Source organism: Elaeis guineensis, chromosome 11 (assembly GCF_000442705.2).
Source record: "Elaeis guineensis isolate ETL-2024a chromosome 11, EG11, whole genome shotgun sequence".
NCBI classification, from domain to species: Eukaryota; Viridiplantae; Streptophyta; class Magnoliopsida; order Arecales; family Arecaceae; genus Elaeis; species Elaeis guineensis.
Window position 1 is genome coordinate 11,036,289 of NC_026003.2, and position 132,989 is coordinate 11,169,277.

At 38.2% G+C, this 132,989-nt stretch overlaps 1 pseudogene; it reads left to right on the forward strand.

Moving 5' to 3' along the window:
* Positions 1-54,105: 54,105 nt before the first annotated feature.
* Positions 54,106-82,249, forward strand: LOC105061216 (WEB family protein At5g55860-like; annotated as a pseudogene).
* The last annotated feature ends 50,740 nt before the right edge of the window (positions 82,250-132,989 follow it).

Genomic DNA, 132,989 nt, shown 5'->3' on the forward strand with positions numbered 1-132,989 from the left:
AATAAATTTTTTAAATTAAAATATTATATTTATTTTAATTTTTATTATTAAAAAAATAAAATAAAAATTATAAAAAATATACTAACTTCTAATTTCTTTATCTCCGATTTCATTTAATTTGGAGGAGAAAAAAATTATTTGAGAGGATTTATATTCTCTTTTTTTTATTTTTTTTTTTTCTATTTTTTTATAAAAATTTTCGATCAAAAAAAAATATTATTTTTTTTTCTTTTATTTCCTATTCTTTCCTTCCAACAAAGACGTAGATGTTGGCTGGGGTTTTAGATGGTCTTGAACCCATTCCAAACTTGTTCTACTTTTAATTTTGAATTCCAAACCCTACGGATATGTTAAAAGAATTCCATTAGGATTTAGGACGAATCGAATATCCAAAAATATCCATCCAACTGTCATCCTTAGCCAAAAATGAAAAATGTGAGGTTTCTTATAGAAGAATCCTCTGTTATCAGATCAAACCAGATGCCGCCACCCGCTGGAGTTGAGTTGGGTCGGATCTGAGTTCATTTTGACCACTTTATAATCTAAATTGACTTTAAATCTAATCACCAATATTAGACCTATAATATTAGAGAGAAGGAGGTTCTTAGATGGGGTCACTAATTTTACTATGATCCAAATTTAGCATCACTTAGTTAGCAAGTGGGTCTAAGTTTTCTTTCAGGTTGGGTCTGGATTTGGTGCAAAGTTTTTGAGATTATATGCAGCTTGTAGAGCTAATTTTTATCAGTTAAGTTAATCTTATCTATGTGTGTCCAACCATATAGGATTTATGCCTCACTCAAACTGGAGATCAGATATTTAATACGATGAAACTTGTTAGACCCATGACTCTTAAGGTGGTGGAGATTTTTTTTTTCTTTTTTTTGGTTTGCGAGGGTAGGGGAGTATAAACAGGCCATCATACCATTCTTATATGAGTATAGCCCAAAAAATCATAACATAAAATATTTCACAGGATCCGAAGGTAGTCGTTGCCTTCACGTCAGGTCCAATCTCTAATTTGCTCGGTAAGAAAAGAAGCAGTACAATCTGTGACACTATTCGTCTCCTAAAATACATGCTAGATAAACAACGTAGTGGCATGATGAAGGAACCTCCATATATCGTGGAGTAGTGGATAGGCTTCTAGTGGAGATTTTTTTTTTTTTTCATCATAATAATTATTATGTATCATGCACATAGAAACCATGCAGGTGCTGGTTTCTCCTGCCCTGTCCATCCTTGAATGATGCCAAATCTTCTTAAGAATATCATCATGCTAAGGCATTCTTTTTCTTTGGGCATAACAACCATGCACAAGCAAAAGGGATGGGCTTTACGAAGACAATGGAGATGGCATGTTCTCCAGCCAGCATAACATGCATCAAAAGCTTCCCTTGCCCTTCTGAAGCCACACAACCTGCTCCATGGAATGGTACCCGTACCATGCCTTATGTGGTCTTTTTTTGTTTTTTTGGTATAAATGCCTTATGTGGTTTAATTGGAAAACCTTTCATGATAAAGCAGGCAGCAGATCCAATGCGCAAACACACCGTGGGTATTTAGAAGATAGCAATGGCCTCCTAAGCTTTTTTCATAAACACAAGCTAAATGTATTTAAGTCATCCATGGCCTGTTATACCACTCTACATTGGTATAAAGCATACTATACTATAAAAGAAAATTGATATGAAACTCAACTAGTACAAACCCTATACCAATTTATACTAAATCGTATTATCTCCTACCATAGTATACACTGAGACATACTAACATGTATCGAGATGCATACCGATCTATATCAAAATGCAGCAAAATAAAATTGAGAAAAATAGTTAAAGAGCTATTTCGATATAGAATGTGTACCATAAGATACTGACCATATCATCAGTGGCGGATCTAAAAACTTTTCTTATCGATGTCCTTTTTATAACAAGTTATCATATAAAAACATACATAAAATATTAAGAATTGAAAAATATAGCATTACAATTACATTAAAATGAATAAATAATATATATTTAATAATATCGCCTATGTGCTTTCATGTTTTGAAAGCAATGCATAATAGCTTCATCAGTGATTATTTCAAATACATCTCTTTCAATGAATATTACGAAACAATCATTCAAGAATTAATCACACATTCGATTCCACAATTCAAATTTGATATACTTTATTGCTAAAAAGGTGCTTTCCACACTAGCGGTCGCAATGGGCAAAATCAAAGCTAACTTCAAAAATAGAAACACTGAGGGATAAAGAGAATATTTTTCGATCTCCACTAACTTTCTGGAAAGATCACCAAACCCTTTAAGATTTACAAATTCATCATGTGATCGCATATCAGCAATGTAGTTTTTAAGTTGAAGCTCAAGGGCTCTGATATCAATCCTAAAAAAGTTATAAGGATAAAACTCAACCATTCTTATCAACTTGGACACATCAAAAGTACAGAATGAATTTTTGGGACTCAAGCAAGCCACACAAAGAAGCAACTCGCTATTTATCTTATTGAAATGATTATTAAGCTCCTGCAATTATATATCTATAACTGCATAGAATATTTTACCTGATAATGATGCAAATTGGTGTTTTGCCCAGCTTTGCACTTTGATTTTCTTAGGAGTACATAAACATCATTTATGTCAGGGATGTCAATATCCTATTGATAATAAAAAGTATAAACTCTCTCCAACAAAGAATCTCATTTAACTTCTCTCATAGTCTGCAATCTTTGCTTAGACACTTCGACAAGTCGCATTGCATTTACAATATCCTGCTCTTCTTTTTGTAAAGCCAGTGATAGCTCCTCTGTAATGCCAAGTATATCCAACATTAAATGCATGATGAAAACAAAATCAAATGACTCTAACAAGACCATGAGAGAACGTGCTTTCTTTTTATGCCCTGCATTTGAAGCACTTCATAAATATACTCAAGCACTTTAATCACATTCGGAGAAAATCAGGTATGATGCATGCATAGATTTCAAAAAACTTTTGAATTACAGTAGAAATGAATCGGGTTAAATCCTTTAACCCCACATGCGTTAGATCTCATCTAATCCTATCCGAGCCTAGAAATAAAGACATGCATATAATCTGAAAATCAAAATAAAGAAGAGATCAAATCTCAATACTTTTGCATGGGTTGAAATACACCACTACGAATGATCTTAGATCCGAAGGTCCTTGAGCCGCACACATATCCGACCTCTACAGGTATCCACCAGGATTAATCTTGAATTCTTCTTCTCTAAGTAGGATCTTAGCCTCTTTGAACCTTCATCAACAGTTGATCTTGACTGCAGCCTCAACCCTTGAACTGTAGCTTTTTTCTCCTCATTCCTTATTGTATCAGAGACACCTCTCAACTCAGGTGTGTGGGATGATGGACACCCAACCCTTGGGCATGGAAAAGAGGAGAGGGAGAGAGGATGAGGCATGGAGAGGAGAGAGGAAGAGTTTTGAATTCTCAAAATTCGATAATAATGAAACCCTAAGAGACCATCTCTTTATATAGACTATTTCTTGATTCCAAATCAAGAACCAATCAACCTAAAAAGACTAATCCTTATCTCATAAGAATTTTTATTTTTTTTTAATCTAATTATTTTTTTAAAAAATCAGACTTAATTGGTATGGGCTTCACGTCCTTTGGCAAGTAGATGGGGCGTCCCTCAGCAAATAAGGCAGACTGAGTGGGTGCCCCTTAACTAAAGAGGCAAGTAGTGGGGGCGCCAAGAGCGCCAACTCTTGGCGCCCCTTTTTAGGGTTTTTGACACAAGAGAGGGGGCATGGCCTCTCTACGCCCCCCTCTCTCTCTCCTTCCATACCAAGTCAAAAAGAGGGGGCAGGCTCCTCTCTCATCCTCACGCCACTCCAAGGGGTTGGCGCCCCTTAGACCTGCCAAAAGGGAGGCTTGCACCTCCTCTCTTCTTTCTATTAATTCCATGCTACAAAAGGAAATAAGAAGATAGAAAATAAAAGATCAGTTAGCCAACTCATTGACTTAATCCAATCCTTTTGGGCCTGTAAATAGGTATCCTACTAAACCCAAATCAAAATGAATTTAGATTAGGTTCAAGGCAATGGACTTGATTCAATCCTTATCTAATAAGAAATCGTAGTCCAGAGAAGAATTATGTTTAACCATGTGCTAGCATGGTTCTCTTAAACCCAATAAGATTTCAGTAAATTTTAATCTAATTAGAACTTCACAAGTCCAATTGATAAATTCAAGATTAAATTTTTTAATATGTGATCCTATAGGTTTCATTCTATTTGGTAGTGAAATATATTGTGATCTCCATCACAATATCATCGAAACTCCTTTTGATGGATTGAAATAATTTCAACTCTATCCTTCGAGGATCATCGATCATTAAGATGATGCCTAATGAGTCCCACAATCCACCAGTGATTCTAGCAGTATGTAGTGGTAATCCAGTAGAATGAAAGTGTGAACTCTTAGATACAGTTATTGTATGATTCAGTCCTTTTATCGTGAGTCTCGACTTGACAGAAGTCATGGAGAACTCGTTAGACCCCATCGTTAGTCATATGCTAGATTGGCTCGACTCGAGTTCATTTATAAATCCCATAAAATTTTTTTTTCAGTATTTACATTTGCTTTGGCCAAAGACTTTCTGAACTCAGTCTCATGAATCACATAGGATTTTTTCTTTTCTACCAAGGTTAATAGATTCTATTTAGATACATCCTACTCCGAACAGCGAATCTGAATCTACTGTAGCCAACATACACAGCAAGAATCCGAATGGTTAGGGATCAAAAAAATGTGCAGTCAAACTTAGTAGCCTCGCTGTGAATAGCTGATGACACTGCAGGTCAAAAGATCACTCACACCATTGCAACATCGAGTCAACCACTGATAAGTGAGTAGACATCCAAGTGGTTTCTCATATTGATCATGCTCAGTACAAGTTATTCTCTAATAACCATCCGTACTCTCATCTCAGTGTCTCTACACTGCAGACCCGAGACTTATCTGCCCATAAGGGAGGTGAACTGTGCATCAATCTCGAATGGATTGATCACTATCCTCCATGATGATCCTTTAATCAGAAGCATTTAGAAACTTACTACTAATTAATGTATGTCTCAAATTCTCAACATTTTGAGAATATACAAAAATTTTCTTTGCTAATTTTTAGGACAAATTATAGACACATAAACATGATTGGAATGAAAAGCTTTTTATTAATAATAAAAATATTACAAGTATAAAATTAAGCTCTAGAATTATAAAATATGTCAACCAACAGTTGGCTTCTAGGACACATATCTAACAAACTCCCACTTGACCTAAAGCCAATTGACTATATACCTAAGACCTATCTTCTCAAGGTAAATTTTGGTCTTCTACTCGCTGAGAGGCTTGATCAGTGGGTCTGCCATATTGTGCATGGAGTCGACTCTCTGCATCTCGATGAACTTCTTCTCAAGGTATTCACGTATGATGTGGAACCACCGCTCGATATGTTTGGACTTCTGATGAGATTTAGGCTCTTTAGCAAGGGCTATAGCATCGTTGTTGTCACAGTATAGTGTAATGACATCTGATGGCATCACACCCAGCTCTGCAATAAATTTTTTGAACCAAAAGGCTTTCTTAGCAGTTTCAGAGGCGACGATGTACTCGACTTCTATGGTCGAATCTGTAATGATCGACTGCTTGAAACTTTTCTAGTTAACAGCACTACTATTACACAAAAAGATATACTCTGATGTAGACTTTCTATCATCGACATCAGTCATGAAGTCTGAATCGATATATCTCTCAACTTTCAACTCCAATCCTCCACCAAAGACCAACAATAAATCTTTAGTCCTTCTCAAGTATTATGGATATTTTTCGCAGCAATCCAATGTTCTTCATCTGGATTTGTCTGATATCTACTCGTGACACTCACAACAAGGGTTATATTAGGTCGTGTATATAACATGACATACATGAGGTTCTCTATTACCAAAGTATAAGAGATCTTGCTCATATGCTGAATCTCCTCAGATGTGTCAGGACGCATCTTCTTGGAGAGATGAATGCCATGTCTAAGGGACAAAAGTCTCCTCTTGAAGTTTTTCATGCTGAACCTCTTCAGCACCTCCTCTATGTACATTTACGGTGAGAGTCCTATCATTCTCTTTGATCTATCCCTATAGATCTTTGTACCAAGAATGTAGGAAGTTCTCCTAGGTCCTTCATGATGAATTTTTTTGACAAACATATTTTGACCGATGTTAGCATGAGAATATCATTCCCAATCAAGAGGATATCATTCATGTACAATATGAGGAATGTGACAGCGCTCCCACTAACTTTTTTGTACATATATGGCTTCTCATCATTTTTGATGAAATCAAACATTTTGATCATATTATTAAAGCAAGTATTTCAACTCTGAGATGCTTGCTTGAGTCCATATATGGACTTTTGCAGCTTGCAAACTTTGTGATCACTATCACTGGATGTGACATTCAAAGGCTACTCCATATACATATCTTCCTCAAGATATCCATTTAGGAAGGCCGTTTTCACATCCATCTGTCAAATTTCATAATCATGAAAAACTGTTATCGCAAGCAAAGTATGGATAGATTTTAGCATGGCCACTAATGAAAAGATTTCATGATAGTCAATGCCTTCGCATTGACTATAATCTTTCATGACCAGTCTTGCCTTATAGGTCTCTACCTTACCATCCGATTTATTTTTTTTTTATAAATCTATTTATACCTAATAAGTACAATACCTTCAGATGAATCTACTAAAGACCAAATTTGGTTGGAATGCATGGAGTCAATATCTTCAAATGGATCTACTAAGGACCAAACCTTGTTGGAAATTATATCTTAAAGCCAATCGTTTGATGATTGTGCTAATTATAATTGTATATGAATTGATAAATAATAAAAGTTATTTGATATTTTTTCATCATAAGGTTACATATTCTAACAAACTCCTATGTTGTGATGAAGTCCTTAAGACTACTGTGATCGATAAAGAAAGATTATAGCATAGTCTTTAAATTGGTTCGCGACCAAACGATACGCTATTACTAGGACGATAGCGATATCAAGTATAGGTCATTGTATGCTATATGCATTGGTTGTCCTCATAACTAAATGGTGTGGAGATACTAGTATGGTATGCAGATGAGATGTAGGAATACATCGTCATTGAACGTGACCAACCGCGAAGTACTCTGCTGTCAAGAGTAGCTCACGAAGAGTATGGGTATAAGTATCCTTTCAACTTGAGATCACCATGGTGACTTGCAAGTAATTCACTGTACTTTAATACTGGACTAACTGAGTTTCTAATTCAGTAACAAAAGATTTCTGGATGCAGTCAAATACTTATCAAGTCGGTACGTGAGTCAAGATGGGATTGACCTCTCTGAATTAGTAGGAGATATGCATCAGTGTATTTCAATTTAGCAAAATCTGAGCCCGAATAATATATGTGATGAATTTGAAAAAGATTAAAATACAATATGGATGACTTATCTAGGATTGACAGTTAAATCTTAGGTCGTTCTGAAGTATTAGGGTCAAAAGAATGAATTATACGATAACCATACGCCAATATATTCTTGAATGTTGCTTCACCATCATTCGATCTATCCGGATATCGGGTCATCATTACTAGATGGTCACATCGATTGATTCAGAAAGTTATTCCTGTGCTACCGACTTAGGTTCGAACCTATGGAGTCACACTTAAAAGAAGTTTCTGACTGATCATGTGGCTGATCAACGATTGAGAATCGTTCAAGGGCTTAATTGTCAATTCGATTGATGATGTGAAAGTTGCAATAAATTAATTTATCAAGTGTTAATGAATTAATAAAAAATTAATTAGTAATTAGATTACTGATTAGCTCAATTTGATTTAGCAAAGAAGATTAAATAAAATCTAATTGAATTAGATTCAATTAGCTTTGATATGATTAAGTTATGAGATGATTTAATCGCTAAAGAAAAATTATCCCTGATTTGATTAGAACTTTGATTCAATCAATTTTTAATTTGATTAAAATTTATTTAAAAATTTATAAATCTAATTAGATTAAATTTTATATATTTTATTTGGACTAAACCAGATGTGATTTGGTTTAGATTCAAATAAGAAAACTTAGAGTCCTTATTGGAATAGGACTCTTCTCCCTACGCCACCCAGTTTGCATATTATATATCTCCACACACAAAATTATTTTGTGTGAGATTTTTTTACACCAAAGACTCTTTTCTCTTATCTATCTTATGTTTAAATCTGATTTAATTTTGATAAAATAAAGGTTCTAAAATTAGATTTTAAAATATTCCTTATCAGGAGAATCTGTTCTCATCCAGATCAACCTCTCCACACTAATAAATTTTTTTCTCCTTATATGTGTGATATTTTTAGTAGATTTTTTATGAGAGATCAGTAGACAACTGGTTTATCATAAAAAAATATGGGAAGGGGTGTCCCATATTATTTTAGTATGTTTTGGGATAAGGAATTGTGAAGGAAGGCAAAATCTTGTAAGACTCTAAGATCACTAGGACTCTTCACTGTACCTCTTTACATGCCTATAAAAGGGGCTTTTATGGTTTTTTTTATGGGTGTAAGATAGAAGAAGAGAGCTCTTCATGTGGTCGAAGTTTAGACATGTTCATGTTGTGAAAAATAGAGAAGAGGGTCCTCTCTCTTGGGGTGTGCCCAAAAATCTGAATTTCAGATTTTTGGTCCTAAGGGTTTGGAAAGAGAGAATAAATTAAAAAAAAATTATTTTATTCTTCATCTTTTTTCTATCTCTTCATCTCCTCCAGAAGTCCATCTTCAATCTCTGAAAAGATTTTAGAGATTTGAAAAAAAGATCTAGATCAGCCAAGAAGAAGATTTTCGCACGAGCTAGCACTTCCAAGAAGATCGAACAGATCGGAGCTTCGAGTGGATTTTTCGTAGAGGTCGGATGCATGTGCAGCTGCAAGCAACTAGTAAAGATCCTCTCCACCATGTCTCTCAGTAGTGAAGATCATCAATCCATGATCAGGTATGGTATTCTGAACTCAGATTAGAAGTAGATGTGATCTACTGCTCAAATACATGCATATAGATTTTATCTTCAGTATCTTTCAGATTTTTTATGCAATATAACATGTCATAGATCCTAAAGTAGGTTGATTTGATAATTAGATCATATGTATATTAGATTAATTTGATTAATCTAGTTATCTTTCACTATAATTATTTTGAAAAAAATTTAAAATACATGCATGAAATCGCCTACATATTGCAACAGTGCTATCAGAGTCTAGATTCATTATGACATGATTTATGTACATATTAAATTTAAATTTTAATTTTATATAAATTTGATATATGATATTTTAATCTAAATTTAATTAATAGTTGATCGTACAAACTGACATAAGATTGTTCTGCTGTAGGGTTTACCCCTTACAGTGAAAAGGTTGTCCTAGTTTGTACTGATCTTCGATAAAATCTGATTTTATGTTATGCATGTGATGTTTATGATCTGATTTAAATGTGATCTAAAGTTATAATCAGATCTGATATAATTTAGATTAGATCTAAATTTATGCATATATGATATGTGATTAGATTAGATGATTCGATTAGCAAGTACTTGGATTGGGTTGATCACCAGACCGTCAGATCATAGGAGCAAGAATGGTTTAAAGGCCTTCTCTTCCCATTCGATGGGATGCTCTTATGGCATGTAGAGGTGTCAAGTGATTAGATCCCATGAAGAAGAATGCAAAAGAAAGAATTTATTTTTCTGCAAAATCCTAGATCTTGAAATCTTAGGTTTGTTGTATGTGATACAAAGTTGTATAAAAAATAAGACATCTAATCTATATGATTAAAATTATTTTAATCATAACAAAATAAAATTTTAAATCATAAAAACTTTAGATATGATCTAAAAGTGTTATGATTGATTTTATTTTAGAATTATGTAAGAATTTTCAGATCTAAAATTTCTTGAATCATGCTCACACAATTACTAAGCTGATCCAGTTTTGAACTGAGTTAACTCAATTTTCTTGTTTAGCTAGCTCAATTTTTATTGAGTCGATCCAGTTTCAGAATAAAAATTTTTTTGCATAAAATTTATTGTAAATTATTTACAAAATAAAAGGTTGAAATTGTTTCAAACCATAACCTAAACCTATGTTGATGCTAAACTTAATTGAGAATTAAGGGTAGAATCGATTAGATATAGAATTATGAATTAAAGATCTAATGTCATTCGCATAAAATATGAGGGTATAGGTTAGCTCAAATCAGGTCCTCTTAATTGAGTTAGACCTAAGGTTAGAATCAAAGAGTTAATGGACTAACTAGAGAACTTGATTAAATCTTGTTGGGTATAAAATACCCCCCGATCGAAGTTTGTAAAAGACCGACCCTTCTAGGGCTTCTCCGGCTTCCGACCTTATGTGGAATCTCTCTGAACCCCCTCCGACTGTTCGAGCTTTCGGACTTCTCCGACAATGAGCTTCTCCATCCATCTACCATGCCGCTCCAAAGGCTCTCTAGGCCTCACTGTCAGCCGACCTTCTACAGTGACCAACTATTCTCCGAACTCCTTCCGGAGTTCGTCAATATTCGAGCTTCTTCGACAACGAGATTTTTACAGTAATCGGACTCTATCCAAGTTTTTACGATGATCGACCACCTTCAAGATTCTAACCGAACTCCTACAGCGAGCGGTCTACTCCGAACTTCTACTGCGAGCGGTCTACTCCGAACTCTTACAGCGAGCGATCTGCTTCGAACTCCTACAGTGGGCGGTCTACTTCGGATCTCTACTGTGAGCAAATTCTATTCGAACCCTTACTGTAAACACATCTCTTTTGAACTTTCATTACAGGTAGACTTCAGCCGAGCTTCTTCGTAGCCGGATCCCAAACGAGCTTCTACAGCGGGACAAGCCCCACCGGCCAGATCGCTACTCATAGCTCCCACGACAATCAATCTTTGATCGAGCTTCTACAATAAGTGGTCTTCTTTCAGCCCTCTGCAAGAACCAGACCTCGAACGAACTTCCATAGCGAATGGATATCGGACGAGCTTCTACGATGGACGGACTCCGACAGCTGGATTCTTACAACGACTGATCGCCTCCGACGTCTGCCGAACCTCCCCAGCGCCATCCGAAGTCCATCACCGGCCGACCCTCCGCTAGATCCTTCATGAAACCAAACTTCTCTGACGGATCATCTTCAGACGAGCTTCCACATCAGGCGAATCCCAGACGGACTTTTCTAGCAATTGGACTCCTACCGGGCTTCACCAATGAAAAGTCTCCATCCAAGCTTCTACAGTAGATGACTCACATCTGTAGTATCAACGCCTAAGGTATCCGACAGCAGTAGACTCGCCAGCAGCTTCGGAGACATCCGAGCTTCTCCCAGATCGACGGGATAGAGAGCCATTCCGCTCCATCAAACATTCCAGCCGAGCTTCAGCCGACAGATCTGAACTCTCTGACAAGTCACGACAATGGCCACTACCCTGCTCCACTCTCTGCAGCAGATTCCGCATGGCTCCACTACTCTCTGGCAAGTCACGCAACAGACACCACTCTACTCTCCGTAGCAAACTCCATGTGGCCCTGAACAACCCCTGACGCCACTACTCTCCGTAACAAACTTCGGATGGCTCTGAACAGCCCACTACCAGGCGGTTACAGATATCGCTGTCAATTAGTTACACACTTCGTCTATAAAAAGGGACCCCCAGATACGTTCTTCTCTAAGCTCAAAAACTCTATCTCAAAACTCTGCTAAAATTCTCACTCGAGCACTCCATTTCTGTTGAAGTAGAGTACTGACTTGAGTGTCAGAGGGTCTTATCGGAGCACCCCCAACTCTGGTTTAGACTTCCCTTGCAGGTCTCGACGGCGATGGTCATCTCGACTCCAGCAACTTCGGCTTCAGTGGAATTCTACACCAATAGAATTGACGCTAGAGGAAGGGTGCTGTGTCTTTGTAGTACCCTTGTTCTTGAAGGAGTGCTCAACGGAACTGTCTCTGGTCATCTTCTCCGACATCCTCTTCTCCTTTCCCTACTAGATCTCCACCTGATGCCTCCCCGAATGGCATCCACCAGGCGATCCACGGCCTCTGCGGCCAGATCTCAGCGATCTCCACAAGACCCGGCCTCGTCTCCAGCTTTTCAGGCTCCTCCTCCTCCGGTAATGGCGGTCGATAGATTCGTCTGATGCCGGCCTAAAGGTAGAAAGGATCGGTCGAGAGCTCTGCCACAGCAAGAGCCGCCAAGGAGAGAAGAACAGCCTGGAGATTGGCCTCCAATTGGGATCGTAAACACCATCTCTGGAGGATCCCGGAGGGGAGCGGCCAGTGGATCGATCGGGCCGCCCAACCGGCAAAAAACTGAAGGACCTATAACCTTTACTGAAGAAGACGCCCAGGGGATCCAGTTCCCCCATAATGATGCAGTTGTAGTTTCTTTAAATATCGCTATTTATGATGTACGCCGCGTTCTTGTTGACAGTGGAAGTTCGATCGATATTTTGTTTTACGATGCATTCTCAAAAATGTTCATCCCTGATGGTCAGTTAGGGTCGATTAGCTCTCCGTTGGTAGGGTTTACTGGCGATGCTGTGCCAGTGCAGGGAGTAATAACTTTGACTGTAGTTGCAGGTCAGTATCCAAAGCAATCCAAAGCATCAGTGGATTTTCTGGTGGTGAAGGCGCCGTCTTCCTACAACATAATTCTCGGCCGACCCAGCCTCAACGCCCTCCGAGCTGTAGTATTCACTTACCATATGAAATTAAAATTTCCTACCAGCCAGGGGGTCGAAGAAGTTAGAGGAGATCAAGCCCTGGCAAGGCATTGCTATAATATAGCCCTGCAAAGAAGTGGTCAGCCTGACCCTTGTCCGATTGATGGATTGGACACCCGTGATGACCTGACTGAAGAACGGGGTGGGCCAATAGAAGATCTTGTCTCAATTCCTTTGAATGATGGGAACGAAGAGCACATGGTGAAGATCGGCTCTAGCTTGGGGAAAGAGGTGCGGACACAACTTATTGATTTCCTACAAAAGAATGCGGATGTTTTTGCTTGGGTTCCGACGGACATGCCAGGGATCGATGCCGAGGTTATGGAACACCGTCTGGCTATTGATCTCAAACACTAGCCAATGAAGAAAAAAGTTCGAAGTCATGCATCAGAAAGACAGATGGCAATAGCCGAGGAAGTTGATAAACTCCTGAAAATCGAATTTATCAGAGAGGTCAACTATCCGAGCTGGGTTTCCAATGTGGTCCTGGTTAAGAAGGTGAACGGTAAATGGAAGATGTGCATAGACTTCAAAAAGCTGAATAAAGCCTGCCCGAAGGACAGTTATCCTCTGCCCAGAATCGACCAATTGGTGGATGCAACCTCGGGCCACGAACTTCTCACTTTCATGGATGCATTCTCCGGCTACAATCAAATTTGAATGGCGCCAGAGGATGAAGAAAAAACTACTTTCATTACTAACCATGGCCTTTATTGTTACAGGGTCATGCCTTTTGGCCTAAAAAATGTAGGGGCAACATATCAGCGACTGGTGAACAAGATCTTCAAAGAGCAGATCGACTGCAACATGGAGGTCTACGTGGATGACATGCTAGTAAAAAGCAATCCTCGATGAACCATGTCGCCGACCTTGAGGAGACCTTCAACGCCCTCCGAAAATACAAGATGAAGCTGAACCCGACCAAGTGTGCTTTTGGAGTAACCTCAGGAAAATTTCTAGGCTTTATGGTATCGGGGTACGGGATCGAAGCAAATCTGAAAAAGATTCACGCCATCTAGGAAATGACCGCCTCGAGGTCAATAAAGAAAGTTCAGTGCCTTACTGGAAGAGTAGCGGTCCTAAATCGCTTCGTCTCAAGATCGGCCGAGCGGTGCCTGCCTTTCTTTCAGACTCTCAAGCAGCCGAAGAACTTCTGTTGGACCTCGGGATGTCAACAAGCATTCGAGGAGCTGAAGAACTACCTCGGCTCATCTCCACTATTGGCAAAGCCCGAGCCTGGAGAGGAGTTGTTCCTGTACCTGGCGGTCTCCCCTGTGGCCCTTGCAGCAGTTCTGATTAAGGAAGAAGCAAAAATTCAACGGTCGATCTATTACATAAGCCGAGTATTGAGAGACGTCGAAACCAGGTATACTAAGTTAGAGAAACTAACTTACACCTTGTTGGTTGCAGCTCGGAGGCTCCGACCTTACTTTCAAGGACACACCATAATATTGCTCATCGACCAGCCGATCAAGGCGGTTTTGCATCGAGCGGATGCCTCTGGGAGGATAACGAAGTGGACAGTCGAGCTCACAGAGTTCGACATAGACTATCGACCTCGGCCGGCAATAAAAGCCCAGATACTGACAGACTTCGTGGTGGAATGCACTATCTCGGAGGAGGCCGAGCTTGGACGAGATGGAACCGATGACCCGGGGCTCCGGCCGAACTCTCCTGAAGAAAAAGCTGATCTCCCTGATGGTTTTTGGGCCCTCTACGTGGACGGTTCCTCCAACATATCAGGCACGGGCGCGGGCCTGATCTTGGTCAATCCTGATAGAATTATCGTGGAGTATGCACTGCACTTCGAGTTTCCTGCGACAAATAACAGAGCAGAATATGAAGCTCTGATTATAGGACTAAAGGTCATCAAAGAATTGAAAGTAGATCGGCTCCAAGCCTACAGTGACTCTCAATTAGTGGTGGGACAGGTCAATGAAAATTATGAAGCTCGGGAGGACAGTATGGCCAAGTATCTCGAAAAGGTAAAAGAGATCATCCCTACCTTCGACAGCTTCAACATCAAGCAGATTCCAAGAGCAGAAAATATCAGGGTCTACCTTCTCTCCAAGCTGGCTACATTAGCTCCGGCTGAACTGCCTAAGGAAGTCTTCTTCGATATTCTGAGGTGCCCAAGCACGGAAGAATCACAGCTTGTGATGGAGATCAGCCATGAACCCAGTTGGATCGACCCACTGGTTGCATACCTCAAGGATGGGGTCCTTCCTCCTGATGCAAAAGAAGCTCGTAAGCTTAAGAACCAGACCTCCCGATATATCCTTTACGAAGGCAAGCTATACAAGAGGTCGTACTCCTTGCCCCTCCTAAAATGTCTCCGACCTTCTGAAGCCGACTTCGTCTTGAGAGAGGTACATGAGGGAGTCTGTGAAAGTCACCTGGGGGCCAGATTTTTATCCCACAAGCTGCTCCGTCAAGGCTATTACTGGCCTACCATGTACCACGACTCCATCAAATATGTCAGAAGATGCGACCGATGTCAGAGACATGCAAGTGTACAAAGGCAACCTGCCTCCGAACTGACACCATTGAGTGCCCCATGGCCGTTTGCGCAATGGGGAATGGATATTCTCAGACCTTTTTTCATGGCATCCGGGCAGCGAAAGTTCCTCCTGGTGGCAATAGACTATTTCACCAAGTGGGTCGAAGCTGAACCTTTGGCAAAAATCACAGAAGCTAAAGTGCAGGACTTCGTCTGAAAGTCAATTGTTTGTAGGTTTGGCTTACCCAAAACCCTCATTACTGATAATGGGCGGCAATTTACTGGGGCAAAATTTGTCGAATTTTGTGAGGACCTGAATATCTCCCATAACTTCACTTCAGTAGCCCATCCGCAGGTAAACGACAAGGCCGAAATGACTAACAGGACTCTGTTGCAAAGTATCAAGGCGAGACTTGAAAAGGCAAAGGAAACTTGAGTAAACGAGCTTTATCATGTGTTATGGGCATACCGAACTACTCAGAGATTGCCCACAGGGGAGACCCCCTTCGCCCTAGCCTTCAGGACAGAAGCCGTGATCCCGATTGAACTCAAGCTTCCATCGGCGCGAGTTGTGGCATTCGACGAGCGGCGCAACCCGCAGGATCCCAAGGCCAACCTCGACTTGTTAGAAGAAAAGCGGAAAACAGCTCAAGTTTGGATGGCGGCCTACAAGCAGAAAGTAGCCCGCTACTACAATTCCCGGGTCAAAAGCAAAGTCTTCAGAGCGGGGGACCTGGTACTACGACGAGCCGCTGTCTCGCAATCTCAGAATCAAGGAAAACTTGCCCCAAACTGGGAAGGCCCGTATGAAATTAAGGAGGTGGTCCGGCTCGGAACATACTATCTAAAAGAGCTCGGAAAAGTAGAACTTCCGCGATCATGGAATTCAGAAAATCTACGGATGTATTATCAATAGCTTTGCCTTAAATAAAAGTTTCATACTTGCATATTTTTTTTTTGGCATAAGCTTATAATGATAGGAAGTAACTCCCTCATACAAACGAAATTAAGCATGTTAGGAACAGGAGAAGAACCTTGTCCTAACATGAGCAAAGATGAAGGTCTGATTTCTTAAAGACCGGATGGAAGGAGAGGCCCTTGCAACGGCCCTTATGTGCTCCCACAGCCTTGTTAGGAACAGGAGGAGAACCTCGTCCTAACATGAGCAAAGACGAAGGTCCGATTTCTTAAAGATCGGATGAGGGGAGAGGCCCTTGCAACGGTCCTTATATGCCCCCACAGCCTTGTTAGGAATAGGAGGAGAACCTCGTCCTAACATGAGCAAAGACGAAGGCCTGGTTTCTTAAAGATCGGATGGGAGGAGAGCCCCTTGCAATGGCCCTTATGTGCCCCCACAACCTTGTTAGAAACAAGAAGAGAACCTCGTCCTAACATGAGCAAAGATGAAGGTCCGATTTCTTAAAGATCGGATGGGGGGAGAGGTCCTTGCAACGACCCTTATGTGCCTTCACAGCCTTGTTAGGAACAGGAGGAGAACTTCATCCTAACATGAGCAAAGACGAAGGCCCGATCTCTTAAAGATCGGATGGGGGGAGAGGCCCTTGCAACGGCCCTTACGTGCCCCCACAGTCTTGTTAGGAATAGGAGGAGAACCTCATCCTGACATGAGCAAAGACGAAGGCCCGATCTCTTAAAAATTGGATGGGGGGAGAGGCCCTTGCAACGGCCCTTACGTGCCCCCGCAGCCTTGTTAGGAACAGGAGAAGAATCTCGTCCTAACATGAGCAAAGTCGAAGGTCCGGTTACTTAAAGACTGGATGGGGGGAGAGGCCCTGGCAGCGATCCTTGCATGCCCCCACAACCCTATTAGGAACAGAAGGAGAACCTCATCCTAACATGAGCTGAAACTGACTGTCAGGAATAAGAGGAGAACATCGTCCTGATGCAAACAAAGGCTCGATCGATCAAGATCGGACAAGGAGGAAAGCCTCCTCAATGGCCCCTCTGCACTCTCACGACCCTGTCAAGAGCAGAGGGAAGACCCTCACTCGAACACAGAAGAGAAGGAGAGATGAAAAGAGAAAGCGATGAACTACGTCAGAGATAAGTGAAAATGAACTACATCAAAGGCACAAGGGACCTCGTCTCAACGAGAAAGAAAATTTTTTTCGAAAATCTCCAATCCCTAAGGATGAATCTGTTGGAAATAGTGTCCCAAAGCCAATCGTCAGCCTGTTGACGGTTGTGCTCCTTTTGTATTAGTACATGAATTATAAATAAATAAAAGTTATTTTGATATTTTTTCATCACAAATATTTCATCCTCTAATGAACTCCTGTGTTGTGGTGAAGTCCTTAGGACTATTTAGACTCGACAAAGGAGAATTTGTCGTTTAGTCCTTAAACATGTTCACGACCAAATGATACGTTGTTACCAAGGATGATAATGTTTATCGAGCATAGGTCGTTGTGTGCCATATGGGTTGGTTATCCTCATAATCAAAGAGTGTGGAGACACTCCTATGGCATACAGATGAGATGTAATGGTACATCTGCACTGAACGTGACCAACTCCGGAGCTATTTCTGCTGTCAAGATTTGCTCCGATGGGATATGGGTATAAATGTCCCTCCGATCTGAGATCGCTACGGTGACTTGCAAGCAACTCACTGCACTTAGGCACTGGACTACCTGAATTTCTAATTCAATGATGGAAGACTGCTGGGTGTAGTCAAGTACTTGACTTGTCGGTGCGTGTGTCAAGATGGGATTGACCACTCCAGTTTAGGAGCTGTGTACAGTCATGTTTCAATTTAGCAAAACCTTGGCCAGGATAGTCCTAGTGAGGAGTCACAGGACTAATTGAGTTGAGCACGATTCGGATGATATCATCAGGGTTGACAGTTTAACCCTGAGTCATCCTAAACATAGGGGTCAAAAGGGATGAATTATACGGTAACCATATTTACGTAGGTTCTGAATGTTGTGATTGCGATTATTCGACCTATCCGATCATCGGATACCATTGCTAGATGGTCACTTCGATTAGTACAGGAATTGATTCCTGTGCTACCGGCTTAGGTTCGAACCTGCGGGGTCACACACGTTAGTGGTTTCTTTCTGATCAGATGGCTGATTATGAGTCTTATGTGTCTGAGACTCTATGATTGAGAATTAGGATTCTCTGATCATGAGTTCCACACATTTTGGGAACCAGGATCAAAATTTTGAATTTTAAATTTTGAATTTGAAATTTGAACTCTTTGATCAGGGTTTCATATCGATGGTCTCTGATGCCTGATTGCCCATCGGATTTGGACTCAACATTTATGAGAGATTTAATTAGTGATTTGATTGCTAATTAACTCAATTTGATGGAGTAATTATTTTTGGATCAAGTCCAATTGAATTGGATTCAGTTTGGATTGACCCGATTAGGTTAAATGTTGACCTAATCGCTAAGGTGGTTTAGTCCCTGATTTGATCAGGGGTTAGGTTTAGTTAATTCCTGATTTGATTAGGATTTTATTGAGCCTAATTAAGCCTAATTAAGTTAGATTTAATTTATTCTAATTGTGCTTAACCTATTTAGATTAGGTTGGCTCAATTAGGTTCAAACCACCTTGATTTTTCTCCCTGCGCCACCTCACTTCTTCTGTGCATATTTAAATTCACGAGAAGCAACTTCTCGTGAATTTTCTCCACACAGAAGCCATCCCACGCCCACCCTTGTGCGCCAAATATCTGGATAAAAATAAGTTGGTTGGCCATTCAAATTCAAAAGAAAGTTTGAATTTGAATGAGCAACCAACTAATCCATGCGCCATGGTCTTATCTTTGATTGAGCTTTTACAATAAGTGGTCTACTTTCAGCCCTCTGCAAGAACCAAACCTCGACCGAACTTCCATAGCAAATGGATATCGGACGAGCTTCTACGACGGATGGACTCCGACAGTTGGATTCTTACAATGATCGATCGCCTCCGACGTCTGCCAAACCTCCCATGCGCCATCCGAAGTCCATCGTCGGCCGACCCTCCACCAGATTCTTTATGAAACCGAACTTCTCCGATGGATCATCTTCAGACGAGCTTCCACATCAAACGAATCCCAGACAGACTTCTCTAGCAATTGGACTCCTATCGGGCTTCACCAACGAAAAGTCTCCATCCGAGCTTCGACAGCAGATGACTCCCACCTGTAGTATCAACGCCTAAGGTATCCGACAGCAGTAGACTCGCCAGCAGCTTCGGAGACATCCGAGCTTCTCTCAGATCGATGGGATAGAGAGCCATTCCACTCCATCAGACGTCCCAGTCGAGCTTCAGCCGAAGATCCGAACTCTCTGGTAAGTCACGACAATGGCCACTACCCTGCTCCACTCTCTGCAGCAGATTCCGCATGGCTCCACTACTCTCTGGCAAGTCGCGACAACGGACATCACTCTACTCTCCGTAGCAAACTTCACGTGGCCCTGAACGACCCCTGACGCCACTACTCTCCGTAACAAACTCTGGGTGGCTCTGAACAGCCCACTACCAGGCAGTTACAGACGTCGTTGTCAATTAGTTACGCGCTCCGTCTATAAAAAGGGACCCCCAGATACGTTCTTCTCTAAGCTCAAAAATTTTATCTCAAAACTCTGCTAAAATTCTCACTCGAGCACTCCATTTCTGTTGAAGCAGAGTACTGACTTGAGCATCGGAGGATCTTGCCGGAGCACCCCTAACTCTGGTTTAGACTTCTCTTGCAGGTCCCAGCGGCGGCCGCGGTCATCTCAACTCCAGCAACTCCGACTTCGGTGGAATTCTGCACCAACAAATCTAATCAAATATTGAATTAGATTAAATCAGAGTTTCTCTAGAACTAATACAATAGTTGTAGATGGTCAAGTTCATATCTTTGATTAAACCAAATAGACCTTGATTGTGGCTCAGTGGTTGAACCCAAATTATTAAGTTGGTCAAATCAAAACTAATTAAACAATTAGTATTTAAGGTAAGTTTGGCATTTCGATCGATGATTTTTAATTAAAAATGACTTACCTGACTATTTCGATGGTGTCTAGGGTAAGCTTAGTAGACCCTCCCATCGATCTCACTTACCTGGTTAATTTGATGAATTATGTCTTGATTAGACCACTAAGTGATTCGAGTTGACTCATGTCATTAAGATTGATCAGTGTGACTGATCTAGGTGCCAGTTCAACCAGCATGATCTTAATCCAATTCAATGACTTGATGAAGTCAGTGGGAGGATTATGGTTTACTGGTTGATCTCTTCTCATCTCTTCTCTAAATTGATTCTTAAATCTTTTAAATTATTAGATCCATAAAAATGAGCTAGTTATGGAGATAACTAGATCTTAGCCTCCCATTAAGGTGAATGATAATGGATCCATTATTTCTGATTGACATTGCAGGCGCCATCCGTTTGGTGTTCTCTCTGAATGATGAAATTATCATTCATCATATGATGACTCTGTTATACTATCTGATGATGGTTGGGTTGATTGAGCCATCCTCGGACCTGTCATTCATTAGTTAGAAATACTATGTAGGTTTATTTTAATGATTTAATCTAATCAAAACTTTCAGTGGAGACCCATCGCCTACTGAAATAAAATCTGGGACAAAATTAATTACTAAAAATTGTTTGGAGAAATAATTGATTGAGAACCTATTCATAGATTCATATGGGTTGACTGAGCCATCCTCGAGCTTGTATGCAGTCTGTGTGGATCTAGTACCCACTAAAGAATTAAGGTAATTTCTCGAATTAGTGGTAGAGGCTACCAATTCATATAAAACAATGGGAGAATCTTTAGACTAAAATCTAAGTCTTTAGGCTTAATCAATTCATAAACATAGAGGTATTGTATTTTTCTTTTAGTTATGGCTAGATGTCCGTTGCTCTATTCACTGTTTGACAGTGACTGACTTATAAGATCCAACTTCGATAGATGGTATCGAAAGTTGCAAATAGTTCTAGAGAAAGAATGGATCCTAAATATGATTATGGATCTAGTACTTGAAGTTCTCACATCCAACACATATGATACGATCAAAGGCACTTAACAGAAGTGGCCAAATGATCATATCACTGTGTGGTGTTATTGAGAGCAGCAAAGAACATGAATTTAATTGTAAATTCGATGATGCTCAATGGGAGAAAATTCTTCAAATATTGAAGGAGTTCTTTCACACCTCTGAAGATGTATCTTCAGTGGGGTAATAATTTTTTGAGAAAAAAAAAAAGAAGGTGCAAAAGAGTCGTGCTTGGGCTAATGAGCCCGAACTGACAAAAGACTCTAACATTTACCTAGTTTGGCAAAGTCCCTTGATCCGAACGGGCAAAAAAAGAGAAATCAGCAAAGGATTGCTGGACAAGATACTTATATGATAACACCTTATGATTTCTCTATCTGTGACACTACTACCTCGATATTGGATATTAGAAGTCTATGCAAATTATTGTCATGACTTCGGGTTAGTAGAAAGATTGAAAACAGCAAGAGATTTCTGAACGTTAGAGTTGGAAGCCATATTCCAATGCTGATTTTAGAATCATCGAGTTTATTTTCAATTCCAACAATATCATTTTAGTGATTGTCATTATTATCTAATGATTTTATGATTTTATTATGAATAATGTCAAAATCATGTGGACATCTAAGAAATGATATTTATGAATAGTTACAGCTTGTTAGTGTATTATACACAATCAAACAAACTCCCTAAAGTAGATAATGTCATGAAAGCCTACCTTTAACAATTTAGGCTTGATCATATAAATAAGAATAGGATCAACAGGAGATAATTCTTGAAGTCAATGATTGTGAATCATTGTCAACCTATCAATCCTATCTCCTTAGTAAGATGACCAAGTCATCTTTTATTGAAAAAGGTGAACGAGCCATTGATGTTCTGAATCTGATATATACTGATATATTAGATCTATGAACATGTTTGTTATAAATTTGGATGATTTGAAATATTCAAATAATTTTATAATAAGGTAGAGAAATGAATTGGAAGAGCATTGAAGTCTTTTGGTCAGATCAAAGAGGAGAATGCGCTTTTGGTGAATTTTTGACATATTTAGAAAAGAATAGAATTCTCTCTTATTGGAATCAATTTTGTTAGACATAGTTTGATCCATGATGAGGTTTACAAGTCTGTCAGTCTTCTCTTAAGGTTATGCTCTTAAGACTGCTTGTTATGTTCTGAACTAGATTCCGAATTAATCAGTTGCAAAGACTCCATATGAGATATGGACTAGGTGTAAGTCGGTACTTTCTTACTTTAAGATTTAGGAGTGTTTAGTTTATATTGAGCATTTGCAGACCGATTAGCTTGGATCTTGATCCTATATATATTATTTTATAGGATACATCAAAGAATCTAGGAGATATAACTTCTACCATACTAAAGAATAAGAGTTGTTTGGCATTCCTTTCAGAAAAAGAGTACCTTGGTGAAGGTACTGATGTCTTTAATGTAGAACTTATGAAGTTTAACAGATAGAAGAACCGATACAATCTAGAGAATCCATAGAATCGGATTTGATTAGATCAAATCTAGAACCCATTGTAAAGGCACCATTAAGGAGATCCGATAGAGTATCATGTCTGTCGGATAGATACTTTGGTATCTAGGTCCGGACGTGAACTTGTTGAACTCGATGAGAACAACAAGAATCTGATCACCTACATAGATACCATGTAGAGGTTCGACTCTGATTAATGGCTTAGAGCTATAGAGTCTGAAATTAAGTCCATGAAAGTCAACGATGTATGGACATTCGTTGATTCGCTTGAAGGATAAAGCCCATAGAGTATAAGTAGATCTTCAATAAGATTAGAGTAGCACAGACGAGAAGATGGAGATCTGAAAATCTCATTTGATTGCCTAAGGATATTGTCAACATTATGGTTTTGATCATAACAAGATATTTTCTTTTGTGGCAACGCTAAATATTTTGGAGGTGGAATGTGCATTTTGATAAGTGATCAAAATGCATGGCTTCGTTGAGAACGAAGAAGAATCCTGCAAATATAAATGGGTTAATAGTTCTGTGAGTGTATTTTTTATTTTATATGTGAATAAAATTCTCTTAATCGAGAATGACATTCTTTATATTACAAAGAATAAAAGTTTCGCTATTATCATAGTTCTCTATAAAGGACTTGGAAAAAGCATCTCTCATCCTAGATATGAAGATCTATAGAGATAGATCTAAGAGGCTGCTTGGATTTTTTCAGTCCAATATATACAGAGTATTTATGAGTAAAATTTGTTCTATCATTATACCATGTATGAGACCGGATATGATATGCTCACTAGAGTAGTAAGTGGATACTTAAAAGATTCGGAGGAGAATCACTGGAAGGTCATCCTTAAGTATTTGAGAAATACTAAGGACCGATGACTTGGTTATGGAGAATTTGACTTACAATATGTGGAGTATGATTTTAGTTTTTAGTTGGATATAATAATAGCAAGAATGTGTCGGAATACATCCTTATCTTAAATAATGGAACAATCTGCTCGAAAGGTTCCAAGCAGAAAAATATAGCCAAATTCAAATTGCGAGGCAGAATACATTGCAGCATTCAATACTTACAAGAAAGCTATGTGATTGTACAGGTTCACTGACAAGCTAGGAGTGACACCCTCCGATAATGGCCCTGCTGTATTGTACAGCATTGGAGCCAGCTCATGCCAAAGAGCCGAAGTCCCATTAGTTTACTAGGCATTTTGCATTACTACCACCTTATTCGAAAAATCTGTTAAGGTGACGTCAATTTTTAGAAGATCTACGAAAAGGAGAACTTGATCAATTCATTTACTAAAGTCTCGATATTTAGGAGTTCTGAGATAATAAATCGAAGATGGGTATATGATACTATACTGATTGGCTTTAGTTCAAGTGAGAGTTGTTGGAAATTATATCCTAAAGCCAATCATTTGACGATTGTGTTTATTATAATTGTATATGAATTGATAAATAATAAAAGTTATTTGATATTTTTTTTATCATAAAGTTACATCTTCTAACGAACTCTCATGTTGTGATGAAGTCCTCAAGACTATTTTGATTGATAAAGGAGGATTTATCACAGAGTCCTTAAATTGGTTCGCGATCAAATGATATGCTATTACTAAGATGATAGCGATATCAAGTGTAGGTCATTATGTGCCATATGCGTTGGTTATCCTCATAACCAAATATTATAGAGAAACTGATATAGCATGCAGGTGAGATATAAGAGTATATTGTCACTGAACGTGATCAACTGCGGAGCACTCTACTGTCAAGAATAGCTCGCGAACGATATGGATATAATTGTCCCTCTGATCTGAGATCACCATGGTGACTTGCAAGCAACTCACTATGCTTTAGTGTTGGACTAATTGAGTTTCTAATTCAGTGATGGAAGGTTTTTAGATGCAGTCAAGTACTTGTCAAGTCCGTGTATGAGTCAAGATGGATTGACCCCTCCGAATTAGTAGGAGAAATGCATCAGTGTATTTCAATTTAGCAAAATCTGGACCTGGATAATCTATGTGATGGATTTAAAAAAAAATAAAATATAATATGGATGACTTATCTAGGATTGACAGTTAAATCTTAAGTCATTTTCGAGCATTAGGGTCAAAAGAATGAATTATACAATAACCATATGCTAATAGGTTCTTGAATGTTCCTTCGCCATCATTCGACCTATCCGGATGTTGGATCATCATTACTAGATGGTTACATCGATTGATTCAAAAATTTATTCTTGTGCTACCGACTTAAGTTCGAACCTATGGGGTCACACTCAAAAAAAGTTTCTAGCTGATTATGTGACTGATCAACGATTGAGAATCGTTCAAAGGCTTAATTGTCAATTCGATTGATGATGCGAAAGTTATAATAAATTAATTCATCAAGTATTGGTGAATTAATAAAAGATTAATTAGTAATTAGATTACTGATTAGTTCAATTTGATTGAGTAAAGAGGATTAAATAAAATCTAATTGAATTGGATTCAATTAGGTTTGACACGATTAGATTATGAGATGATCTAATCGCTAAGGGAGAATTATCCCTGATTTGATTAGAACTTTAGTTCAATCAATTTTTAATTTGATTAAGATTTAATTAAAAATTTATAAATTTAATTAGATTGAGTTTCATATATTTTATTTGGGCTAAACTAGATGTGATTTGGTTTGGATGCAAATAAGGAAACTTAGAGTCCTTATTGGAATAGGACTCTTCTCCCTGCGCCAACCCAGTTTGCATGTCATATATCTTCATGCGTAAAATTATTTTATATGAGATTTTATCACACCAAAGACTCCTTTCTCTTATCTATTTCATGTCCAAATCTGATTTAGTTTTGATAAAAGAAAGGTTCTAAAATTAGATTTTAAAATATTTTTTATCAAGAGAATCTGTTCTCATCTAGATCAACCTCTCCATGCTAATAAATTTTTTTCTCCTTATATGTGTGATATTTTGAAGAGATTTTTCATGGGAGATCAATTGGAGAATTGACTTATTGTAAAAAAATATGAGAAGGGGTGTCTCATATTTTTTTAGTATGTTTTAGGATGAGAAATTATGAAGCAAGGCAGAATCCTGTAAGAGTCCAGGATCACTAGGACTCTTTACCCCACCTCTTTACACACCTATAAAAAGGGCTTTTATGGTTTCTTTTATGAGTATAAGATACCAAAAGAGAGCTATTCATATGGTGGAAGTTTGGGAATAGTTCATGTTGTGAAAAATAGAGAGGAGGGTCCTCTCTTTTGGGGTATGCGCAAAAATCTGAATTTCAGATTTTTGGTTCTAAGGGTTTGGGAAGAGAGAATAAATTAGAAAAAAAATATTTTTTTCTTTATCTTTCTTTTATCTCTTCATCTCCTCTAGAAGTACATCTTCAAATCTCTAAAAAGGTTTCAGAGATTTGAAAAAAAGATCTAGATCAGCCAAAAAGATGGTCTTCGCGCGAGCTAGCACTCCCGAGAAGACCGATCAGATCGGAGCTTCGAGTGGATTTTCGTAAAGGTCGGATACATGTGCGGCTGTGAACAACCAGCAAGAATCCTCTCCACCATGTCTTTCAGTAGCAAAGATCATCGATCCATGATCAAGTATGAAGTTCTAAACTCAGATTAGAAGTAGATGTAATTTAGTGCTCATATGTATGCATGCTGATTTTACTGCTCATATGCATGCATGCTGATTTTATCTTCAGTATCTTTCAGATTTTATATGCAACATAACATATCATAGATCCTAGAGTAAGTTAATTTGATGATTAGATCATATGCATGTTAGATTAATTTGATTAATCTAGTTGTCTTTCGCTGTAATTTTTTTAAAAAAATTTCGAAATACATGCATGAAATCGCCTACGCATTCCAACATATAGCTCTCTACCTCACCATCCGACTTAATTTTTCTTTTATAAATTCATTTATACTTAATAGGTACAATACCTTTAGATGGATATACTAAAAATCAAACCTAGTTGGAATGCATGGAGTCAATTTCTGACTTCATCGCTTTCATCTATTTCTCAGAGTCAATATCTAACATTGCCTCATCGTAGGTCTTGGAATCATTCCTAATGTTCCTGTCTCTCACAAAGAATGCTTCCTCTAAATCCTCTGTAAGAATACCTAAGTATCTTTCCAGAGGATGTGAGACCCATTTGATCTATTAGGTGGAAGAGCTACCACATCTACTGACTCACTACTAGGTTCAGGTTCTAGGACTCGATGTCTTCAGAGACTTTTTCTTCGAGCTCAATTTTCCTTCCACTTCCTCTATCTTGGATAAACTCTTTTTCTAAGAAGACGGTATGGTGGCTCACGATTAGATTATGATCCTCAGAAAGAAAGAAGTAGTATCTCATGATTTTTTTTGGATACTCTATGAAGCTAGCCTTAAAAGACCTAGCCTCTAACTTGTTTGCTTGCTATCGTTTGACATAGGCCAGACATCTTCAAATCTTGAGATACCCAAAAGTTAGCTTCTTACCATGCCATAACTTGTCTGGTGTGGTAGGAATGGATTTAGAGGAAATCCGATTCAAAAGATGAATCATAGAAAGTAATGCATGTCCCCAGAGAAAGACAGGAAGGTCTATAAAGCTTATCATAGATCGGATCATATCTAATAGAATCCGATTCCTCCTTTCTGATACCCCATTGATCTGAGACATCCCTAGAGGTGTCCACTGTGAGACTATGCCATTATCCTTAAGATAGATCCAAAATTCTCTACTAAGATATTCTCCTCCTCGATCTGATCAAAGAACCTTTATGGATTTTTCGGTTAGTTTTTTTACTTCATGTCTGAACTCAATAAACTTTTCAAAGGCTTCAGACTTACAATACATCAACTACATAAATTCATACCATGAATAATCATCGATAAAAGTTATAAAGGAGACATAGCCATCCCTATCTTGTACATCGAATGGACCACACACATCAGTGTGTATCAGGGCTAATATCTCAGTGGCCCTTTCCCCTTGTTCGATAAAGGACAGCTTGGTTTTTTTTTTGAAGACATGATTCACAAACCAGATAAAACTCAAAAGTCAATGGTCCGAGAAGACCATCTTTCTCCAGTTTGTTGAGTCTATCCTCTCCTATATGGCCTAGCCTAAGGTATCACAGATACTTTTGACTAATCTTATCTCTAAATCTCTTAGACTCTATGGCATTCACAGTTTGCTCGTTAATATTGACACTCGCATCCATATGCAAATGATAAAAACCATCAATCAAGTAAGCACATGTAACAACTTTATTTTCAAAATAAATTGAACACATATCTTTATTGAAATGAAAATTATAGTTATCCTGTGCCAGCACAAATATGAAAATCAAATTCCTACCGGTTACAGGTACATAATAGTAGCCTTTCAAAATTAAACTAATCTCTAATGGTAATCACAGAGAGTAGGTCCCGACGGCTACAACAGCAACTCTTGCTCCATTGTCGATCCAAAGAGTGATCTCGTCTTCCCTCAGCCCTCTAACTTCTCCAAGATCCTGCATAAAAGTGCACAAATAAGTATTTAAATCAGAATCTAGAATCCAACTAGAAGAAGAAAAAATCATTAGATTAGTTTTAATAACGAGCATATCAAACATACCTTCAGAAGGTCCATCCTTCTTTTTGTTCTTGACAGTCTCCAGGTAGGCCAGACAGTTCCTTCTCAAGTGGCATTCGATATTACAATGAAAATACTTTTCTTTGTCGTCAACCTTCTTCGAAACCTGCTTCTTGGGCTTGGTCTCATTATTTTGCTTCTTCGTAGGCTTCTTCTTCTTCTTGAAAGAAGATTTTCTCTTAGAGGAAACTTGCTCCACAGTCAGAACTGTATCCCTTGAATTTTTCAAGGTGTCCTCAGCTATTACAAGCATATTTAGTAATTCAAACAAAGTGTTATCAATCTTATTTTATATGATAGTTCATGATGAACTGCCCATATGAATCAGAAAGAGATTGGAGGATCAAATCCACCTGCAATTCTTTGTCTATATTCATGTCGAGCTTCTGAAGCTCCTCGATATCTTTGATCATTGTCAAATAATGATCATTGATGGACTGTCCATCACGTATTTTTGCTCTGAATAGTCTCAGGGAGACCTCAATGCGAGCTGTGCGACTCTACTCATCATACAACTCTTGTAGATGAGTCAACATCTTCTTGATAATCCTTATATCTTCGTGCTGTCGCTAAAGATCATTGAACATGGATGCTAGAATGTAACACTTCATCTTGTTGTCTTTATCCATCCACTTTTCAAGTATGGCTCGTTGATCAGAAGATGGATGAGCTGGTAACACAGGCACATCCTGGTCAAGGACATTGGTTAATTTCTTAGAATTGAGAATAATTCTCAAATTTTGGAGTCAATCTTTGTAGTTTGTTTCGGTCAACCTATTGGTATCAAGGATACGAGCTAAGAGGTTGGCACTCGACATGGTTATCTGTAGAGAGAAAGTTTCTAATTAGATATTTATACTTATAAAATATTTATTCTAGAAACTTTAAAAACAAACAAAAGGCTCTTATAATTTCTCAAATCTCTCATACTTCTCGAGTGGAGAAATAAAAATCTATATGCGATCAATTTCAAGTGGGTACTGCGGTCCTACTGATTCATACACACCTCACCTAACAGTTATTGGTGAGTGTTGGATATAAAGTACCCCCCGGTCGAAGTTTATAAAAATCGATCCCTCCAGGGCTCTTCCAGCTCCCGACCTTATGTGCGGCACCTCTCCGAACTCCCTCGCCCGTCCGGACTTTCTCGACAATGGACTTCTGCGTTCACCCACTGGGCCGCCCCAAAGGCCCTCTGGGCCTCACTGACAGTCGGCCTCCTACAGCAGCCGACCATTCTCCGGGTCTCTCCCGGACTTCTTCCGGCCACGGACGACCCTACTTGAAACTTCTTCCGGGCTTCGTCAGTATCCGAGCTTCCCCGACAATGAGGTTTCTACAGTAACCAGACTCCACCCAAATTTCTATGACGATCGACCGCCTCCTGAATCCTAATTGAGCTCCCGCGAGAGCTAAACTTCTACTACAAACGGTCTACTCCAAACTCCTACAGCGGGCTGTCTACCCCAGACACCTACCGTAAGCAAATTTCTTCCGAACTCCTGTTACAGGTAGACTCCAACCGAGCTACTCCGTAGCGAGTGGGCTCCGGACGAACTTCTACAGTGGGACACTACTCCGAGCTTTCACGACAACTGGCCCTCGCCCGAGCTCCTACAGTAATCGACCCCCTTTCGACCTCTCACGAGAATTGAAGCCCGTCCAAACTTCTCCAGCGGATAGATTCTGGATGAGCTTCTATGACGGACGAGCTTCCGCAACTGGGTCCCTACGGTAGCTGATCGCCTCCGATGTCTGTCGAGCCTCCCCAGCGCTATCCGAAGTCCATCGCCAGCCGACCTCCTACCGGGCTCCCCATAAAATCAGACTTCCCCGACGGACGATCTTCAGATGAGATTCCACGCCAGGCGATCCCAGACGGACTTCCCTAGCAATTAAGCTCCTACCGGACTTCGCCAACCGAAAGTCTTCATCCTAGTCTCTATAGCAGATGGTTCTCACCTGTAACCTCATCACCCAAGGCCTCCGATCGTAGTAGGCTCGTCAGCGACCTCGAAAATGTTCGAGCTTCTCCTGGATCGACGAGACAGAGAGCCATTCCACTCCCTCAGACATTCCAGCCGAGCTTCAGCTGACAAATCCGAACTCTCTGGCAAGCCACGACGAGGGCCGCTACCCTGCTCCACTCTTTGCAACGGATTCCATGCGGCTCCACCCCTCTCTGACAAGCCATGAGAAGAGCCGCCATCCTGCTCCACTCTGCAATGGATTCCATGCGGCTCCACCACTCTCTGGCAAGTCTCGACAACGGACACCACTCCACTCTCCGCCACAAGCTCCATGTGGCCCTGAACGATCCTTGACGCCACTACTCTCCGTAACAAACCTATGCGGCTCTGAGCGGTCAACTACCAGACGGTTACAGGCATCGCTGTCGGTCAGTTACACCCTCCGTCTATAAATAAGGACCCCCAGATACGTTCTTCTCTAAGCTGGTAACTCTATCTCGAAACTCTGCTAAAATTTTTGCTCGAGCACTCCATTTCTGTTGAAGCAGAGTACTAACTTAAGCATCGGAGGATCTTGCCGAAGCACCCCCAACTCTGGTTTAGACTTTCTTTGCAGGTCCCAGCGGCGGCCGCGGTCATCCCAGCTCCAGCTTCTCCGACTTCGACGAAATTCTGCACCAACGGAATTGGCGCTAGAGGAAGGGTCTGTGTCTTTGCAGTACCCTTGTTCTTAAATGAGTGCTCAACGGGACTGATTCCGGTCGTCTTCTCCGACATCCTCTTCTCCTTCTACTAGATCTTCACCCGATACCTCCCCGCAAAGCATCCACCAGGCGATCCACGGCCCTCACAGCCAGATCTCAGGCTCCGGCCTCGCCTTCAGTTTCACAGGCTCCTCCTCCTCCTCTGGCAACAGTGGTCGACAGATTCATCCGACGCTGGCCTGAAGGTAGGGAGAATCGGTCGAGGGCCCTGCCACGATCGGAGCCATTGAGGAGGGAGGAACAACCTGAAAATCGGTCTCCAATTGGGATCATCCGCACCATCTCTGGAGAGCCCCGGAAGGGAGCGGCCAGCGGATCGACCGGACCGCCCAAGCGGCAAAGAGCTGAAGGACCCATAACCTTTACTGAAGAAGACGCCCGAGAGATCCAGTTCCCCCATAATGATGCGGTTGTAGTTTCTTTAAATATTGCTGATTATGAGGTACGCCGCATTCTTGTTGATAGTGGAAGCTCGACTGATATCTTGTTTTACGATGTCTTTTCAAAAATGTCCATCTCCGACGATCGTTTGGGGCCGATTAGCTCTCCTTTAGTAGGGTTTACCGACGATGCTATCCCGGTGGAGGGAGTAATAACCTTGACTGTAGTTGCAGGTCGATATCCAAAACAATCTAGGGCTCTGGTGGATTTCCTGATGGTGAAAGCACCGTCAACCTACAACGCAATTCTCGACCGACCTGGCCTCAACGCCCTCCGGGTTGTAGTATCAACCTACCATCTGAAATTGAAATTTTCTACTAGCCAGGGGGTCGGAGAAGTCAAGGGAGATCAAGCCCTGGCAAGGCATTGCTACAATATAGCCCTGCAAAGAAGTGACCAGCCTGACCCTTGTCCGGTTGATGGATTGGACACCTGCGATGACCTGACAGAAGAACGGGGCAGGCCAATGGAAGATCTTGTCTCAATCCCTTTGAATGACGGGAATGAGGAACACATGGTGAAGATCGGCTCCAACTTGGGGAAAGAGGTGCGGGCGCAGCTTATCAATTTCCTACAAAAGAATGCGGACATTTTTGTTTGGACTCTGACGGACATGCCAGGGATCGATGCTGAAGTTATGCAACACCGTCTGGCTGTCGATCCCAAGCACCGATCGATAAAGGAAAAAGTTCGGAGTCATGCGCCAGAGAGACAGGTGGCAATAGCCGAGGAGGTTGATAAACTCCTGAAAGTCGGGTTTATCAGAGAGGTCAACTATCCGAGTTGGATTTCCAATGTGGTCTTGGTTAAGAAGGCGAACGGCAAATGGAGGATGTGTATAGCTTCAAAAGACTGAATAAAGCCTGTCCGAAGGATAGTTACCCTCTGTCCAGAATTGACCAACTAGTAGATGCAACCTCGGGCCATGAGCTTCTCACCTTCAGAGGTGACAGGGTCATGCCTTTTGGCCTCAAAAATATGGAGGCGACATATCAACAGCTAGTGAATAAAATTTTCAAAGAGTAGATCGGCCGCAACATGGAGGTCTACGTGGACGACATGCTAGTAAAGAGCAGATCCTCGATGAACCACGTCGTCGACCTTGAGGAAACCTTCAGCGCCCTTCGAAAATACAAGATGAAGCTGAATCCAGCCAAATGTGCTTTTGGAGTAGCCTCAGAAAAATTTCTGGGCTTCATGGTATCGGAGCACGGGATCGAGGCAAATTCAAAAAAGATTCGTGCCATCCAGGAGATGACCGCCCCGAGGTCAATAAAGGAGGTTCAGCACCTCATCGGGAAAGTAGCGGCTCTAAATCGCTTCATCTCGAGATCGGCCGAGTAATGTCTACCTTTCTTTCGGACCCTCAAGCAGCCCAAGAACTTCTCTTAGACCGTTGGATGTCAGCAGATGTTCGAAAAGCTGAAGAACTACCTCGGCTCATCACCATTATTGGCAAAGCCTGAGCCTGGAGAGGAATTGTTCTTATACCTGACAGTTTTTCCTGTGGCCCTCGCTGCAGTTCTGATTAAGGAAGAAGCGAAAATTCAACGGCCGATCTACTACATAAGCCGAGTATTGAGAGACACCGAAACCAGGTATACTAAGTTAGAGAAACTAACTTACACCTTGTTGATTGCAGCTCGAAGGATCCGACCTTACTTTCAAGGACACACCATAACGCTGCTCACCGACCAGCCGATCAAGGCGGTTCTTCATCGAGCGGATGTCTCTGGGAGAATCGCGAAATGGGCAGTCGAGCTCACGGAGTTCGACATCAACTATCGACCTCGGTCAGCGATCAAAATTCAGATATTAGCAAACTTCGTGGTGGAATGCACTATCCCAGAAGAGACCGAACTTGGACAAGATGAAGTCGATAATCCAGGGCTCCGGTCGAACTCCCACGAAGAAAGAGCCGATTTCCCCAGTGGTTCCTGGGCCCTCTACGTGGATGGTTCCTCCAATATGTCAGGCGCAGGAGCAGGCCTGATCTTGGTCAGTCCGGATGGAATTGTCGCAGAGTATGCACTGCGCTTCGAGTTTCCCGCAATAAATAACGGAGCAGAATATGAAGCTCTGATCGCAGGACTGAAGGTCGCCAAAGAATTAGAAGTAGATCGACTTCAAGCCTACAGTGATTCTCAATTAGTAGTAGGACAGGTCAGTGAAAATTATGAAGCTCGGGAGGACAGTATGGCTAGATATCTCGAAAGGATAAGGGAGATCATCCCTACCTTCGGCAGCTTCGACATCAGGCAGATCTCGAGATCGAAAAATGCCAGGGCCGACCTTCTCTTCAAGTTGGCTATGCTGGCTCTGACCGAACTACCTAAAGAAGTCTTCTTCGAGGTTCAGAAGCACCCAGGCATGGAAGAATCACAGACTATGATGGAGATCAGCTAAGAACCTAGTTGGATCGACCCACTAGTTACATACCTCAAGGACGGGATTCTTCCTCCTGATGCAAAAGAGGCTTGGAAGCTTAAGAACCAGGCCTCCTGATATATCCTCTACGAAGGCAAGCTATATAAGAGGTCGTACTCCTTGCCCCTCTTGAAATATCTCCGACCTTCCGAAGCCGACTTCATCTTGAAGGAGGTACATGAGGGGGTCTGTGGAAATCACATGGGGGCCAGATCTTTATCCCATAAGCTGCTCCGACAAGTTATTATTGGCCTACCATGTACCATGACTCCGTCGAATATGTCCGAAGATGTGACCGGTGTCAGAGATATGCCAATATACAAAGGCAACCTGCCTCCAAACTTACACCATTGAGTGCCCCATGGCCGTTCGCGCAATGGGGGATGGATATCCTCGGACCTTTTCTCATGGCATCAGGACAGCGAAAGTTCCTCCTGGTGGCAATAGACTATTTCACCAAGTGGGTCGAAGCTGAACCTTTGGCAAAAATTACGGAAGCTAAAGTACAGGACTTCGTTTGGAAGTCGATTGTCTGTAGGTTCAGCTTACCCAGAACCCTCATTACTGATAACGGACGATAATTTGCTGGAGCAAAATTTGCCAAATTTTGTGAGGACCTAAACATCTCCCATAACTTCACTTCAGTGGCCCATCCTCAGGCAAATGGTAAGGCCGAGGTGACCAACAGGACTCTGTTGCAGGGCATCAAAGCGAGACTTGAAAAGGCAAAAAGAACTTGGACGGATGAGCTCTATCATGTGTTGTGAGCATACCGGACTACTCAGAGATTGCCCACGGGGGAGACCCCCTTTGCCTTAGCTTTCGGGACAGAGGCCGTGATCCCAATAGAACTCAAGCTTCCGTCAGCACGAGTCGTGGCGTTCGACGAACGGTGCAACCCACAGGATCTCAAGGCTAACCTCGACTTATTAGAAGAAAAGCGGGAGACGGCTCAAGTTCGGATGGCGGCTTACAAATAGAAAGTAGCCCGCTACCATAACTCCCGGGTCAAAAGCAAAGTCTTCAGAGCGGGGGACCTGGTGTTACGGTGAGCTGCTGCCTTACAACCTCAGAATCAAGAGAAACTTACCCCAAACTGGGAAGGCCCATATAAAGTCAAGGAGGTAGTCTGGCCCAGAATATACTATTTAAAAGAGCTAGGAGGAGAAGAGCTTCCACGACCATGGAACTCGAAAAATCTATGAATGTATTACCAATAGCTTTGTCTTAAATAAAAATTTCATATTTGCGTATTTTTCTTTTAGCATGAGTTTATAACGACAGGAAATAACTCTCTCATGCAATTGAAATTAAGCATGTTAGAAACAGGAGGAGAACCTCGTCCTAACATGAGCAAAGTCGAAGGTCCGATTTTTTAAAAGATCGGATGGGAGGAGAGGCCCTCACAACGGCCCTTATGTGCCCCCACAGCCTTGTTAGGAATAGGAGGAGAATCTCGTCCTAACATGAGCAAAGTCGAATACCCGATTTTCTAAAAGATCGGATGGAGGGAGAGGCCCTCACAATGACCCTTATGTGCCCCCACAGCCTTGTTAGGAACAGGAGGAGAACCTCATCCTAACATGAGCAAAGTCGAAGGCCCGATTTCCTAAAAGATCGGATGGGGGGAGAGGCCCTCACAACGGCCCTGATGTGCCCCCACAGCCTTGTTAGGAACAAGAGGAGAACCTCATCCTAACATGAGCAAAGTCGAAGGCCCAATTTCCTAAAAGATCGGATGGGGGGAGAGGCCCTCACAACGGCCCTGATGTGCCCCCACAGTCTTGTTAGGAACAGGAGGAGAACCTCGTCCTAACATGAGCAAAGTCGAAGGCCCAGTTTTCAAAAGACTGGATGGAGGGAGAGGCCCTCACAACGGCCCTGATGTACCTCCACAGCCTTGTTAGGAACAGGAGGAGAACCTCGTCCTAACATGAGCAAAGTCGAAGATCCGATTTTCTAAAGATTGGATGGGGGGAGAGGCCCTCACAACAGCCCTTATGTGCCTCCACAGCCTTGTTAGGAACAGGAGGAGAACCTCGTCCTGACACGAGCTGAAACCGACTGTCGGGAACAAGGGCAGGACCTCATCCCGACGCAAACAAAGACTCGGTTGATCGACAAGGAGGAAAGCTTCCTCAACGACACTTCTACGCTTTCACGACCCCGTTAAGAGCAGGGGGAAAACCCTCACTCGAACATGAAAGAGAAAGGGGAAGATGAAAAAGAAAAGCCGACGAACTACTTCTACAACAAATAAAAACAAACTACATCAAAGACATAAGGAACTTCGTCTTAATTGCTAAGAGGGAACTTGACATGGGCCGAGGATAAATCGACCTCCTCAAAGTAACGAGAAATTTGGACCCCCGAGCTCCAGCATCGGAAGAAAACGTCAAACTCGAATGGCCTCGAAAGAACCTACGGTCATAAATCAAAGGGCAAATTGATGCTGCAACGACCGAAAACCTCCGAACAGTGTCGACATCGAACACAACGAAAAACAAAAGGAGTCCGATAAATAACCGGTCAATACCAGAATGGGTGAGGTAATAAATAATTTCATTCTCATTTCATTGGTGAAGTATATATTACAAAGCCTTGAAGGCCAAAAAAGAGAGGAAGAGACGAGGTAATGAAAAATTCTCTTCTCATTTCATTGGTGAAGTGCACGTTACAAAGCCTTAAAAAAAAAACAAACAAAAAACAAAACAAACAGCTTTAAAGAAGCTCGGCTTCATCAGACTTTGAACTCTCAGTTCCAACCATCGTCGAGAATTACTTCAAGTACTTGGCTTCTTCTTCCAGTCTCCCTTCCGAGTCAGCAATTACTCTAGCATTATCTTCAAAGTACATGTAGACGCCATCTCTTCCGTGTCATGGTTTCTGCTGCCTCATGATGACGGCGGGCATGACCTTCTTTCTGAGGTCAGGTTCCCCCTCACAGTGATGGCGGGCATGACTTTCTTCCTGAGGTCAAGTTTCCCCTCACGATGACGCGCGTCAGGAAGCCCTCACAGTCGAGGATGTGCCATAAGCGTGGGCTCTGGGCCATCAAGGTGAAATACTACCAGATCTGTCTCTTCTACCCTCACCTTCTTCGCCAACCCGGAAGTTGCAGCGTCTTCCCGCTCGTGGGCTTTCAGGCTCTGGGCTAACATTAGAGCCGTATCCGCACCCATATCTGCAACGAAGGAAGACCAGCGCAGTCTACAAACGGGACCACAGAGGCAAAGAAGGTTTTGAGGCTAACCCAAGCTGGTCTGAGGGATGCGGGGGTACAGAGATAAAGATGACTCAACGGACGCCTAAAGCCAGGAAGGAAGGACTAAAGAAGCCCCCGCACAAAGTGAGATCCCCGAAGAGGGAAGGTAGGTTTAAATAAGCGATGGGGTCCGGTGCAATAATGACTGCAAGACTCCTCAGACCAGTCCGTGACCGCCGCATGGCCCACTCACCGTGGCAAGCAGCTAGAGGTGGCCGACAATTAGTAAAACCATTATGGCATCGTACCTGGGACTGTGCTCCGATGGAAATTCTAAAAAGAAGAAATCTTTTTCGAAAAAGCTCCAGTACCAGCATACCGAACGTCAAAATATCTGACAACCGCTGAGTGCGGAAATCAAGGAGAGCAGCTTCGGCCATGAGAATCTCTCTATACTTCCTTCACTCGAAACCCAAACTCGAAAGTAGGGAGACCGATGTTGGGTTTAAAGTACCCTCCGATCGAAGTTTATAAAAATTGATCCCTCCAGGGCTCTTCCGGCTCCCGACCTTATGTGCGGCACCTCTCCGAACTCCCTCATCCGTCCAGACTTCCTCGACAATGGACTTCTGCGTTCACCCACCGGGCCACCCCAAAGGCCCTTTGGGCCTCACTGACAGTCGCCCTCCTACAGCAGCCGACCATTCCCCGGGTCTCTCCCGGACTTCTTCCAGCCACGGACGACCCTACTTTGAACTTCTTTCAGGCTTCGTCAGCATCCGAGCTTCTCCGACAATGAGGTTTCTACAGTAACCAGACTCCACCCAAGTTTCTACGGTGATCGACCGCCTCCGGGATCCTAATCGAGCTCCCGCGAGAGTCGAACTTCTGCTACGAATGGTCTACTCCGAACTCCTACAGTGGACCGTCTACCCCAGATACCTACCGTAAGTAAATTTCTTCCGAACTCCTGTTACAGGTAGACTCTAGTCGAGCTACTCCGTAGCGAGTGGGCTCCGGACGAACTTCTACAGCGGGACACTACTCCGAGCTTCCACGATAATCGGCTCTCGCCAAGCTCCTACAATAATCGGCCCCCTTTCGACCTCTCGCGAGAACCGAAGCCTGTCCGAACTTCTCCAACGGATGGATTTCGGACGAGCTTCTATGACGGACGAGCTTCTGCAACTGGGTCCCTGCGGTAGCTGATCGCCTCCGATGTCTGTCGAGCCACCCCAGCGCTATTCGAAGTCCATCGCCAGCCGACCTCCTATCGGGCTCCCCATAAAATCAGACTTCCCCGACAGACGATCTTCAGACGAGCTTCCATGCCAGGCAGATCCCAGATGGACTTCCCTAGCAATTGGGCTCCTACCGGACTTCGCCAACCGAAAGTCTTCATCCTAGTCTCTACAGTAGATGGTTCTCACCTGTAACCTCAGTGCCCAAGGCCTCCGACCGCAGTAGGCTCGTCAGCGACCTCAGAAATGTTCGAGCTTCTCCTGGATCGACGAGATAGAGAGCCATTCTGCTCCCTTAGACATCCCAACCGAGCTTCAGCTGACAAATCCGAACTCCCTGGCAAGCCACGACCAGGGCCGCTACCTTGCTCCACTCTCTGCAACGGATTCCATGCGGCTCCACCCCTCTCTGACAAGCCACGACAAGAGCCGCCATCCTGCTCCACTCTGCAGCAGATTCCATGCAGCTCCACCACTCTCTGACAAGTCCCGACAACGGACACCACTCCACTCTCGGCCACAAGCTCCATGTGTCCTTGAACGACCTCTGACGCCACTACTCTCCGTAACAAACTCCACGCGGCTCTGAGCGGTCCACTACCAGACAGTTACAGACGTCGCTGTCGATCAGTTACACCCTCCGTCTATAAATAAGGACCCCTAGATACGTTCTTCTCTAAGCTGGTAACTTTATCTCGAAACTCTGCTAAAATTTCTGCTCGAGTACTCCATTTCTGTTGAAGCAGAGTACTGACTTGAGCATCGGAGGGTCTTGCCGGAGCACCTCCAACTCCGGTTTAGACTTTCTTTGCAGGTTCCGACGACGGTCACGATCATCCCAGCTCCAGCTTCTCCGACTTCGACGAAATTCTGCACCAACAGTGAGCATAGACCAATGAGTGGACAATACCTTATCCATTGTTTCACTAAGCAAGATGCAATGGGTTTGGTCTCTAAGTGCTGTGATCTCACTTAATAGTTATTGGCACATTTCTTAGTTAAATCAAATCCATCATTCGCCAGTGGGTGCAAAGCTATCAGTGGGACCCTCACTTAACAGTTATTAGGCCCAATCCCATCTCTATCCTGGGTTATCAAATGCTAATAAAGTGATTGTACCTTCCCAATGCAATCGAATCACTGTAACCAATCGAGAATGATTAACGTCAGGAAGGCACCCGCATCTCTATAATGATGGAAGACCTCTAGACTTAATATTTAGTGAGAAGATTTAGGTTTAGATCTTTTTTAAATCAGCGGATCTGATATTCGACTGATAAAATTCAGGTCAGCACATTCACATGTCTGACCAGCCTAGTCAGCATGGGTGAACTCGAGTCAACAAGTAACCTAGTGTGAAACTGAATCTTCTAAAATGGCCAAATAAGTTAAGATGAATGGGGGTCCCCCCGTTGCTTTTTTTAGATATCAACGAATTGGTCAGACCAGACAACGAAATCAATTAAAAAACCACCATCTAAATACTTGCCTTAGATACTAAATTGGTCGATTAGAATCGATTAGGTTAACCTATTGAAAGGAACCTGAACCACTGAGCCAAATTTGATCTTGAGTCAATCAATTTACATCAAAATTTGAATCGATGCGATCAACTACAACTAAACTCGACTTTGAGCCCCTTTGATCTAATCCTAATCAATCATTGATTAGGTTCAATCAACTGCTCAAAATCAACAACGGATTCTAGCCTGATCTAATCAATTTGTCCCTAGTTATAGTTCGATTACTTGACTTAATTTGTTCAACCCATATCCACATGCAATAACATAATTTTTAGATTCTAAAAATAATTTTTAGATTATATTTTATTGCATGCATTAGTGGCTTATGATCTTGAAACAGTTTCAGATCTAAATCTAATGTCACATATCACATATATGAAGTTTTAGATCTAAACTACAAACATATATCATATATATTAATTTTTAGATCTAAAACTAAATTTATATATATCAAATATATATAATTAGATTTAAAATAATAATTAAAATATTTTAAAAGTACTTTTCAAAAAATTGGTTCACATCAAACTAGGATAATCTTTTCAATATAGAGGATAAACCCTATATCATGACAACCTTATATCAATCTGATGCGATTATTTAATCATTCTAATTTCAGATCTAAATATGAAATAAGATATATCATATATATTATTTTTTAGATCTAAAAGATTGATTTAAATATTTCAAAAATAGTTCTCAAAATCGATCAATCTTGTGCTAGGACAATCTTTTCAATATAGGGGGTAAACCCTATACCAGAACAACCTTATACCAGCACAAAATTAATTTTAAATCAATAAAACTTTCAAATCTAAGGCTAATAATCAGATTATATATATCTTAAAAATCAATGACTTTAATACCACTGTTAGAAAATTGGATAGAATGCATGTATGGATTTCAAAAATCTTTTGAATTGCAGCGAAAATAAATCAAGTTAAACCCTTTAACCCCACATGCATTAGATCTCATCTAATCCTATCTGAGCCTAGGAATAAAGATATGCGTATAATCTGAAAATTAAAATAAAGAAGAGATCAAATCTCAATATCTTTATGCGGGTCGAAGTACACCACTACTGATGATCTTAGATCTGAAGATTTTTGAGCCGCACATGTGTCCGACCTCTACAAGTATCTACCAGGATCAATTTTGAATCCTTCTTCTTGTGATAGATCCTTCTTCTCCAAGTAGGATCTTAGCCTCTTTGAACCTTGATCAATAGTTGATCTTGACTACAACCACACTCCTTGAACTGCAGCCTTTTTCTCCTCATTCCTTGCTGTAGAAGAGACACCTCTCAACTCAGGCATATGGGATGATGGACACCTAACCCTTAGGCATGGGAAAGAGAGGAGGGAGAGAGGATGAGGCATGGAAGGGAGAGAGGAGTTTTGAATTATCAAAATTCAATAATAATAAAATCCTAAGAGACCATCTCTTTATATAGACCCTTTTTTTGTTTCCAAATCAAGAATCAATCAATCTAAAAAGACTGGTCCGTATCTCATTAGAATTTCTATCTTTTTTTAATCTAATTATTTTTCAAAAAAATCAGACTTAATTGATATGGACTTCACCTCCTTTGGCAAGTAGATGGGGCGTCCCTCAGCAAATAAGGCAGACTGAGTGGGCTCCCCTTAACTAAAGAGGCAAGTAGTTGGGGTGCCAACTCTTGGCACCCCTTTCTAGGGTTTTTGACATAAGAGATGGGGCATGGCCCCCCCTCTCTCTCTCCTTCCACATTAAGTCAAAAAGAGGGGTCGGGCCCCTCTCTCTTTCTCACACCACTCCAAGGGGTTGGCGCCCCTTGGACCTACCAAAAGGGAGGCTTGCGCCTCCTCTCTTCTTTCCATCAATTTCATACTATAAAAGAAAATAAGAAGGAAGAAAATAAGAGATTAGTTAGTCAACTCATTGACTTAATCCAATCTTTTTGGACCCATAAATAGGTGCCCTACTAAATCCAAATCAAAATGGATTTAGATTAGGTTCAAGACAATGGACTTGATTCAATCCTTATATAATAAGAAATCGTAGTTCAGAGAAGAATTATGTTTAACCATGTGCTAGCATGGTTCTCTTAAATCCAATAGGATTTCAATAAATCCTAATCCAATTAAAACTTCATAAGCTCAATTGATAAATTCAAGATTAAATCTCTTAATGTGTGATCCCATAGGTTCTATTCTATCTGGTAGTAAGATATATTATGATCTCTATCACAATATCATCGAAACTTCTTTCAATGGATTGGAACAATTCTAGCTCTACTCTTCGAGAGTCATCGATCATCAAGATGACGTCGGATGAGTCCCACAATCTACCAGTGACACATAACAGTATGTAGTGACAATCTAGTAGAATAAAAGTATGAACTCTTAGGTGCAGTTATGGTATGATTCAGTCCTTCTATCATGAGTCCCGATTTGATGGAGATTATGGAGAACTTATCAGATCCTATCGTCAGTCACATGCTAGATTGGCTCGACTCGAGTTTATTTGTGAATCCCGTGAAAATTTTTTTTCAGTATTCACACTTACTTTGGCTAAAGACTTTTTTAACTCAGTCTCGTAAATCGCATAGAATTTTTTTTTTTCTACCAAGATTAATAGATTCTATCTAGCTGCATCCTATTCCAAACAGCGAACCTGAATCTACTGTGACCAACACACACAGCAAGGATCCGAATGGCTTGGGATCAAAAAAATATGCAGTCAAACTCAGTAGTCTTGCTGCGAATAGCCGATGACATCGCATGTAAAGGACTACTTACACCACTGCAGCATCGAATCAACCATTGATGAGTGAGTTGACATCTAAGTAATTTCTCGTATTGGTCACACTCAGTACAAGTTGTTATCTAACAACAACGCGCACTCTCACCCCAATGTCCCTACACTGTAGATCCGAGACTCATCTACCCATAAGGGAGGTAAACTGTACACGATCTCGAATAAATTGATCACCATCCTCCGTGACGATCCTTTGATCAGAAGTATTTACAAACTAACTACTAATTAATGTATGTCTCAAATTCTCGATATCTTGAGAATATACAAAAATTATCTTTATTAATTTCTAAGATAAATCATGGATACATAAATATAATTAAAATGAAAAGTTCTTTATTAATAATAAAAATATTACAAGTACAAAATTAAGTTCTAAAATTATAAAAAGTGTCAGCCAACAATTAGCTTTTAGGACGCATATCTAACACATCTCAGCTAAGTTCAAAAGTAATTGGTCGTGGGAACCCCATTTTGTGTCACCTGCTCTTTTTAGAGCAAGTTCTTGGTTTAACCCTCGTCCACTTTCAATTTTACCACTAATTGCCTCCATAATTTTCTTGCCACTTATTTTTTAAAGTGCATCTTATCGCTTACAGGAAGCTCTAATTATATTTGTTACATGAGAAACCAAGTTAAAGAACCAAATGATGTCAATATGATTCTTTGCCATAGCTACAAGTGTCAACTGAAGCTGACGAGCAAAACAATGAATAGAATATGCCGACTCATTTTATCTCAAAATCAAAGTTTTGAGACCATTGAACTTATCTTTGCATATTACTTGCTCCATCATAACCTTGTCCACGTATTCTTAATGCACTCAACTTATGTTCATAAACAAGGAATCAATTGCTAACTTAAGAGATGATGTGAAAGTATTAGTAACATGTGCAATACCAACAAAACTCTCTTTAACAAATCCCGTGTCATCAACATAACGGAACACAACAGCCATTTATTCTTTTCAACATACATCACTTGATTTATCAATTAATATCCCAAATAGATCATCTCCAAGATCCTCAATGATGACATTAAGAGTCTCTTTTACAGCTGCATTTGCAATATCTTTCTGAATACTAGGAGCTGTCATTTGTTGATTTCTAAGAGCATTGTTCAACACCACTGCAGCTATTTTATCATTCAAAAAGGCAACAACTTTTAGAACTTCAAGAAAATTTCCTTTATTATTTGAATCCTCGGATTCATCATGGCCACGAAAAGGCAATCCTTGATGCAATAAAAATCTCATATAAATAATTGAAACATGTAACCAAATCTGATATTTATTTTTAACTTGCTCTGATTGCTTATGATGAAGATAAACTTGGATAGATTGTTTTTCTCTCATTAAATCCTTATATTTCTTTAGAGCTTTGTTATAGGACCTGTTACATTCACCAACATGATTAATTAAACTTTTCTTCTTATTCCAATATGAAAATCCTTTTGAAACAAAAGTTTCACCCCCACCTTATTTTCTTTTAGGCTTAAATAGGTAACAACACAAGCAATACAATGCATCTTTCGATATGCTATATTCCAACCATTTATTGTATAGATCAAATCAATCTAGACAAAACTTACGTTGCTTTCCTCCAATCAATCTGTATAGAAAGTTATGCTGACGAGGTTGATCGGGGCCTTTTTGCAAATATTTCCTCCTTACTTCATCTCTTTTATTAAAATGATATTCTAATTTTTTTTTTCTCAAATTTACATCAGTTGGAAGATTTTCTAAATCAATTTTAGTTTTTTGAGTACTAGAATTAGAACTGTTTCTACTTTCTCCTTCTTGTGATTGAGATAAAGAAGGTTTTTTTATTAGAAATCTCTCCATAGGTTAACTGGCTAAAGTAATAATTAAATTTAATTAGTTTGTATCTCAAAAGCATAATTTTTTATCTAAGTCATTCAAACCAACACCTCACTATCTCATAATATCAACCAAAATCACAACTAAATCCCAATAGGCATCAACATAAAAAAATTTTGAGGAAGAAACACAGTAACACACCAACATCTAATCATCTCACAAGTTACAGTATCAATTTATGCAATTCTTAGTTAGTTATAAATATCAATTTCATTGTTTTATCCCAAATTTTATATTAAATTAATTTTCATCCAAAAAATTAAATTAGGATTTCTATTTGAAGATGGAACCACCATCGCCCGCTCGATCGACTGTCGATTGTTTGAATTGCTTTTGCAGTCAGAATGCTGCCTAGGCAAATTTGCCTAAGAAGCTTGCGTGCTTTGAACATTTAGAGAGAGAGAGAGAGCAATTTTTTTAAAAAGCAAAGTACTGTGATTGGATTTTTTATTTGAAAAGTCCAATAAGCTTCTTTTTTTAATGGGAAGAGCTTCAGTTTTTAGCACATAAATACTTCCTAGGCAAGTAAGTAAATGTTTTTTATATTTTTTTTGGTAAGAGACCACCACTAGTAGAGGTGGTCTCTTTTTTTATTGGGTATAGGTTATAGATGAGTCAGAGAATCATGAGTATCCATCAATTATTTTTTTTGGTAAGTATCCACCAACTATTGCATGTTAAATACTATAATATCCCTATAAGACTTTAAGGAGTATCCTTTTATTATGGATAGATGTGTTCTTTCATATTAATTTTATTATATATAAGGAATTTATTTATTCTTAGCTTGCTCTGATTGCTTATGATGAAGACAAACCTAGATAGATTGTTTTTCTCTCATTAAATCCTCATATTTCTTTAGAGCTTTGTTATAGGAACTGTTACATTCACCAACATGATTAATTAAACTTTTCTTCTTATTCCAATATGAAAATCCCTTTGAAACAAAAGCTTCACCCCCACCTTGTTTTCCTTCAAGCTTAAATAGGTAGCAACACAAGCAATATAATGCATCTTTCGATATGCTATATTCCAACCATTTATTGTGTAGATCAAATCAATCTAGACAAAACTTACGTCGCTTTCCTCCAATCAATTTGTATGGAAAATTATGCAGACGAGGTTGACAAGAGCCTTTTTGCAAATATTTCCTCCTTCATCTCTTTTATTAAAATGATATTTTAAATTTTTATTTCTCAAATTCACATCAGTCGAAAGATTTTTTTAAATTAATTTCAATTTTTTGAATACTAGAATTAGAATTGTTTCCACTTGCTCCTTGTGATTGAGATAAAGAAGGTTTCTTTATCAGAAATCTCTCCATAGGTTAACTGGCTAAAGTAATTATTAAATTTAATTAGTTTGTATCTCAAAAGCATAATTTTTTATCTAAGTCATTCAAACCAACACCTCACTATCTCATAATATCAACCAAAATCATGACTAAATCCCAATAGGCATCAACATAAAAAAAATTTTGAGGAAGAAACATAGTAACACACCAACATCTAATCATCTCACAAGTTACAGTATCAATTTATGCAATTCTTAATTAGTTATAAAAATCAATTTCATTATTTTATCTCAAATTCTATATTAAATTAATTTTCATCCAAAAAATTAAATTAAGATTTCTAATTGAAGATGTAGGATTTGTAATTCTGATTGTACCTTGATTAAACTCGAGCAATTGACCATTTAGTTGTCGCTGCACACCTGTATGGAACCACCACCACCCATTGGATCGACCGTCGAATGTCTGAATTGTTTTTCCAGTCAGAATGCCGCTTAGGCAAATTTGCCTAAGAAGCTTGCATGCTTTGAACTTTCAGAGAGGGAGAGTAATTTTTTTTAAAGCAAACTACTGCGATTGGGCTTTTTATTTGAGAAGTCCAATAGGCTTCTTTTTGTAATGGGAAGAGCTTCAGTTTTCAGCGCATCAATACTTGTTAGGCAAGTAAGTAAATATTTTCTATATTTTTATTGGTCAGGGACCATCACTAGTAGAGGTGGTCTTTTTTTTTTTTATATTGAGTATAGGTTATAGATGAGTCAGAGAATCATGAGTATCCACAAATTATTTTTTTTTGGTAAGTGGGTATCCACCAACTGTTGCATGTTAAATACTATAATGTCTCTATAAGATTTTGAGGAGTATCCTTTTATTAAAGATAGAGATATCCTTTCATATTAATTATATTATATATATAAAAAATTTATTAGGAGTTGAGGTGTGTCATGTGACACACCTCCCCTCAATGTAAATCTGCCGGTGCATATCGTATCGAACTAATAAATTACCAATATGGTACTCAATACCAAGATCATAGATGTTGAAGTCATCTAGATTGGTTTTCACTGAAAATGGATCCATATTTTAGTGTACCTTGATCCATTTAAATTTGGATGATGATGTCTGACCGTGCCCAATCCCATTGTTTACTTGCATTGACACCATCCCCTGCCTAAAAAGTCAATGGAAGTAGGAAATTACCACCAACTACTTATTACATCGTGCAAATTTCCGAATCAGATGTCACAGTCGTAACCCACGGATGAATACGCGAGTGGGAAAATTTTTATCACTTGGCCTCCATAAAATCTAATTATGCCATCCAAAATTTGAGCAATATAGGGATTTTCTTGATTTTCGATCTGCAGCTTATATTAGATAGTGGCATGCTAAAAATTACCATTGATGATGAAAACATCCATACTATGCAACCGTGTCAATTTTCAGACCAATCATCCAACACATAGTTCAAACATAGGCCCTTCAAATGATCAGCTTAAAGATAACTGAAGATGAAATAGCTCCAACACTCTAAAATCCCAATTCAAAAGGCAAAATGAAACAACTTGGTATTTACAGCAAAAGAGTAGGACGTCATACAGGTGTCTGACCTAGGAGGTTGGATTGGGAGCCACCACCAAGTTGGTTCTTCTCCTGTAGAATATGCCACCATAGTTGAGCATGCAGTAGCATCTTCCTCAGGGCTGCTTCTCTATTAAACTTCCTATTCCCTTCCATTATCTCCACTAGGTGAGTTTTGCTATAGTGCTCTAAAGGGTACTTTTGTCTTTTTAGTTTTATCTATTTTTGATCATCAGATTAAATATGGACCATGCAGATTTCAACTAGACAAGAAGCTCCTGTGCATGGCTTGTACGGTAAATATTTAAAAAAGTAAGGTTCATTCATAAAATAATTAAATTAATTTTTTTTCAAAAACTATCTTCGATAGAGGAGGCACGCGAGGGTGGAGGAAGAGGACCGTGAAGAAGCTGCAGGCTACCGCTGATGGGGTTGAGGTGGGGGGGGGGGGGGTTGGGGGGGTGGTGGGGGAGGTTGGGTGGCTGTGGCATGGAAAAGCCCCAGATTGCACGGGGTGTGGTGGGGGGTAACCACAGAGAAGCTGTGGGCTCTCGGAGTGTGGGGGCACAGAGAAGTCCTGGGCCACACCAAGGGGCAGGTGGGGCGGGGGGCGACCAAAGGAGTAATGGTGCCACCCGGCGGGGGATGAGAGCGTGCAGAGGAGCCACGGTACCGGATAGGAAGAGGGGGGGATAGAAACATGCAGTGGAGCCACAGCACCGGATTGGGGGGCACAGAGGGTGCAATAAAGAGGGGAGGCGGTGCGGGCCATAGGGTGGGTTGGGGGGTTCTCTGCGGGCTGCGGGGGAAGGGGGTGGTGGCGTAGAGGGCATGACCAAAAGGGGAGGCGGCACGGGCTATGGGGGTTCTCCATGGGCCACGGGGGAAGGGGGTGGTGATGAAAAGGGCACGACCGAGAGGGAGGTAGTGCAGGCCGCAGGGGTGGGGGGTTTGGTTCTCCATGGGCCATAGGGAAAGGGGGTGGTGGTGCGGGCCGCCGGAGGTGGGGTGTGGGGGTTCTCTACGGGTCATAGGGGAAGGAGGTGGTGGTGCATGGAGGGTGCGACCGAGAGGGAAAGCGGCACGGGCTGCAGAAGGTGGTAGCGCAGAGGAGCCATAGGTGACACTGAAAAAATAATAATATATAATACCTTAAATATCCTTTATAATATTTTATTATATAGGTGTACCGAAGCAAAACCCCCACTAGGTTCACATTTGGAGCCTTGGGCTTTGGTGGTAATGCTTCCACAAACATTTGTGTCTCGGCCAGTATACCAAAAGCAACCTCCATATCCTTCTTCTATTCCCTCTCCCCCCACCTCATCATCTCTCCTTCCATGTATTGCTTTCTTCACGGCCTTAGCCATCTCTACCCTCTTTAGTGCCTCTTCAGTTGTTATCCGTATATCCTCCATCTATTAGAAATATTTATTGTACCTTGGAGATGAGATTGCCATAGATCCACATGTATGAGGCGAATCATATTCTTAGAATAGTGTTCTCACACCTTGATTTAGGCAAACTCTTTATAATGTTCAAATATTATCTTAGGTAATTTATGTCTTTTATAATCTTGATTGAAAATAGTAATAACAACAACATAGTAATTTCTCGATAAGAATTATTTTGAAGAACTTGATTTATGATTATATCAAACATTACTATAGTTGTTTATCAAGTTTAGTCTAATTGCATAGAACGAGAATTTATTTATTTGTATAGAATTAGAAAGCTTTAACTCTATCGAGTTGTTTTCTATATTAAACTCAGTCTTTCAAGAAAATCATATTGCTATCAAAATACTGCAAATATATTTTTTCTGCAACTTTGAACATGTGCATAAATTTTCTGCATATTCAAAATTTGTACAGAAATTTACTGTAGCTTTAAATCCTGTGTAGAATTTTTCTTCAGCTTTAAATTCTGTGTAAACTGATTTTCTGCAAGCTTTAAAAACCTGTATAGAAAATTTTCTGCAACTTTAAACCTCTGAAAAAGTTTTTTGCATCTTCAAAATATGTCCTATGTCCAGAAAGTCACTGCAGCTTTGAAATCCATGTAGAAATTTTCTATAACTTTAATTTTTGTGTAAAATGATTTTTTGCATACTTTGAAATTTATGCAGAATTTTTCTACATATTTAAAATATGTGCAGAAATTTCTGAATTTTTAAAATTTGGGCAGAAGTTTTCTGCATCTTTAAAATTTGTACAAAAATTTTCTACATCTTTGAAACCTGCGCAGAAAATTCTGCCTCTTCAAAATCTGTACAGAAATTATTGCTGCTTTCATAACTGTGTATATTATTAGTTGGTTTCAAAATATATATTGCTATTGCTTTGAAAAATATGCAGCAATCATAAGTTACTTTACGTGTTATATTTTTTAGTATAATTATTTAATTGTGTTGTTGTTGTTGCTCTTTATTGTGTTTATTTCAAAACCTAGCACTTTATTTTTGAAAGCTATTAATTAACTATTCAAACATATAAGGCTAAACCTCTTCAAACTTCTGTATGGTATGATAGGCTTACTCATGTGAAGTTTGATTGGATCTGTCATACGATGAACTTAAACCTATTCCTTTTTTATCTACAATCAACCATTGGATATCTTTTTCTCTCGACAATGATGTCATAGTTTGGAGATCTTTCAAACAAATTAACCATTATATCTCATAACACCATGAGGCCAAGTTGACTGCTTTGGATATCACTTGTTTGGAGGCAAAAAGGATTAAAAATCTTATCTCATAGCTACCTTTAGTATCTTAGCTAGTTTCGACTATACTAATCCATTGTGATAATAAGACTATGATTGAATTGACTAATCAAAAGAGTATTAATAAACAAATATATCGGCATATCCAAATTTATCGTAACTTTGGAAGAAAACTCAAAAAAAAAAAAGAATATCATTTCTTTAGAATTTATTAAGTTTTAAAAAAATTTTGTAGATCAACTAATCAAGAGTTTGTCTGTGAATGAAGTTCTAGAATCAGTGAGGGAGATGGGGCTTAAGCCTACTATGTGGTCACTAATGATGGATAACCAACCTTTATGATTGGAGATCCCATGAATGCAATTCAGTGTGGTAGAAACTAAGATGATTGAGTGATCATGTCAGAGCATATTCTTAGAATGTACTTCCCTCCAACCCTCAAAGAAGTGCTCTTATCAGTGTCAAAGTAAATTTAGAAAGGTTGAGTTATGCTCTTAATGTGTCCAAAATAGAAAATCTACGAGGTATTAGGCCCCAAATATCCTTCAAGGACTTATCTATATGAAAATTATCTTGTAGACCATGATTAGGGGTTTCGACAACCCTAACAAAATTTTCATAAAAAAATTAAGATACTAAGCACAAGGCTTTTGAACGGCGTTGACCATATAAAGATCCATTTAATCCTTACCGTATATGATAAGTTAAAGCCTGAGTTAAAAGACCTAATTTAAGATCTAATCCACCATGATTCTCTTGAGTGGACACTATTAACACTAAGTGAGGTTCAAGTCCATCAGACACCTCATTTACTGCATAGTATAAGATGCCTAGATTTAAAAATTTTAAATCTTTTTTAACGGATTGTTATAGTTTTAGTTTAAAAAGATATAAATTTAAAAAAAATCTTATCTCTTAAATTTCAATTGTTTAAAAGTTTTAAAACACAACCTAATTTGATGCCTCTTTCTGAAGTGTTGGTGCAGAATTCCGTCGAGGTTGGAGAAGCTGGAGCTGGGATGACCGCGGCCGCCGTCAGGACCTGCAAAGAAAGTCTAAACCGGAGTTGGGGGTGCTCCGACAAGATCCTCCGATGCTCAAGTCAGTACTCTACTTCAACAGAAATGGAGTGCTCGAGCGAAAATTTTGGCAGAGTTTCGAGATAGAGTTACCAGCTTAGAGAAGAACATATCTGGGGTCCTTATTTATAGACGGAGGGTGTAACTGACCGACGACGACATCTGTAACCATCTGGTAGTGGACCGCTCAGAGCCATGTGGAGTTTGTTACGAAGATTAGTGGCGTCAGGGGTCGTTCAGAGCCACATGGAGCTTGTTGCGGAGAGTGGAGTAGTGTCTGTTGTCGGGACTTGCCAGAGAGTGGTGGAGCTGCATGGAATCCGTTGCAGAGAGTGGAGCAGGAGGGCGGCTCTTGTCGTGACTTGTTAGAGAGTGGTGGAGCTGCATGGAATCTGTTGCAGAGAGTGGAGCAGGATGGCGGCTCTAGTCGTGACTTGTCAGAGGGTTTGGATCCATCGGCTGAAGCTCGGCTGGGATGCCTTATGGAGCAGAATGGCTCTTTACATCGTCGTTCTAGGGAGGCTCGGATGTTCCAAGGTCGCTGACGAATCTACTGTTGTCGGACGCTTTGGATGTTGACGTTTCAGGCGGGAGTCATTTGCTGTAGGAGCTCGGACGGAGATCTTTGTTGACGAAGTCCGGAGAAGTCAGTCTGGGATTTATCTGATGCAGAAGTTCATCCGAAGATCGTCCATCGGAGAAGTCCGGTAGGAGGTCGGCCGGCGATGGACTTCGGATAGCGCTGGGGAGGCTCGGTGGATATCGAAAGCGATTGGCTATTGCAGGGACCCAGTTGCTGAAGCTCGTCCGTCGTAGAAGCTCGTCTGGAATCCATCCGCTGGAGAAGTTCGGACGGGCTTCGGTTCTCGCGAGAGGTCGAAAGGGGGCCATTTATTGTAGGAGCTCGGGCGAGGACCAGTTGTCGTGGAAGCTCGGAGTAGTGTCCCGCTGTAGAAGTTCGTTCAGGGCCCACTCGCTACGGAGTAGCTCGGCTGGAGTCTACATGTAACAGAAGTTCGGAAGAAATTTGTTTATAGTAGAGACTTGAATGGAATTTGCTTACAGTAGACGTCTGGGATAGGCAGTCCGCTGTAGGAGTTCGGAGTTGACCGTTTGTAGTAGAAGTTTGGCTCTCGCAGGAGCTTGATCAGGATCCGGAAGGCGGTCGACCGTCGTAGAAACTTGGAAAGAGTCTGGTTACTGTAGAGATCTCGTTGTCGGGGGAGCTCGGATGCTGACGAAGCCCGGAAGAAGTTCGGAGTAGGGTTGTCCGTGGTCGGAAGAGGTCCGGGAGAGACTCGGAGAATGGTCGGCTGCTGTAGGAGGTCGACTGTCAGTGAGGCCCAGAGGGCCTTTGGGGCGGCCTGGTGGGTGAACGTAGAAGTCCATTGTCGGAGAAGTCTGGACGGCCGAGGGAGTTCGGAGAGGCGCCACATACAAGGTCGGGAGCCGGAAGAGCCCAGAAGGATCGGTCTTTTACAAACTTCGGCCGGAGGGTATTTTATACCCAACATGAAGAATTGCGACTCTTCGGAAGAAAAATGTTGGTTCCTATAAGATATGATGTTTCCGAAGCATCGCATCATCTCGGAACCATTATGTCTCCTTGATCACTCGAATAGAGTCAATAAATAGGACTATCCTTGGATTATCTAAATACCATCTAGTCTTTCTCTCTCTAGTGCCCTATGTCTCTCAAGAGTCTCTTCTGTCATACTTTCTTGTTTTTTCTTTTTTGGTGTCTAAAGGGGCCATTTAGATCAAGCTTCCTAATGATTGTGCTTATTAGAGGAGAATCAGATTGAGCCAGATTATTATATCTTAGGGACACGTAGGGGCGAATTGTATACTTGAGATAATATTTTCACACTCCTTGATTAAGACAAATTTTTTATAATATTCAGATTTAATTTTAAATAGTTTATTTCTTTTATAATTTTGATTGAAAATCATAATAAGAACAAAATAATAATTTTCTAGGCAAGTTGATTGATTAGTTTCTAACAATCTAAGAACATAATTCATCCTCTATGTGCGGGTTTGTGGTGATCTCGTTCTCAAAGTACAATAACTTAGCTCAACTCGATCCTCCTCTAGCAAGCACGATCACTGGGAGACTTGATCTAAATGACTTTTTCAGATGCCCATAACAAAAAACAAACAAAAAAGTAAAATGTAAAGTCCTAGAGTGGAAGAAGAGCCTACCGGGAGCCATAGAGCATCAAAGAGCGAAAGAAATCGAATAGTGTTCACATAATTCTCGAATAGTCATTGTCAAACTGATGTGCATTGATGCATTACTATTATTGCTAACCACTATCGCATTAGAGGCATGATATACTGCCAGCAGTTCCTGCTTTAAGTGTTGCAACCTCAGGTCCTCAATGATAATTGTTTGGTTGATATGCTAATTTGGGATGTATTTTACTAGTTTATAGTTTTATATTGATTGAAACTCTCAAAATCATTGATATGTGAAACCAGGGAAAATACGTTATTCTCTACTGTTATGAACTTATGTATATATTTTGTGTAATCCAGGTGTTTACTTAAATTGACTACATATGTCAGTAAGTTTTCGTTGCTTATTGCTGGTTTATATGCCCTTACAAGATATGCATATCATACCAAATCGGGCGGTACAGGACGTACCATATCATGCCAGTTTGATGCTGCTACATGGCATGGACGGCATACTAATGCTTAGCATGCTGATGTGGCTCTGCATCGGGCATACTGCCATAGAACAAAGTGGCATCGGTATAGAGTCCGGTATCAAGATGGCATACCAGCTTATGTTAAGGTTGGACCATTAAAGGTTTCTTTTCTATAAATTTTCTTTTTGATGATGGAAATAAAATCACTGGTTACTTCTATAGATTTCAGGCTGGCATAGCATAAGAAGGGAAACATAGGAGCAAAAGCTCATCAAAATGTTACTGATTCACCCAAAGCCGAGGTGGGTGAGATGGACACAAGGGCGCCTTTTGAATCAGTCAAAGCTGCTGTCAGCTTATTTGGTGAGGTAGCATTTTCAGCTGATCGACCAACTGTGAGAAAGCAGAAGCCTCCCTCAGCAGAGGTATCTCTACAAATTGCTCTTCTTGAGAAACTGACATAGAGCTAACTATGTGCACATCATACGTGCCAACATGTTACTAAGTGATGCTGAAAGCTAGATAATTCCATGACTTTAAAGACTAGAATATACCTTGCCAGTGGATCTTCAAAATATGATTCAGTAGTTCTTGAGTAATAAAAAATCATTTCTACACCTTGCAAAAGCAAACCATTATGGAGTTTCTGAAATATATATACCCAGGCTGCAACATAAGCTAATGAAAAAGCCTTATAGCTTACCTTCAGTTGCATTGTACTTTACCTGTATCTAAGATCTCATGACTGGAGGAAGGGCTGCAAGGTATAACTGCCTTTACCGGGGCAATTGGGGTGTCATTATGAAAATTACTTGTCTATTAACAGTTTAAGTGATTAACTAGGCTTTCACGAAATCACGTAGCTTTCTAAGAAAAAGGCAGACAAATTGTTCGTTTCTGGATAAGTGTTAGAGGTGTTCTGACTTCTTAGAACTTGAGTTTGCCGTTTGTTTTGGAAGAAGTCAGTGCAAGGAAAATGCAAACACATCCATGATACATTATATAAAAAAAATTGCATTTTGATTTCCTTAAATTGTTGCTGAATTTTCAAACTATAATATTTATTAGTGAATATGGAATTTTTGTTCCTATTTGCTTGAATTTAACCCTGTATCTACATATGATTGAATGCTGTACAAGCTCTTTTACTTGGTTTAAATTCCTCAAGCTGAATGGTGTGGGATTTTTACTGCTGAACTTATTCATTGATCAACTTACTTATGCATCCATTATAAGCACTTGATTGCTCTATTTAATGCATAAATTATCATCCAACATTTTATCTGTTTATTTATTTATTTGGTTAATTTTTTTTTTCATGTAACAGAGAACATTGGCAAAGGAGACAACTCCACCTTGCCCAGAAGGAGCTAAATTAGTAGAAGGAACAACCGAAAAATGCTGAGACAACTAGGGTGCAAGCACTAGCTTTGTTAGAGGGGGCTAAAGAAACTGTCGAGGAACCAGCCCACAAACTTAATACCACAAATGAGTCCCAGGAGTTGGCACCAAAAGCAGCAGAAGCTGCTCAGAGTCGAACAAAGAACTTGAAGATGATAGGTACAGTGAACAGTGCCTGGAAACAGGAATTGGACAGTGTCAGGGAACAGTATGCAGTTGCCATCGCGGAGCTTGATGCAGCAAAACAGGAGTTTAGAAGAATCAAGAAGGATTTCGAGTCATCCATGGAAGCCAAACTCAGAGCGTTCCATCAGGAAGCTGAGGCAAAGCAGTTATCTGATGTCAACACAGAGATGGCCGTCCAACACTCGAAGGAGATTGCAGCTTGCCACAGAGCAAGCCCACAAGGGGAATCAAAGATACGCTCTGAGAAAGATGCAGCACGGCAGTCTTACAAACAAGCTCTGGAAGACACTGAAAAGAAATCGGCATCTTTCAAAAAGGAGTTCGATTGTGAACTTCACAAGAATCTCGAGGCGAAGCCAGCGGAGACAACCTCTGAGATAGGAGCCATTCAAAAGGAAATGGAGGATGACTGATCTTTAGATTTAGAGTCTATGACAGCTGTCAAGACAGAGCTTGATGCTGTGAAGGAGGTGTTGCGAAAAATTGCTGAAGAAGAAAGTTCCCTTGGGTGCTGTTTGGTATATCACCAGTGATGTGATCATCAGAGTGATGTACAAATTCTGGCATGATGTATGATTACAATATTTGATATATTACTGGAATATCATTAAGAATAAAATTTTATTGTGTTTGGTATATCATCAAGTAATGATAGTGATTAGGTATAAAATATGATAAATAGCCTCACATATTAGTATGTAATCATTACTTTATAACTTGATTTAATATTTTTCATTCACAATGCCTCACAAAAACATGATGTAGTAGTAGTAGTAATAATATTTATTACTATTATTATTATTGTTATTATTATTATTATAGATATCTATTTGGATCAAGCTATAAAAATAATATTATGATAATATTATAGATAATTGGGCTTGGCTAGGCTCAGCCAATTTTGACTATCAGTATCAAGACTGCCCGTTAGGAATGATTTTAAAACAAAATGAGAAAAAGAAAAGCATGAAGGGTTTAGCATAATCTATCAATGCCAATTAATCCTACCTGCCTATGAAAATAAAATAGGTATTCAATAAAAAAATAAATAAAAGGCATCTATTTCATTGAACTAAAACTATCAATAAAAGTAAAATCAGCATACATACTAATAAAAATAAATAAAAGGTATCTACTTAGATATAGCATCATAAATTAAAGTTTTGCTAAAAGTAATCCCATGTCATAACACATACTAGTTCCTACTGCATAAAATAACCCATCAAAATATTCTATCCAAGTTTAACAGCATGTGTGCCTCTAATGCGAAGTGCTAATGTAAAAACATCAACTGAGCATAGGTAAAAATCAAATGTTGGCTTATATGACATAACAGGTTGGTCTTGAAGAACTTGCATTATGTAGCATTTTCTTAATAGAGGTGGCAGGCTATAGAAGTAATCTAACTTACCCTTATCCTTGCTAGAACCTTTCTTGCAGCTACCATCTCTTCATCATGCAAGCTATCAATTTTTAGGATATCAGAAATTAAATCAATTCTTCTTATATCTTTCTTTGTTGAATAGCCCCCTTTTTTCATAACAAGAGGCAATCCCCTTAAAGTTAGGGCTGAAATTGATATCGGGCCAGTTCGAGGCCCATCGGGCTGATCCAACTTTGGATCGAATTTTGGACTAAGTCCGAAACAGTTCAAGCCGGATTTGGGCTCAATTATAGAGCCCATTTGTATGTCAAGTTAGGCTCGGGTATATGTTTGGCCCAGATCGGGCTCAGGCCCGAGCCCCAGGTCTAGCCCGATTGGGAGCCGGGTCTGGGCATGAAGTCTAGCCCAATTAGGAGGCAAATCCCACGATGAATAACACGCCACGGTACCCCTTATGTTTCACAAATTTTTGATTGCGCGCTATCTATCATGCGTATGCTCTGAGATTTGCCTTAGTTCACACGGACCTGGTGCTGTGGTGCGCTCCTTTCTTGTGAGTTGCGACTCTTTGAGAGGGTTCTCCCTTTGGGTCTCCTCCTCCTCCACGGCCTTGTGCGGCGGTGACCTCCAACTGGTCTACTAGAGGTAGAGGCTCTCTCACTGGCTCCTCGAATGTCTTTCTCTTCCAATCTCCCACCTCCTGTTGCATTGCTGATGGAGATTGGGATGGAGTACAAGATGGCGGTGGCAGCAATCATCAAAAACACGTGGTGGTTAGCAGAGGAGCATGTGCAGCAGATTGAAAAGCTCGAGGAGGGTGGGTGCAGGTGGGTGCTCTAGTGGCAGGAGGTGGATGCTATGGTGGGCATGGCTAGGAGGATCGGCATGGGTGGTGGCTGATGGAGGGGACATGGAAGATGGGGTTGGTGCTGTGGTGATTGTTGGAGAGGGGTGAGTGCGCTAGCGGCAGTGGGTGGATGTGATGGTAGCCATGCGGCACGACTGGGGGGATCGACGTGGGTGGTGGCCGACTGAGGGGACATGAAGGAGGGGTCAGCACAGTGGCGATCGTCAAAGAGGGACTTGAGGTGGAGCTGGACGAGCACTCAACGATTGCTAATGGAGTCAGGGACAACGACGTTGACGAGCTTTGAGTGGAGCTCAGTGAAGCGAAGGAACGACATCGGATTGGCCCAATCAGGCTTGGGCCTAGCTCGAGTCGATTTTTGCCCACAATAATTAGGTTTAAGCTCGGCCTGAAGCCAAAATTTTTTTTTTGAGTCAAGCTCGGGCAGGGGTATAGTCTGGCCTAGTTTCAGCCCTCCTTGAAGTCCTCCTTATTCTTCTCATAAGCAAGGATTTAGGTTTCAGCGAGACATCCCACAGGATATCAGGATGGGGTACCATCTCATGTGTCGGGACAAGACCATCCCACTAGCATCCCAACATCCTCATCGGGATGTCTTGAGACATCCTCTGACCTAAAGATTGAGATGGGACGAGATAGCGGTGCATTTGGTTCCATAGAAAAATCGAGACAGTCCAATCCCATGGGATTTAAAACCTTGCTCACAAGCATAGCCAATCTTTTCAAATTAAGACACCAAACTCTCAAGAGCGGGCTCACTAACTTTCCTTTTTCAACTCTCTTGATCGACTTTTTTCTTAGCACTTACACCACTTGTGCCTCTTATAGTAGTAGGTTGGCAAGTCAATATTTTCTTCATGATTACCACCCTTAACCTCTACATCATTAGCTAATGATGTTGCCCCTGCGATTTCTTCTTCATCTTCTTGTTGAATTGCCACACAATCATTTTCTGCATTTGTTGCTGCTTCACCAGTTGCTTGATCCTTACCATACACAATCTCTAATTCTCTTAAATAAGGAAATAATTTCCTACAAAGGCCTATAACATTAGGATGGCTTTGCATTCAATATATAAAAAAAAAATATCATGATCGAAATCACATATAGTAAAAAGGATTTCCTAATAAATCTGATTACATATAATAAACTATTTCTTTTTACCTTAACCCATAGGTCATATAAGTCCTTATTTGTACAAATGGACATATTTTGTGCATCCTATGCAAAGCCAAAACAATCTGGTCCAAGCATCTCCTCAATTACACGAAATTACTTTTTAAGGTGCTTGCATCGATTCTCAATATGTGGATGGGCCTTTAAACCAGAATTAGGCAATCTTTCATCCATCATTTTTGGCAAATGTGAATACCACCTATTCTTAAATTGGCCACCATGGACTTTCCATCTTGGACTGCATCAACCATACAATTTATCAGGATATCATCCTGTAATGCCCCATTTTCTGGTTAGACCCAAGCATGAGTTTTAAAGCATGGAAACAGGAAAAAAGCTAGCACGTGCTCTTCACATGTTGGGCTGCGGGTGATGGGTGAGTTAGATGGAACTCCCAAAGGAGTTCTTTCTTCTTTTCTTCACCGATTCAAATCCTAAAATCTTTAGGATTAAGAGATCAAATTAAACTCAAATTCCCTCCCTTAAAAGGCTTATTTAAAAGCTTAAATCCCTCATTTTTCCTCATCGAAAAATCATCAATTTGCTGCCTTATTTTTTCTTAGATTGCCGGTAGTTTACCCTTGCTTGGCTACCAAGAATCGGATCAATCCCAGTCAAAGAGTAGGTAAATACCTTTAATCAATTTTTCACAAAGTTCTATGAGTTTTAATTTGAAACTTTTGCTAAATTTTCTATTAAAAATCCATTGAAAATCATGGTTCTTCTCAAATCCCTTGTTTTCTGTTCATCTTTGATTTTCTACTGTCACCGTTGGCCGCCATCGGTCACTGGACCTGATCGATTGTTGCCGTCGGGGACTGTCTCTCCGGTCATGAGGGTTGCCAGCTAGGAGGAAGACCTCTCAGCTTCGGGAGGAAGACCTCCCCTATACCATGAAGGAAGAAGGGGAAGAGGACACTGGCTCCTCTGTTCCCGTGGAAAAAAAAAGAAAAAAAAGGAGAAAAAAAGGAAGGAAAAAAAAAGAAAAAATAGAGAGAAAATTTCTCTTTCTTCCCTCTCTCCCTTCTCTTTGAGTTTGAGTCCCCACTTTTTCTCTCTAAAAGGCTAATTTTCTCTCTCTAATCTCTCTACTTTCTCTCTTTAGAATTTATTCTCTCTAGATTGATTCTCTCTCTTGATGAATTTTTCTCTCTACAAGTTATCACTCTTAGATTAGCCAGAAAGGAATTTTTTTTAATGATTCTGATCCGATCCCAGCAAAGAGAGTCCTGATCCGCAGTTACATGACAGCATGCAGGCACCCATCTTGGCCAAATTTAGATGCCATTAGATTTGATCACTTATGATTTATTTTGAATCATCTATAAACTAATTCAACCATGATTTGATTAAATCATCTTAATTAGACCAATTGGATTGTTGGATTGTATCGCTAATTAGCTTATTTCCTCTTATATTCTCTCTCTATATGATTTATGAACCCAATCTGCTTTTTGAGTCTGAGTTGATTCTGATGGGGAGGCTTTGATTTGGAAATTTTATTTTGATTTAATTATGAATTAGAATTAATATAAGGATATAATTATAAATAATAAGTTCTGAAGGGTACTTTCAGGATTTGATTGAATCTATCTGTTCAATATTCTGAAGAGGTGAGTAATGAACTATCTTTTCGAGATATTTTATAATTTATTTTAAAAATAAATAATTATTCTTTGAATCATGCATGATTTATGAAACTGTATTTTGAATAAAAAGTGATTTCTTAAATATCATGGCTTATTGATTTATTATAGAATATATATATGTTCAGTAAAATTATGACATATATGTTATGTTGTAAAAGTACTTTGATACGGATTGAATTTTTGCTTTTAGTCTAACTATATTTTGGACCCTACCAATGGGAGTTATATATTGATATTTTGGACCCTACCAATGGGGGTTGTGCATTGATATTTTGGACCCTGCCAATGAAGGTTATGCATTGATTTTTGGATCCTACCAATGGGGGTTATATGTTAGCACTCTGTTCTGAGCCCTGCCACAGAGATAAGTATGATCATAGTTCAGGCCGTTAAGTTATATGTGTGTTTTGATTCGAATGAGATTTATGATTGTATTTGTATATGAATGTTTAAAAAGATTTGATTTGCATTGGCTTAGTATGAAATATGTTCTTATGTTTATTCAAGGCATTATTTTTGAATATTATATCTTATGATAATTCTGAAGTATCTAGCTGAGATATTCATTGCTTACTGGACTATCAAGCTCATTATTTTTTTTTTTTTTTAGATTCAGATTCTTAATTATAGATATGGATACTGTTTTGAAAATGAGCTAGAAATGAGAGTCGACAATATAGATTTATTATGATGTCTTTACAAGATTATTATTTGAGATGTAATTGATGTAAGATCTTCAAATATTATTAAAATTTTATGAGAGATTAAAGTTGAAGTTTAGTTAGTTAAATTTTGATCTTAATTTATTATGATTTTTATTATAATGCATTGATATCATTTTTGAAATAACTTGCATGTTTATGAAGAGAGTTCTTCATAAGTATGTGACGGTTGCTATGACTCTTAGACTCATAATTTCAGATTGGAGATGCAACAATTAATATGGTATTAGAGCCAGATTGTAGATAAATTATGATAAGTAGAAACAGACATAGGATGAGTGTAAGTGGGTAGACACTAAGGACATCGGGATGTAGATTGATGATGATTGTAGTATAAATTGTCTTCATGATTTTTGACAAAATATTGTAATTATGAATGAAAGGATTGTTTAGGAATAATGGTTTAGAGGGTTTGATATATAATGGACAATCTATGGATTATGTTATGATTAGTTAGATTTTGATCTAAAGAAATTGTAAAAAGATTAGTTATGAATTTTATTGTGCACTGTGATTATTAATTTGATCATCAGTTACTAGAGTAAATTGCAAGCTCAAATTTAATATGGAAGAATATTATGATATTGATTTTATTTTGAAAATAATTATTTAGTGGCAAGATAAAGATTCAATGAAAAAAAAAATATTTTTGGTTAGACTAAGAAAAATTTTCATGGTATTTGATTGGAATATTCTTTAAGATTTGTATTAGAAGTGGGTCATGTATGAAGCTTGTATGTAAAAGAAAATTTCATTTTGGGACATTGCTATTTGATCTATTGAAGGAATTGATCTTACCTTGAAATTTGAGAGTATTCATCTTGGTGGTCATTAATAATTTTAATTATTATCTTTGGGACCAAATAATAGATCTCACTTATATTAGAGACTTTATGGTGTACATGAAACTTCAATTCAAATTTTGGGATTATAAATCGATCAAGGAATTTTCTATATTATTGTTGAGGTTGCTAGTAAAATCTTTGATTGCTATTTTTGGATGATCAAGATAAAAAAAATTCTATTTATATCTATTCGAGAATTTGGGACAATGTAGAGTTGTAATTTAAAATTTTGGATTTATGACTTGTTATTGAGATCCTTGATAAAATTTGTTATTGCATAGAGATTTAAATTTAAGAGACTTGTATGATTATTATGGAAAGGTTTTGATAGATGTCAAAGATATCATTTGAAGAAACTTTAGAAAAGATGATTGAGTCAGTTCTATTTATATATTTTGATTTATGCTCTAACTTGATGGAGCATTAGAAGGTCTTTCTTATTGGTCTTATGGGATTCTGATTTTGAATTGACTCAATGAATTGACAAGAGAATTAAGATTTGATTCATATGGAATTATAGTAAACTTATATGGTGATTTTGAATATGTTAATTGACTAAAAGAATTGATTTAGATGGATGTGCTCGATACGTATTGGGGATAAGACTTAAAAGTTTCTTTTGTCATATTTGGATTTTGGATCTTCTCAATACAAGTAATATTTTTATGGAAAGTTATTTATTACATTCAAAGAAATTTTGATGGTTTAGATCAGAATGTGCAATGGAAGCATGGTGATCTGAATTATTTTAAGCTAATTGGCAATATTGATTCCTTTATTCTAAAAGTTTATGATAATTGATATTATTTGATGTTTTTTATAGAAAAGTTCATCAATAATGGAAAGGATAATATTTTTTATTCGAATAACTTTGGTGTCACTATGTGATTTTTACAAGTAGATCTCTTCTTTACCATGTTAAAGAGATTTTTGGCATCTTAGGACTAAGATTAGTGGCCATTGATTATTGATCTTGAATTTAGACTATTGACTTATGCTTTTCTATCTGTTAAAAAGAATGTGAGATTGTTTATAGATTGTATACTCGAATGATCATTTATTAAGAGTATAGAAAAGTCTGTTCTTGATCTTGTGATAGATCGATTAAGTCAAGCATAGATGATATTTTGGTGATGAGCTTAATATCCTTATCTAGAATTAAATATTGGTTTCGATTATAAGAAGTGAGTGGCTCTGATTTAGATCAACCCTTATGATATTAATTTTTTTTCTGAAATGATTTAGTGATGAAATTACATCGATGATTGGAAAGCAAAATGTTTGAGGTTGAGATTTGAACTATGAATCCTAAGTCAAAAAAAATTTGAGGATGAAATTGCTTTTTAAGGGTAAAGAATGTAATACCCCATTTTCTGGCTAGACCCATGTATGAGTTTTAAAGCATGGAAATAGAAAAAGAAGCCAACACGTGCTCAGGCTGTGGGCGATGGGCAAGTTAGACAGAACTCCCAAAGGAGTTCTTTCTTCCTTTCTGCACCGATTCAAATCCTAAAAACTTTAGGATTAAGAGATCAAATAAAACTCAAATTTCCTCCCTTAAAAGGCTAATTTAAAGGCTTAAATCCCTCATTTTTCCTCACCAAAAAATCATCAATTCGCTGCCTTATTGTTCCTTAGATTGCCGATAGTTTACCCTTGCTTGGCTATCAAGAATCGGATCAATTCCAGTCAAAGAGCAGGTAAATACCTTTAATCAATTTTTCACAAAGTTCTATGGGTTTTAATCTGGAACTTTTGTTAATTTTTTTGTTAAAAATCCATTGAAAATCATGGTTCTTCTCAAATCTCTTGTTTTCTGTTCATCTTTGATTTTCTACTGTCACCATTGGTCGCCACTGGTCACTGGACCAAGCTAGTTGTTGCCGTCGAAGACTGTCTCTCTGACATGAGGGTCGCCGGCTAGGAGGACCTCCCAGCTTCGGAAGGAAGACCTCTCCTGTACCATGAAGGAAGAAGGGGAAGAGGATGCGCGGGTCCTCTGTTCCAGTGGAAAAAAAAAAGAGGAAAAAAGAAGAAAAAAAGAGAGAGAAAATTTCTCTCTCTTCCTTCTCTCTCCCTTCTCTTTGAGTTTGAGTCCCCACTTTCTCTCTCTAAAAAGTCAACTTTCTCTCTAATCTCTCTCTACTTTTTCTCTCTAAAATTTTACTTTCTCTCTAAAATTTTTCTCTCTAAAATTTTCTCTCTCTAGATTGATCTCTCTCTTAATAGATTTTTCTCTTTAAAAGTCATCTCTCTTAGATTAGCCAATGAAGGGATTTTTTTTAATGATTCTGATCTGATCCCAGTAAAGAGAGTCTTGATCTGTGGTCATAGGACAGTGTGCCGGCATCCATCTTGGCCAAATTTAGATACCATTAGATTTGATCATTTATGATTTATTCTGAATCATTTGTAAATTAATTCAACCATGATTTGATTAAATCATCTTAATTAGATCGATTGGATTGTCAGATTGTATCACTAATTAGCCTATTTCCTCTTATATTCTCTCTCTATATGATTTATGAACCCAATCTATTTCTTAAGTCTAAGTTGATTCCGATGGGGAGGCTTTTATTTGAAATTTTATTTTGATTTAATTATGAATTAGAATTAATATAAAGATATAATTGTGATAATAAATTTTGAAGGGTGCTTTCAAGATTTGATTGATTTGTCCGTTTAATGTTCTAAAGAGATAAGTAATGAACTATCTTTTCGAGATATTTTATAATTTATTTTAAAAATAAATAATTATTCTTTGAATTATGTATGATTTATGAAATTATATTTTGAACAAAAAGTGATTTCTTAAATATCATGGCTTATTAATTTATTATGGAATTTGTATATGCTCAATAAAATTATGATATGTATGTTATGTTGTAAAAGTCTTTGATATGGATCAGATTTATACTCTCAGCCTAACTATGTTTTGGACCTAATAAATAGAGATTATATATTGATACTCTAGACCCTACCAATGGGGGTTATGCATTGATTTTTGGACCCTATTAATGGGGGTTGTGCATTGATTTTTGGATCCTGTCAATGGAGGTTGTGCATTGATTTTTGGACCCTGCCAATGGGGGGTGTGCATTGATTTTTAGATCTTGCCAATGGAGATTATATGTTGGCATTCTATTTTGGGCCCTACTATAGGGATAAGTATGGTCATAGTTTGGGTTATTGAGTTATATATGTGTTTTGATTCGAATGAGATTTACAATTATATTTGTATATGAATATTTGAAAAGATTTGATTTGCATTGATTGAGTATGAAATATTTTCTTATATTTATTAATGGCATTATTTTTGAACATTATATCTTATGATAATATCTGAAATATCTAGTTGAGATATTCATTGCTTATTGGACTATCAAGTTCATTATCTTTTTTTTTTAATATTTTAGATTTAGATTCTTAATTACAGATATGGATACCATTTTGAGAATGAGCTAGAAGCGAGAGTTGATAATATAGATTTATTATAATATTTTTCTATGATTATTATTTGAGATGTAATTGATGTAAGATCTTCAAATATTATTGAAATTTTGTGAGAGACTAAAGTTGAATTTTAGTTAGTTAAATTTTGATATTAATTTATTAAGATTTCTATTGTAATGCATTGATATCATTTTTAGAATGTCTTGCATGCTTATTAAAAGAGTTCTTCATTAGTATGTATGTGACGGTTGCCATATCTCCTAGACTCATAATTTCGGATTGGAGGCTTGACACTTCCTCTTTGAAACTCAACACCCTCCTTGAGCCTGCATCCTGACTCTCTTGGTCGGCCTTCTTCTTGCCCCCTTTTTGTCTTACCATGCTTTGATCCTTCTACTTGGCTTGACATGTCCACCTTAGTAGCTACAAATAACAACTCATATATAAATTTTAATACTTAAAAATATAGCAAATGGGAATGAAAAATATATTAAATGCATAAAAATAAAGCAAACTAGTTTATAACGCCATGTGATGCACGTGATGTGATTTTTTCATATGAAATTAGTCTAAACTTTTATACACTTTCATTGCTGATATTTAATAAACATGAAAATAAAACTAGTGGTGCGAAATGATATTCACCATATTAGCACATTAATCTTAATTATCATTATTATAAAATACCCATAGCCCCACCAAATTTGACAAGTTCAAAATCTTTTCTAGTCCAATATTAATATTTTTTCATTCTGATTCCTAACTTATTAACATTAGTTCTTAAAAAAAAAAATCATGATATTTGATGCTAATAAGTAGCAATAAATAATAATATTTTGCTAAAGGCATATATATATATATATATATATATATATATATATACATGCTTCCTTGAACTTTTCTCCATCTATGAAAATTTGTATATGCAATTAAATGTTATGTACATGCATGGCAGGTGTCTATGCATATATATAGTCAATGGAAATATTTGGCCCATTTCCCTTCCTAAAGAGTTCTAACAATGCCAATATTTGGTTATAGCAAAAATATTTGTGCTTATTATGATTTTGGCATTAATGGAATAGTATTTGGTTATAGCAACTTTCCTTCTGGTTCTATATTCTCTTATATAGAGCTAATAAATGAGGGATGTATCTACTCACGCTACATTAGAAAACCAAAAGAAAAACTACCATGATAATTCTATGAAAAACTACCATAAGAATAAGCACTTACTTTTTTCTGGAAAACCATAGGCTATACATACAGCAAAAGGATTACATTAATGGAATAGTGTTTCAGATAGCATTATTTTCCTTCCTATTTTATAATCCCATATATAGAGCTCATAAATGAGAGGCTATAATGAAGGGAAGTGTGGTGGGTGATGTGCATGCATTTTCAAAAATTTTACAGTAAAATATATATAGATTAAATATTTAATATATAATATATACATAGATCAAATCTAAATCACCATACAGGATCTATCGCCTATTGTCACTAAGAAACTAAAAGAAACATCAAAAATGGAAGAATATATCTAAGTATAATTAGATCATATCTAATTCATATTTAGATTACATCTAAAAATTAATTGAGATCAAAATCTCATACCTAAGTATGGGTAGTAGATCATCACATCCGAAATCTATGATAGATGGTTCTTGATGATGCTTAGTTGCTGCATACGTGTCCAACCTCTACAGGTATCCACATGAAGTCTTTGTATCGATCGATCTCCTCGAGAGTGCTAGCTCGCGAAGACATCATCTTTTGGCTGATCTAAAAGAAATGTAATGAAGATGAAGAATAAGGAGACCCTCTCTTTTTTTTCTGAATCCATGCATTTAATCTCTATAATAGAGATCAAGAGAAGAACTCTTTCTTCTCAATTTTTCACGCATAAGAGAGAACTTTTCTCTCTTCCTTTTATGCCTTTAAGAAGAACTTTTCTTTTCTAATTTTCATGATAAAAATCAGATCTAATCTAATTTCTCATGCTGAAAATTATATAAAATTTTGAGATCTAGAAAAACCCAAAAGAAGGATCCAAGAGAAGAACCATTCCTCTCTCTTCTTCTCCCTTTTTATTCTTGATCTAGAACTTCACGAAGCCTCAAATGACCAACCAATTTTTTTTAATATTTTTTCTTCAAATCTTTATATGAAAAATTAGATCTAATCTAATTTTTATCTTAAAAAATTAAAAAAAATCTGAAAGAAGAATTTCTTCTTCTTTAAGGCTGCGCACAAGAAAGAAGATCCATCTTCTTTCTTGATCTAGAACTCTAGATAGCCTCAAACCCCAATCAGATTTTTTTTGATATTTTCCTCTAAATCCACATGTTAAAAATTAAATCTAATATAATTTTTATCTTAAAAATTTAAAAAAATTTGAAAGAAGAACTCCTTCTTCAAGGCTACGAACAAGAAAGAAGACTCTACTTCTTCTTTGATCTTTCTTTCTTTGGGAAGAACTTTTCTTCTCTAATTTTTTACTATATAACCAGTAGAGAAGTCTCTTTTTGATACCCAAAGATCAGTAAGAAACTCTTATAAAATCTTTTCAAGAAGGGAGGAGAATAGGAGAGATGCACATGGGGTTGTAGGGCATCCAACTCTTGGACGCCCCTCACCTTCTTTTTCTTTTTAGGCGATAAGAAGGGGAGGGGCGTACCTTCTTTTCTCACGGAAGAAAGAAGAAGGCGCAGCATCCTTTTGGGCATGGAGAGTTCTCACAGTAAAGGGAGTAGGGCGTGAGGAATTAATTATCACATGGGGTGGCTTGGTTTGGGTTTAGTCCTATTCTAAATAGGATTTAAGATCTTGATCCAATTCTAACTAATTCTTAGATCCAATCCTAACTAACTTAAAAATTAGTTATAACAAACTAACTAATTGGATCCTAGCCTAATTATTATATCCAAATTAAATTTGTAATTAGTTAGATTAAAACCTCATTGATCCAGAGAATGATTCTTGATTACGATCAGAGAAGCTATTTGATAATAAGGCTTGATCCAATCAAGCCTATTATCTAATAGGGTTAGATCCAATCAACATTTGTATCAAACTAATCCCATTAACTTGATTTTGGATCTTCGAGATCAATTAGAACAAGCTCTATTATACAATAGGACTGCATCAAATCAATCCAAAGCCTATATAAAAATAATTGAATCATATTCATGCATCTCTGAAATCAATTAGAACAAGCCCTATTATTCAATAGGGATACATCCAATCAATCCAAAATCAATTTAATTGAATCTAATTCAATTAGATCTAATTTAATTCTTATTGTTCAATCAAATTGAGCCAATTAATAATCATATTATCAATTAATTATTCTTCTAATTTACTAACCATTAGTAAATAATTTATTACAATCTTTGCATAGGATTAATCATCAATCAAATTGATAATTAAATCCTCCAACAATTCATAATCATCGATCAGCCATTTGATCAGACAGGTACTTCTATGTATGTGATCCCATAGGTTCGAAACTAAGTCGATAGCACAAAAATAATTTCTATACTAATCGATGTGACCATCTAGCAATAGGACCCAACATCCGGATAGGCTGAATGTATACCTAGCAACACTCTAGAACCCATGTGGATATAGTTATCATATAATTCATCTCTTTGACACTCGATGCTCAAAAATGACTTTGGGTTAAACTGTCAACCCAAGAAAAGTGATCCATATTGTGTCTCAACCTCAAAAATCCTGTGACTCCTCACTAGGACTACTTTGGCCAAAGTTTTGTTGAATTAAAATACAATGATGTATCATCTCTAATTTTACTTGAAGCGGTCAATCCTATCTTGACTCGCACTCAGACTTCACAAGTATTTAACTGTATCCAGAAATCTTCCATCATTGAATTAAAAATTCGGATAGTTCGGCACTAAAGCATAGTGAGTTGCTTGCAAGTCACCGAGATAGCCTCAGGTCTGAGGGACACATATACCTATATCCCATCAGAGTAATCCTTAACAGCAGAGTACTCTAAAAGTGATCACGTTCAGTGAAATATACTCCTACATATCACTTGTATGCCATATCCATGTCACCACACGTCTTGGTTAAGAGGATAACCAACTAATATGGCATACAATGACCTATACTTGATACAATTATTGTCCTTATGATAATTGTATCATTTGATTGCGAACAGAATTTAAGAACCACATGATAAATCTTTCTTTATCATTTTGGAAGTAGTTCTAAGGACTTCATCATAACATATGAGTTCTATTTTAGAAGATGTATTTTTTATGATGAATCTGTCAGATAATATTTATCATTTTATAATTGGTATACTTGTATGGAACACAATCATCTACAACCTAGATGATTGGCTTTAGGAAATATTTTTCAACAACTCCCGCTTGGACTAAAGCCAATCAGATTGGTATCAAATATCCATCTTCCATTTTAAATCATTAAACTCTTGAGATTTGATTGCTCTAGTCAATGGGTCGGCCTAGTTCTCCTTTCGATCGATCTTCTTAAGATCGGCTTTATTTCGATCTTATTGAAAAAATTGATTGCAATGCAGAAAGTGTTTGATTTACAGATGGAGCATCAATTCTTCAGCTTGAGCTATGGCTCCAGTACTACTGTCAATACAACAAAATTGGATCATCAATGGAGGGTACCTCTCCAAACTCGCTAATAAACTTCCATAATCAAACAACTTTTTTACCAGCATCAAATGCTGCAAAGAACTCAGTATCACAAATAAAATTTGCTACTGACTATTGCATAGAACCTTTCTAGCATGTCTCTCCTCTTTTAGGATAAAAATACAATCTGACATAACTTTATCATTTCGACCTGACTAAAAATTAGAATCAATATTTCATAGATTTTAAGTCAGACTCTCCATAAATGAGTCATTGGTCTTTAGTATTTCATAAATACTTAAGAATGGTTCTAATAATCTTTCAAACTTTTATAGAGACTAGAGATGACAATCAAGCTTTTAGTCTCTGTAATGTAGGGATGTCATTTTCGATTAAGAGAATTTCATCTCAAACAACACAAAGAATAATTTTACAGAACTATTAGCTCATTTGTACATACAGGATTCTGTTTCGTTCTCAATGAAGCCATACATTCAAAACGTAAATTCCAACTTCAAAAAATTTGATTCAATCCAAATGGACTTGAGGATTGCCATAAGGAAAACTTCTCATTGTAGTCAACACTACAACTTTGATGAAATCCTTTGACAATCAGACAGAATTAATAGGACTTCACCTTTCTGTTTGCATCTCTAATCCATATGGAGTCCACTCACATGCTATGGGTCTTATCCCTTTAGGTGAATCAACGAATATCTATACATCATTGATCTTCATGGATCTCATTTCAGATTTAATGGCTCCAAGCCACTTCTTAAAGTTAGATCCCTGTACAGCATCCTTATGGGAGATCAAATCTTCTTTTCGAATTTAAAAACTGAAGTATCTGTTCAGCTGACATGGTACTCTATTGTATCTACTCAAGGATGCCTTTACATCGAGCTCTAGATTTGATCTAAGCAACTACAGTTCTGTTGGTTTGTGTCAGAGTTGGTTTCTCTACCTATCAAGCTTCATCAAGCTTGATCTAATCGACATCAGTTTCTTCATCAAGAAATTTTTTTTCTAAAAAGAATGCCTTAAGATTCATGAATATCTCATATCCATCAAAAAGGTAGAAGAAATCTCTTTATTATAATATTTATCAGACCAAGATCCAAACTAGTCGGTTTGTGAACATTTCATATAAGTTTGACATCTTAAATCCTAAGATAAGAGAGTATCGAATTACCCAAGTCCATATCTGATGTAGAGTTTTGGTGATCGATTTGCTTGGAACGTTCTTGAGCACATATCAAGTAGTTTTTAAAGCATAACCTCAAGCAGACCAGCAAATCCCATAATGGACTGAACTATGCCAACAAGGTTCAATTCTCCTTTTCAGACATTCTTTTAAATAGTGATATCCCAGAAGAGGTCCATTAAGAGAGAATCTAATTTTCTCCAAGATATATCAAAACTTATTGTAAAAGTATTTACTTTATCAGTCAAACTGATGAATTCTAATACTCTTTGTAGTTCATTTTTCTACTCTATTATAGAATCATTTGAACATTTTAATCGACTCAGATTTGTGCTTCATAAGCAAGATGCACCCATGTCAAGATAGGTCATCAGAGATTTTAATAAAATAGTAAGCCCTCTTTTGGCATTTAAGTTCATGAGTGAAAATACATCAATATGTATCAAACTCAGAACATCGCTGGCTCATTCATCATTTTCAATAAAAGGTAACTAAGTCAACTATGTCAAAAATAGACTTTAGTGATATTATCTAATCTAGAGTGCTAGTTAAATATATACATTACACTAACAGACTATGGTAATGAGTTTATGTCATTTTCAATTGTTCACTCATTATTATAGTATCATTCACAATGATATTACAACAATCATACTTATTGACACCATTAATAAGATTGGATAATAGTGACAATTACTTAAAATGATATCTTCAGGATTGAGAACAAGCTCGATGATTCCTAATGTTAAGACTGGAACAGACTTCCATGTCTTGCATTCAGGACTCTCTTGCTGTTTTCAAACCTTATACTTATTCTGAAGTCTTTTGCCACTATTTGCAAATATGACTTATACTATTGGTATCCTATACCCTGATAGTAGAATTATCAATAGAAAAACTTCAAAGAATTATCATATAACTATATTGACCAGAAACTATTTGCTGATTTCTCTTTTAAGCCTATTTGGGTTAGCCTGAGACTTCTTAATTAATTCTCTCAAAAACTATATTCAACTTTCGATACTAGCTATCTCAGGTCTGATAATGTTGTCACTGTCTAACAATGAATAGAGCCATTTTTGAAAAGAGAACAATTGATCTATTAGTATATGAATTATTTTAAGCCTAAAGATTTAAACTTTAGTCTAAAGATTCTCTCACTATTTTATACGAATTGGTAGCCTCTACCTCCAATCGATTAATTACTTTAATTCCTTAGCGGTGCTAGAATCCACACAGACTGCATTCAGACCCGAGTGTGGCTTGGCTAACCTTACTGCATCCATGAGTAGGTTTATAATCAATTATTTTTTCAAATAATTTCTAGCAATCAGATTTTGCCCCAGGCATCCCTTCAGTAGGCGTGTGGCACCTCCACTGAAAATCCTAGTTAGGTCCAACCATTAACATGACAACATCAAGTCATCCAATAAAATGGATGTCCAGACCCGAGTGTAGCTTGACCAACCTGAGCATTGATCTGAAGGTACAATAAGATGATTATATAATAGATGATAATTTTAATACGTAATAGACACCAGGCGTGTGGCACCTCCAATGCTTATTTGGAATATTGGACTTATTATCACGCACCTTAATAGGAGGCTATGATCTAGTTATCCCTATAACTAGCTCATTTTATAGACCTAATAATTTAGAAGATTTGGTTAATATACTTTAGAAGATATCAGTTGACCTACAAGTCATAATCCTCCCACTGACTTCATTAAGTCATGAAAAAGACTAGTGACTAGTGGGTCCAACCGACATGTCGCAGATCCTCCCACTGACTTTATCAAGTCATGAGAAGGATTAGAGACAAGTCGATTCAGGATACCTAAATCAGTCATACTGACTAACCTTAACAATATGGGTCAACTTGAGTCATCTAACGATTTAATCATCCTAATGACTCGGGCTCAACCTTTGAGCCTCAATCTAGATCCATTTGGTTTGATCAAGGATATGGACTTGATCAATTATAACTATTTTTTTTAAATTTGAAGTACCCTTGATCTAATCTAAATTAACTATTGGTTAGATTGGATCAACTACTCTTTCTAGTCCATTAAGTTTTTGATTCTAACCTTAGATCTAATCCAATTAAAAGGACCTATTTTGAGCTAACCCATGTCCCATATTTTATGCAATGTCATTAGATCTTTAATTATAATTCTAGATCTAAAATATATTTTTTAATTCTTAATTAAGTATAATATCAACTTGGGTTAAGGTTATGAAATAATTTCTTATGTAAATCGTTTACATTAAATCATAAAATCTTTTAGATCAAATATAAATTTTTATGATTTTCAATCAAAGTAATTTTAATTAATCAAGATTAGATACAACTAGTTTCTTCATAACTTGTATCACATACAACAATACCTAGGGTTTCAAGATCTAGGATTTTGCAAAAATATAAATTTTTTCTTTTCATTTTTTTCTTCATGGGACCTTACAGTGGCACCCCTACACGCCATGAAGAGCACCCTATTGAATGGAAAGAGAGGATCATGTAATCCTATTTGCTCCTATGACCAGACGGTCTGGTGATTACCCAATCTGAGTACTTTGCTACTCAGAACATCTAATCTAATTCATATATCATATATATAAAAATTTAGATCAAATCTAAATTATATTAGATCTGATTTTATATTAGATCATATCTAAATTAGATCATAATACATCTCATGCATTGCTAAATCTAGATTTCAACTCTACATGCATATATGTTTATGTCATAATGAACCTTCGCTCTGATACCATTTGAAGCGAAGCATGGTGGGTGATGTGCATATATTTTAAAAATTTTATAGTAGAATATATATAGATTAAATAATTTAATCTATAATGCATGCATAGATTAAATCTAAATCACCATATAGGATCTATGACATAAACTAATATGCATGTATATACATCTGAAATCTAAAATTCAGCAAATACAGAATATATCTAAGTATAATTAGATCATATCTAATTCATATTTAGATTATATCTAAAAATTAATTGAGATCTAAATCTCATACCTGAGTGCGGGTAGTAGATCACCACATCCAAAATCTATGATAGATGGTTCTTGATGATGTTTGGCAGCTGCACACGCATCCGACCTCTACAGGTATCCACATGAAGCCTTTGTACTGATTGATCTCCTGAGGGTGCTAGCATGAAGACATCATCTTTTGGTTGATCTAAAAGAAAGGTAATGAAGATGAAGAATAAGGAGACCCTCTCCTTTTCTTTCTGGATCCTTGCATTTAATCTCTACAATAGAGATCAAGAGAAGAACTCTTTCTTCTCAATTTTTCATGCACAAGAGAGAACCTTTCTCTCTTCCTTTCATGCCTTTGAGAAGAACTTTTTTTCTCTAATTTTTTATGATAAAAATCAGATCTAATCTAATTTTTCATACTAAAAATTATGTGAAATCTTGAGATCTAGAAAAATCCAAAAGAGAGATCCAAGAGAAGAACCATTCTTCTCTCTTCTTCTCTTTTTTTCTTCTTGATCTAGAACTCCAAGAAGCCTCAAATGCCCAATCAGATTTTTTTGATATTTTTTTTTTCAAATCTTCATATAAAAAATTTGATCTAATCTAATTTTTATCTTAAAAAAATTAAAAAAAAATTTAGAAGAAGAACTCCTTCTTCTTCAAGGCTGCGCACAAGAAAGAAGATCCATCTTCTTTCTTGATCTAGAACTCTAGATAGCCCCAAACCCCAACCAATTTTTTTAATATTTTTTCTCTAAATTTATATATTAAAAATCATATCTAATCTAATTTTTATCTTAAAAAAAAATAAAAAAAAATCTGAAAGAAGAACTCCTTTTTCAAGGCTGCACACAAGAAAGAAGACCCTTCTTCTTCCTTGATCTTTCTCTCTTTGAGAAGAACTTTTCTTCTTCCATTTTTTGCTGTATAAGCAACAGAGAAGCCTCTTTTTGATGCCCAAAGATCAATAAGAAACTCTCATAAAATTTTTTCAAGAAGGGAGGAGAATAGGACAGATGCATATGGGATTGTGGGGCGTCCAACTCTTGGACACCCCTCACCTTCTTTTTCTTTTTGGGCGACAACAAGGGGAGAGGCTTACCTGTTTTTCTCACAGAAGAAAGAAGACAGCGTGGCATCCTTTGGGGCATGGAAAGTTCTCACGATAAAGAGAGTAGGGCGTGAGAAATTAATTATCATATGGGGTGGCTTGATTTGGGTTTAGTCCTATTCTAAATAGGATTCAAGATCTTGATCAAATTCTAACTAATTCTTGGATCCAATCCTAACTAACTTAGGAATTAGTTATAACAAACTAACTAATTGAGTCCTAACCCAATTATTAGGCTCTAATTGAATTTATAATTAGTTAGATTGAAACTCTATTGATCCAGAAAATGATTCTTGATTGCGATTAGGGAAGCTATTTGATAATAGGGCTTGATCCAATCAAGCCTATTATCTAATAGGATTAGATCCAATCAAAGCCTATGTCAAACTAATCCCATTAACTTGATTTTGGATCTCTGAGATCAATTGGAACAAACTCTATTATATAATAAGGCTGCATCCAATCAATCCAAAATTTATATAAAAATAATTGAATCATATTCATGCATCCCTGAAATCAATTAGAACAAGCCTTATTATTCAATAAGGATGTATCCAATCAATCAAAAATCAATTGAATTGAATTCAATTCAATTAGATCTAATTCAATCCCCATTACTCTATCAAATTGAGTCAATTAATAATCATATTGTCAATTAATTATTCTTCTAATTTACTAACCATTAGTAAATAATGTATTGCAACCTTTGCATAAGATTAATCATCAATTAAATTGATAATTAAACTCTTCAATAATTCATAGTCACCGATCAGTCATTTGATCAGACAAGTATTTCTATGTGTGTGATCCCATAGGTTCGAACCTAAGTTGGTAGCATAAGAATAATTTCTGTATTAATCGATATAACCATCTAGTAATGGGATCCAACGTTCGGATAGGCCGAATACATGCCTAGCAACACTCTAGAACCCATGTGGATATAGTTACCGTATAATTCATCTCTTTGACACTCGATGCTTAAAGATGATTTTGGGTTAAACTGTCAATCCAAGAAAAGTGATCTACATTATGTCTCAATCTCAAAAATTCTATGACTCTTCACTAAAACTACTTTGACCAAAGTTTTGTTGAATTAAAACACAATGATGTATTATCTCTAATTTTACTTAGAGCAATCAATCTCATCTTGACTCGCACTCAGACTTCATAAGTACTTAACTGTGCTCAAAAATCTTCCATCATCAAATAAAAAATTCTGATAGTCTGATACCAAAGTACAGTGAATTGCTTGCAAGTCACCAAGACAGTCTCAGGTCCGAGAGACACATATATCTATATTCCATCAGAGCAACCCTTGATAGCAGAGTGCTCCAAAAGTAGTCATGCTTAGTGAAATGTACTCCTACATATCATCCGTATACCATACCCATATCACCACACATCTTGGTTAAGAGGACAACCAATTAATATGACATACAACGATCTATACTTGATACAATTATCATCCTTGTGATAATTGTATCATTTGATCGTGAGCAGAATTTAAGAACCACATGATAAATTTTTTTTTATCATTTTGAAAGTAGTTCTAAGGACTTCATCATAACATATGAGTTCTATTTTAGAAGATATATTCCTTATGATGAATCTGTTAGATAATATTTATCATTTTATAATTCGTATACTTGTATGGAACACAAGCATCTACAACCCAGATGATTGACTTTAGGACATATTTTCCAACAATATTAAAAATTATGTCTCAAAGCCAATCGTCAACCTGTTGACGGTTGTGCTCATCATTATAATTGTATATGAATTATTGAATTAATAAATATTATTTAATTTTTTTATCACTGTGTATATCTCATTTTGAACTTCTGTTATGTGATGAAGTCCTTAGGACTATTTGATTCGATATAGGAGGATATATCATTTAGTCCTTAAATAAGTTTGCGACGAAAGGATATGCTATTACTAGGATGATAGATATATCAAGTGTAGGTCATTGTGTGCTATATAGGTTGGTTATCTTCTTAACCAAAGAGCGTAGAGATGCTGGTATGGCATACAGGTAAAATATAAGAGTATATTTCACTGAACGTGATCAATTCTGGAGCACTCTGCTATCAAGACTCACTCTGAAGGGATATACGTATAAGTGTCCCTTCGACTTGAGATCACCACGGTGACTTGCAAGCAACTCACTATACTTTGGTGCCGGGCTACCTGAATTTCTAATTCAGCGATGAAAGATTTTTGGATATAGTCAAGTACTTGTGAAGTCGGTGTGTGAGTCAAGATAGAATTGACCCCTCCGAATAAGTAGGAGTTAATGTATCAATGTATTTTCATTCAGTAAAATCTTGGCCAGGGTAATCCATGTGATAGATTTTAAAAATTAAAATACAATGTGGATGACCATATCAGGATTACCAGTTAAACCCTAGGTCACCTTGAGTATTTGGATTAAAGGAATAAATTATATGGTAACTATATTCAAATAGATTCTTGAGTATTGCTTTGCATACATTCAGCCTATCCGGACGTTGGGTACTATTGCTAGATGGTTACTCCGATTGGTATAGAAATTAGTTTCTGTGCTACCGACTTAGGTTCAAACCTATGGGATCACACACATTAGAAGTTTTTCTTCGATCACATGACTAATCTGAAGAGTCCCAGTCAACAGAGACTTTGGTGAAGAGTCCCACTTGACGGGGACTCTGCTGAAGAGTCCCACTGGATGGAGACTCTACTGAAGAATCCCACTAGACTTGGACTCTATCTTTAATGGAGGAATAATTAGTAATTAGATTTTTAATTAGCTCAATTTGATTGAGCATTAAAGTCTGGATCAAGTCTGATTGAATTTGATTCAATCAAGTCAAGTCTGATTAGGTTATGAGATGACCTAATCGGTAAGGGAGAAATAATCCTGATTTGATCGGGTCTATAGCTCAATTAATTTATTGATTTGATCAAGTTTAATTGAGATTATAGGAGTCTAATTAAATTAGGTTCATTATATTTTATTTGGATCTAATTGGATTGAATTTGAAAGAAATCCAATTGGTTGAACCCTAGAGTCCCAAATGAATAGGACTCTATCCCTTACGCCACCTAATTTGTCTCACGCCTTTTCTCATCACACAAAATTAGTTTGTATATGAGAAAATCAGAAAATAATTCTTTTTTTGTCACCCATTAAGGATAGAAATTGATTGATTTTGATTTGAATTCAAATTAGTTTAAATTTTAACTTAAAATCTTATCCATATCCTTCCACATGTTGGCTACTTTTGAAGGAATCTATTGTGTACGAGAAAAAGAGATCTTCCCAAAAAGGTATTTTTGACCCTCTTTTTCTCTGGTATCTCACGATGAAAAGCTCTCCTCTTTTGGTGCATAAAATTATGACTTTTTTATGGTTGTCACACAAATCAGATAAAACAGGATAAGAACTGGAGTTTGTTGCAATTCAAACACTTGAATTTCAATTCAACTCCAAAAGAAAAACCACCATGATAATTCTATGAAAAACTGCCATAAGAATAAGCACTTACTTTTTTCTAGAAAACCATAGGTTATACATATAGCAAAAGGATTACATTAATGGAATATTGTTTTAGATAGCATTATTTTCCTTCCTATTTTATAATCCCATATATAGAGCTCATAAATGAGAGGCTATAATGCATCTAGTCATGCTATATTAGGAAATCAAAAGAAAAACTACCATGATAATTCTTTGAAAAATTGTCAAGGGAATAACTACTTACTTTTTTTGAAAACAATTACATAGTGAAAGTATACCCTGTATAGATGGCAAAAGGACAGCTTACCAGCACAGACCTTCATTTTAATATAGATATATTAGATGTGAATAAGTAATAACATCTCATAATCATAATTTAATAACAACAATATCTTTTTCAAATAATATCCAAGTTGCTGACTCAATATAAGCTAATAAAATATAAAAAAACCCAAATAACATTCAATTCAAAACATAACCGGTACACATATGGAGTCTTAAGCAATTCTATTATGCCTCCAATTATTAAACATCTCATTTGCTAAATTCTCTCAGAATTGAGACTATGCATTAGTCATCTCCACATATGTAATCATTTCACCGAGGTTTGGCTCTATTTCTTGAATGCCACTCACATCCTCACCTACCTGTGCCTCTATTAGGTCAGTAGACATCTCTTGTTAAATGAAGTTATGGAGGATGGCACAAGCATTGATAATTCTACATTGGGTTTTCATAGGATAATGAAGTTTAGACCTTAATATTGCCCACCTCAATTTTAACAACCCGAAGCATCTTTCAATGATACTTCTAGCCCATGAATGTTTTATATTAAAAAAAATTATGAGGAATATTCGGATGACTTCCTTTATCTCCACTCATTCAAATGATACCTCTTACCTCGATATGGGGTCAAAAAGCCTTCTGTATGTTTTAACCAACATCACACAAGTAGTAGTAACCTATAGTTCCTTGTATATGCATTAATAATCATGTTGGGCTTAAAAAACAATCTTATTTTGTTATCAGAGAAAAAAAATGATATATGGAGACTATGCATTTACCTTGAGGAATAATTAATCCATTTAGTTTTGAAATTGCATGTCTTAAGACCCTGAAATCAGTTTCAGAGCCCTTCCACCCTGGTAAGACATACAAAAACTTCATATTTTTTGTATATATGCCTAGGACATTAGTGGCAATGTCACCCTTACAAGATCTATACCTAATCATGTCAACAACATCTACTTTGATGTGGATGTAAGTTCCATCAAGTGCCCCAAGGCAATTCTACATACATAAAATAAAATCATTTATAATCTTATGATCTTAGTTTACGAACTGGAAAATTATGTGTTGGACAATTATAATACCTTGAAGCAATTTCATTTGTCATCTAGATAATTTTCAGGCATAGGCTCGGATTTTGCAAATAAGCTTGGATGGAAACGCAAAACAACATGTAGCACTGCATGAAATTATCTACTGATTGTCTCACTTAAACGTGTAAGTTGTCTTTTAACTACCCTAATCCTCTCATCATGTGCAATAATGTGTAAGAACATGGCCACTAGTTCTTTCAACTTCCATGGTCTTTGTGGGCTTGAGTCCACCTTGTGTTGTTAGTAACACAGCTTATGAAATGACCCAAATCCATTCGATAATTATCGACACATGCCACATCACTCTCAAAAAGCATCTTGCACATGTTCAAAGATCTAATTTGCAATCTAGAGTATGCGTCCCATGTCAATCTCCTTCTTCTAAATCTCTAATTTAGCACAAGAATGACAATCAAAAGCAAGAAAATATACACCTCTTCCATCATTTCTAATTGTAAAAGTAAAACCCCAAGTTCTTGTAAAAGTTTTGATCGAGGAAATCTTTCCATCACTTCAAGTATGGAGTTCATGATACATTTAGAATCAAAAAAAAAAAAAAACTAATACATCAAAATTCATAAACTAATGAAAGCGACAGAGAGACAGAGAGAGAGAGAGTGTGTGTGTTTACCTCAGTTGATGTCGTTAGAGAAGCTACTGGTAATGGAAGTCGTTGGTAAAGATTTTGAAGATTTCGAAGATGAAAGGTTAGAGAAAAGAAAACTAGCCTAGTTTTCTTCTATAGGAGGTGTTATTGAAGATGAAAGGTCAAAAAAAAGAAAGAGACGAGGAGGACTTTTTTTCTCCCCAATTTAATGATTAGGGATATATTTGTCCTAAAATAAGTTCAACACATCACCAATATCCCATGATGTGCTATCACCTGGGATATATGTGGTGATAGCATCATCGCACAATGTAGTGATGCTATCACCAAATTTATCACTGGATGAAATTTTGTAATACCAAATAAGATGATCACATCACCTAATTTACATCATTGGGGTGATGTGAAATATCATTTTCTACCAAATACTACCTTAGAAGTTTGGTGGAATCCCTGAAGTTAGTGTTGGAAACGATGAAGATGGAGCATGCTGAGCTCAAAAAGAGATGCCAAAACTAAGTCTATTGTTAGTAATCATCAAGTAAAGCTTTAGAATTGCAAAGGTGAGCTTGAGGCAACTATAGCTAAAGAATCGAAAGCAACCTTAGGATCTAATGACCTGATGTCAGCCCTTCAACAACTATCTGCTGAATTTGAGAGTGCAATATGTGAAGTAGAAGCAATGAAGAAAACTGCTGAAGAGATAAGAAATGAGGCTGAAGCATCCCAAACAGCCTTGGGTGAAGCAGAGTAGAAGTTGCAGATTGCCTTAAAGGATGTAGAAGCAAAAGCAGCAGAGGCAAGTGCTCGAACTATCCAAGAAAGCAAATGCTGCTTGAGCCTCAACCTTGAATTCTGAGGCTAAGATTACAATCTCAAAAGAGGACTATGAGTCTTTGAGCTGGAAGGTGGAGAAGTTTGAGAAGTTGATAGAGATGAAGGTTACTGCTCCCATGGCCTCAGTAGAAACTGTGAGGGCAAGTGAGAATGAGGCAATTAAGAGGTTAGAGGTAGATCAGAAGGAGATGGTGTCGGAGCTTTAATTTGAAAAAAAATTAAATTTAAAAATAATAAAATAATAAGAATAATAAATCTTGTGCACTAAATTTTAGTTGTTTAAAAGCTTTAAAATACCTTTAATTTGGTGCATCATTCTGAGAAATTACAACTATTCAAAAGAGAACATTCCTTCTAATAGAATACTATGTTTTCAAAATATCGCATCATCTTGAAGTTGTAGCATCTCTTTAGTTATCTGGATAGAGTCTATAAATAGGCTATGGATTCGACCATTATAGAATTATCTAAACATTATTCAATTTCTTTCACTCTTTGGTGCTCTATATCTTCTGATAGGCTCTTTTTCTACTTGAAGATTTTACTTTTTACTTTTTTATTTCTTTTCCTTTGCGGGTATCTGAAAGAGTCACTTGGATCAAGTCTTCTAGTGATCATGCTTGTTAAAGGAGGATCATGTTGAGCTAGGTTATTGTACCTAGAGAATGAGATTGCCATAGACCTACATATAGAGGGCAAATTATGTTCTTAGATTGTTGGAAACTAATCAATCAACTTGCCTAGAAAAATATTATGTTGTTGTTATAATGATTTTCAATCAAAATTATAGAAGAAATAAACTATTTAAAGATCTTGTCTTAATCAAGGAGTGTGAGAATATTGTCCTAAGAATGTGATTCACCTCTATGTGTAGATCTGCAGTGATATCATCTCTAAGGTATAATAATTTGGCTCAGCCAGATTATCCTCTAATAAGCATGATCCTTAGGAGGCTTGATCTAATTGATTCCCTCAGATGCCCAGAAAGGAAAAAACAAGAAAGTAGAATCTAAGAGTTAAAGAAGAGCCTCTTGAGAGACATAGGGCACCAGAGAGTGAGAGAGACTGAATGGTGCTTAGATAATCCCAATATAGTCAGATTCCTAGCTATTTATAGACTCTATTCGAGTGATCAAGGAGATCTTATGGTTCTGAGATGATGCGATATTTTGAAAACATCATATCCTATTGGAACCAAACATTCTCTTCCAAAAAGTTGTAATTCTTCAAAAAGAAGCATCAAATTAGGTTGTGTTTTAAAGCTTTTAAACAACTAAAATTTAAGAGATAAGGTTTTTTATTTTTTTAAATTTAAATCTTTTTTAAGCTAAAACTCTACCAATCCTTTATAAAAGATTTAAATTTATTGAAAAAAATATAAAGAAGAATATCTAAGCATCTTATACTATGCAATAGATGAGATATCATGTGGACTTGAATCTCACTTAATGTTGATAGTATCCACTCAAAAGAATCATGGTGGATTAGATCTTGAATTAGGTCCTTTAAGTCAAGCTTCAACTTATCACACATAGTAAGGATTAAATGGATCTTTATGCGGTTAGCACTGTTCAAAAGCCTTGTGCTTAGTATCTTAATTTTTTTTGGGAATTGTGTTAGGGTTGTCAAAACTCCTAATCACGGCCTATATGACAATTTTCATATAAGTCCTCTAAAAATATTTGTGACCTGGTACCCCATACCTTTTCAATTTTGGACTTATTAAGAGCATAACTCAACCTTTCTAAATTTACTTTGACATTGATAAAAGCATTTCTCATAGGGATGGAGGGAAGTATACTCTAAGAATGTGCTCTTACACGATCACTCAATCAGCTTCTTTTCTACCACACTGAATCTCATTAATGGGATCTCCAATCATAAATGTTGGTTATCCATTATTAATGACCAATAGTGGGCTTAAGCTCCATCTCCCTCACTAATTCTAAAACTTCATTCCTAGTTAAACTCCTGATTAGTTGATCTGCTAAGTTTTTTTGAAACTTGATAAATTCTAAGGAAATGACCTTACTTTTTTTGAGTTGTCTTCCAAAGTTATGACAAACTCAGATATACTAGTTTATTTGTTTATTAGTACTCTTTTGATAGGTCAATTCAATCATAATCTTATTATCACAATGGATTAATATGGTCAGAACTAGCGAAGATACGAAAAGTAGCTCTGAGATAAGATTTTAATCTCTTTTGCTTCAACACAGGTGATATCCAAAGCAATCAACTTGGCCTCTATAGTGTTCGGAGATAAAATGGTTAATTTGCTTGAAAGATCTCCAAATTTATGACAGCACTGTCAAGAAGAACAAGATATCCGGTATTTGATTTTAGATCAAGAAAAATAGGTTTAGGTTCATTGTATGATGGATCCAATCAAAATTCATAAGACCAAACCTATCACACCAAACACAAGTTTGAAGAGGTTTAGCCTTATATGTTTGAATAGTTAATTTTAGCTTTCAATGCTACGTGCTAGATTTTGAAATAATACAATAAAAAGTAATAATAACAACAAAATTAAATAATTAAACTAAAAAATATGACAAGTAAACTTGTGCTTTCTGCATATTTTTCAAAGTAGTAGCAATATGTATTTTGAAAACAACAAATAGCATACACAGTTATTAAAGCAGCAATAATTTCTGCACAGATTTTGAAGATGCAGAATTTCTGCACAGGTTTTAAAGATGTAGAAAATTTCTGTGCAAATTTTAAAGATGCAGAAAAAGTCTGCCCAAATTCTAAAAATTCAGAAATTTCTGTACAGATTTGAAATATATAGAAAATTCTGTATCAAATCTAAAGTATGCAAAAAATCAGGTTGCACAAAAATTAAAGTTGTAGAAAATTTCTGCATGGATTCTAAAGCTGCCGTAAATTTCTGCACATATATTGAAGATGCAAAAAACCTTTTCACAGGTTTTAAAGTTGTGGAAAAATTTCTATACAGATTTTTAAAGCTTGCAGAAAATCGGTTTACACAGAATTTAAAGCTGTAGAAAACTTCTGCGGGATTTATGCACATGTTTTAAAGTTGCAGAAAAATTATTTGCACTATTTTCACAGCAATATGAGTTTCTTGAAAGATTGAGTTTTATAAAGAAAATAACTCTTAAATGATAGAGTTAAAGCTTTCTAATTCTATACAAATAAATAGATTCTAGTTCTATGCAATTAGACTAAACTTGATAAACAACTAATAGCAATTTCTAGTGATACATCCAGAATGTCCCATCCACCATAGCATTGGCGACCCAATAGCAGCTTTATGCATATCCCCATTGAGGAGTGCTAGAGTAGTCATCGAGCTGTTGGTACTTGAACTTCCATGACTGTACTGAAGCCATTCCAAAGTCCTCTCCTTGCTAGGTGACAAATGGCTGGCTGTCCCCTATTTCACTCCACTCAGTGAGATTTATAATTTCAACAAACTCCAAAATGTACAAGCTATTATTCCCTAATAACTCGAGCACAACTCCGTGGCCCTCAGGGGGAAATGGCATGCATCCTCTCAAGTGACAAGTTCCTACTTTCGCCTATAAAACCCTAACTCCTCGGGACCCTCCAAATAAGTGAAGACTTACTTTGCATGCCCTCTCCTGCATGTGGATTCCACATGAACTGAATCTGTCTCTTTTACAAAGCTTTGAGTAGCTCTGACTCCATTGAAACACATCGTGCTCTGCTTAGCATCCGTTGGACCTCCAAACTCTATTTCTTCATCTCAACTCCATTTCGTCTCATACTCAACTCCACATCACTACTATATTCTTTTTGAGAGCTTAGACCTCTTCTGTTTGCTTCTGTATGAGACTGATTTAGGCATCGAAGGATCCACCACAGGAAAATACCCTAGCATGAGAATTTTTCTATCTTTGATGATTTTGCAAGATCCGACTCGTGGAATCGATCAAGGATGAGGTGCTAGCATGCCTCCCAGAGATCTCATCCAGCCATCCAATGACCGCTGTGTTTCCTCTTCTCGACTGTAACTTGATGGTCTAAGCTAGATTACCTCTCCGACAACAATAGATTGGTGCTAGAGGAAGAGTTCGACCTGCATTTGAGATTTTGAGCTTTCCTCTCCCCATCAATCGAGTATGAGGAGCAAGAAGGCCATGAAGACATCTTTCATCATCTTTCTAAAGGTACCGATGGACCTACTAACCCCAATCAGGGTTTTCAAGATCTCAGCATCTTGGAGGCATCGACTATCCTAGCCATCACTTTCGAACAGTTTCAGCAGCTCCTGTTGTAGGTCCAAGCATTCACTATCATGGTGCAAGACCTATAGTAGTCGACTCATCAACTTGTCCTTGCATCGAGTGATCATCCGATACTAGTATGCCAAAAGCTCCCTCCTCCCTTGAGGAGTCTGGGACGAAGTAGTCTTATCCTGTTAGCCTAGAAGGAGTGCCTCGGGTTATCTGATCTATCCATCAGAGTCCTAAGTGAGTTTCATTCCATCACCGACCTCACCCTTTAGACAGTGAGGTAGACCATGAGTCCAGCTGGATGGACCCATTGATCAGGTATCTACAAGAGCGGTTGCTGCCAGAAGATTGAGCTGAACTTGAAGGATTCGAGTTAAGTTCATGTGGTACATGATGATCAAGGAAAAACTCTACAGATAATCTTAGTCCATGCCCCTCCTTCACTATTTTCGACCCTCCGAGGTGGAGTACACCTTATGAGAGATCCATGAAGACATCTACAGTGATTACTCGGGGGGTAGGGCCTTAGCCTACAAGGTCCTATGGCAAGGGTATTACTAGCTGAGCATCCATGAAGATGCGGTCATGTTTATGAAGCATTGTGACTAGTGCCAGTGACACTCAAGCAACCAGTAGCTCCCCTCTCTTCGATCAGCTCTCCCTGACCATTCACTAAGTGGGGGATAGATACCTTGGTTCTTTCCCACAAGCCACCGACAAGAGAAAGTTCCTCATAGTGCTGATCGACTACTTCACCAAATTGAGCAACTTGCCCATATCATTAAGAAGAATGCTTATGACTTCACTTGAAAAAATATTATCTATCGCTTCCACTTATCTTAGGTCATCATAATCGACAATGGCCGACAGTTCGACGATGCTTCCTTCTATGAGTTCTATCAAGAACTCCACATCAACCACCACTTCACCTCCATCAAGCACCCTCAAACTAATGGAGAAGCCGAAGTGACTGATCGAACTATCTTTCAAGGTTTGAAGACCCAACTGGATGAGGCTAAGGAACTCTAGATAGAAGAACTACATAATATTTTTTGGGCCTACTGTACTACTCATCGATTTTTGATGGATGAAACACCATTCAACCTCACTTTTGGAACCAAGGCAATCATCCTAGCAAAGATAGGCCTACCCTTGCATCGGGTAGAGACCTTCAATGCATAGAGGAATTTAGAAGACTTACAGGCAAACCTAGATCTTCTGGAAGAGGTTCAAGATAGGGCACAGGTTTGGATGGTGGCATATCAACCATGCATCATGTGCTACTACAACTCAAGAGTGAAGGAGAAGCACTTTTGATCCAGAGATCTGGTACTTAGGAGGGCTGAAGTCAGCCAGCCCACTAAAAGAGAAAAGCTCTTGCCTAACTAGAAAGGACTGTATCGTGTTACCAAGGAGATACGCTTCAAAATCTATCATCTGGAGTGTTGGATAGGACACCTCTATCTCGAATCTGGAATCCTACTAATCTTTGAGCTTACTATCAGTGAGGTGCATCTTGTAAAAGTTGACTCTATAATAAAACTCTAATTTTTCTATGTCAAAAGAAATATTGTTGAGTGAAGCAGTTCACAAAAGCAAAGCCTCAAGTCAGGCCCAGCCATTGCACCCCTTGGAAGCCTTGTGTGAGTTAACACACCCTAGCCTGGGTCACCACACCTGAAAGTCTTGACTATCTTACCTCCAAAGGCAAAAGACTCCCAACCTCGGTTAAGAGTAAGCCCATGTCGGCTGAAGAACCTCAAGAAAATTCTAAGAAAGCTTCGCATCTCAGACCAGACCACCACACCTCTTGGAAGCCCTAGGTGAGCTAACATGCCTAAGGTTGGGTCACTGTGCTTGAAAGCCTTAGCATTCTCATCTCTAAAGATAGAAGGCTTCGAGGCTTGGATAAGAGTAAGCCTACAACGACTGAAGAACCTTAAGAAGTCCTTAAGAAAGCTTCACACCTCAGGCCTGTTGGGAAGATCCCTTATGAGTGCGGAATACAGATTCCCTGCCCAAGATTGCTAACACTAGTGACGATGTCGATACTGCAATAGAAAGAAAAAAGAGAGATATAAAAAGGACACAATTAAATATGTGGATTAGTGTAAGACTTATCTCCACAGGGTATGTAAGCTTCATTATAAAAGAAAGAATAAATAAAGAGGAGATCACACCCTCTCAACTCTCATACATCAATCTCTCTCTCAATAAGAAGCACAAAAAAAACTCTTACAATGCTCTCAAAAAACCCTCAAAACCCTCAAGAAGGCTCTTTAGCCACTACAAGTTGCTACTGCCTCTCTCAACCACTTTTAGCCCCTCTCTATGCCCCATAGCCGCTACAAGCTCTTCTCAGCCCATCTACCTCCTTTTATAGAGCCCAAATCAAGTCCTAGTTGAATCCAGTCTCCTATTGGGAGTCAAAAATTTCTTCTGACCATTTGATCAACCCCACATTCATTCCTGGCTATTTGATCATGCAAAATAGCTCACGATTGCACCCTCAGCCATAGGATCATGCATTCCCATGCATGGATCATGCATATACCGCATGTGGATTGCGTAAAGTGGTCTCCTAGAACATGCGGTGAATCGTGCGATGTGCTAGGCCATGCACTGCAGGCCTCGCTCTGGGCTGCATGTGCTGTAGGCCCTGCTCTGGGCTGCATGCATTGTAGGCCCCTACATGCTTGTGGGCCATGGGTACCAGCGGGCCTAGGTGCTTGCAGATCGAGCTTGCGGGCTTGGTCTACTAGGCTTCTTCATCTTGGGCTTCTTTGCTGTAGCTTCTTTGTTGTGGATCGAATTTGAGGTGTCAAAACCAAACAATGTCCATCTTGACTTGACATTTGGCCTCCACATAATTTTGAGAGCTTCTGGATGATCTTGCCCCATGCTCCGGGACAACTATCTGACTGCTCATGGATGGGCAAACATAGAAATCGAGCCATGTATGGGCAAACATAGAAGTCGAGCCATGCCACTCAATCCTATCTCCATCATATACTATGATCTGTCTGACCTGAGATCTGCTCGGGATAGCCTCCTGCGGCAATAGAAACTTCATCCTATGATATCACGTGTCATCCTCCCGAGTCTCCCATCTTGTGCCTAATCCACCTGTACTTGGAGCTCCACCTTGCTCTGAGCTTCTACTGGCTCCTAAAGCTCCATCTCACATTGAGCTCCCTGCCAAGAGGTAATGTCCTTCATGTTGGATTATGGTAGGTGAAGTGCATGTAGAAATTTCAAAATTTTTTAAAAAATGTAGTGGAAGTATAGATTAAAACATCTTTTAATCTAGCATGCAAAGATCTAATCTAATCACTGATAGATCTAGTTCATATCATGAATAACAAGTTGATAACATGCATCTGATTTAAAAATAATAAACTGACAATAAATCGATGATCGAATCACCTACCTGAAGTGCTAGACTCCTTTAGATCGAATTTGATGATGTCTACAGGTTTTGTCGAAGCCGCATATGCATCCAACCTCTATAGGTATCCATATAGGGATGAAGTAGATCGAAGCACCCAAGACTACTGAGTTGCTAGCTCTCTTGCAGATCTCACTCCTTCAGATTCAGATCTGATCTCCTCCTTCGACTGACGTAGAAGAAGACTTATGGATCAACACGTGAACACCTTTCATGCAGAATCGAAGGATCCGAAAGATGACAGGAGAACTCTTTTCTCCCTTTCTTCCTTTCTCTTTCTTGCTAATCTCTCTCTTTTCTCTCTAGGGTGGCCAACCAAGGGAGATGGGGCGTGTGGATCTAAATGGAAGCAAGGAGATGGGGTGTCAACACAAGATGGAAGGTTGATCTCCATTTCATTCTACACTCCCAAGTCCCATCCCTTTTTATAATTGGAAGCCAAGGAGGTTAGGATAGAGTTTGAATGATCTTGGACTCTTATCTGATAAGAGTTTAAGTTCAAAACAAGCCTTATCTTATCCTGAAAGAAAAGAGGATAGAGATTATCAAGGAGGGGGCGCCAAGAGATGAATCTGTGCCCCTCTCTCTTTCTCGTTCAACATGTGCGATGCCAATCTAATATTGGCATCCACATGGGGTGACAAAAGTGAGAGAGAATCCTAGATTAGTTGGACTCTAGTTTCAGTTCAATTGGGTTCAGCTCGGATTTGATTCGAATCTAATTCGAAACTGACTCAAGCTCAATTCGATCTAGATTCAATCCTAATCTGATTAAGATCCAATTCTGACACCAAAAGCCCAATTAGACTAAATTATGTCAAGCTTAAACTAATTAAATCAGATTTAATTAATTAAAACTTGATTTCTAACTAGATCTCATCAAATTGGGTTGCAACATTTGCAATTAGGTCTTCCTAGCTAACAATTAGCTGATCTAGTATTTGTAACTTTTACAAGTTGATCTAAATTATCAATCTCATTCATAATTTAATCATGATCCAACCATTTGATCTGATCAAATTCTTTTTGTGTGATCCCATAGGTTCTATTCTATCTAGTAGTGAGACATACCATGATCTCCATCATAGTACCATCGAAACTCTTTTTAATAGATCGAAATACTTGCAACTCTAACTCATCAGGGATCATCGATCCAGAATGATCATAGTGAGCTCTCACCATCCACTAATGACGTCTAGCAGCATGTGGTGGCAACCCAGTAGAATAGAATAAATAGAATCTCTAGGTATAGTTATTGTGTAATTTAGTTTCTCTATCATTAGTTCTGACAGGGTGGAGGTTATGAAACCTCATCAAACCCCATCATCCGTCATAGGAAAAAATTGATTAGCTCAAGTTCAAATTATGATACTTATGAAAATTTCTTTCTATTTATCACCTTGCTGTGGCACAGACTTAAAAACTTAACCTTTCAAATCCCATAGGATTGCTCTTTATCTACTAAGTCAATAGATCCCATCTAAATATGCATCCTACTCCTGCAGTGAACCTATTTAGCCAACATCCACTATAAGGATCTATATGACTAGGGACCATATTTGTATGTAGTCAACTATAGCAACCCCACTATAAGTAGTTGAGGTACCGTAGGTCAAGGAACCACTCATACCACTACATCATTGAGAAGATCATTGAGGAGTGAGTAGACATCCATGTGATCTCTTGTTTAGTCATACTCAGTATCGATGTTCTCTAACAACCATCCGCACTCTCGCTCAGTGTTCCCACACTATAGATTAGAAACTCATCAATCTTGAAGGAAGCGATCCATGCATCGATCTAACTGGATTATTCACCATTCCCATAATGATCCATCGATCGAGAGTAATTTAGAAATTAGTTATATATATTTTTAATTCTTAATACTTAAAAATATGTATCTTTAAGTCATTAATTTTTAAGATGATTCTAAGACACATTAGACAAGAATGAAAAAAAAAATACCCTTTATTAATTATCAAAAATATTTAAGTATAAAAATTTATCCTAGAACTATTATAATGTGTCAGCCATATTATCTTTTAAAGACATACATCTAACAATCTTTCACTTATCCTAAAGCTAACTGGCCATTAATCTAAGTCTCATCTTCTCAAGATGGACTTCAATCTTCTGCTGGCTCAATTGTTTTGTTAGTGGGTCTGCCATATTATTCGTAGAGTCTACTCTTCATACCTCGACGTGCTTCTTCTCGAGATAGTCGTGTATGATATGATATCACCGCTCGATGTGTTTAGACTTCTGATGAGACCTAAACTCCTTAGCTAGTACTATGATGCCATTATTGTCGCAGTACAGAGTGATGGCATCTGATGTCATTACACCAATTTCACGATAAATTTTCTATACCAGAAGATTTCTTTTGCAGCATCCGAGGTAGTGACATATTCAGCTTCTATCATGGAGTCCGCTATGATGGACTATTTGAAACTCTTCCAGCTAGTAGCACCATCATTACATATGAATATACATCTTGATATAGATTTTTTATCATCAGAATCAAACATAAAATCTAAATCAGTGTATCCTTCGACCTGTAACTTCGATCCTTCACCAAAGATCAAGAATAGATCCTTAGTTCTTCTCAAGTATTTAAGGATATTTTTCATAGCTATCTAGTGTTCTTCATCTAGACTCGATTGATACCTACTCGTAACACTCATAGTAAGAATAATATCAGATCGAGTACGTAGTATGACATACATGAGGCTCTCTATAGCCGAAGCATAAGGAATCTTGCTCATATGCTTAATTTTCTCAGATGTGGTTGGACACATCTTCTTGGAGAGAGTGATGCCATGCCTACGGGGTACTAATCTTCTTTTAGAGTTCTCCATACTGAACCTCTTCAGTACTTTCTCTATGTATATTTTTTATGATAAGCTAATTATCCTTTTAGATCTATCTCTATAGACCTTTATTCCTAAAATATAGGATGCATCACCTAGGTCTTGCATAGAAAATTCTTTGGACAACCATCTTTTGATCGAGATCAGTATAGGAATGTCATTTCTAATAAAGAGGATGTCATCCATGTTGGGTGGATGTCTGGCCAGGACACCACCTCCCAAGATCTTTTCAGTACCACGCGATGTAGCAGGAAGAAAGAAGAAACAAAACAAAAAAAAATAATCAAAATATGTGGATCAGCCACAAAAGGGCTTGCCTCCACGGGGCATACAAACTTCACTATGAAAAAGAAAATTTTACAAGAGGAGACCTCACCCTCAACCCTTGTACACCCAATTTTCTCTCACTAGAAGTTTCCCTCACAAAAGCTCTCTCTCTCTTGGAAGACCTCCTGAACCCCTGAAGTGCCTGGCGACCGCTGTCCAGGAGCCTCCTGCTCCTCTCTCAGTGCTTCCACCTCTCTCTTCTCTTGGGTTCCGTACGGGCTTCGTACAGCGCAATCCGAATCACACCCTTTACTGTTCATCCACAGGCCTTTTAAAGGGTTAAAACAGGGTTTAAACCTAATTAGATTAGGTTTAAGAGTCCTAAACAAGCCAAATCAACCTCCTAAACCGTCGGATCGTCACCAGAAACTCCCTGGGCCATCTAATCACGATCGATCCATGGAATAGTGTCGTGGACTGCATGAAACACGTGGGAAACACCCACGCGGTCCACAGGCCCAGTCATGGACCGTCCGATCCACGGTGGACCGGAGAACAGGGCCAGCAGGCCGCCTGGGCCGGCCCGCTCCCAAGCGGCCTGGGTCGCGCGCCCGCGTGGGTCGCGCGTCCCACACGCCGCCGCCTGCGGCCGCACCGCTGCCGCCCACCGTCGGTCGTCGGCGGTTCTCCATCACCTCGAATCTCATGCCGACTTCAAAAGCTCGTATCTCCTCCATTCGAGCTCTATTTTGGGTGATCTTGATCTCGTTGGATTCTATTTTTCACCGCAAACCTCGCTGTGGGCTCAATATGGACTGAATCTCAAGATGTCAAATCCTAGCAATCTCCACTTCGACTCGATATTCGGCCTCCTCCAAACTCCGAGAGCTTCTGGATCTCCTCGCCCCCATGCCCTGGGGCAATCGCCTGCTGATCATGGATGGGCAAACATGGGAGTCAAGCCAGGTTGCTCAATCCCATCTCTATCGTATGCTGTGCTGCTCCTGACCTGAGACCTGCTCGGGGCATCGTCCTGTGGCAATAGGAATCTCACCTTGCAACGTCGCCTCTCGTCCTCCCGAGTCTCCTGTCTCGTGCCCAATCCGCCTCTTGGAGCTCCACCTCGCTCTAGGCTCCACCTGGCTCCTGAAGCTCCACCTCGCACTGGGCTCCCTGTCAGGTAATAATGTCCTCTGCTTCCTTTCTTCCCCTCCAGCACAATCCTATCGCCGCGTAGCACCCTCAAGATTCCTCCACCAGCTACCGTTCTGTAGCCTCTCAAATTCAGTCTGCTAAGTGAGATAAGATTCCGTCTGAAATCGGGTATGTATCAGACCTCCCCCAATCTCCTCACTGCACCATCATGTGTCCTCCAGCTGACCATCCCAATGCCTCTGATCGCATAGCTCGATCCATCCGGCAGATATACAGTGCCCTCACTGTTCTCCAGGGAGTCAAGCTGCTCCTCTCTGCAACATATATGATAGGAGCATGCAGAATCTAATATCCACTACTGGAAGAAGTAGATACCTCGTCAGATATCTCCAGGACATCTCCATCTAAATCGCTGCCGGCTGTCGCTATAGCAGCCACCGTCCGATTTTTAAGTTGAGGGCAATCTCTGGCTAGATGCCCCAACTCCTCACACCGATAACACCTGATTTTGCTCAAGTCCCTCCTGGACTTAGACCGCCCTCGTTGCGATCTCCTGTCGCTCCGTCTACCACCTCCTGCTCTTCCAGAAGCCACCAAAGCTGAGCTACCACCACCTGAGCTCGAAGCTGGGTTCTCCCTCTTGAGAACCTCATTCTGGAGTATTACCGCGGTGACCTCGTCCATCTTGATAGTGCTCTTCCCCACTAGAAGAGCAGTCACCAAAGACTCGTACGAAGGGGGAAGCAACGCCAGTAAAACCAGTGCCCTGGTCTTCTCCTCAACGTTCTCGCCAACGCTGAGGAGGTCGGTGAGGATCTTCTGGAAGTGGCTCAGATGCTCCTGCACGCTCTGTCCCTCAGTCATCCGCAGTTGGTAAAACTGCCTCCAGAGGAAAAGAGTGTTGGTGAGAGACTTCGCCATGTACAACTCCTCAAGCTTCGACTACAGCACCATCGGGGAAGTCTCGCTCAGTACATGGATCACCACCTCATCCGTCAGGTACATACGAATGGTACTCACCGCTTGCATCTGTAGCCATTTTCAATCCCGCACCTCTATGGTGGTCGGCTTCTCATCGCATAAGAGAGCATCGATCAACTCCTGTTGGATGAGCACGTCCTTCACCCTTGCCTGCCACAAGGAGAAATTGCTCTTACCATCAAACTTGTTGATCTCCATCTTGATTGTTCCTGTCTTCTCCATCTTCAGTCTTGCTTACCACCACTGCAATCTGCATTCTTGTACCACCTTGTTCTGATACCACTTGTTGGGTGGATGTCTGGCCAGAATACACCTCCCAAATCTTTTCAGTACCATGCGATGCAGCAGGAAGAAAGAAGAAATAAAATAAAAGAAAAACAATCAAAATATGTGGATCAGCCACAAAAGGGCTCGCCTCCACGGGGCATGCAAATTTCACTATGAAAAAGAAAATTTTACAAGAGGAGACCTCACCCTCAACCCTTGTACATCCAATTCTCTCTCACTAGAAGTTCCCTCACAAAAGCTCTCTCTCTCTTGGAAGACCCCCTGAACCCCTGAAGTACCTGGCGACCGCTGTCCAAGAGCCTCCTTCTCCTCTCTCAGTGCTTCCGCCTCTCTCTTCTCTTGGGTTCCGTACGGGCTTCGTACGGTGCAAATCTGAACCACACCCTTTACTATTCGTCCACAGGCCTTTTAAAGGGTTAAAACAGGGTTTAAACCTAATTAGATTAGGTTTAAGAGTCCTAAACAAGCCAAATCAACCTCCTGAACCGTGAGATTGTCACTGGAAACTCCCTGGGCCGTCCGATCGCGATCGATCCACAGAAAAGTACCATGGACCGCGTGAAACACGTGGGAAATGCCCACATGGTCCACAGGCCCAGCCGTGGACCGTTCGGTCCACGGTGGACCGAAGAACAGGGCCAGCAGGCCGCCTAGGCCGGCCCGCTCTCGTGCGCGGGCCTGTGCGCGCCTGGGCTCCGCGCCCGACTGGGCCGCGCTCCCGCCTGGGCCGCATGCCAGGCTGGGCCGCACGCCCGCCTGGGCCGCCCGCCGCGTGGGTCGCAAGTCCCGCGCGCCGCCGCCTGCGGCCGCGTCGCTGCCGCCCGCCGCCAGTCGCCGGCGGTCCTCCGTCGCTTCGAATCTCATGCCAATTTCAAAAGCTCGTATCTCCTCCATCCGAGCTCCGTTTCGGATGATCTTGGTCTCGTTGGACTCCATTTTTCCCCGCAAACCTTGCTGTAGGCTCAATGTGGGCTGAATCTCGAGGCATCAAATCCTAACAATCCATGTATAATACGAAAAATGTGACAGTGCTCCCACTGATCTTCTTATAGACATAAGGCTCCTCCTTATTTTTGATAAAATAAAATAATTTGATTACATTATTGAAATGAGTATTCTAACTCTGAGAAGCTTGCTTTAATCTATATGTAGATCTTTACAGCTTATAGATTTTGTGATCTCCATCACTGGATGTGAAATCTTTCGACTATTCTATATAGATATTTTTCTCAAGATATCCATTCAAGAACATCATCTTCATGTTCATCTGTCATATTTTATAATCGTAAAAGGTTACAATGGCAAGTAGTATGTGGATGGATTTAAGCATAGCCATAAGTAAAAAGGTATCCTAGTAGTCCATGCCTTCGCGCTGACTATAATCTTTCAATGCCTTCGTGCTGACTATAATCTTTCACCACGAGTCTAGCTTTATAAGTCTCTATCTTACCATCTGCACCTATTTTTTCTTGTTAGATCCATTTACACCCAATGGATACTATACCCTCTGGTGGATCTACTAAGGTCCATACTTGGTTAGAATGCATTGAGTTAATTTCTGACTTCAAGCATTCATCCATTTCTCGGAGTCGATGTCTGACATCATTTTGTCATAGATTTTGGAATCATCTTCATGACCCTTATTTCTTATAAAGAATATTTTCTTTATATTCTTTGTAAACATACCTAAGTACCTTTCTGGAGGATGGGACATCCTACTAGATCTATGTGGTAGAAGAGGAACAACTACTTCTATTGGCTTAGTGTTATTGGGTTCATCTGGTTCAACAGCTCATTGCTCTTCACAAACTTTCTCTTCAAGCTCTATCAACCTTCCATTGCTACCATCCTGGATAAACTATTTTTTTAAGAACATAGCATATTGACTCACAATCACATTATGATCTTCAGAAAAATAAAAGTAGTATCCTAATGACTCTTTAAGATACCCTATAAAGCAAGCTTTTATAAACCTAGTCTCTAACTTGTCAGTCATTTATCTTTTAACATAGGCTAGACATCCTTAAATCTTGAGATGATCAAGACTCGGTTCCTTATCATGCCATATCTCATATGGTATGGTAGAAATGAACTTAGAGAGAATCCTATTTAGTATATAAATTACGGTTAGTAGGGCATGACCCCAAAGATACAAGGATAGGTCAGTGAAGCTTATCATGGACTGGACTATATCTAATAGGGTCCTATTCCTCCTTTTGGTTATCCCATTGAGTTGAGGCATACCAGAAGGAGTCCATTATGAGATAATACTATTTTCTCTAAGATAATTCAGAAATTTCTCACTAAAGTATTTTTCTCCTTGATCTGATCAAAAACCTTAAGATATTTTTTTATTTGCTTTTCTACTTCACTTTTGAATTCTTTGAACTTTTCAAAGGCTTCGAACTTGTATCTCATAAGAAATACTTATCCATACCATGAAAAGTTATTGGTGAAGGTAATAAAGTAATGGTAACCATCTCTGATCTGCATATCAAATAGGCCACACATGTCAGTGTGTACTAGGATAAGTAACTCAGTGGCCCTTTCTCCATATCCTATAAAGGATAATTTGATCATTTTTTTTGGAGATAGGATTCACAAATTGAATACGACTTAGAATTCAATAAGCCTATGATACTATCCCTTTCCAGTTTATTTATCCTGTCCTCTCCTATTGGCCAAGTCTAAGGGGTCGCATGTATTTGTAGTTAACGTCATCTCTAGGTCATTTATTTTCTATAACATTCATTAACTGCTCATTTACATTCACACACACATCGATATATAGGTGATAAAGACTGTCAATAAGAGGACCATGTGCAATTAATTTATTTTATAAATAAATTGAATAATAATCTTTATTAAAATTAAATACATAGTCTTTCTATGCTAGTACAGATACGAAAATCGAGTTCTGGCTAGCTACAGGTACAAAATAACATTCTTTTAAAATTAATCTAAAATCTCACGATAGTCGAAGAGGATAGGTTCCAATAGCTTCAACAACAATCCTTACTCTATTACTGACCTGAAGGATCATCTCATCATGCCTCAACTCTCTACTATTTACCAGACTCTGCATAGAAGTACATATGTGAGCACTTGAACTAGAGTCTAATACCCAACTAGATGTAGAAAAAATTATTAGGTTAGATTTAACAATAAGCATACCTTCTAAAAGTTTATTATCCTTCTTAGTCTTCGAGCTCTCCAGAAATAGTCGATAATTTCTCTTCCAATGGCCATCATTTTGACAGTAAAAATATTTTTCTTTGTCAGCAGCCTTCTTTGAAATATCCTTCTTCAGCTTGCTCTCCTTCTGCTTCTTCATAGGCTTGTTCTTCTTCCTCTCAGAAAACTTTCTTTTCAAGAAAGAAGCTTGCTCTACAGCAAGAACGGAGCTCCTTGAACTCCTAAAAGTTACCTCTGCAGTTACCAACATGTTGACAAGTTTGAATAGGGTGCAGTCCATCTTGTTCATATGGTAATTTACTATAAATTGATCAAATGAACTAGTAAGAGATTGTAGGATCAGATCCACTTATAATTTTTTCTACATCATAAGGTCGAGCTTCTCAAGCTCCTTTACATCCTTGATCATTGTCAGACAATGATCGTAGACCGATTGTCCCTCGCATATTTTGGAATTAAAAAGTCTCTTCGATACTTCAAAATATGTGATTCAACTGTGCTCACCATGCAACTCTTATAGGTGAGTGATCATAGCCTTGGCAGTAGGCATATGCTTATGCTAGCTCTGCTACTCATTTGATATCAAAGCTAGCATATAGCCCTTGACCTGATTGTCATCATCCGTCCACTTCTCCTATGCTGTCCTCTGTTCAGCACTAGGATGGCTTGATTGTTGGAATTCAGGGTTTGGTGCATGCATATGTATTTCAAAAACTTATTAAATTTTGGTTGTTAGAATTCGGAGATCAACCTAAAACATCCCTCTTTAATCTGAATTTTGATTCTTCAAAATTCAACCGTTGAATCTGAATGAAGCCTGGATCGCGATCAATGCTTGATCTTTCTCCTTGATCTTCTTCTTCTCTCTTCTCTGAAGTTTCTCCTTGCTTTGTGTTGCTACAAAATATTAGCAACCAGCAAATTATGAGACGCCCAATACCTTGGGTGTGGAACTCCTTGGGACTCGCGTCCTAAGGGATGGGTGTGTAGAACGCCCAAGAGAAGAGAAAGGAAGAGGAAGAGAGGGTGTGGGGAGAGCCTTTGGACATGAGGGGCCGTTGGTTTGGATGCTCTAGGGACCTTTGGAGAGATATCTTTAAATAGGCACAAGGATTGAATCCTATTCAATCACATAATCCAAGTCCTACTTGCATTGGATTTTCTATTAACTTAAGTTATCCAACTTACTTTAGGAGACCCTTTAGGCATCAATAATTGGGGCCCTTGCACCCATAATTAGACACCTCAAAACACATCCAAGAGACACTCCATAAGAGAACTAAAAGCCCTCTAATCAATGGACACACCCAATTTGATCAAATCAAGGTAGCGCCCAAAAATAACTATCAAAAAAATTAATTAGGGACTTGCACCCTTAATTAATATGATCTATAACCTTAGACATCCAATAATTAGAGTTTCATGAATCTAATTCATGTAGGTTATTAGTAGATAATTAAGTTAAATTATCTTATCAAATAAGTAATCCCAACAGAAAGAGAAATTGGATCCAACCATGTGCTAGCAAGGTTATCATGAACCCAACGAATTTCTCTAAACCCAATTGACACTTCATAAGCTCAATTACTTATTCGAGACCTAATCCCTTTATTGTGTGACTCCATAGATTTAATTCTATCTGATAGTAAGATATATAATGATCTCTATCATTATATCATTGAAACTCTTTTTAATGGGTCGGAATAATTGCACTCTAACTCAACAAAGATTGTCGATCCAGAATGATCCTAGCAAGCTCTCATAATCCACCAGTGACACCTAGTAGTATGTAATGGCAATCCAGTAGAATTGAAATGAACCTCTAGATATAGTTAATGTATGATTCAGTCTCTCTATCATGAGTCCTGACTAGATGGCAGGTCATGGATAAATCGTCAAACCTCAACATCAATCATATGATAGATTCGATTAGCTCAAGTCTAGTTATGACTTCTATGGAAACTCCTTTCTATCAATCACACTACATGGTCATAGATTCTTGGACTGAGCCTTTCAAATCTCATAGGACTATTCCTCTCTATCATGGTCGATAGATCCTATCTTGATGTGCACCCCACTCCTACAGTAGACCAACTATCGCCAACATTCACTATAAGGACTCATTGAGATCCTTGTTTATGTGTCAGTCAAACTTCAGCAGCCTCACTGTAAGTTACAGTATAATCTCATATCAAAGGATCAGTCATACAACTATAGCATCGAGATAATCACTAACGATTGAATAAAAATCTAAGTGATCTCTCGTATGGTCACGCTCAGTACTAGTTATTCTCTAACAACCACCTGCACTCGTCGTCCTGTGTCTCTACACAGTAGATTAGAGACTCATCTATCCCGAAGAAAGTGATTTGTGTGTCAGTCTATCCGGATCTATCACTATCCTCATGATGATCCTATGACGGGAGTATTTAAGAATAAAATATATATCTCTAATTCTCAATACTTTGAGAATATGTATCGAAACTAATTTTATGGACGATTCAAAGATATATCACACTTGAATGAAAAAAATTATCTTTTTATTGATCATATCAATTATTAAGTATAAAATTATGTCCTAGAAATATTACAATGTATCATCCATTTTGGCTTCCAAGACATACATTTAACAATCTCTCATTTGGACTAAAGCCAATTAGCCACAAATCTAAGTCCCATCTTCTCAAGGTGGACTTTCATTTTCGATTGGCTCAACTGCTTAGTCAGCAGATCTACCACGTTGTCCGTAGAGTCTACTCTTCACACTTCGATATATTTTTTTTCGAGATAGTTGTGTATGATATAAAAATATCACTCGATGTGCTTAGATTTCTAATGAGACCTCGACTCCTTAGCAAGGGCTATGGTGCCATTATCTTTACAGTACTATGTCATGACATGACATCCAATTCTATATCTAATATTAGAATTAAAAAATATCCTACACATCTACAGCATACTTAGCCTCCATCTTGTAAATCTAGCAAGATCTCCCGACCTCCCTCAATTCGCAACTAAAAATCACCTCCAAAGACCAAGAACAAATTCTTAGTCCTTCTTAAGTACTTAAGGATGTTCTTCATAGCTATCCAGTGTTGCTCGTCTGGATTAGACTGATACCTGCTCGTGATACTCACGGTAAGGATAATATCAGGTCGAGTACATAACATGACGTACATGAGGCTTCCTATCATCGAACTATAAGGAATTCTACTCATGCGTTGCATCTTCTCAAGATAAGAGACATCTTTTGGAGTTTTTTATACCGAACCTCTTCAGTACCTTCTCTATGTATAGCTTTTATGACAAGCTAAGCATCCATTTAGGTCTATCCCTATAGATCTTTATTCTGAGAATATAAGATGCTTCTTCTAGATCTTTCATGGAGAATTTCTTGGACAATCGTCTTTTGATCATGGTCAGCATGGGAATATCATTTTCACTAAGAAGAATATCATCCACGTACAATACGAGGAAGGTGATCATACTTTCACTGACCCTCTTGTATACACAAAATTTTTCTTCATTTTTGATGAAATCAAATGATTTGATTGCCTCATCAAAATGATGGTTCTAACTTTGAGAAGCCTGCTTTAATCTGTATATGAACCTTTACAGCTTGCAGACTCTGTGATCACCATCATTGAACGTGAAACCCATAGGCTGCTCCATATAGATATCTTCCTCAAGATATCCATTTAGGAAAGTAGTTTTTACATCTATCTATCTATCAGATTTCATAATCATAGTAAGCCGCAACAGCAAGCAAAGTGTGGATGGATTTCAGCATGGCTACGGATAAGAAAATTTTCTGATAGTCAATGCCTTTACGCTAACTATAACCTTTAGCCACAAGTCTAGCTTTATTGGTCTCTACCTTACCATCGGCACCTATCTTCCTTTTGTAGATCCATTTACACCCAATGGATATGATACCCTTAAGTGGATCCACTAAAGTCCAGACTTGGTTCGAGTGTATCAAGTCAATTTTTGATTTTATAGCATCTAACCATTTCTCAGAATCGATGTTAGACATCGCCTCGTCAAAGGTATTAAGATCATCACTATGATCCCTATCTTCCATAAGGAATATTTTCTTTACTTCTTCTGTAAGCATATCCATGTACCTTTTAGGAGGTCGGGAGATCTTGCTAGATTTACAAGATGGTAGAGGAACATCAACTACTGACTCATGGACTATGGGTTCCTGAGGATCTATAGCTCTGGACTCTTCAGAGATTTTTTCTTCGAGCTCTAGTAAACTCCACTGCCGCCATTCTGGATAAACTATTTTTCTACGAATACGACGTTTCAGCTCACAATCAAATTATGGTCTTATAAAAAGTAGAAGTAGTATCCCATAGATTCTTTTGGATACCCTATGAAGCGAGCTATAATAGATCTATCATCTAGTTTATCCGCCATCTGTCTCTTGACATAGGTCGGACATCCCCAGGTCTTGAGATAACCCAAATTTGGCTTCTTACCGAATCATATCTTATACAGTGTGGTAGGAATGAACTTTGATGGGATCCTATTCAATAAGTGAATGACAGTTAACAAGGCATATCTCCAAAGAAATAAGGATAGATCAGTGAAGCTCATCATGGATCGAACCATATCTAATAGGATCCTGTTTCTCCTTTCGGATACCCCATTGAGTTGAGGAATTTCAGAAGGGATCTATTAAGAGACTATGCCATTGTCCTTAAGATATTCTAAAAATTTCTGACTAAGATATTCACCTCCTTAATCAGATCGAAGAACCTTAATGGGTTTGTCTGTTTGTTTTTCTACTTCATGTCTGAATTCTTTGAACCTTTCAAAGGCCTCAGACTTATATTTCATCAAATACACATATCCATACCTAGACAGATCATCGATAAAGATAATGAAGTAGGTATAACTATCCTTGGTCTGTACACTAAATAGCCCACACACGTCGGTGTGTACCAGGGTAAGTAGCTCTGTGGCCCTTTTTTCATGTCCTACAAAGAGCAACTTAGCCATCTTTTCTCGAAGGCAGGATTCGCAAGCTGGATACGGCTCTAGATTAAGAGAGCCAAGGATCCCATCTTTCTCTAGTCTATTTATCCTATCCTCTCCAATATGGTCTAGTCTATGGTGCCACAAGTACTTCTAATTTATTTTATTTTTGGATCTTTTTTGGCCTACGGTACTTACTATTTGCTCGTTTAGGTTCACATTCGCATTAACATGCAAGTGATAAAGACTGTCAATTAAAAAATCTCATGCAATCAATTTATTTCGTAAATAAATAGAATAAAAATTTTTATTAAAATAAATTTCAAAATCTTTCTGTGCTAGTACAGACATGAAAATTAAATTCTGACTAGCTACAGAAACATAATAACAGTCTTTTAAATCTAATCTATCGTCAGAAGATAATCGAAGAGGGTAAGTGCCAATGGCCTCTGCAACAACCTTTACTCTATTGCCGACCTGAAGGATCATGTCACCTTCTCTCAATCTTCTACTTTCTATCAGACCCTGCATTGGGGTATATATATGAGCATTCGAGCTAGAGTCCAATATCTAACTAGAAATAGAAGAAACCATGAGGTTAGATTCAATTATGAGCATACCTTCAGAAGGCTTATCATTTTTTTGATCTTTAGGCTCTCTAGATATTTAGGATAGTTCTTCCTCCAGTGGCCTTCAGCATGACAGTGGAAATACTTTTTCTTTGCCTCGGTCATCTTTGGACCATCCTTCTTCGGCTTGCTCTCTTTGTTTTGCTTCTTCATGGATTTAATCTTCTTCCTTCTAGTAGACTTTCTTTTGGAAGAAGAAGTTTGCTCCACAGCGAGAATAGTGTCTCTTAAATTCTTCAAGGTACCCTCTGTAGTGACCAACATGTTGACGAGTTCGGAAATAGTGCAGTCAAGTTTGTTCATATGAAAATCCATAATGAATTGACTATATGAACTGGTAAGAGATTGAAGGATCAGATCCATCTGTAATTTCTTTTGCATTTCTAGCCCGAGCTTCTCAAGCTCCTCAATGTCCTTGATCACTGTCATACAGTGCTCATGGATAGATTGCCCTTCGTGCATCTTCAGATTGAAGAGTGTTTTGGATACTTCGAAGCGCGTAGTATGGCTCTGCTCACCATATAATTCTTGTAGGTGAGTGATCATGGCCCATGCAGTGGGTATATGCTCTTGCTGATTTTACAACTCGTTTGATATAGACGCCAGCACATAACACTTGATCTGACTGTCTTCATCCGTCCAGTTCTCAAAAGTAGCTCTTTGCTCAGTAGTAGGATGGTTTGTAGCACTACAGGATCCTGATCGAGAACATGACTTTATTTTTCTTGGATCAGAACAATCTTGAGATTTTTAAACCAGTCTTTGTAATTGGTACCGATCAAACGATTGGTTTCAAAGATGCGGGTTAGAGGGTCTGAGGCTGATATAGTGGTCAAACTGTGAGAGTAGAGATTCAAATTAGATTTTTGTATTTAATATGTATATTTGCTTCTAGAGACTTTAAGATGCAAATAATGACTCTTACTAATTTATCAGATCTCTCCACTCTTTGGGAAGGAAACGAAAACTCTAACACGACAGAGGATTCTTAGTGGGTGCTGTGGTCCCACCGATGACATGTACCTCACATAACAGTTATGGTAACATGCACATCGATGCGTAGGTAAGTCTTTGCCCAGATGCTTCATTAAGCATGTTGTAGTGACTTGATCTCTAAGTCATATGGGCTCATCTAATAGTTATGCCCACACTTCTTAGTTAAGTCTGACCCACCGTTCACAAGTAGGTGCAAGACCGTCATTAGGTCCTTTACCTAACAGTTATTAGGCCCAACCCCATCCTTATCCTGGAGTAATTCTTTGCTAATAGAGTGGTTGCATATTCCCGATGCAACTGAACCACTGTAACAGTCGAGAACAATCAATGCCGGTAGCACGCCCGCACATCTATAACGGTGGAAGACCTATGGACTTAATATTTATGGAGAGATTTAGATTTAGATCTCATCTAATCAGTTATAATATGATCGATTTAACTGGCATGGGCTAAATCAGATCACTAAATAACCTAATTCAAGATCCAATCTTCCAAATTGGTCAGGTAAGTAGAGATCGGTGGGGGTCCCCCCATTGCCTTTCTAAGACACCAATAAATTGATCAGATCGGCTCAGATCGGCTAACGGAACCAATTAAATAGCTACATCTCATTAACTTGCCTTAGACACCAATATGTCAATTGATTAGAATTGGTTAGCTCTAGCGAATCGGGTTCAACCCAGCAAGCCAAATTAGATCTTTAGGTTAATCGATTCTATATATGAGATTCAAACTATTTGATCAACAATAATTGTATGATAATTAACTTAATTGATCTGACCCTTATCAACACTTGACTTAGTTTGATCAATTACTTAATCGAGTCAGACCCATATGACTCAAATCAAAAATTTTAAATGCAATCCTATTACATGACCTAATTTATAAGTTTTCTATGACCAAAACTCTCATGCACAAACATAAATTTTAAATTTTAAAATTATATTTTAGATCTAAATTTATTACATGAAAGTAATTTTAAAATGTGAAAGTATTTTTCAGGTTTTAGCATACAAACATATATCATATATATGCAGGTAAAATCAGATCTAAATAATATTTCAGATCTTAGCATGATATCATATATCTTATATACTAATCATAGATCAGATTAAAAATAAATTTATGATCTAAATATATAATCATATATCATATATATGAATCAAAATTTAGATCATATAAAAATTTTAAATTTTATGTGTGCATCTATGTATCACATGAACTAGAACTGTTTCTACATCAAAATTCAGATCAATGCATGCGATTACATATCATCTATATATTCTAAAATTAAATTCAAAATTAAATTTTAGATTAGAAGATCTATCTATATATCTCATGTATCAAGAAAAAATTAATTTTAAAATCTTTTTCTAAAACATGTATATCAAAATTCAGCATATAAAAATCTGTGGCTCTGATACCACTATTGAAATTCAGGATTTGGTGCATGCATATGTGTTTCAAAAAATTTATTTTATAAATATTATAGTAAAAAATAAGATTAAAATAATTTTAATTTGAATTATGTATGCATGAAAATATAAAACCATATAGACCTATCTCATATGTTGAAATTGATATATGCTGAAATTCATATTGTGATCAAATCATATACCTATTTTTCAATCTTTTTTTTTCAAATTTGGATCTAAAAGAGAAGAAATTTTCTCTTAGCTGCATAAGTATCTAACTTCTATGAGTATCCACTCAGAATCAATTTGAAATAGCCTGCTTTAATCTGAATTTTGGTTCTCTAAAATTTAGCTTGCTGAATCTAAACGAAGCCTGGATCGCGATCAATGCTTGATTTTTTTTCTTGATCTTCTTTTTTTCTTCTTCTCTAGAGTTTTTTCTTACTTTGTGCTATTACAAAATACCAGCAACTAGCAAATTATGGGATGCCCAATACTTTGGGCGTGGAACTCCTTGGGACTTGCGTCCCAAGGGATGGGTGTGTAGAACGCCCAAGAGAAGAGAAAGGGAGAGGAAGAGAGGACATGGAGAGAGTCTTTGGGTGTTTGGGACTGTTGGTTTGGATGCTTTAGAGACCTTAGGGGAGGTCCTTTAAATAGGCACAAGGATTGAATTATATTCAATCACATAATACAAGTCCTACTTGCATTGGGTTTCCTATTAACTTAAGTTATCCAACTTACTTTAGGAGACCCTTTAGGTGCCAACAATTGGGGCCCTTGTACCCATAATTAAATACCCCAAAACACACCTAAGAGATATCCCATAAGAGAACTAAAAGCCCTCTAATCAATGGACACGCCCAACTTGATCAAATCAAGGTGGCATCCAAGAATAACTATTAAGAAATTTAATTAGAGACTTATACCCTTAATTAATATGATCCATAACCTTAGACATCCAATAATTAGAGTCTCATGAATCTAATTCATATAGGTTATTAGCAGATAATTAAGTTAGAATTATCTTATCAAATAAGTAATCCCAACGAAAAGAGAAATTGGATCCAACCATGTGCTAGCAAGGTTATCATGAACCCAACGACTTTCTCTAAACCCAATTGATACTTCATAAGCTCAATTACTTATTTCAGACTTAATTCTTTTATTGTGTGACTCCATAGGTTCAATTCTATCTGATAGTGAGATATACAATGATTTCTATCATTGTATCATTGAAACTCTTTTCAATGAGTCAGAATAATTTCACTCTAACTCAACAAGGATTGTTGATTCAGAACGATCCTAGCGAGCTCTCACAATCCACTAGTGACACCTAGCAGTATGTAGTGGCAACTCAGTAGAACTGAAATGAATCTCTAGATATAGTTAACGTGTGATTCAGTTTCTCTATCGTGAGTCCCGAATAGATAGCAGGTCATGAATAAATCATCAAACCTCAACATCAATCATATGATAGATTTGATTAGCTCCAGTCCAGTTGTGACTTCTATGAAAATTTTTTTCCATCAATCACACTACTATAGCCATAGATTCTTAGACTTAGCCTTTCAAATCTCATAGGACTACTCTTCTCTATCAAAGTCGATAGATCCTGTTTTGATGCACACCCCACTCTTACAGTGGATCAACTATTGCCAACATCCACTACAAGGACTCATTGAGATCCATATTTATGTGTCAGTCAAACTTCAGCAGTCTCATTGCGAGTAGCAGTATCATCTCAAGTCAAAAGATCAGTCATACAACTACAGCAGTGAGACAATCACTGATGATTGAATAAAATTCAAGTAATCTCTCATATGGTCACACTCAGTACAGTTGTTCTCTAACAACCACCCATATCGTCATCCTATGTCTCTACATAGTAGACCAAAGACTTATCTATCATGAAGGAAGTGATTTGTGCATCAGTCTATCTAGATCTATCACGTCCTCATGATGATCCTATGATCGAGAGTATTTAAAAATTAAATATATATCTCTAATTCTCAACACTTTGAGAATATGTATCGAAACTAATTTTATGGATGATTCAAGGACACATCACACTTGAATGAAAAAAAAATTATCTTTTTATTGATCATATCAATATATTAAGTACAAATTATGTCCTAAAATTATTACAATGTGTCAGTCATTTTGGCTTCTAGAACATACGTCTAACATTGGTAATGCAGGGGGTCCTAATTGAGTGCATACCCTATTTTCTTTAAGATCAAGACTATTTTAAGATTTCTGAGCCAGTCCTTAAAGTTGACATCGATCAGATGGTTGGACTCTAGGATACGGGCTAAAGGGTTTGGAGCTAACATGGTTAAATTATGAAGAGAATAGATTCTAATTAGATATTTATACTTAAACCTATATTTGTTCTAGAGATTTTTAGAAACAAATAGGTTCTCATTATTTTCTCAGATCTCTCATACTCTCTGGGTGGATAAAAAAAATTCTAATGCGACAAAAATTTTTAATGGATATTACGGTCCCATCGATATACATACACCTCACCTAAAAAATATTGGTAACACGTTACATCGATGAGTGGATAACTTTTGTCCAATGCTTCTCCAAGCATGATACAGTGATTCAGTCTCTAAGTTATGTAGGCTCACCTGACAGATATTGATTATACTTCTTAGTTAAGTCAGACTCATTGTTCACAAGTGGATGTAAAGCCGTCATTGGGTCCCTCACATAAAAGATATTGGGCCCAACCCCCTCTATCCGAAGCATCTAATGCTATAGAGTGATTACATGTTTCTGATGCAAGTGAACCACTATAACCAATCGAGAATAATCAATACCAGTTGCACGCCCACACATGTACAATGGTGGAAGACCACTAGACTTAATATATGCGAGGAGATTTTGATTTAGATCTCATCTAATCAGTCATCATTATGACTAGTCTAATTGGCATGGGCTAAATCAAACCATCAAGAAACCATATTCAAAACCAAATCTACCAAATTGGCCAGTTAAGTGGAGCTTGATGGGAGGCACCCCCTTGATAGTTCAAGGATTCTAATTAAGTAACCACCTTTCAAGCACTTGTCTTAGACATCAATTGATCAATTGATTTCAAATAGATTAGCTTAAGTGATTCAGGCTCGAGCCATCGAGCCATATCAGGTCATTTGGATCAATCAATTTAACATATGGATGTCAATTGACTCGACCAACTCCAACTATTGGTTTGATCTAGAGCATTTTTGACCTAATCCTAACAAACTCTTGACTTAGTTTGATCAACTGCGCTAATCGATTAAGTTCCATTATTTTCAAATCATTAACCCAGGTGTAATTTAATTACTTGGACTAATTTGATTTACCCAAGTCTAATCCCTTATGCATAAAGTTTAATTTCAGATCTAAATTACTTACATAAAACATTAGATTAAGACCTCGAAACTAATTTTTAGATCTAAATTACTTGCATAAAACATTAAATTAAGATCTCGAAACTAATTTTCAGATCTAAGCATACTTTTATACATCTCATATATGAATAAAAATTAGATCTAAATATGAAAATATTTTTCAAAAATTATTCAACATCTGATGTCGAACTTATGATCATTTCATTTCAGATCTGATTAGAAATCAGATCTCATCTCATTATTATGCATATAAACCTGTGGCTCTGATACCACTATTGGGTTGCGGTAGGTGAAGTGCACACAAAATTTCAAAATCTTTTCAAAAATATAGTGGAAGTATAGATTAAAATATTTTTTAATCTGGCATGCAAAGATCTAATCTAATCACCTACAAATCTAGTTCATATCATGAATAAAAAGATGATAACATACATCTAATTTTAAAATAATAAATTAAAAATAAATCGATGATTGGATCACCTATCTGAAGTGCTAGACTCCTTCAGATTGGATCAGATGATACCTACAAGTTCTATCGAAGCCGCACATGCATTCAGCCTCTATAAGTATCCACACAGGGCTGAAGTAGATCAAAGTGCCTGAGACCACCGAGGTGCTAGCTCTCTTGTAGATCTCACTCTTTCAGTTTCAGATCTGATCTCCTTCGACTGTCGTAGAAGAAGACTCATGGATCAACACACGAACACCTTTTATGTAGAATCGGAGGATCCAAAAGATGACAGGAGAACTCTTTTCTCCCTTTTTCCCTTTCTCTTTCTTGTTGATCTCTCTCTTTTCTCTCTAGGGTGGCCAACCAAAGGAGATGGGGCATGTGGATCTAGATGGAAGCAAGGAGATGGAGTGGCAACACAAGATGGAAGGCTGATCTCTATTTCATTCTGCACGCCCAAGTCCAATCCCTTTTTATAATTGGCAGCCAAGGGGGTAAGGATAGAGTTTGGATGATCTTAGACTCTTATTTAAGTTCAAAACAAGCCTTATCTTATCCTAGAAGAAGAGAGGATACAGATTATTAGGAGGGGGCACCAAGAGATGAATTTGCACCCCTCTCCCTTTCTCCTTCACCATATGTGATGCCAATTTGATATTGGCATCCACGTGGGATGACAAAAGAGAGAGAGAATCCTAGATTAGTTGGACTTTGGTTCCAGTTCAAATGGATTCAATTCAGATTTGATTCGAATCTAATTCAAAACCGACTCGAGCCCAATTCGATCTAAATTCAGTCTTAATCTGATTAGGATCTAGTTTTGAAATCAAAAGTCCAATTAGACTAAACTAAGTCAAGTTCAAACTAATTAAATCAGATTTAATTAATTGGAACTTGATTCCTACCTTGATCTCATCAAATTGGCTTGCAACATTTGCAATTAGGTCATCCTAGCTAACAATTAGCTGATCTAGTACTTGTAACTTTAATAAGCTGATCTAAGTTATCAATCTCATTGATAATTTAATCATGATCCAATCGTTTGATCTGATCAAACTATTTTTATGTGTGATCTCATAGGTTCTGTTCTGTCTAGTAGTGAGACATACTATAATCTCTATTATAGTATCATCGAAACTCCTTTTAATAGGTCGAAACACTTCCAACTCTAATCATTAGGCATCGTCGATCTAGAACAATCCTAATGAGCTCTCACCATCCACTAGTGATGCCTAGCAGCATGTGGTGGCAACCAAGTAGAATAGAATAAATAAATCTCTAAGTATAGTTATCGTGTAATTCAGTTCCTCTATCGTGAGTCTCGATAGGATGGAGGTTATGGAATCTCATCAAATCCTATCATCCATTTTATGAAAAATTTGATTAACTCAAGTGCAAATCATAATACTTTTGGAAACTCTTTTTCATTTATTACCTTACTATGGTCATAGGCTTAAGAACTCAGCCTCTCAAATCATATAGGATTACTCCTTATCTACTAAGATCGATAGATCCCATCTAAATGTGCACCCTACTCCTACAGTGAATCTACTACAGCCAACATCCACTATAAGGATCCATATAGCTAGGGATCATTTTTATGTATAATCAAACTACAGCAACCCCATTGTGAGCAGTCGAGGCATCGCAGGTCAGTGAACCACTCATGCTACTATAGCATTAAGAAGATCACTGACAAGTAAGTAGACATCCATGTGATCTCTCGTTTGATTATGCTCAGTATTGATATTTTCAACAACCACTTGCACTCTCACTCAGTGTCCCCATACTATAGACTAAAAATTTATTTATCTCGAAGGAAATGACTTGTGCACCGATTAATCGGATCATTCACCATCCCCATGATGATCCATCGATCGAAAATAATTTATTAATTAATTATATATATTTTTAATTCTCAATACTTGAGAATATGTATCTTTAAGTTATTAATTTTTAGGATAATTTTTGGATACATTAGACAAGAATGAAAAGAAAAATATCCTTTATTGATTATCAAAAATATTTTAGTACAAAAATATATTCTGGAACTATTACAATATGTCAGCCATATTGGCTTTTTAGGATATACATCTAACATTCCATACCTCTTTCACTTCAACACAACCCTACTACTGTGAAAAATCTTTAGGATTCCATCATCAGCTCTCCACCTGTAGCTGTTTGAATATAATCTGCTCAATGAAATTAAATTACTCCTGAAATTGGATATGTATCGGATCTCATTCAATTTTTTTCACTGCTCCATCATGAGTCTGTAAGCTGACTGTTTCAATGCTTTTGATCACACATCTTGATCTATCCGATAGATGAACAGTACCCTTATTACTCTCTAAAAAGTCAAACAGCTCCTCTCTATAATAAACATGATGTGAACATACAGAATTTAAAATCTACTATAGAGAATAAGTAAATACCTCATGAGACACCAGAAGAACACCATCACTTTCTTCTGTATCGCTACTTTGGACTACTACTACCATAGTAGCTTTTATCCAATCTCTGAGATATGGGCAATCTCTGACTCGATGCCCAAACTTATCATACTTATAACATCTAATCTTGCTGTAATCCCTCGACTTAGACTGCCCACCTTATGATCCTCTGTCCCTTCATCCTCTGCCACCACCTCCTTCAGTCACTGCCAAAGTCGAGTCACCATCTAAACTCGAAGCTTGATTCTTCCATCTAAGAATCTTGTTCTGGAGAAGTGCAGAAGTAATCTTATTCATCTTGATGGTGTTCTTTCCCATAAGAAGAACAGCCACCAAAGACTCAAAAAAAAAATGATAAGAGTAGGACCAACGCCCTGATCTTCTCCTCAATCTTCTCACCAATACTAAAAGGATCAATGAGGATCTTCTAAAAGTTACTGAGATGCTCCTGCATGCTCTATCCCTTGCTCATCCATAGCTGGTAGAACTACTTTCAGAGGAAGAGAGCATCGGTGAGTGACTTCACCATGTACATCTCCTCGAGCTTCCTCCACATCATTGTTGGAAAAGTCTCACTATGCACATAGACCACCACATCATCCATCAAGTACAAGTGGATCATACTCACCATCTGCATCTAGAGCTATTTCTGACTCTTCTCCTCCATGGTAGTCAATTTTTCTCGCATAAGAGAGCATCAATTAATCCTTATTGGATGAGCACATCCTTCACCCTCGCTTGCCATAGGAGAAAATTGCTCTTCCTATCATATCGATTGATCTCTACCTTAATTAAGCATGTCTTCTCCATCTTCGTCAACCTCAATCAGTACTACCATAATCTGGACAATCCTAAACTCTAATATTACTTGTTGGGAAGATCCCTTATGAGTACAGAGTATGGATCCCTCGCCCAAGATCGCCAACATTGGTGTCCATATCGATACCGTAATAGGAAGGAAGAAGAGAAACATAAAAAAGACACAATCAAATATGTGGATCAGTGTAAGACTTACCTCCACGAGGTATATAAGCTTCACTATCAAAAAAAGAATAAATACAAGAGAAGATCACACCCTTTCAACTCTCATACATCAATCTCTCTCTCTCAATAAGAAGCACAAAAAAAACCCTTACAATGCTCTAAAAAAACTCTCAAAATCCTCAAGAAGGCTCTCTGGCCACTACAAGCTGCTACGGCCTCTCTTAATCACTTTTAGCCCCTCTCTGTGCTCCACAGCTGCTACAAGCACTTCTTAGCCCATCTACCTCCTTTTATAGATTCCAAATCAAGTCCTAGTCGAATCCAGTCTTCTATTGGGACTTAAAAATCTCTTCTGACCATTTCATCACCCCCACATGTGTTTCTGGCCATTCGATCATGCAAAATAGCTCACGATCGCACCTTCAACCATCAGATCATGCATTCCCATGCAGGGACCATGCATAGACCACATGAAGCAGTCTCCTGAACCATGCAGTGGACCATGTGATGCACAAGACACTTGCTACAGGCCCCACTCTAGGCCGCATGTGCTTCAAGCCCTCGCGCACCTATGGGCCACAGGTGTTAGCTGGCCTAGGCACTGCAGGTCGAGCCTAGGGCCTGCGGGCCATGCCTGCAGGCTTGATTTGCTGGGCTTCTCCATCTTGGGCTTCTCTACTGTGGGCTTCTTTGCTGTGGATCAAATTTGTGGTGCCAAAACCTAACAAGACCAAGCTACTGCATCTCTAGGAAGCCCTAGGTGAGCTAACATACCCCAGGCTAGGTCACCATACTCAAAAGTCTTGACTATCTCACCTCTGAAGACAAAAGACTTTGAGCCTCGAGTAAGAGTAAGCTCATGCTACCTGAAGAACCTCAAGAAAATCTTGGATGAGTTACGTACCCTAAGCCAGGCCACCATACCTCTCTTTCTCAAGCTTCAGAGATCACAATATAGTTCGACTCTAATACAAGTACTGCTTAAAATCCAAAGCAAGGGACAATGGAGCCCCTGAAGATCCTCTTCCTTGAGCCTACCAAGCTCGAAGGGGGATAGAGTATCAACCTCAACTAGATGAAGGTCCTCCCCCCTTGAGTCCGAAAGCTCAAGGGAAAGCAGAAGCCTTAGATGATCAAAGGTCCTCTCCTCTGAGTTCGAAAACTTGTAGGAGGATAAAGCCTCCATTTTAAGCTTCACACCACCAAGCCTTTACAAGCTCCTCATTGACCCAAGAAGGGTATCCTCAGAAGAAGCTTATCGAAGCATAAGAATAAAGGCCGGAGGGGAGGCAATGCCTCGAGTCACAACACTACAACCTAGAAGAATTCATCCACAGCAAAATAAATAGAAATCGAAGCAACATTTTTCTTTATTCCTTTGAAACATAGAATTATAAGACTCTGACTCAAGGACTTAACTATAAGATGTGTGGATCTGAAGTACAAGGGTACTGGGAGACAAAACCCCTCACACCTGACATTGAAGAGACATCCCTATCAGGCAAATCCAAGGGATATTGGGGATGGCATGAGTCCTATTAGACGAGACTATCTCCCAGATATTCCTTGATGGAAAGCCTATGAAAGATATCTCAGGGGGGTCAAGGTCCAACTAAAAGATCGATGGCCTTCCGGAAGGGTCTAAAGTTAAGAAGGCCCCTAATCTACTGCGAGCTCCTCATAGGAACCAACGACAAACACAGACTATCTTATTGTCAACCAGTCCCACTCCATATTAGAATGGTTGGAACGTCAGCAATCTGATGTTGGAATGGTAGGAACCTTAGCAGTCTACCCCAGTCATAACATTACAATTAGTGCAGCGACACCCACCATCACCTCTCACACCCAGCCCTGGAGTCTCTGCAGACTGCCAGAGAGTGGGGGAGAACTCCTCCATAGTATGGCGAGCACTAGCAACCACTATCCTGCTAGTGGGGGACCGCACTGCCACATTCCTTCCACAATCTTCGCTAAGGATGGAAGTAGGTTTTGGCAATAGAATAGGGCTTCTTCCTCCTATTTATAGAAAGTCCAAGCGAAATGATATCCCTTCGGCTCCCAGTCTAAGTGCAAGATGGCATACCTTCAATGGCCCTAGAAGACCACACCCTTCAGGGAAAAAGGCATTCTAGACGTCCCTTTTGGTGAAATGCTTTTCAGAGACTGCAACATTAAACGATCACAGTCTTTCAAGAGGAAAGACACGCTAATTGGTGGAACAATAAATACCCTAAGATTCACAAGATAACATAGCACCAAACTCATAGAAGATAGAGTGCATGATTGGAGTTGGTGTGGAGCACGACGCCCCACATGCCTAGAGAAGCAAAGTACTCTAGCACAAATTTCAAATTGGCATGGGGTGAATGCTGAATAGCCATTCCACCCATGTTACCTAATAATCAAGATAGAAATCCAAGTACATAAAAGAGAAGTAAAAACAAAGGAAAGTTTTTCTTCCATCTCATCAGAAGTATTACATGGGATCAAGACAAAAGACAAGCAAACATGTCCCGAATTATCTTCTTTGCATCTGAACCTCCGCTGCTTCCTTAGGGACGATCGGCTATGAAATACAGGTGCTTAGCTCATGCTCCAACACCTGAAGATGAGATCAAAGAATGAAATGACAGCACTAGAAGCCTTGCTTGAAAGAGTCACTTGTACTTTTGACAACAGCCTCAGAGTCCATTATGGCTTCAGACACTGATTAGGCGGCTTCCATGTGACAATAATAAGGCCGGCACTAGGCTAGTGATGAGCCTCATCCTGATTAGATTGAACCTAAAAGTCTCTTTGAAGATTAGTCAGCTCGGCCTCCAAACTATTAAGTTTTTTTCTCCCCTCGGCCAACTCTACCTTCATGTTAGTAGCTTGGTCGAGAGCATGAGCCCTATCTACTCGAGCAAAGGAAGCCTTGTCTTTCAACACCTAAAGTTCATCTCCGAGCCTTGGACCTCATGTTGAAGAGTGGCCTCTCTGCGGGCAGCTCATCATAGATGATCACTCTCCTTGTGTGTGCGGATCTGGATCCCTCGTTCGTAGGAAGCCAGATGAGGAATCTCTAGGGACCTCTCACATATGCCAACTTGGACCTCTTATTCACAGGAAGTAGGGTGAGGTGTTGGAAAATGTGTTCCAAAGTCAATCGTCAGCCTGTTGATAGTTGTGCTATTTGATATAATTGTATATAAATTAATTAATAAAATATTTATTTGATAATTTTTCATCATAAGCTTGTACATCTTCTATATCGAACGTCTGTGTTATAATGAAAGTTCTTAAAACTATTTTAAATCGATAAAAGAGGATTTATTATTTAGTCTTTAAATCAGTTCGTGATCAAATGATATGCTATTACTAGGATGATAGACATATCAAGTGTAGGTCGCTGTGTGCCATATATCATTGGTCATCCTCTTAATCAAAGAGCGTGGAGATGCTGATATGGCATATAGGTAAAATATAGGAGTACATTTCATTGAATGTAACCAACTTTGGAGCACTCTGCTGTCAAGAGTCACTCTAAAGAGATATGGGTATAAGTGTCTCTTTGATCTGAGATCATCATGGTGACATGCAAGCAACTTACTATGCTTTGATGTCGGACTATCTAAATTTTTAATTTAGAATCAGAATATTTTTGGGCATAATCAAGTACTTGTGAAGTCAGTGCGTAAGTCAAGATGGAGTTGATCACTCCAAGAGATTGGAGAGAATACTTTGTATTTCAATTTAGTAAGACCTTGGCTAGGGCAATCCTTGTGAGGAGTCACAGGATTTATTAGGTTGAGACACATAATGGATGTACTATTAAGAGTTGATAGTTTAAACTCTAGGTCATTCTAGCATCAAGAGTCAAAGGGATGAATTATATGGTAACTATATCCAAATGGGTTCTTGAGTGTTGCTTTGCATATATTCGGTCTATTCAGACGTCGAGCACCATTGCTAGATGGTTACTTCGATTGGTATAGAAATTAGTTCTTGTGCTACCAACTTAGGTTCGAACCTATGGGGTCACACATATTAAAAATTTTTCTTCGATCACATGGCTAATTAGAAGAGTCCCACTGGATGGGACTCTGCTGGAGAGTCCCACTAGACGAAAACTCTAGAGAAGAGTCCCACTAGACTTGGAATCTATCATTAATAAAAGATTAATTAGTGACTAGATTATTAATTAACTTAATTTAATTAAATATTAAAGTCTGGATCAAGTTTGATTGAATTGAATTCAATCAAATCAAGTTTGATTAGGTTATGAGATGACCTAATTGGTAAGGGAGAAATGATCCTGATTTGATCGGATCTATGGCTCAATTAATTTATTGATTTGATCGAATTTAATTGAGATTGTAGGAGCTTTGTTAGATTAGATTTATCATATTTTATTTGAATCTAATTGGATTGGGTTTGAAAGAAATCCAATTGGTTAAACTCTAGAGTCCCAAATGAGTGGAACTCTCTTCCTTGCGCCATCCAAATTGTCTCACACCTTTTCTCACCACACAAAATCAATTTATGCATAAGAAAACTAGAAAATTACCCTTCTTTGTCATCCATTAAGGATAGAAATTAATTAATTTTTATTTGAATTTAAAATGGTTTGAATTTTAACTTAAAACCTTATCTATATCCTTCCACACGTTGGCTATTTTTGAAGGGCTTATTGTGTGCAAGAAAAAAAAGTATTTTCAATAATTTTTCATGTCTAATTTTTTTTGATAAATCTCTTTTTAAGTCAGATAAGGGTGAAAAAAAGTTAGAGTCAAATTGAAATTCAAAATGATTTGAATTGCAACAAACTCCAGCCCTTATCCTATCTTATCTGGTTTGTGCGACAATCATAAAAAGGTCATAATTTTGTGTACCAAACTAAGAGAGCTTTTTACCATGAGATATCAGAGAGAAAGAGGGTTGAAAATACTTCTTTGGGGTATGAGGTTTGGGTGGGTTTCCTTCTTCCTTGGCGTGAACAAAAGAAGAGATCGATCTCCTCTAGGGTGAGCGACCTAGAACTGTCTAGGATTTTGGGTGAGAGAAAAACTAAAGAGAAGAGAGTCTTCATTAGATTTTTTTTCACCATCCAGCATCCTCTCTGATTCATCTTCAACATCAAAAAGGTCTGAGGCAATCGAAGGAAGAGATCAAATCAGATCTGTCATCAAAAATCGACTGCATGAGCTAGCACTCCTATGGAGGGCTAATCGGTCTGAGGACTTCGTGTGGACCATCCGTAGAGGCCGGACATTTGTGTGGCTGTGAGCGACCAGAGAGAACTTTTAGATCTACTTTCTCAATTATGAAGATTGACTACCCATGCTAGGCATTGAGTTTGGAACCCTAGAAGTGGTAGATTAGATCTATCACTAATTGTTGTTCTTGTTCAAACGCTTGTAATATTAGATTCAGATTTTTATGTATATAAATTTATGTTATAAATCTATTTATAGGAGTTTTAAAATTAGATCTTATACATTATTTATAAATTAAATAGTTTAATCTAATATTTTTTTATTAAAAAATTTAAAATGCATGCATGAAACCCTTACGCGATCCTACAGTGGTATCAAAGCCAAGTTGCTTATAATATAAATTTGTTCTTGCATATAATTTGATTTTAATTATTTATATTAGATCTAAATAATTAATTTAGTATCTACGTAATGTAGTAATCTGATTAGATAGATCCTCATAGTCATCCGATCATAGGAGAAATCAGGGTATCACAACTTTATTTGGCCATTCGATGGGATCTCCTATGGCGTGTAGGGGTGTTGCATGATCTTTTCCATGATGATGAATAATAAAAAAAATTTTAAAATTTTATTTTAGATCTAAAATAATGTATATTAGATCTAAAATTAGTATTTTGATCATTAGATGATTAATTATGAAATATTTTATAAAATTAAAAATTATTTTCAAACATCAAATCCGAATCCATGTTAGTCCAAAACTAAATTGAGAATTAAGCGATCTAGATTTGAGAATCAAAGATCTAAGACATTAATTTCATAATTCATGGATTAATAAATTAGCTCCAGTCAAGTTCATTTAACTGGATTAGATCTAGGGTTAGAAATCATTGATAATGGATCATGTTAGTAATTGATTAAATTTAATTAAAAGTTAATTCTGATTGGATCAATTTCTTCTCTTGATCCATTTCAATAGTTATAGTTGGTCAATTCTATATCTTTGATTAGACCAATATGGACTTTGATTGTAGCTCCATGGTCGAATCCAAGTCTATAAGTTGATCAAATTGAAAATGACTAACCAGTTGATGTCTATGGTAAGTATGGTAGCTTTGATCGGTGGTCATTAATTGAGAGCTATTCGCATAGATTGAATCTATGTCGAGTTAATGGCATATCCTCCCATCGATCTCATTTACCTGGCCAACATGGTGAATCATATTTTGATTAGATCACTTAATGATTGGGGTTGACCCATGCTAACTAAGAAATCAATATGACTGATTTAGGTGTCCCTAGTTCAACTTATCTTAAGTCCTCTTTATGACTTGGTGAAGTCAGTGGGAGGATTCATCACTGGTTGGCTGGACCAACTTATGCCTGATCTTCTTTAATCTAACTTGATGAAATCAATGGGAAGATTAAGATTAACTGATCAAGTTTCTTCTCATGTCTCAGTTTAACCAATTAAATCTTCTAAAATTATTAGGTCCCTAAAATAAAATAGTTATAGTGATAACTAGATCATAGCCTCCCATTAAGTTGGATGATAATGAGTCCAACAGTTTAAATGATCATTGGAGGCACCACACGTCTGGTACTCATCTAGCTATCAGAATTATCATTCATAATATGTGGATCTAGTTGTGTCTTTCTGATGATGGTCAGGTTGGTTGAGCCACACTCAGACCCGATTACTCGTTTGTCAGATGCACTAAATTCTGACATGTTAATGGTTGGACCTAATTAGAACTTTCAGTGGAGGTGCCACACACCTGCTGAGGAGGTATCTGGGGCAAAATTGAATGTTAAAAATTGTTTGATAAAATAATTGGTTAAGAACCTATCCATGGGTGCACAAGGGTTGGCCGAGCCACACTCAGACCCATGTGCAGTCTATGTAGATTCTAGTATCCACTAAAAATTAGTGTAATTTCTCGAATTAAAAGTAGAGGCTATCAATTCGAATAAAATAGTGAGAGAATTTTTAGACTAAAAACTATGTCTTTAGGCTTAATCAATTCATATACTAATTAGGTTTTAATTTTCTTTTTACAGTTATGGCCACCACTTTGTCACTCCGATCACTATTAGATAGTGATAAATTGATGGGACCAAATTTTAATAGCTGATATCGAAAGCTCAAAATAGTCCTAGAGCATGAACAGATCTTGTATATATTGATAGATCCGACACCCGAGGAGCCAGCTCCAAATGCACGTAGCACGATCAGAGATATTTATCAGAAGTGGCTCAACGATCGAACTATGGTTCATTGCATTATGTTGACGGTAATGAATGATGAGTTCAATCATCGTTTCAAGAATGCTCAGCCACAGGATATGTTACAAATATTAAATGAGTCTTTTGGCATACCCAACGACGTTGAGAGGCACAAGACTAGTTGTGCCATCTTCAACGCTCGAATGAGGGAAGGAGCATCAGTCATCGATCATGTACTGTACATGATCAAAATGATGGAGCATTTAAGCAAGCTTGGCTTTCTCCTGTATGAGCAGTTGGGGAAAGATGATATTCTAAACTCTCTGCCCAAGTCCTACCTCCCTTTCCTTACTCATTTTTGAATGATAAAGCCTGCGGTCAATTACCACAGTTTGCTAGATTGCTACAGAACTTTGAGAAGGATCACTAGCTCCAAAAAGAGTCGATGAATGTAGTGGGAGGGTCTTCTTTTGGATGTTGACCATTTAAGAAAGGAAAGAAGAATAAGAAGAATAAAAAAAGGATACAAAGTGCTGGGGCATCCAAATCCAGTCAAATCGAAAATTCAAGTCCGATCAAAGTCAGACAGAATGCTTCTATTGCAAGATGAAAAGGCACTCGAAGAGGAATTATCCTTAGTACATTGCCTCCTTGGATCCAAACAGGCCGAGAAAGGAACAAGTTGTTGTTGCACAAGGGTCTACAGGTCAGTAAGAGATTTGAAGAAGGCAAAAAATTCTTCAATGTTGGAGATAGAAGATCAGTTTTAGTTCTAGCATTAGAAATTATTAAGCTTATATTCAAGTCGAATATAATTATTCTTAGTGAATGTCACTTTTGTCTTTCATTTTTATTGAACATTATTTCTGTAGGCCTCTTGGTTATGAACAGTTATAAAATTTTAATAAAAAAAATAATTTTAATATCATTATGAATGGTGTTAATGTAATAAATGGATAGCTGAATAATGATATTTACATATTGTCACAACTTGTTAGTATAATGTACACGTCTAGCAAACGCCTTGAAATTAGTGATGTCTTCGATATCTATCTTTGGCACTATAGGTTAGGTCATGTTAACAAGAACAGAATAAATAGGTTGACACAAGAAAAAATTTTTGAAGTCTATGATTGTGAATCACTTCCAACCTGTGAGTCATGTCTTCTTGAAAAAACAACCAAGTCACCTTTTACTGGAAAAGATGAGCAAGCTAGTGAAGTTCTAAGTCTTATACCTACTGATGTATGTGGATCGATGAACATCAGTACCAAAGGTGGATATTATTATTTTATTACTTTTACAGATGACCTATCGACGTATGGACACGTCTATTTAATGATGCATAAGTTAGAATCATTTGAAATATTCAAATAATTTCATAATGAAGTAGAAAAATAAACTAGGAAGAGTACTAAAACTCTTCGATTTGATCAAGGAGGAGAATATCTCTCCAATGAGTTTCTGACATACTTAGAAGAGAATAGAATTCTCTCACAATAGATCCCTCCTGGAACACCACAGCATAATAGTATATCGAAAAAGAGGAATCGAACCCTGTTAGACATGGTTCGATCCATGATGGGCTTTACAAGTTTGTTGATCTCTTTTTGAAGATATACACTCTAGTCAGTTTGTTATATTTTATATAAAATTTTGAGTAAGTCTGTAAGTAAAATACCATATGAGATGTTGACAGGGCGTAAGCCAGCACTCTCTCATCTTAGGGTTTGGGGATATCTGGCTTATGTCAAACGTCTGAAAACTGATAACCTCGGACCTAAGTCTGATAAGTATCTATTTGTAGGATATCCAAAAGAGACCAAGGGGTATTACTTCTATCTTGCTGACGAACAGAAGGTGTTCGTCAGCAATAGGGCAGTCTTTCTAGAAAAGAAGTTTCTTGGAGAAGGAACTAATACCTCAAAGATTGAACTTGATGAAGTTCGATCGGTAGAAAAACCGACACAATCTAGTAAACTCATTGAGTTAGACTTGATTAGATCAAATCTGAAACTTGTTGTAGAAACATCTTTAAGGAGATTCGATAAAGTACCACGTCAACCGGATAGATACTACGATTTCTTGATCCAGGACAGTGATCTAGTTGAACTCGATGAGAACAATGAGAATCCAATCACCTATATGGATGTGATGCAGAGGTCATAAAATCCAAAATAGAGTTCATAAAAGTCAACAATGTATGGATATTGGTTGACCCATCTGAAGGGGTAAAATCCATGAGGTGTAAGTGGGTCTTCAAAAGGAAGAGGAGTGCAGATGGAGAGGTGGAGATCTATAAAGCTCGTTTGGTTGTCAAGGGTTACCGTCAATGTTATGGTATTGACTATGACGAGATATTTTCTCTTGTGGCAATGCTCAAGTCCATTTGAATCATGCTTGTGATAGCAGCACATCTGGACTATGAAATTTGACAAATGGATATAAAAACAGCCATCCTAAATGGAGAGCTGAAAGAAGAGGTGTATATAATACAACCTGAAGGTTTCATATCCACAGATGAGTCAAAGGTGTGCAAGCTTCAGAGGTCCATTTATGGACTTAAGTAGACATCTCGGAGTTGGAATATGCATTTTGATAAAGTGATCAGAATGTATGGCTTCATTAAGAATGGAGAAAAATCTTGCATATACAAGTGGATTAATAACTCAGTAATAGTATTTCTTATTTTGTATGTGGATGATATTCTCTTAGTTGGGAATGACATCCTTGCATTACAAGGAATAAAAGTTTGGTTGTCATCTCAGTTCTCTATGAAAGACTTGGGAGAAGCATCCTTCATCCTTGAGATGAAGATCTATAGAGATAGATCTAAAAGATTGCTTGGATTGTCCCATTCGACATATATTGATACTATGCTGAAAATATTCAGCATGAAGAATTTCAAGAAAGACTATCTTCCGATAGGCCAAAAAATTTCTCTCTCAAAGAGTGATTGTTCAAAAAACTCCTCAAGATAGAGAGTGTATGAGTAGAATTTCATATGCTTCGGTAGTAAGATCTATTATGTATGCCATGACATATACACGATCGGACATGGTATACTCACTATGGATAGTGAGTAGATACTAGTTTGATCTAGGTGAGAATCACTGAAAGGTCGTAAAGACCATCCTTGAGTATTTGAGAAATACTAAGGATCAGTGGCTTATCTATGAAGAAGCTGACTTAAAATTTGCAGAATTTACAGACTCTAGTTTTCAATTAGATCATGATGACAGTAAGAGCGTGTTGGGATATATTGATACCTTGAACGATGGAGCAATCTGCTGGAAGAGTTCTGATAGGGTCAAGATGCTGTCGTTAGGACACCGTGATTATCAATCAAATTCTGACTTCAATAAAAATTAAAAACATATAGAAAGTAGTGAGTCGGATCGAATCCATAGAGAAGGCAGGATTTTGATTTGAAATCTTTGATTTTACAAAAAAAAAATAAAATTTTGGAGAAAGTAATTTAAGTCAGAAAATAAAAATTAAAAGTATGAAAAATAAATCAGGTACTAAGATCTACTAACTAGATCCTAGCATCTACTTATAATAAAAATAAATAATAAAAATTTAAAAAGTATAAAATTAAATTGGTACTAAGATCTACTAATTAGATCCTAGCATCTACGTGCAAAAAAATAAAATACAAAAATTTAAAGTGCAAAAAAATAAATTTTACATTAATTGAAATTAAAATTTAAGTACAAAAAATTTTAAAAAAATAATAAAATAAAATAAAAATAAAACTGTAACAAAAATCTGAAGTTGATCAATCAAGTCTCATCGAAAAGATGGTTGATGACCTCTCTGTCTTTCGTCATACTCCGTAGAGCGAATCGGCTTCTCTCCTTCTTTTTTTTGGATCCCTAAAGTTATTTTTTATTTTTTTTATTTTTTTTTATATTTTCTGTTGGTACAGAATTCCACTGACGCCAGAGAAGCTGGAGTCGAGAGGATCGTGTTCGTCGTTGGGACCTGCAAGGAAAGTCTAAATCGGAGTTGGGGGTGCTCCGGCAAGATCCTCTGATGCTCAAGTCAGTACTCTGCCTCAACAGAAATGGAGCACTCAAATAGAATTTTAGCAGAGTTTCGAGATAGAGTTTAGAGCTTAGAGAAGAACGTATCTGGGGTCCCTTTTTATAGACGGAGAGCGTAACTGATTGACAGTGATGTCTGTAACTGCCTGGTAGTGGGCCGTTCGGGGCCACGCGGAGTTTGTTACGAAGAGTAGTGGCATCAGGGGGCCGTTCAGGGCCACGTGGAGTTTGTTATGGAGAGTGGAGTGGTGTCCGTTGTCGCGACTTGCTAGAGAATGGTGGAGCTATGCGAAATCTGTTACAGAGAGTGGAACAGGATAGTGGCCATTGTCATGACTTGCCAGAGAGTTCAGATCTGATGGCTGAAGCTCGGCTGGGATATCTGATGGAGCAGAATGGCTCTCTGTCTCAGCAATCCAGGAGAAGCTCAGATGTTTTTGAGGTTGCTGATGAGTCCACTGTTGTCGGATGCCTTGGGCGCTGATGCTATAGTCAGGAGTAATCTGCTATAGAAGTTTGGACGGGGACTTTCTGTTGGTGAAGTCCGATAGGAGTCCGATTGCTAGAGAAGTTCGTCTGAGATTTGCCTGATGTGAAAGCTCGTCTGAAGATTGTCCATCAGAGAGGTCTAGTTTCATGAGGAATCCGGTAGGGAGTTGTCCGACAGTAGAGTTCGAATGGCATTGTGGAGGTTTGTCCGTTGGAGGAGTCTTGAGGACACTGTGAAAGGTCGAACATCGGAGGAGTCCAGGATTCAATATTCAATTCTGCTGTGGAAGTTCGGACGGAGTCCAACTTTTATAGGAGTCTGAAAGGAGTTCGCTTATTGTAGAAGCTCGGACGAAGATCGATTGTCGTAGAAGCTCGGATGGAGACTTCTTATTGTAGAAGTCCCACTGCTGGAGAAGCTCGATCATTGACGAAGTTGGAAGAAGTTCGGAGTAGAGATCGACTGGTGGAGCCTGTCTGTTGTCTGTGATCCGTCCACTGTGGAAGTTCGGATGGAGTCCGACTCTTGTAGGAGCTCGGATGAAGTCCGCTTGCAATAGAAGTTCGGGGTAGAGATCCAGTTCTTGTAGGAGCTCGGGTGAAATTCGGAAGGCGGTCGACCATCGTAGAAACTTGGATGGAGTCTAGTTACCGTAGAAATCTTACTGTTGGAGTAGCTCGGACATTGACGAAGTCCGAAAGAAGTTCGGAGTAAAGTCGTTCGTGGCTGGAAGAAGTCTGGAAGAGATTCGGAGAATGGTCGATCACTGTAGAAAATCGGCTGATAATGAAGCCCAGAGAGCATTTGGAGCAGTTCAGTAGATGAATGGGGGAGCTCATTATCGGAGAAGTCGGATGGTATTATGAAAGCTCGGACGGTCGAGGGAGTTCAGAAAGACGCCATACAAGGTCGGAAGTCGGAAAAGCCTGGAAGGATCGGCCTTTTACAAACTTCGGCTGGGAGTATTTTATATCCAACACTTTCTATTCAATTTTTTTTACTCTCAAAGCTTATTCCCGAATCTCCTATTTATAGATGAATTTTTCATAATTTTTTGGTAGGAAAAGGAGTCTTAAAACCCTTAGAAATCATATTAATCCTCTTAGGAATATTCCTGGCCATCGGATGGAGCTTGAACCACCCAGATCTGCCCAAAATCCATAGTTTTAATCCTTATCAAAGTCGGATCGAATGTCAACCATTGAATCTGGGTTCTGATGAAGTTCTGACGATCGGATCGTGCAATTTAAATCTTTAACACAGTCGGGAGCGTTATCAGCCGTCCGATCACTTGATGGATCGCTTCTGAGCCGTCAGATCGCGCAAAAACCCCTCTCTCGCTGTGAGCCATGCCTGTGGACCACATGAAGTTTCCTCTGAACCCGCCTTGGCTCTGTGGACTGATCGATCGGTCCACTGTACACTGGAAGTAATATTTTTTATTTTTTAAGGTATTTTGACTCTATTTTCGCTCTGATTTTTTGCCTGAAAAATAGAAAAAAATATATATTAAATTTCTCAAATTTTTTTTATCATTTTGGTACTTAAATTATTCAATTAAATTAACATCTATTTTTTTATAAATATATCTAATTTCATATTTTTTTAAAATCACTTATTTTTTAAGAAAATTTAATAAATTCATGAAATTAGGATTTTTAAGAAGATATTAGCATCATAAATTATCAAAAATATCTATAATAAATATAAAAATATATCACTTATCATATTTCTCAACTTGAACTTTGTTCGTCCTTGAGTAAAGAAAGAATTTAGAATCAAGTACCGTTTAACTTAAAATCTCAAATTTCACCAAACAATTTTCAAAAGGACTACTGATATTCAGTAGAGTGTGAATGAGGTATGTCATTGGGGTATTAATACTAGTCAATATAAGAGTTAAACTAAGAACACCAAACTTTTTCTGAATTTTTTCAAATTATCCCTACCTTTATCTCCAAATCATTCACCTTCATATGGACAAGTATACTGTTACTTCCATCCTTCATTTATTAATTATTTTTTTTTTAAACATTGTACTGCTATTGAGTATCTTAACCCCTTAAGCTTTTTGTTTGACCCATGTAGCGAGTTTTCAGTCAATGACTCTCAAACCAGATGGTTTTAGGGCACTAGGTATAAAATACCCTCGAACCTATTTACTCGAATCAAACAGGCTACGAGTTAAAACTAACTCTATAACAAAGCTTTTTTGCCCTTCATATCTTTTGATGTGAAACTCAATGCTTGCTTAGGCAAAGAGGCTTAGTTACTCAGCATGAAGTACTTGAATTTTTTTTTATTTAAATATATGAAGAAACGTATAGTTACTTTACATAAACCATAAAAAGTAAACTCTTCTTTGATGCTGGTAAAAAAATTTAGAAATACTCAAAAAAATAATTTAAGTTCTAAACTTAACTCTTTATTGAGTTTTCTTAATACTTGATCTCTCAATATCTCACAAACTCTCTGATCTATACATCAATTTTCTTTTAAAAATGCTTGGTTTAACTTGATTCTTAAGTATAATCAGATGCTTAAATACTAACTTACTTGAGGACTTAAAAAATTTTTTATTCTCCCCCCCAACTTAATCAACATTGTCCTCAATAGAGTAGGAAAACTGAATGGTGCATGTAAAGAGAAAGAAAAGGAGAGATATCACTGATCCATAAGTCTTTTTAAAACTGATTCTCCCCCCAATTTAGCCAAGATTATTTTTAGATCCTTACAAAAGATACTAAGTAAGACTTGATTATCCTAAATAAAATACAAATGTTACCCAGCTATGCAATCCAAGAGGGGGGGGTGAATTGGGTTTTAAAAAATTTAAGCTTAACTAATTACTTATGAAAAGTATTTGTTAAAAGCTTGATGAATGAGGAGAAGGACTTTAGTTCAAGATTAATTACCTAAAGCAAGAATGCAAGGATATAATAAAGAAATAAAGAGAAACAATAAAGCACACCACAAACACATGGATTTATAGTGGTTCGGTGCCAACCTTGCACCTACATCCACTCCCCAAGCTCCTACTTGGGAATTCCAATCCACTATACTTGTATTCAACCCGAATACAAACGTCGGAAACTCCGACACTAGCTATCCCAAGCTAGTCCACTTATTTCTCGGGTACAAGCCAACCCAAAACACTCCGATTTCAGGTTTGGATCAACCTTCCCTTGTTTTGAAACCTTCCAAAAACAAGAACAATTACTCACAAAGAGTAAGACAGTTTAGAGCACAAATAAGTACAAGAATAGCTCCTTAAATGAGCGAATAAAATATTAAATATACTTTACTCAAATGAAGAAGCCCCTTTTTGGATTTCCTCAAGGTGGATGAAGAGTTGAATGAACGCTTGAGGAGATAGTGATCTTTGATTGAAGACTTCTTGAAGGCTTTGAAAGAGCTCTTGATCAAGGTTGAAAAGTTGGCTTGAAAAACCCTCTCTTTGAATGCTCTTGAATGCCTTTTTGAACGCTCTTGCTTTTCTCTTTCAAAATCTCTCGAATGTCTTTTGTGTATATTGTAGATCTCTTGTATCTCTCGTATATATTGTGGATCTCTTTTTTGTTTTTCACCTTTTGAAACCTTTTATAGCTTTAAGAAACAAGGAAAACATTTTAGGCAGAAAAAGAGCTGTTAGAGCATTTTAAGGGAGCATTAAAGGCAACTAAAACGGGCAAAAAACTAGCCGTTGCGGACAATTTCCGTCGCAGGGGTCGACTCATGAGTCGACTCATGCTTCAGGAGTCGACTCATGAGTCGACTTCTGTTGCAACAGCCAGAAATATTGGTTTCTGGATTTTTTGGTCCAAACCAGCAGAGGTCGACTCATGAGTCGACTCATGCCTTGTGGGTCGACTCATGAGTCGACTCACAGGTCGTGCCAAGCCAGAAAACCAGCGTGCCAAGAGAAATTTTAGCGTGCCAAGCAGCTCATTGTGCCATGAGTTGACTCATGAGTCGACTCATGCACTTCAAACATTCATAACTTCAAAAATATAAGTCCAAAAATAATAAAATTTTCACCAATAGATTACAAATCATTTATTCTACCAAATGATACTATCAAATCAGGATTTTAGTAAAATTACAATTTTGCTCCTGAAGAGCATAAAGACTTTTTCAAATAAAAATATTTGTATCCCTTCAATCTGCTTTGTAATCATCAAAATCAATCTAGGAGCAACAATCTCCCCTTTTTGATGATGACAAAATACTTGAACAAAAGCATTTATGTGAATGCATTATAGATTTATATGCTTGAAAAGAGTATGATTCTTTTGGCATGTGATATAAATGGTCATATGCAAGAATAGTTTGTCCATTTGCTTAAAGATTTGAAGATATGCTCATTGGATTATGTGATTTTGGTGTTAGAGCAGAAAACTTTTTTTGTTATCAGATCAAGCTGTATTTTGAAAATTTGCTCATTCTCATTTGATTTTAGTTTTAGCATCAGAGCAAAAAATAATTATGTGTGCCAAAGCATGTTTAAGAGTTGATTTGGAAAGTGTATTAGATCATTTTGAGTTTAAGATGTATCAGAGCAAGAGAAAAATAAATTTTGCAATGTATTAGAGCAAGAAAAATAATTTTACAATGTTATCAGAAAAAAAAAATTTTACAATGTATCAGAGCAAGTTAAAAATTTTAAGATGTATCAGAGTAAGTTAAATTTCTTAAGATGTATCAAGGCAAGTTGAATTTCTTAAGATGTATCAAGGTAAATAAAATTTCAAAAGATGTATCAGAGCAAGATGGAATTTTTAAGTATATCAGAGCATATTTAAATTTTTAAAGCAAATCAGAGCATATGTAAAGAAGTAATTTAAAAGTTACTTATTTGCATTGTACTTAGCATTGTACTTTTGATATTGTTCTTTAAATTCTCCAATTCATTCATTAATTTCTCATAATTTGTAGTTTTGCTTTTAATGGGATGCTTTTTCTTTAATTGCTCATAATTTATGGTTTTGCTTTTGATGGATTGCTTTTTCTTTAATTGCTCATAATTTATGGTTTTGCTTTTGATGGATTTTTTTTTTTTTTAATTGCTCATAATTTATGGTTTTGCTTTTGATGGATTTTTTTTGTTTAATTTCTCCCCTTTTTGACATCATCAAACATGGTTAACTCCTCCTTTTTCTGAAACATTCTTTAATTTCTCCCCCTTTAGAGTTTATCACAGATGTTTGCTCCCCCTTAATACAGTAATTATTAACAGCAAACAACAACAAAGAGAAGACAATATTTCAACAAGGAGAATATATATAACCAAAATATGATCGACATCATTACAAAAGGTAGAAATATAAGTAAAAGATGATACCATAAAACCATAATTATTTCAATACATAGTTCATAATATAAAAGTCAACCAGCTAATTGTCAATACATGGCCCCAAAATACAGATCCTAGAACAAGACACTAACACCTAGGATCTAGTAATGATAATGAGAAGTCATGGATCGGAGTCATCAGATATGGGATGAGAAGCTGATGGATCTCGATCAGAAGTGCGTCCTCTACCCCGTCTGCCTCTGGCATGAGCAGGAGAGCGAGATGAACTGGGTGGCTGAGAACGCTGAGAGGCTAAGGACTGAACAGAAAGGGTGAGTCTGATGGAATCAAGTACGTTCAGTGCTCTGGAAACAGACTGAAGTAGAGCAGTGAACTGAGTGGATGCATGCTCACTCGATCCTCGGATCTCTCTCCTCAATAACTCATATCCACCCTCCAGTGCTCCTCTGAGCCTGCCAGCCTCTGCAGTGAGGTCTGTGACCTCAATAGTGGACTCCTGTGGCTGAGGATGGGCCAAAGCAAGGACTTGCCCCTGCAAGTCAAGAACTCTGCCAGTCAGTCTCTAGACAGTGTCCTCAAGCTGCTGAATTTGAATGGACTGATCTGATATCATCTGAAACACAGTGGATATGTGGGGAGTCATGGTCTGATCAGAAGAAGTGGCTCCTGGTGCAAAAGTAGTACTGCTCCACTGACTAGACAGCAAAGAAGCCACACGCTGTGATATCTGCTCGATTTGATCATCAGTCAGTCTGAACTCTGATGGAGGTGCTCTGCTCTCTGGCTGATACACTGGTGTGGGCATCCTAGTAAACTCTGAAGGGCCAGCCTCTGTATCAGGAATGAACTGGATATTTGGTGATGCTGCCCTGAAGTCATGGATAGGAGATGATGGACCTTCTTCTTCAGCTCTGTCTTCAATTCTCTCTTCAGCTCTATCTTCAGTTCTCTCCCCAGCTCTTTCCTCAGCTCTCTCCTCAGATCCTTTAATCCAACCACCATCAGTCTTTGTAAATCCCATTCGGTGCAGGGTGTGTTGGTTGAAAGTGTCCACATGAGAGAGCTTAGTAGATGCCTCCCCCTCACAGCTAACTCCAAACCTCCTAAATACTCGAGTAAGGGCCATACCATAAGGCAAGTGTGCCTTGGATCTGTTCAAAGTCTCTCTCATGGCCTCTATCATAAGTGCAGGGAGGTTCAGGGGGGTCTGAGTGATGACATGAAACATGATACAAACATCTCTGCTGGAAAGTAAATCATGCCTACCACTCCTAGGAAAGAAAAGCTTCGTTACCATCTGATGTAGGATCCTCATCTCAATTGACAAAATTTTTGCTTCCAATTTATTTAAACTCCCTGAATAAGTTCCTCCTAGTATAACACTGATCCCCTCTTCTTTTACTGGGAGTTCCATATAAGAGTAACCCTCACTAGGCAAATCAAGTATTTCTCCCAATATACTAGAATCCAAGCAAATATCAATACCCTTGACTGTTGAAGTCACTGACCCATTTCCATAATGTAGATTCTGGTAGAATTCTCTAATTAGGTCAACATAGGTGACTTCCTTAAGGGAGCAGTAGAAACCCCATCCTTGGTTTTTAATCTTGGTTGCAAATGTAAAACCCTCTTTTTCAAAGAACCGAAAATCTATATTCTTCCCGGTTCCAACTTTTCTATCAGATAGAGGATTCTTACTGGGGCTTAGGGAGGATTGAGGGGGACCTTGAGCAGATACTGAAACTGGAGTGGGAGCAGTGGAAGACTGAGCAGCTTGCCTTTTCTTTCGGATATTTTTTTCAAGCTCACGGACTGACTTTCTTCTTTGGGGAAGCTTCATCTTCGGAGCCATATTCACTACAGTAGCAGGCAAGGAGACTTGGAGGAACAAGTGAATGAGTGGAGAAGG